Genomic DNA, 144,179 nt, shown 5'->3' with positions numbered 1-144,179 from the left:
GGAAGTCACCCTATTCACCCTATTTCTACATCATTTATCTGAAGGTTGAATTCCAGGAAAAAACAGAAATCTGTTCTTTGACATCAAAGCAAAGACCCTTACTCTTTAATAGGGTCAATAATAAAAACAAATTAGGATTATTAACACAGCTCATACTTGTTTTTAAATGTAGAGAAAATGCACAAGTTTGAATTAGAAATAGCTTTCAGTCATGGCACTAGCTAGGCACAGACTTGGAGCCAACAGCCAAGCATTTCTTATTCAATTCTTTCTTGATCAAGGAAATAGGATTTATGTCCTATTTACTTTACAAAAGAAGAACAATAATGTGTACCAATGTTTCCTTCTAAGATCCACACTGACACACCTACACTAACTGAAGCCAAAAAGATGTTAACATTGTACGATATTTATAGTTCCAACACCGGTGGGAAAGAGTCTTAGAGATGAAACTATATCTGGGAGTGAGTATTGCTATCAAAATTTCAAGGGCAAGACATTAATGTCCAACTTTCAGTTAAAAATTAGGTTTAAAGCTATGTTAAAGTCTCATTTGAGTATTTGAGCTTTTTTTTTTTTTTTTTTTCCACTTGGATGATAAAGAAACAAATGAAAACCTACTCTTCATAAAATCATGTAAAATTATAGCACTTTCCATGAAATACGGTAATAAAGAAGTAACAATGACAGATGGAATCAACCTTTTTTCACACAAAATGAGAAGACCTCTCCATAGTGTGATTACAGAAGGGTTATGATGTGAAACAGGACTTACAGCCTCGTTGTATCTGATTGAGTCTCCTGTAGTCTTAAGCCCAGCTGTGCAGACCCACATAGACCCATATTTCATACAGAAATATTTTCAACATAAAAAAAAAAAAAGATTACACAAAAAATAATCAGAAATACATATTACATTCCCTTTTCTTTATTCCTTTCCAAATGGCAGGGAAATACTTATCAAACACTTTTGAAGCGATGTAAAGAAAAGTATGGATAGCAAAAAATGTACAAAAAACCTTATTAGACCTATTCTGAATGATCAAATTTATAAGACTTTTTTCATGATGAGAAGTTACATAGAGTGACAATGAGGCATCAAAGAATAAACATAGACATACCAGCTCAGCTTCTGCTTTTTATATTAGAACTATAAGGTAATTTTCTTTTTTTTCATTTTTTAATAACCTTGTGCTCCAATATTGCAGTTAAACCTATATTAATATGGGGAAGAACACCATCCTTCAAAAATATAGACCAAGATTCAGCTAAAAATGTAATACTTAATCTAGATAGCACAACAGAAATGTTGACTAATGAATCCCGTTTGCATCTCTGTGGGGCAAGTATAGAATTATTGCTATTCCACACTTTAATGGACATTCAGCACTATCACATCTACTTTTAAACTATTTGGGTCTATTCTTCAGGTTACTAATATTCTGTGCAGGCTGATATGATAAACTGATGCAAAAGGTGGAGGGGGAGAGGGGGAAGAATGAGAAAAAAAACTTAAGACCCATGATTTTTAAAATCCAATAATCATAAAAAAACATTCCTCTGACTTTCTGAAAGAAAAGATGAGCACATCTAGAAGAACTACCTTAAACGCTGTTCTACTCACCAAAATGAAGCCTCAGGCAAGCAAGAACACCCTATCAGCATTTTCCAAATACCATGCAGCACAATCCAGTTAGTTACATGCTGTTCCTTAAGTTTCTCTAAAAAATACAGGAATCTTTGAAACAAGCTTTGAAGCTTAATCTATTATTACCCATCTGTTATGAAAAGCTGTATTTTTCTCAGCATTCTATGACATAAAATCATTCCACAAAGTATATGCAATTTAGATCTCTGCAAAAGCGCTGTGAAATATGTGCTACAATTACTATACATTTTCATAGATTACATACATCTGTCTGAAAAGTGGGCAAAAGTTAAAATACAATTAGAGAACTATAATCAAGAGCATGAAAAATAAGTGAGATAAGTTAGCAAAGGCAAATTAAGTTAAAATTTCTGTACAATGTATTAAGTTTACTTATTTGCTATCACAAATTCATACATATAGTAGTTGCTTCTTTTTCTTCATAAAGAACTTAGAAATTTAACTAAGAGCAATAGGATGTGATTGGAAAAAATGGAAGAGTGACTACCTCACTGATTAAATTGTATTTAGAAATCCAAGTGTGATTAAACTGTAACATCACACACATGCAAAGCCAAACATAGAAGGAAACACCAACTTAACATTACATGCTAAATAGAACATTTACTAATATACACCTTCACTGATTCTTATTCATCAGTGCTGTAAGAATTACACTTTGCAACTTCACATTGTGTTTTTCAACATTAATAAAATGACTATCACAAGTTATTGTGCTGTGTAAAGGTCAGAATAACCTTCCATTGGTATCAGTAAAGCTTATCCAGACACTAAGATAAGAAACTGTGAGTACAGTTAAGGACCACCATTGCGAGAATCATAGCAAAGCAAAACCAAAAACAAGCAAAAGACATCTCCTAAGTCTTCACTATGCTGCTCCCCCTTAAAGGAAACATTAGCCTAAATATTGCTGTTACAGATCCCCCATGTATTCCAGTGGCTACCCTCTATCCCTGTTCTAGATGGCCTTTTAATGCATATGAAATCCGAGACAGCTTTCCCTTAGTAGGTACCACATCCTTGCTATGAAGGTAGCAATTTTGTACCTGTTAGCCAGTGAATTAAACATAGTCCCTTCCTGAATCTATATGCAGAAACTCTCAAGCTTTAAATACAGACAGTACAGAAAGTTAACATCTAAAGTGTACCTAACTCACTGTCTAGTGCAATTTTTTGCATGAAACAGAGTCCAGGCACCACTGCCACTTGATGCCCCTTGGCATCACTCTACAGGATGATGTTATACCTGTCCCTCCATTACTTTTGATAGCAGAACCATAACCTTATCACATCAGCTATATTAAACTGGGGATGCATATAGAAGTGGGTAATAGGAGAGTGACTCCTCAACATGTACAAGTAAAGTGCTCTCAGAAATGTATTTCAGGCCACTATGCTCAAGCACCCCCCGAAGCAAGTCTCTGAGGCTTTGTGATCTGGCAATATTACACAGGAAATACCACCAGCCAGGTTCCCACCTACTGAAAACACCCTAGACCAGCATGCTGCACATTATCGACAAGTGAGCTTTCCTATCAGGGTCATATAATTAACTACATGTTTATTTCTGACATATATATGTCATAGATATGAATATATATATATATATTTAGAAATATGTATTAGTACAACATTACAAGCTGAACTTCCGGTAGTGAGGACTCTGGAAATGTTCAACATGACAGCCTTTTCAGAAACTTCTTCCTGAAGAAAAGTGGGAGTAGGGAGGAAGCAACTGCATGGTTCTTTTCCTCCTTAACCTGTCAACAAAATTAAATTCAGCTCCCACCTCCTCCAAGCCCTTTCAGGAACTAAAATCATTTCCTTTGCTATTACTACTGGGACCCTGCCAATGGAAACCAACTGGATTTTCCCCTCTCCTACCTTTCTTCAGTACAGGGAGAGGCAAAAAGTGAGTTGTATTCCCTTATCTTGAAAATAAGAGTCTTCCTTTTTCCTCAGCAAAGCAGTTACTAAACCTCAATAACTTCCTTAAACATTTTAAGCCCATTTATTTTTTTCCTTTTCAGAAGTTCTTTCTCAAGCTTGGAAGTTCTCCCAGATTGTTTTTGTTTCCAGTGTGTAAAATATTCTCTACTATCACTAAGAAAGAGTTATATCAATTAAAAAATGAACAAACAAACAAACAAACAAAAACCACAAGCACTAGATGGTGGCCTATGAGCACTTTCATATGATCTTATTGGTGGCTTAACAGCAAGAAGGAGTTGCTTCACACATGGAAAAGCACTTATGTATCTTCATCTGTGGAATAATCCTCAACTTTCAGCTTAAAAATATTTTTAAATCCTCTGATGGGATGTTGGACTATTGACAGTTTCACAAGTAGTCCTGAAAATAACTCTACTTATAATATTAGAATATAGCAAAGTCCTTACAATAGGTAGGTTATACTGATCCACAGGGGATCATCAAGTACTGCTAAAATTCATGGATGATTACCTACTTTTTAAATAAAAGCTACAGTACTGAGAGAAGAATATAGATAATATTTATGCCAATGTAAAAGCAACTTTCAGCTGATGTGCATCAGAAATAAAGAAATACAATGGGAAGGAGCGCTAGGAAGACAAGCACAGCATTTCTGGAAACAGATTTCATGCAGAGCCAACAGCTCAAAGCTCAAAAGCAGAGCTACAAATTACTTCCTGCCAATGTGCTGAAACAGTTCTTAGCAGAAGCATTTTTAAGACCAATCAATTCATATGGATGACTGAACACCAGCAAGTAAAAAGAAAAAGTCATTTATGTTATCTGAAACTACAAAAAGATAAAAATGAAACAGTCACAACCAAAAAAAAAAAATATTCTTACTCGGTCTGAGTAATATTAATGTTATCTATATTGCCAAAATAGAATGTGAATGTGTGTATGTACACCTACATATATATGTATGGAAAAATGGAAATACTTTAATTGGAAATTATAATCTGAAATTGTATTAGAAAAGTGTATTATGGTTGATTTATTTGTCATTAATTATAGATACGATCTTTTAGTTTTGGATGGTATTCCTTAACAACAGAGAAGATGAAGAATCTGGAAATATGATTATTTTATTTTGCACCAGAGATTCAGTACCTATATTTTATATCCCTAAGCATTCTATGCAGCAAAGTTTAGAATGAGTTGAAAGTAACCAAAGACAAAGTAATGACAATAAAATTTTGGTCAGTCTTCCAAAAATGGCTTGCCTTGTGACTCACTCAATCACATGTCAACAGACCATCATGATAGGCAAGTTACCCCCAAATAACACAAAGCTTTAAAACACCATTTGAAATAGTGAGCTCATGGTGAAAGTATGTTTTTGAGTGCCATATCTGAATACTTACACAATCAACTGCATAAACAAATGTCTTTCTCCTTCTCTCCAACTGATTTAAATTAACTAACACTGCTTTCCAAGGTAAATGAGAGTTATTGCCTCCTCACCAGGAAAAATATCTGCCTTGACAGCAAGTTACTTGAGCGAAAAAATTATGGATATCAAGATTTCTTTACAGGTTTATAAAGTTATGATCTTTGCTGACAACCATTCAGCATTTTAGCAGAAAATTATTTTGCGCCAAGCATTCACTGAGTCCAACTTAATATAATTTTTTTCCAGCTGAAGTGCAGGGACTTTGGCTTATCTTAGTCTTTCAAATAAAATTTATTAAGTGCTCACATTGCAACATTTTGAACTCAACATGGATAATGGGTTCAGTTTCCAAATGCCACGTTATTACTACAGTAGTTTTGCTTCTACTTAAAACTGACTCCAACTCTTCTCAGATGAATGTGATGAAGACAAACTATAAGAAAAGGCTGTGACACTCTCTGAATTAGGCTAACATAATTTGAGTACTACTTCATTCCAAAAGCAAAAATCCAGCTCTTCATAGTTAAACATAATAGACTTAATACACATTTTAAAAATAATTTGAAATGACACTCCCTTAGCCTTACAGTAAGATGTGCAAGTCCAGTTAAATATATACACTGTCATAATATGTTTATCCAATGGCATTTAAAAAAAAATAATCAAACTAAAATATTTCCAGGCAACTTACGTCATTCTTCTTTTTTTTTTTTTTCCCCTCCAATATGACCCCTTAACACAGTAACTAAATAGCCTTCCTAGAAAGCATCATAACATTTTTTGATGTCTTGCATCGTCATTTCTTTTGTTAAGGGCCTGAACATTTGGTTTCTTCTGAAAATTCTCACTGGGAGAGTAGTGCAACACAGGTGGTGGAATCTCTCCGTGCATACTTTGAAGACTTGTCTAACAAAGCTGTGACTCACCAGCCCCAGGACCAGCATTAGCTTCACTCTGTTGAGGAGGCTAGACTGTTCCTTCCACTGCACACTTCTACGAATCTCCTTCCACCCCAACTGTACAGAGCACAGAAAGAAGAAAGAAGATGTCACATCTGATTCTGACTTACAAAGCTGCTATTGAGAGACAAGGGTGTAGTATCTCAGTTCAGTCAATCTCTGCTATCCACTGGGAGGCGTATAGGGTATGAGTAGACTTTTATATGCAGGCGTATAGGGTATGAGTAGACTTTTCTGCCTCTAATAGGCTTTGGATGCCTGCAAGTCTTCATGCTGTATGATTACACAGAACCTTGAGGTCTTTCCCTATTCCAGACCACAGGGACATTTAAACATCAATGTTCCCTTTCATCCTTTTTTTTTTTTTTTCCCCTCCTGGTGATGGCTGACATGTATTCAGCCCTTGTGACATAACACAGTCCTTTCTGGAACTAGAAGTCTGTTACTTTCCCAGATTGTTTTATCTTTACTGCTTAGTTTCTCTAACAAATTTGTCTTATCCAGTTCCAGAAAAAAATCATTCATAGTAAGCACAAAGAAAAACTGAGCATATTTACAGATTTATAGAATCACTTAGGTTGGAAAAGACCTCCAAGATCATCAGATCCAACTATTAACATGCCACTGCCAGGTCTACCACTAAACCATGTCCCCAAGCACCAACCACATCTACACGTCTTTTGAATACCTCCAGTGAAGAAATTTCTCCTAATATCCAACCTAAACCTCCTGTGGTGCAACTTGAGGTAATTTCCTCTTATCCTATCACTTGTTCCTTCGGAGAAGAGACTGAGCCCCACTTTCCTACAACCTCCTTTGAGGTAGCTGGAGGGAGCACTGAAGTGCCTCCTGAACCTCTACTGTAGGCTACAGAAACCCAGCTCCCTCAGCTGCTCCTCATGAGATTTGTTCTCGAGACCTTTCATCAGCTTCGCTGCCCTTCTTTGGACACAAACTTTGTTATAAAACAGAACTAATTTCTCCCCTGTTACAAGAAGAGCCTGTCAAAGATAGTGAATTTACAAGACAAAAAAAAAAAAAAAAAAAAAAAAAGGCAATTTCACAGTGATAGCTGCCAAGTTCTCAAGTGTTTTATGAAGAAGACTATTTTGAGAGTTCCAGGGAAATTTGTCTGCACCACAGAGCTTGAAGATTGTTAGTATCATTACTAAGCCTTACTTTTTAAAATGTGTTTATTTTATTTTTAGGAACTTGAAGCTATCTTTCTGCTCCATAGCTGAAATATGCTGACCACCCATATGGGCAAGTAGGATAATGACCTATTTTTAAACAGAAAATTTCCCAGGTGTACCTAGCATAAGACATCTACATTTGCACCCAAAAGTCTGTTTCTCAGAACCTAGCACTCTAATGCTGCCCAAAAATTAATCTTTATTTTAGCTTGATTAGCCAAGAGAACAGTCTCAGTTCTAGCTCTGCTTCCTGTTTTGTTACCTAGTTACCCAAGGCTACAGCCGCAACTGCACCATTAGCGTTAGGTCAGAAGTTGGACTCAATGATCTTGAGGTCTCTTCCAACCTAGAAATTCTGTGTCTGTATCTGTGTCTGTGTAATTCAAAACTCACGCCATAGACATAATGATAAATAGTCCTTCACGTGTCACTCCATCCAGTATTGCAAAACTAGAGTGATTCCTACGAGGCAAAAGGCAGGATGTTATTCTTGCATAAGGGTAAGCTAGAATATACATTATGCCTATATACAACTGGCCACGTAGGTGGCAACAACTACAAAAAAAGCCTTATAATAAATGCTCTACATTTATATAGCACTTTCATTCTTCCACTGATACCAAATCAGCCTACTACAGATAAAAGTAACACTTAACAGATGAAGAATCTGGGAAATAGATTGGCTTGTCTAAAGTGAAAGATCAGGACAAATGGGAAAATCAGGACAAATGGGAGTCAGAGTCTGTATCTTTTGAATCTTAACACAGAACTCTTGCTCTACCCAGTATGTTAGGCTTACTATGCCTATCTCATTCCCCCTCAGCTACGAGCAACCAAGGAGAAGCACGTATGAGTGGACCCAGGGATCTTCATGGAGACACGTCTATAGCTTCAAAAATGCTACAAGTATGGCAAACTCAGATTTTTCCTGCTTCAGCTATGGCTAACAAATATATGAAATTAAACAAGCATGGGCTGTGTGCGTCTAGAATTTCTCTAAGACATTGTAAGACATATTACACATCTGCTTCTGCTGTGCAGCAGATGCTTGATTTGAATTGAGACTAGGGATTAATTGCCCAGTCTCAGAACGACAATTCAGTATTTGTACTTTACAGGCACACTGATTCAAATTCTGGCTATTACTCACGGAGCACAACAAACTTGAAACAATGGATTCCTTTGAAGCCAAAGTTGGGCTTCATATGTCTACACGTAAAGTCCATCCACACAGACACAAAGAATGAGCAATGTGTTTTAACTACAGCTTCCATTATTTCGATCTCTGACTATTGCTCTATTTTGGGTTACAATGCACATAGTAAAATGGAGCTCTGCCTTTCAAATAGCAGGAGATGAATATTATCCCAACAAAGCAAGCGAGAACATTTCCACCCTTAAGAGAGTCATGTCTTGGTCCTTAATCACAGATGGACTGATTAACATTAGAGCTGACACAAGTCAGTAAGCAAACATTGCAAAGGGAGCACATGTCCAGCATGGTGCAGAGCTGATCTTGTTAACAACATTTTCCAAAAGCAGAAGGATGGCTGTGGGGCTAGGTGCTTGGATACGTGTAAGTAGATCCTGAGGCAGAGCCCTGGACTCAAAGTTCAACACCAAACAGAGTGACGGTTTTTACAATTTCCTTGTTCATAGTCCGTGCATACCAGCTACAGGTTGACTAAGGAAACACCTGTTCTGGATCAAAGCCAAGGGGGAAGAGCCTTCCTGTCAGGCTCATTATCAGTTCCCCAACCCACTACAAACAGACAAGGGTTTCCAAGAAAATTTCTTCACAAGATAACAAGAACTTACTGACTGGTGCCACAAACAACATACAGACAACACTTTACAGCTTCTTATATCTATAAAAAGCGAACAAACAAACAAACAAAAAAAACCTTGTAATATCTGACCAAGTTGTCTGTTTACATATAACATCCTCCATAATCATATTTTCTCATCTGGAAATGGCTTTAGTCTAGTATCTCTCCTTCAGTTTGTTGTTACCTGTGATATTTTCACTTTCTGCTTCTGCATAAGTGCATCTGCTCATCCATTACTCATGGCGTTTCAGAGCTGTAATTGCAATAGTTACAAAGGGAAACATATAAACTGATTAGAAATATGCAAGTCCTTGCTGTTGGTAACAGATAGGTGTTTGTTTCTAATTACTTGGCTTAGTTAAATGAATCTTGACAGCATTTTTTTCTTACATGTAGCTGACTCATCTTTATTAGAGTGATGCGTCTCATCAAGGATGGTCAAAACCTTCAAGATTTTGAATTCATTAAAAAACAAACAACAAAAACAAACAAACAAACAAAAAACAACACCCATGTATTCAAATTAGTCAGATTTCTGGATGTCGTCAGAGCTCTTGCATCATCAGTATATTTCTCTAGAAATCCTAGGTATGTCTCTCCCACAGAGCAGCATAAATATTTTTTAATTTCATCCATTTGTAATCCAAATCGAAGCCCAGTATAGCATATGAAACACTACTGATCTCAACTTTACTTTTAACTTTCCCCATCCATGCAATGGAGGTATGCACAAATCAGTTAACAGTTTTCCATACAGTGGCGATATGTGGCACAGTTGTGAACAAAAAGCCACGGCTCCTTGCTGTTACATTTAATTTGAATAGAACACAGCGCATCTCCTCCAGATTTTTCTACCTTACTTCACAATAGTTGTTAAAGTTGGTTAACTCACCTGTCATTGAATTTCAACAATGGGTAAACTACACATTGGCTAAGTCAGAGATGAATAACTAACTTCAGCTGCATAACAGCTCCTACATTTTATTCCTTGTCTAGTAAATAGATTTTCATGAAGACATGAGTTTGCTGAAATCTAAAAGCACCATAGAACAATACCGACAGAATAGCAAGGAGTTGGTGACAAGCACTCTAAAAATTTAGACCACCCTTCCATGACAGCTTTTTAATTATTGGAATGTTGTTTGCCATTAACCAAACCACAAGAAACTTGAACAATCACTAATTACTTCCAGTAGCAATTCAGTGTAAGAGGTATTTACCAATAAAACTTTGTCTGATGTAATATCACTTGGAACATAACAAGAGAATACTTCTGAATTGTAGTAAGATCACTTGTACTGCATTTTTTCCTAAGATATGCAAAAAGGGATTGCAATAAAATAAGTAGCATCAAAAATGCAAGGGATAATAAAATGTGTGTGAAATTCTGCAGAAAGAAAAAGTTATTCCTGCAATGCAGATGGCACAGCTTCAAGATACTCCTTGGTAAGTCAGAGGATTTTCCAGAAGAATATTCAAATGTGTAGTGATACAAAACATGCTAACTTCTGAAAAAAATACACTGTAAACATTACTAGGAAGTAACAGTATTTAAGCAGATAACAGATTACTACTGTAATATTATTTGTTAAACAATTTTCTTCTGAATATATTTTATTTTACTAATGAAGATCAAATTTCTTTACAGCATCACTGTTCTCTTGCTAATGATAGAGATCTGAAATCCAAGAACAGACACACAATAGGGTCAAAACATGTGAAAAAAAGTGTTCCAGGGAGATTCATGCGGTCGCTGGCAAATGGAAAAATAGGAGAATCCCAATTTCTCCTGTAAAGCAGATTAAGTATTAAAGCACCAAATCCAAAGCCAAAAGCCAAGTATCTTCAGAAATAAGTATTTCTGGAATTAAAATAACAAGGACTGGTTTAATTTCCTTAGTACTTAATGGTGGGGGATTCCTTCTTTTTTTTTTTTGTCTTTTGTCTTTTTTTTTGTTCTTTTTTAACATCTATAGATATTAAAAAATAATATCTATAAAATATATAATATCTATAATATATATAAAATAATCTATTTTTTAATATTATTTTTTAATATCTATAGATGTTAAAAAATAGATGATTTTTTTTTTAGTATCTATAGATGTTATAGATGCTACACAGTTTGAGTTTTCCCTTACTTGTGCCTGCACTTCCATCTGTAACGTCTGCCAGACCATTCTAGTCCTGTCTAACAAATTTGACCTTGTTGATAAACTTCAGTCAGCAATGAAAAATCTCACAGTTCTTACAAGCTTAGTGAAGCATAGGGGCTGGGTCTACACAGCTTTGAGTTGGCATTGTCAGTGAGGGGAAGACTGCTGAATATGGTCAGAAGTTTCTAGTCTAGGATGGTCTAAGCACAAGCATGCATTAGTAAGGGCACGCACCCACACGGACATTACTCTGTCTGCCCAGGCATTGACTGTAAGCATATAGGAGGAATGGAACGGAAAAAGGGGCTTATGCAACAAGGCTGTTTCTTCATTGTTTTTCTTATAATGGCACTGATGCTGAAGTTAAGATAAACACTTGAGTACAAGTAAGTCTTACAGTGAAGACCGTCTCCATAGGCTGTTTATACTGTCCTTACGAGTCTTCTAAGAAAAGCGTCTCACTTACATTGGAAATCATAGAACATGGGAACACAAGTGTCAGAAGCCTATAAGCTCATATCGTGGGTATTCATTTAAGTCACCTGAAAAATGTAAGCTAAAGGGGATAAAGCAGAGCACACATTTGAAGGGAGGATAAAGTCAAATCTAAACGTATCTGTAGAAAGAAACACAATTCATTAACATTTCATGTTAAATATAAATATGAATATGTTAATAATAATTAACATATGAATATGAATGTTGAATATAAATATGAATATATTTTCAAGGATATTTTCAAGAACCAAATTGTTTTGGTTAATTTTATTCATCTTCAGGTAAACATAGCATGTGGAACCTTAATCCAAACTTTATGAATACTCACTTCTGTCTTTGGATACCTGTGGAAATTGAAATAACCTTTCCATATTTTGAAATTCATCTCTTAATAGGCTATTTTTCAATAAGAGCAGGGAAGGGGAGGGAAGGGGAGAGGAGGGGAATCTATCACATACTACTACTTTTGAAACATATGGCATGAACAAGGAGTTGTGACGACATTTACTCATATGAGTTTACTCAAAGAGCTACAACTTCAGAAGAAATATAGAGATATGGAGCATAACACAGAGATACGCAGCATGACACAATAGAGGCACTTGCCCCAAAGTCCTCCCCTTGGGAGTTGTAGCACTTTACACTCCCAGCCGTGGCACATCACTCAACAGCATCCCAAGTCTCAGTTTTCATCTGCAGCACTACACGTAATAAGGGATAATTTATATTATTATGTCCTTTCTATAGAAATGCCACCTTCTATCTTCAACAGCACAAAGCCCCAGACATTGTAAGGGAAGCTACTAATGCACATTTCAGAACAGATACCTTTACTTGGGGGAGGAACATCACAGCAATGCTGCAGCCCTAGTTTAAGCCTCCACAGACTTTCTGGCTTTGAGTGCAGGGGAAAAAAAACAAAACAAAACAAAACAAAACAGTTTGTATAGAAGAGGTCAAGTGGAATAATCACTCAGAACCATTGCAACTGGGTGTTATAAGGAAAGTTATAAACACTACTGACTTTTGAAGCTTTTCCAAAGGGACCTACATCAAGCCTATTTGGATATAATGAACACGTCAAAACAACAGCAAGGGAGACTGAACTTCGAACTGGCACAGAAGCAAAATTAAACATTATTGGAATAGATAATAGGAAGACATAGGCTGGTAGAACACAAACTGTTCTTCAAATCTATAACAAGCATGATGAGTATGAAAAGACTTCAATCTCTCGCAAAGCTGTTTTCCAGTGTAAAACCTCCCCTTAGGATTCAGCTGCTGCCTGATGCACACAAGCACACATTTGTTAAGTAATGATTTTGTCATAATTTAATGGGACAGTTTATTGAAGAGCAAAAAGATTCCTCTAGCAGCACAAGAAATCAGCTTACACTTCAGCGCTGAGAGCACTTTTGGGGCAAATGGTCTTGTCCCCCGAGGGCAGGAACATGGGTATTTCCCACTATTTTGGTGATAGGCCTGGGGGAGGGAGGGTGTGCAAAATTAACCGTACTGTGCAGCACTTCTACAGACAAGAGCATTACTAAGTGCCTAACAACGCTGTTTGCAAAAACATCAGTGCATGAATTCTTTATGACTTGCACAAGATGTAACAAAATGTTGCTTTTAAGTCCATACACAGTTTTGTGCAATTCGTTTCTAAAAAGGAAAGGGAAAGAAAAAAAAAAAAAAAAAAAAAAAAAAGAGAGAGACAATTTTAAAGCAAAGAGTGGAAATGGGTAAGTCACTTTCTGCAAAACAAACCAAACAAACAAACAAAAAAGCTGTGTGCATGTTTAATACAAATCAGACATAGTGGACATACGGAAATCACAACCAAAAGCCAGTTCAGCTGAGGTACGAAATGATGTGTTCGACACTGGAGCCATCTCAGGTTTCAGACTGCTCCCCTAAAAGCACCGAGCCACTCGGGAGGAGACCGGTGACCCTGTGGCTAAAGCAAGCCCGGGGACGATGGCAAACCAGGATTTGAGTTCCGATGCTCCACAAACTCCTGGCGTTATCTCGGATCGAGGCACCTCTTCACCCCACGAGCAGCTTCCCCTCTGCAGACAGCAGGCCTCTCCAGCTCCGCAGATACTCGGCACACCGGGGCTGCCACCTACCCGTGAAAGTCTTCGGGACATGTCTGGCGCCCTGTCGTGACAGTACAACTGCGGCGCTCCTTCCTCGCCGGGGGACCTTCCTCGCCCAGCACCGGGAGCTGCCGCCCGCCCGTTCCCAGCCCCGGCCGCTCCGTGCCGACGGGGGGGGTCTTGGCAGCGACCCCGGGCCGCCTGCTGGGCTGGGCCGGGCCGGGCGGGCCCGCCCCCGGGCTATTTAGTGCTCGGCACGGCCAGCCGGCTGGGCTGCACGGCACGGCACGCCTTGGCTCGGGACGGGACAGCTCAGCTCGGGACGGGACGGGACGGGACGGGACGGGAGCGGGCTGCCAGCGCCCTCGAGCGGCACTGGGGTCGAGGAGGGGCAGCCAAGCCCTTGGGCACGAGCCGAGCTCTTCCTCCGGGTGCCGGGCAGGGCTGCTGCCAGCTCCGTGCCGGCGGGGCGGGACGGGGCGCGCAGCCCTCGCCCTGCCCAGCCGAGGAACGCGGACACCGGCTCCGAGAGCTGGGAGAAGAGCGGCAGCAGCGGGAGCGGCCGCGGCCGGTGAGCGAGCGGGGTCCCGGCGGCTGGGCGGCGGGGCAGGGACCGGCACCGGGACCGGCACCGGCGGCGTCCTGGGCTCGGGAGCCGTGCGCGGCATGGGGTGGGGATGGGGATGGAGCCGGGGCCGGGGATGGGGCCGGGGTTGGGACTGGGACTGGGGCTGGTGCCGGGGCATCCCGGTTCTCCAGGGCTCGGCGGCAGCGCTGCCTGCCGGCCCGAAACACTTAAGCAGCTCTGCTCCCGACAAGCGGGTGTGCTGAGGGAGCGGAGCAGGGAAGGGCTGGCTGGGTTGGAAAGCGACGAGGGAGATGTGCCTGGGTGTTAACTCGCACGCCTGTCTGAAAACGTCAAGCTTTTCCAGGGAAAGGTTCTAGAGCCATCAGCTTACACAAAGACCCGGGGACGTTTCTCAAATACATACAGGTCCACCCCATCCCGAGAAGGGCAATGAAGCGGGTGACAGCAGGAGCCCAAGTCGCTCTCAGCCCGTACCGTGGCAATGGTTAACTTCGGCTCCCAGCCCTCCCCAAACAGCCACGGAGCGGGACTGTTGGAGACAAGTCAGGCTTCTTGGATGAGCTGCTTCCCATTTTTTATGGCTATTTACAAGGCACCAGACCCCCTATCTATATGAGACCTTGGGCTCCACCAGCTCATCCTAATCATCTGTTTAAAATCCAATGAGCAAATTACATCTGCCTGGAGGAGGGCGGAGGTGGACAAACACTGCACCAGATACGTTCCCCATCCGCAAAAAGGGAAGACTGCGCATTCAATGGGTTATTGCTGAGTTCCTTCATATAGTACTAAAGTAAGGTTTCCAGATGTTTAAAACGACTAATAGCTCAGTATATATTCTGAATTAGAGATCTGAATTTGAACATTGGCTTACATAAGTGAGCTGAAACCAGAACTTACAGAAATAAGGTTTCCTTTTATTACCAGTACAAGGAGTCAGTAAATTCTCATATCCACGAGGATCTTACAAAGAAAGGTCTCTAGATAAGTTTGTGCATTTCTATGATGAAATCTTTCTCATAACTTAAAAGCACCAAAGGTTCACTTGGGTTGAAATTTATGGTCATTTTGGTGAACTCCCAAATAAATTTCTTACTGATAAGCACTTCAATAGCTTTTTTTTTTTTTTTTTTTTTTTTTTTGAGGGGGGAGTGGAGTGTAGGAGGAAGATTTGCAATTTTTATCTGATTCTTTGACCACAAGGGATCAGTCAGTCTCTTTTATAAAACCTGGCTACTACTTTGCCTACTATTGTGGCTTTTTTTTTTTTTTTTTTTAATCCTAGTAAGGATTTATTTTATTTTATTTTTTATTTAGTCCTAGTAAGGAAGTATTATGAAGACATTTTCTATTATGAATTGTGGTATTAGTGTGATCATGGACTTGTCTGTGCTTATCCTGACCAGACACTAGACACTAACTCTGGTAAAAGGGGAGCTCTGCGATTTTCCTTTAAAAAGAACAACATTGGATTCTTCATTGGGTACACTAAGAGTGAGAGAAAAGAGGACATCTTGAAGGATCTCATCCTGAGAAGTCCTCCCTTGTTAAAGTTAAGTGACTTCCTCTGTAAAACAGTAAGTTTCCTTTATATTTCTAGTGTTTCCTCAGAATTCAGAGAAGTTTATTCATAGATGAGTCTATCAGACGTCACAAGTGATCAGCATTCTCTATCAGACAATGAAGCTTCCTTTATTCAAACCCAAATTTCTCTGTCGGAAACCATAAAACTGCAAACAGCAGATAGGTTATCAGGTTATACAACCTCAACATCTAAAGAACAAACTGTTTTATATATTTGGGTTGTTTTTTTGGCTAGTAATTCTCCAATATTGAGTCACTTGGAAACAGATCTAATTTGAGAGACTGGTTAAGATAAAAAAGTGGTTAACCGTACTTCTGACGCAGAAAGATTAAAATCAGCCAGTTTCACAGTCAGTCAAGGGTTGGAATAAGTAACACAAGGGGTAATCCAGGAACTCTAAAAATGTTTGGCTGTCCCTGTATGAAAGATGTCCTGGTTTGGCAAGTTGGTTTACTGTATTCCAAGAATAGAACAGATTCCCAGAAGGTGAGAAGTCATGGCTGTGGCTACTCAGCTTTAAAGGCACAACAGCATTGGAAAACTCCTGTCATCCATGAGAAACTTTACAGTTGGTTAGTCACTTCGTTTACTACATCAAAACACAAAGGAGTTTTCCCCTATTGCAACACTTATTAATGGTGATTAGAGTTATTAGTTAGTTTTCACTCCTACAGCAAGTCTTTACAGATAGGCAGTGGAATAGAGAGCACTTAGCTGATGAGATTTCTCCAGCACTGCAGAACTTAAACCAGTGTTTCAGTGCTGTTGCCATTAAGTGATCACTTTGATACAGGTCTTTATGTCGAACTGGACTACTCCAGCAATGTGCTTAGGCTAGAAAGACTAATTAAAGCTGTGTCTGGAAGCTTTAGGATTCCAAGCACAATGGTTTTTCCACCCCATCAACTCACCCGCAATCTGTGGGCAAAAATAACCCATACATGGGAAACACAACCACAGAAGAAAGATCAGGTCTATCCTCATGGAAAAACTGATGTTTAAGACTTAAACGGGAATGTTGAGTTACTGGAAGAAGAGCTTAAGAGAATTCTGAGCTTACATTTTGAAAGACCAGAAAGTACTTTGGAATATTTCTGTCTTTTGTCAGCTGGCCTGTATGAGTAATGACAACTACAGGAATAGTATCAGGGAATAAAGATTAAATTTCTGTTTTTAATGCTCATAATGAAATATAGGCCCACGGCTAAAGAGGGTTGATCAAGAGTGAAAACAATGGAAAAAAGGGTACATCTATCTATCTCTGGATAAATTCAGGTTAAGATATGCAGACGTTAAAATATATTTCTTCAGGAGAAAAAAAAAAAGCCATTTCGTAGTACAATAGTATCAAGAAAAAAGTATTGCTTAGACTGATGAACACATGTATACATCAACTTATAGTTAGGAAGGTTCAATTTTGTACATAGAATTGAATGGTCAGTCATCAGCAGACAGCAACATCATACAGCTGGGGGCAGGATAAGATAGGAGCATCCCAACTTCCAGTGGTTTCCCAAGTCTCACTCCATGCGACCAGTGCTTGAAAGCTACTGAGCCACACATTCAGCTCATCTGTGCTTAGGTTGCACTGTAGGAAGTTAAAACAGAATATATGAGATCCACATCTACAAATATTGACTCTACTAAGTACACTGTATATGAAAGACTTCTTCAATCTCCATATTTCTCAGTTCAAATTACAGAGGTCTTGTCAATTAACAACCTTAAAAAAAAAAAAAAAGGCAACTTTCAAGTGGATAGGACTACACAATTTTGTTGAGGACTCTCCAGATAGGCTTCATTTTAAATTTTAATATATCAAAGAGGAAATTTTAGTAGATCTCTTAGGTTGAATAGAGTCTAGTAATAACCTAGCCGCACATAGCAAGATATTGACTGCAACCAGATTAAATGAGGATTTTAGGTTACTTGTTGGGTATTTGCTAATGTACTTTATTTACTGAATTGAATGATATGAATCTACTATCTCACAATTTAGATATTTGAAATGACTAATATGCTAAACATAGCTTGACCTCTTTCAATTTTACATGCCGCGCATGGAATTCACTATTCCATTTGTCAATTCAGGAACCCATCCTCCAAAGAACATTGGTGTGTTTGGGTTTCCCCAACCCCTTATTTTCAGTTAAGCAGCTACAATGTTCATTTATCTTTCCTTTTCCTAATGGGTTTTCAGAATGTTCCTAAACAAGCAGCACAGAAGCCACTGTATTCACTGGTTCTGCTGGTAAATAATGAGCCTGTGGAATGAGGAATAACTGTATTCCTGCAAATTCAGGGTCTCCAGATTATGAACCACAACCAGATTTATTTAGTTTTTTATTTTTTTTTTTAAATAAGTAGTGTTTCCCTAGCCAAGGTCAGGTCCTGTCAGTGCCTGAATACCAGGCGATATGTAATAGTTATTTCCTGATACTATTCCTGTAGTTCTCATTACTCATACAGGTCAGCTGTTGCTTATTTCCCCCCTTCCTATGGAAGAGGAGAGGAAGGATCACGAAAAACCTGGGGAAGCTCAGGAAGCTGAAGGTAGAAAACTAAAAGAGGAGAATATCATGGCTTTGGCACAAAGCAAGATGTATAGAAATACATGGGGAGATACATTCTTATACTCTTCCTCTGCTTTCAGATATCGAAATATGTCTCTATGCATTACAAAATATGGTTATATGAACACATCAGTACTGAAAATATGAAAATTCAGATAAGTAGAATGTGAATAAGAATATACAGACTCCAGCGTGGAGTTTGTACAAACTCCAAGGACATAGATGCTCAGTCCTTAATTATGCATGGAGAAATCATGCTTTCAAAGAATCGATCCTAAGTTGAAATCCTAGGTTTTGTTATTTAATTTCCTGTTCTGGTAGGGACTGCTCATACTTATAATAAAGCACTAATTAGCATTCAGTTGTATGCTACCTGTGGAAATTAGGAAATGCATAAGTTTTATCTGTATACAATTGAATGCTACTATTGCCAGTACCTTCTGTTCACACAAGGATTTCTCCACACAGGGAAGTCTTCTAGATTTATATCAAGCTTCACTTTTTGGCCTGTATGCCTTACTTATGTACTAAGGGAGAGCTTGCCTACTGTCTTCTTTGAGAAAAGACTTGATACTTTGCTATATATCGCATATTATTGGTTATGCGAACACTTCCCTGAACTAACACAAGTATTTTGGATTTGGTTTCCATTTCTGACACTTGGATTGCCATTGCTCCAAGCACATGCCTTTCAGCTACCACTTTCTTAGCGTTAGGGGTTTGTTTGTTTTTCTTGTATACTGGAAACATACACTTCTGGATTCATGTACGGTTCATCATATATGAACCATACTGTACAAGATGCTTTTTTTTGGTCATCTGGGGAGATCAAGTAATTTACTTTATCGAAGTAGGTCTAGAACACACATATACAGGAACATGGGGTGGGGGGGGGTGGGGGGAGAAGGGGGAGAGAGAAGTTGTATCCCGGGAGAGATTCTCCTGTCTCAAGGAAAAGAGGTCTGACAGTTCTAGTTCCACTGATGACAGCAAGAACCTCCACAAGAGTATTTTTGTGATTAGTCTTTGCACAAGAACTAGCCCTTTCAGTATAAGTTTGGAGACCAACCTGTTGTGCTTGGCAATGTCAAAGAGCACAAAGACAAGATCCAGATGTAAAGGACAAAATGAGTAGTGATCTAGGTTAAATAATTGGGTTGGATATGATTTATTTCAGACTATTTCTGTTGCAAGAGATTTCCCCATAGAAGTGCACTGTTGTAGTATTCCAATCAGAATTGTCTGCAGGTTTTTTTGTTTGTTTTGGAGGACAGGGGGAAGTTGTTTGTTTAGAATAACAAAGTTTTATATTAATGATATAATAGTACTATTTAATGTGAGCAATGTGTTAATGGTAAATTAAGCGTGTTTGTTCTCACTGCACAGAACTAAAAGCTGAGCCTTCCTTTCCTGTCTCCCTCCTACCCACCACCAGAAGTTTAACAGCAACACACACACTGTGTAATTACCCAAGACAATAAAAGAAGAGGAAGATTAAAAATAGGATCCAGTTCAGTATTCTTAATCCAGTGAATGGAATGGTACAACAGTAATGGGTTTAGGAGGGCATGGTCAAATCACCAAAAGAGATAGTTATTTCTAAGGGAGACAAAACTTTTCACAGGCAGATATGGTACACCATTGTAATCAAGAGTTGAGCTCAGACAGCACTGTGGTGACACGTGGATTCACACACCCCACTTCCTTACACAGTTCTGTCCTCACACAAAAGCTAAGGACTTGGGATGGATGGATGGAATTAAGGACATCATGGCTGCACGCAGAAATTTGTGCTAAAACTTTGACTATTTCAGAAGGCTATGGAAGTCTAAACTTTTTGCTGGCAGAGAGCTAGAACTGTAGTAGTTTCAGTTTGATGCCTAGTGAAGCCGGTGAAAGTATAAGAAACAGCAATCAGAAAAATCTGGTCTGACAGCAGCTGCCAATATAGGCTGCCAATTTAATTGATGCAAGTGGCTGCAGAAGCAACTGCACCAATTCCAGAGAAACTAAAGCCTGAAAACATCAGGTACAATCAAGTCAATCATCACCTACAAGATGTAAGTGGAACTTGACTTATATTTTCAAACCCCTTCTAGCCTGCCCAAACATCCTCTTGCTCTGAGGCAATATTACGCTTTGTTTCCTTAAGTGATGCATTGTTCAATCAAGTAAAAGCAGAAGTATTTATTTGCAATCCGGATAGTCCATACCCTAATAATACTCCCCCCCCCCCCCCCCCCCCCAAAAGAGTTCAAAGTTACTTAAAAGTTCAAAGTTCCCTTCAAGATATGCTCTGAGCTCTGTCTTTTTGTTGTTCTTAGGGTCTGCTTGCTATCCTCAGAATATCTCTATCCAAGTTAGAGGAATAAGGATAAATCTGACATCACAGACCAGACCACAGGTAAGCCATATAGTTCCTGTATAACAGGGCAGAAGCGATGACCTCGCTCTAGTCCCCCTGCAATACTGCATTAAGTGGTGTCCCACTCACTGCACCAAGCACAAGAGGACCCTTCACAGTGTACTGTATGTTTAGAACAAATGGATGCATGAACTCCAGGAGCCTTCAGTTGTTGTAGTTTAAAAATCAGTTGTCATGTGGATTTCTAGGAATACTTGAATAAATGTATCTCAGGAGCATGGAAGTAGCTACCTTACTCCTTCTGTCCTGCTTGGTTCTTGATCTGGTATTACACAACCCATTTACTGCATTGAACAGGCAAGAGATGACTCAACCAGGAAGAGGAGGAGAAATGTAATAGTTACAACACTGAACCAGTCCAGCTCTTCAGAAGTGAATTTGAGGAGGTCTCAGAAACAATCTGCTTGTATTTGCCCTCCCTTTCACCACTAACCACCGACATGCTAAAGGCCTGCACAGTTTTCGAGGGTGTCTGACTCCTGGGATCAATATTCAAATCACAGATCTGACAACTGACAGCACTTTCCTCTGCTTTCTAAGTGGTAAAGCAGCTTCAGCACAGCTGCTGTTGCATCCATCTGCTACTTTAGTTGTGCCTTCGTCTGTTTCCCAAGACATCATTTACATAAAGAGCCGCTGCAAACCCTCTGGCACCAAATGCGTGTGATACGAGGTTATGCAAAACTGACAGCCAGATGTGCAAATCTTTTGTGGTAAGCAAGAGTCATAACTTAGATATGGAATGAAAGTATTTATGGCAGTCTATCTTGCTGGCTCATGTAATGAAAGATTCGCTTTTAATTGTCACTACCTTTATTTAAAAAAAAAAAAAAAAAAAAAAAAGTATGTAGGGAGAATGGGACCATTTGGGAAGACTGTTAAAGTTTCACTGAATCACAGAATATCCTAAATTAGAAGGGACCCATGGCAACCATCAAGTCCAACTTCTGGCTCCACAGAGGACCACACAAGAATGAAACCCTATGTCTGAGAGCATTGTCCAAATGCTTCTTGAACTCTTGCAGGCTCAGTGCCGTGATCACTGTCCTGGGGAGCCTGCGCCAGTGCCTGACCACCCTCTCAGTGAGGAGTCTTTTCCTAATACCCAACCCGAGTCTCCCCTATTGCAGCTTCATGCTGTTCCCTCGGGTCCAAATTTGACTGGTCCTGACATTAAGGCTATAAATTATGCTGTCTCTTCATTTCAGGCTAAATACAAGAGACAAATTAAATGTAGACACAGTCCATTCTTTCCATTAATAGTGGCAGATACTTTTCTGGAAAAATCTGTCTCTTCCTGGGCTTAGGCACTAGGTCATCTGGATGGAAAAATGCCGTGCATCTTGCAGATGAAAGGCCAGCAATAACAAAATATGCTAGAGTAGCCAAATATGTATTTGAAATTATATAATTTCAGAATTATATATTCTGAAGCATTTTTTTCTCTCTAGGTAGATCAGACAGGTCACTACAACCAAAGAGAAGTCTAAAGGGAATTGCATGCATCTTGTAAACTCAACTTTGTGCAGGCATTTGGAAAATACTAAACTGAGAACACCATTGACTGCTGTAGCCAAGGAGGCTTTTTGTTCCAACAGGAATCACTTGTAAGAAACTGAGATTCAAAACCATGATATGTGTTTTTAAACACTAAGAGGTGTAAGCCACTGGAGTAACTTAACAACAGTCGTAATCAATTAGTCATCCTGCAAATGCTTTAGCATTAATAAGAACCAGACATCTAATATGGGCGATGAGACGCTGGAGAGCAGCCTAGAAGAGAGGGATCTGGGGGTCGTGGTAGACAGCAAGTTGAATATGAGCCAGCAGTGTGCCCTGGCAGCCAGGAGGGCCAACCGTGTCCTGGGGTGCATCAAGCACGGCATCGCTAGTAGGTCAAGGGAGGTGATTGTCCCGCTCTGCTCTGCGCTGGTGCGGCCTCACCTCGAGTACTGTGTGCAGTTCTGGGCACCACAGTATAAAAAGGACATGAAACTGTTGGAAAGTGTCCAGAGGAGGGCTACGAAGATGGTGAAAGGCCTGGAGGGGAAGACGTACGAGGAACGGCTGAGGTCACTGGGCCTGTTCAGCCTGGAGAAGAGGAGGCTGAGGGGAGACCTCATCACAGTCTACAACTTCCTCGTAAGGGGGTGTCGAGAGGCAGGAGACCTTTTCTCCATTAACACTAGTGACAGGACCCGCGGGAACGGGGTTAAGCTGAGGCAGGGGAAATTTAGGCTGGACGTCAGGAGGGGGTTCTTCACAGAGAGGGTGGTTGCACACTGGAACAGGCTCCCCAGGGAAGTGGTCACTGCACCGAGCCTGTCTGAATTTAAGAAGAGATTGGACTGTGCACTTAGTCACATGGTCTGAACTTTTGGGTAGACCTGTGCGGTGTCAAGAGTTGGACTTGATGATCCTTAAGGGTCCCTTCCAACTCAGGATATTCTATGATAATATGCGTAGATGCAACATGGACCAAGTGTATCAACAAAACTCTAGGCCATCTCATGTAATCACAACCAGCTATTCTAAACTAGAGAATTGCCAAAAATGGATTGAACATGAATCACTGCACTGCTTACTTCCTGCAAAATAAGGGGAGAAAAAGGTAAAAACAAAGAACAAAAAGAGATGAAACTACACTGATATCAAGGTAACTCTTTGTAATTGCCAGAGAAAGCATATATGTACTGAGTATGCATATAGGATTACTTTACCTCAGAAAGCTTTATCTAATAGAGAAATAAAAAAGTCTTTGAAAAGAAAGTTTATCAACCTCAAGTATGTTAATGCTTTTAACGCACAAAGAAAAATATTTAAAAGGTCACTAGAAACAAATGTGTTTCTTAAATACAACACGGTCGATGTGAAATCTGACCCTACCGTCTGCCTCGGACTTAGAACAAACAAGGTGATGAACATGAATTTTATTCCAGATTAGCCTTTTCTTGTTGTAGATAGAGCTTCTCCAAAACTCTCTTACAAGAAATATGCTAGCATCTGTTTGTAGAAACTTTATCCCATTCAGTCAAGGCTTAATAGGTTGCACCTGCACTACTGAGTCAAGCAACTACTTAGCATCTCCCAGCAGACTCTTCCTCAGAATTACCACAGTGATACAATAACAAGCAAATCTCAATTGCTGGTTTTCCACGCAGGAAAAAAACAACTCTTTAAAGACAGTAAAAGTGAACAAAGTACTTTCATGATGAGGTCAGGGTTTAGAAATTCCAAAGAGCTGTCCAAGATGTTAGACTGATATTTTTATTACTTTTTTTTTTTTTAATTTAAAATCTGTTATTTATTAGTGAGCTTTGGCCCAGTATAATGAGTTAAGCCACCCAACTATTAAAACACATGTATTTGGTATTCTTATAGCTCCTCTATTGGGAACTGAGTTCTAGATAAGGAATTAAGTTCTGCTGAACAGGGGTGCATAAACAACAAACAGCTTACGGCCAGTACAAAATGGTGTGTACATCTAGGAAAGAGCAAGAAGTTGGCATTGCAGATCACAGTGCTCTCACCATCGCTGAACACTGACAATGCTAATATCACCACTATTGATGATGGTAGGAAGTTTAAGAAAAAAGTTTGTAGATTATAGTCTTCCCTAGAGTCCAGAAGGGGTGATCAGTGGATTACATAATATGGAGTAGGGTATATTATTTTTTTGGTACCTTCCAGTGGACAAAGCTGTGTGGCAAAATGTGCCAATTCTAGCAAAAACTGGCAATCATGTAGCAATTCAATGTAAGCTCAGTGGGCAAGACTGTGGTACAAGGGTCAGAGCTCCAAATAGAGGCCAGTGGGCACTGACTGATGACATTTCTTCAACTAAATACTTTTCCATTTTGTCTACAGTTACCTTCGCTTCCTAGGAGAAGCTCACTGTATTCCCTCTTACAGTTCTGTAGAACTTTGTAGGAGATGGAGATACTGATCCCCTGCAACTCACTCCTTATGGAGAGAGCATGGACACTTACAGGAGCAAAATGCACAGAGGCTAGTGTGTTGGAGGTCTTCTTTGAGCATCTAGAAGGCTCAAGAAAGCCAGAGACCTCTGTTCCCTGTGCAAACATCAGTGTAGGATAGCAGCATGTCTGATATGCTGCTGAACACCTATCATTACGTACTGTTAGGTAGAAACAGCAGCAGCATGTGGTGTTGCATGCTAGGGAATGCAAAAAGAGTCGCGATGACTAGATCGTCCAAAGGTAACACTGCATTTTTCTTCTGTTCTAAGCATTTTGTGGCCAACTCAATCTCTTGTTACACCTTTCTAATGGATTCAGAGGCAAAATGTCTCCTCATATAAAAATAGGTAGGTAGGAAGTATGTGCTGGCTATACAGCTTCCATGCTGAAGATAGGGGGGCCCTCTTCTAGTTACCTCTTGTAGTGGCTCCTTTTCTCATCACCACTCAACAAAACAGAAATTGCCCAAACCTTGAGAACACTCACAAAGTCAGGGGCGTTAAAAACATTATATGTAGAAAACATAACTACTCAATAGGAAAAATGCAGTGTTACTGTAACATTCAAGCATCCTAATCCAGCCTCAAGAACTACTCACCCTAGACCAAGGCAAGTGGTTCTTGCCACCCCTCTCTAGTGAGTAATTAACCCATTTGTTACTGGGTATGGTCCCACTTCAGTTATATTAGTCCCTGTCACTTAAATGGCCTTATTACAACAAAGATCAAAAGCAGATTAAGTTGCTTGCACTGGATTAAAGTTTAAAAAATAGGCATTTAATTTCTAAATCAGTATTGTTTGCCTAGGGTGTCTGAATGAATTCAGACACAACATCTAGAAAAAAACAAGACAAACAAACAAAACAGTATACTAGTTAGGACACTGTTTGGAGAGCCAGGGAGCTTTGGCTGTTTTTAACTCTAACATTCCTGTATGATGTGGAGCAGATCACTGTGACCTGTTCCTCAATGTCACTTTAAAATTTAATAGCGCATGGCCAAGCCTCTATGAAGTACAGAACATAAAATCCAACAGGGACTTTGAACTGCTCAAATGCCATTGCCATGAAAATTACATTATCAGACAGAGAGTACCTGTTGGCATGTGCATTTTGAAAAGTTTAAAAACACATTATTCTGTATTTTCTTTGTTCTTAGCAGTCTCAGATGATTAGCATGTAATTCTTGGATTTTTATAGCCTGTACAACACTTGACAACACTTGACATTCTCCCTCCTCCAAAACAGCAAAGTAAGCAGACTCTGTCACTTAACTAAAGATCAAGAGTGGAGCAAGAGTTGAAAAACTGGAACTTCATGCCTTCTTTGGAACAGAAGTACTCCTAAAACAAGACCTAAACAAGTTCTGTTGGCTGTTTCATAAGTCCTACCCTTATGTCAACCTTATCAGCAGTGCTAAAGAGACAGCTTGGAAAGCAGTCAGCACCATCTATTGTAATAAATAATCTGATTCATTCCATATGCACTTGACAAGTAATTGTGGAGAGCTGTCTATCAGGTACCTTTCTTAGCTGTTATTCTTTCAGCTGAAGACTCAAGGTTGCTGTCTCTCCCTTTATTTTGTACATTTACTTGGAAGTATGAGGAAAGGAAGATCTATAATTTCTTATTGACTTGAGGCAACTGATATCAACTTCCTGACTTGACCATACCCTGTGTACTTCAGCAGAGAGATTACACCGTATAGCTGTCAAAAGAACAGTAACAGACTGGGATGTAACCATTTCCTGCCACCAGACACATTGGTTTAAGACATGTAAAGTGATATCTGTTCCCTTTCTCAAACAGGAGATGCTTGAGGCCTCTCTGATCTTCTGACACTAGCCATCACTGAAGAACGATACACAACAGAACACAAAGGTTGTGCAGAACACAGAATTACAGAACAGAGCTCTTGAGCTCATACTCCTCAGTGTACGTATTTCCCCTGCCTATACATGCTACTGCAACCAAGCACACCTCCTTCACCTCCTTTTTCATAATACCAGGCCTTTATGGGTAAAACTTAAGGAACAAGGAATTTGATCTCTCAGAAGAAAGCATGCAAATGTTTCAGCTCCATCTTTGATTGTTAGAATAAGAACAAGATAAAGCTAGCATGAAGTTAACATTGAATAATGCATTACACTGCATTGTTTTGACTAATATTAATATTTTAGTCATTATTATTATTATTAATAAATAGTAATTACAAATATTGATATTTGGATTAACAAATATGAGAAATCTAATAAATATCTATCAGTGTTAGCTGTATGAATGTTGTGAGCCAACATGTCTAAAATCTCAGTTTCTTTCCTCATTGCTTTAAGAGATACACCAAAACACAGACTTGGACAAACACTATAAGAGAAAAATGGCAGAAAATATTTATCACTCTTACAGATGATTTTCTTATATATCTTGGAGATAGAATTGGTCAACTGATCATATGCTCCAAGACTTACAATACTGTTAATTCTCCTTTGAACTTTAGATCAATTCACAAAGTTAGCAGCTGGGAAGTAGAAGATATCAAAGGCATAGAGAATTTGTAGATAACAGAAGAGCATATCTACTCAGCTTCAAAAAGGTACTTTTTGCTATACTCCCTCACTTTCTTTTCCTTCTTTCCCATTTTATTGCCAATATTTGAGTTACTATGCTTGTGTTAGAAAATGGAAGAAGTAACATGCTTTATAATTAAGGCCTTTGATCTCAATAGAAACCTCTATTGTGAAACCATAAATGAAGTATGAACCTATATTGTTTCCCTATGTAGATCAAGTCAACATAAAGCTACACACCACCGTGTCTGTAAAAATGAAATCTGTCACTCTGATAACACCTGCCAAATAGTATGTAGAAATAAATGCCACTAGAAAGCAAGATTAGTTGCGCAAATGTGACCCTCTGTGAAATAGGTTTTGTATATGTCATGGTGGATGTTTAATAGGTTTTCCCTTTTTTTTTGTACTGCAGCACATGTACTGGAATTTTGAGACACTCTAATTGTGGGAATATAGACGATTTAAATGAATTTTAACTCTGAAGGCTCTGTATGTGTCTCATGCCAAAGTTTAAGCAAATAAAAGTAGCTCATTTATTAAAGACAAATTATCAGAAAAAGATACTTAGGCATAAAGCAAAGGTTTGCTATGTGTCCAGCCTCATCTCTTCCTATTTCCAGTTTAATTTCAAACTCAATATGGCAAACAGCAACAGCAAGCATGCACAAATGATGTGGCTTCTACAACTTAATGAACAATAGCTCTTGTGTATGTTTCCTAGGCACCTGAATGACTCCTAATCTTCAGCGTATATTCATGGTTGTATATCAACCATAGATTGATATACATTTGAGAGTTGAATATCATGGTTGTATATCAACCATAGATTGATATACATTTGAGAGTTTGCCAGATGCTTATTAATCAAAAAAATCCTATTGCTTTCCCTGAAATTATATTAATTTGCATTTGAAATAAAATATATGCCCATCTTTATGATTTGAATATATGTAAGCCTAAATTGGGTAGAAAGAGATTACTTGTAACATATAATTTTAGCAACAGCCTACCAATGAAAACATAGGCACTAGCTACAGCCTTAGGAATTATTTGTGACTTTATCTGTGATTATTTGTGTATCAGCCAGAGGTGTATACTGACTGGAGCTTTTTTTACTGTTTGGAATACCAAATCCAACTGCTATATTCAAACTATTGGATATAGTTTGTAAATAATCATTGTTTCGTTTCAAACTATTTAGTACAAAATACGATCATAAGTTTTTTTAAGACACTCTAAATTGGTTTGCCAGTATGTAGTTTATGTTATGGTTCATGATCATCAATTTAATGAGAAACTCAAACAATGAGGACTGAAATTTCTTCTCCAGATTCCAGGGTCAGAATTACAAGGAACCCCAAGGAGTACCTTTACAAACATTTTTTGATTGGTTCATAGAAATTGCTTCAATACTTTTCATAGAATATCCATGACATTTGATATTACTCCTATGTAGAATGATGTAAAAATGCATTATTTAGGGAAATCCTAAAAGGGAAATTGATAAACTGAAGGACAGATTAGTTTCATTAATTTATTTTGGGATTACAGTGACTGAACATATTTTTTTTCTTTTCGATAGTTCCGGAAATAAAAGTCGCAAAGCAGCCCAACAAGTTTTCATCCAGGAGTGTAAACGAAGATTGAATTTCCAAGGCCTGGGCACCTTCTCTGATTTTAATTCTCTGTACTTGAGCAAAAGATGACAGAAAACGCAACAGTGAACTCAACTGTTAACACTCACTCAGCTCTCCTAGGTCTGTTTCTGGGTAGCATTTCACTGATCACTGTTGTCATGAATATATTAGTACTATGTGCTGTGAAAACTGAAAAGAAGCTGCAAACAGTTGGCAATTTATACATTGTCAGCCTCTCTGTTGCAGATCTTATAGTTGGTGCAGCTGTTATGCCCCTTAATATTGTTTATCTCCTAAACAGCAATGTGTGGACCCTGGGTGTAACAGCCTGTTTGTTCTGGCTGTCCATGGATTATGTGGCCAGCACTGCATCTATTTTCAATCTCTTCATATTATGCATAGATCGTTATCGCTCAGTCCAGCAGCCACTGAAATATCTCAAGTATAGAACAAAAATGAGAGCATTACTAATGATTCTGGGGGCTTGGTTGTTGTCTTTCTTGTGGGTCATCCCAATACTAGGGTGGCACATTTTTGGTGGTGAGGGGGAAACGAAAGAAAGAGAAAAGAAGTGTGAAACTGATTTCTCTAAAGTCACCTGGTTCAAAGTGTTCACAGCCTTTGTCAATTTCTACCTACCCTCTATCTTGATGTTATGTTTCTACTGCAAAATATTCAGAGCTGTTCGTAAGCACTGCCAACACCGAGAGCTCATCAACAGATCATATTTGTCTTTCTCTGAAAGCAAAAGTGTACATCCTGGTAAGACAAAGGACAAGCAAAGTATTTGTCTCCAAAAGCAAATCTTAGATGAGAACACACCTCCCAAAGACAAGCAAAGGTCCCCTCAGCCCAAAAATACGGAAGCAAAGCTTCATTTCAGTGATCCTGACAGCTCTTCAAAAGTTATCGTTAGCAGGAGTAATAGCGAAGTCCTTAAATGGAGCTGTTTCCCTCTCACCACTGCCCAGTCTGAGCCAGGCCTGGATAAACCAGGAGAGAAGAGTGTAACAAAGGACAACAAAAATGAAGAGGACCTTTTCTCACAGGACAGTGACTTGAGTGATGCATCAGACAGCCAGACTTTCACAGAGGAGGTACCTTGTGGAGAGGAGTCCAGGCCTAACCCTGAAAGAGCCTGCAGTCCTCAGGAAAAGACAGAGAACAGGGACTTCAAAGGACTGACTTACCTGAGGAAAACCTGGCAAAGACTGCATACTCGTTCCAAAAACCATCTTCGAAGACTGCACGTGAACAGGGAGCGGAAAGCAGCTAAGCAGTTAGGGGTCATAATGGCAGCCTTTATGTTGTGCTGGATTCCCTATTTTGTATTATACATGGTAATAGCTTTCCACGATGATGAACGATATAGCACAGTACAAATGGTCACTATATGGCTTGGCTATGTGAATTCCACCTTAAATCCATTCCTGTATCCTCTTTGTAACCATAATTTCAAAAAGACATTCAAAAAGATCCTTCACATTCCCTGATAATTGTCTGATTTATTTTGAGCTAAAAAGCATCTCATAAATTCAATCAAACAAAATGTTCCGGTTTCAAAGGCTGGGTAAACGTAAGGCATGGATAAAGTAGAAGGTTTTGGAAAACTGTCATTTATAAACAAGTCTTTGTACAAGTGGGAAATGTGCATATAACACCTTTAACATGTTTGAAGAAGAACTAATTCCAATCAGGAATCTGAAAAACTCAGGGGTCAATCTCAGAACTGTTACATTATTGTACATATTTTACAATTTGAGATTCTCTCTTTCATCACGTAGAACAAAACTGGAGATATGAAAAGAGATCTTCAGTGATTATAAATTATTCAGATAAGGAAAAGGCAGAAACAGAGTATGGTTTCTGTGGTTGGTCAAGTGTTTTTTTTTGTTTGTTTTTTGTTTTGTTTTGTTTTGTTTTTCTCATTTAGCTTACTGTTTTAAACATGGGAGCACACTGCTTGAGAAGAGAGATCTTCTGCAGGAAAAGGTACTTTGCATAGCCAAAAAAGAATGTTCTACTGTTTGAAAAATCTGACCTATTTATTTATATCTTCCTTCAAGTCATACACTTTTTGGAAAGCCATATTGTAACATACCATTTCTCTTTAATAACATGCTTGCTTCATTTATACCAGTACCTGTCAACTTCACTGAAAAGAGTAGTATTTTTATGTCCTAGATACTTCCCAAACTCCTCATAGTATCACTAATCAAGAAGGATAGGCTGTTGCCTCTGAACTTACAGAATGCGGTTAATTCTGGACTACGTGTATTTTCTTCTTCCTGTGCCTTGGCAAATAGCCTAAGCTTGCAGTGGCAATACCAGTTCACGTATATTTTTATCTTACAATAGGAAAACTCTTCTGACTATAATGAGGGAGAGTCATGAGCAGCAACTCAAGCTTGCAAAACAGGAAATAAAATACATGAAGTAATTTTTTTTACCCTTTCTATCCTTTATATTTAATTGCTTATTATAAGTCACACTGTAAATGCTGTTAAATATTTCAGGAGAAGCATAGAATGATACTTAATACTTCAGGTTGGAAGGAGTCTCAGGAAGACATCTAAATACAACCTACAACTCAAAGCTGTGCTAGCACTGACATTACATCAGGTTGCTCAGGGTTGTCATGTAATGTCACTGTTGTCATGTAATGTCACCTGATGTAATGTGACTGACATTATATCAGGTTGCTCAGTTCAATCCAGAACTTTAGCGACACACCTCTGTGAAAAGAGCTTCTTTGGAAAGGTTGGAAGGCGGCACTGACAGAGGCGTTTGCAGATACATTTCACCCTATCAGCTCCAGGCTTCCCCTTGCTCAGCCATTGATTTAACTGTTTCTAAGTATGAACACTAATTCCCAAAAGCAGGCGTGCCCTTTTATATAGCAGCAATCAATCCCCTCTCCCTACGTGCAGTGAGTTATAGGGTACTTCCCAATCATGGGAGGAAAATACAGTTCCTTAGCAAAGTACGTAGTGAACTACATTATATGAACTATATTATATTATAACTTATCAGGAAGCTGACAATTTAACAGAACAGTTACACCAAAATAAATGAGTCCACAGACTGGGGAGAGAGACGAAGAACTGAGGCCAAGGAGATGTCTGGCCCTATATTACTAACTTCAGCAGCTGAAGTCACATTTGCATATAATGGTGAGTTTGTGTATGCATTTTTCCATAAGTTTGGGGATGATTGGGGCATTCTAAGGGTTCAATGTACAATGTACAATGTTCAATATCCTCTCACTGTCATTTTGCTGTGTTGATGAATTTATCACATCCTGAATGTTAGCTTGCTTCAGAAATTGCTCAGTTAGCTTCACAACAAAGGTCTGATGGAACTGGAGCTGTTTTAACTGAGTACTGTCAAGAGTTTGTTGGGAAAAGTTAAAGGGATGTTCTGTGTAACGTGTTTATTACTTCAGAAAATAAAATGGTTGTTTAATGGTTGTAGGAAAAATTCTGAATTCTGTGTTCATAATTATGGATCTTGAGCTACTTAGTCTCTCTGTGCCACATGTGCCTATTTTGTAAAGTGAATATGACAAAATTTACAGTGACAATGCGACAGCTAAGGTGACTGCATGATGCTTATAAACTTTGGATATAATACACTAACTAAATGCAAAGTATTATTGTCCTCCATCAGTTTTATATGTCTGAATTACATGTCTGAATGTCAGTAGTTGTATTTAAAGTATTCAATATTAAATGAAGCCCTAATATCTCTGCAGTTTAATAAATTGGTACTTTGATATTTGGAAAAAAATCTGCTAAATGAATGAACTTTAACTCAGTCTGTTTTAATGTATCAAACAAGGTTCCATGATTTATTCTCTTTGGTCTTAAGTGTTATGCAAGAATAGCTGCCATTAGGGAACTCTAAACTAGAAAAAACATGGCAAAATACAGAGGCAGAATAATAAATATAAGTACCAAAGTTCATTACAGAATTAAGGCAACTGTTCCACTACAGGAACAGGATCTGCACAAGTAATGAAGAACACCTTCTGTTGGGCTATAGAGAAGCATCTTTTGAAACATGCCCTTATTCAAGGTTTTTTCACAAACATTTGCTCAGATCAACATCCTTTCTGCCTTTTTTCTACTGTCATATGCAACAGCAATTCTAGCCAAAATAGAAGGTAATTTAGGTGAGCCCCGAGGAAATCAAAAAAGCAGCATCCTAATTCATACACAATTATTAGTTAACACGGCTGAAACGTGCTCACCTACGGGCTACTTAGCTTAGCAAGAAGGCTATCCTCTTGATCATGACAATTGACTTTTCTTACTTTAAAATGCTTTAATACATGAACCAGCAGCTAAAACAAAATCAGTGAAAGCTGGTCTAAAAATGACGACCATTAAAACAAAGAATACCTCTGGTACGATTTAAAAACATTTAAACATAGAATAGATAAAATTAGGCAAATACAGCTGCCTGGATGATTTTGTATCCTTTCATTTTTATCCATAATCTTAGTGTCACCGTGGCAATGACAAAAACAGGGTATTGTCACAGTAGACTTCTCAGATGCGATGCATACAATAGGTAATAATAAAACAGGAAAATGGAAGACTGCCTATTTGAAACTTTCAGGTAGCCAGGTGTGTAACAGGATTTACCAGTTTGTTTCACTAAAAAAAAAAAAAAAAAAAAAAAAAAAAAAAAAAAAAAAGCAATCCAAATGGCTATAGATGCAAGAGAAGCAGAGGAAGGCAAGTTAGGGTAAAGAATGGAGAAGCCTACTACCATGTGGGGCCAAGCCTCAATAGAACATTCCAGGCGTGGTTTCCTATAAATATTTTCAGTGTTTTCCAGTTAATAAACAAGGTCAGAGGAGTCGTAGCTTTAAAAGAACATAACAAACTTCTTGGAATTTCTTGGACTGGAGTTCTACTTTGTTTAAGGTGTGGTAAGAACAATCAACTTTTGAGACAGAAAAAAAAAGTCCTCTCCCAGTTTTTTCTGTTTCAGTTGTGACATCTAGCGGGCAACGAGCAGAATTCTGGGCTTCTTGTGCCGGTCCAAGTGCCGTGCGTTACTTAAGTTTATTAAGGGAGCGACGCAGTTTGGAAGTGCATCCTGCCATCTAGTACATGTTTCGTTTTCCATCTTACTTTCAGGAAATGTGGAACTCAATAAAGGAAATGGTAGTGTTGGTGCACACTTTGGCTTAATTCCATAACTAAGAGGATATCCATTACATTCTCTGTGAAACCACTCTGTGATGCTCTTTGTGCTAGCGCAGTAAATGAAAATGACTGAAAGATTTGCTTTAAAAATATATTTCTAATCCTAAAGGACTAATATGGAAGCACCACAGACACCTCTGGATAGAGCAGGTCCTGAATTCTGCAGATTGGTATATTTTTGCAGCACTATCAGAGATGCTAGAAGACTAGCCTCCTAACTAAAGATGAGGTGTAACAATACACCTGCAAATTTCTGTCCATGCATTTCTTACACCAGAATAAGAAACAGCCCATTTGGAACTGCCACTTAAGTTTAAATACTATGCACATTTACTTTTGTTTATTCATTACATACAATGACAAAATTATTAATTTTCATCAAATTATTTTTCTATTGAAGAATTAGAAGGGGAAAAAAAATACAAATTACACTGTGTGAGAAATAGCTCATGGAAATAGTTTACAATTTTTATCCCAAATTCCAAATTATCTAAAATATATACCTGACACCAGAATAAACCATTTCTACACAGTTATCTGGCAGTCTAAAACAGAAATATAAAAAGGCAAATGTGTGATGTACACTTTACACATGCTCAGACACATGACCATATGTACCAGTCTACTACAAAATTGCCATTTGAGATGTCCACCAGTTACAAAGTATTAGAGCTCCCACTGATGAGATGTATGCTTATATGTGGTGATGATTAAAATCATATGGACATCTGCTAATTCTAACAATATTTTTATTTTCAAAATTTGTTGTATTCCTTCCATTGTGTTTTGTTTAAGGAGATATTTTGTTTAAACTGTGTTGTGTTACAATTGAAACATGCCTTAGAAGGAATACACAGCACCCATTACTATACATTGATACCATATAATTAAAATAATATTTACTGTATAAGTAAATCTAATAAAATCAAATGTATTTGTTTTGATCAGGCATAATGCTGTCTTCAAAAGCAGCACAGTCAGACCTGGGAACAGAGCTCAGGTCTCCTACATGGCAACCTAATTTTCTCCTCACTAGACATGGATAACCCCTCAACTCAGTCCCCTGAGGAGTAACAAATGTTGCTCTGTCTCACAGCAGAGTGCTCATAGCAGAGTCAGCAGCCTGCGCCAGAGAAATTACGGATGGTGCTCACAGGCATCTACCAACATGGCAAGTCAATACCTTTGTCAGCATATTGCTACCACTACTGTTTCTTGTGTTCTTTGTTAAAACATATTTTTCTAAGTATGCAACCTCTGCAGCAGTGAGAGGTGTACAGCATAGGACTAGGTGACTTTTGACAGTATTTTTTTTCAATAAATTGAGGAAATAATTTTGCTGGTGTGCCTGTACTTTGTGATCTCATTTGCTGAGAATGCTGTATAAAAATCATTTAGATCGTTAAATGATCTAAACTACATAAAAGCACTACATAAACCCAAAGATGTATTATTTTTATTAAACCATATAATAGAATCTAATCTGAACTACATAGGCCTGGAAAGTTACCATCTCCAAACCATGTTCAGTCCGTATTTAGAACTGTCTTTGTTGCAGAATGTAACTATTTCCTTCCATCTTTACTGTGTGCGTCTCTGGGAAGGATTTGCCCCCATCTTCTTTGGAATGCCCCTTTGGGTTATGTGAGACCTGAGCTCACATAACCCTTTAGCCTTGTCTCTGCATGAGGCAAACCCAGCTCTCCTAGCCTCTCATGCCATACATTGCAGCCCTCTGACCCTCTCGGCAGCCCAGTCCTGCAGCGTACCAGTTTGATGTCATCTCTGGGCCTGAGCTAGGTTTCCTCACGCAGGTGGGTGATGGTGATTATTAATTAGTTGTTAATTAACATCGCCAGCCCTGGTACCAGCCTGAGTGGAGAGCCCCCGAGAGCAGCTGTGGGCTGTTTCACAACGCGTTGAGCACTTTCGGTGCCCCACTGCGGGGATTCAACCCAGGTTGCGGTCCCCCTGCGCCCCTCAGGTCGCTTCCCCAGCACCGTGCTGGGGGCAGGGGCTCCATGGCAGGGGCTGCGCGCACACCCGGGCTGAGGGCGTTTGCTGACACAAACCTTCGCCATCCCCCGGTGCTCCAGCACCACACGTTTCACGGATCGCTTCCAGAATATCAGCTGCGGCTGCAGCACCCTAAAACCCCCGAATGCTTCTCCACGACCACCCCCACCACCGCGCGGGTCCCTCGCTCCCCGAAGAGCAGCAACATGGACCCACTCCCCTCAGCGCCGCCCGCCCGCCCCTGCGCAAGCCCCGCCTGGCTGACGGGGAGCCCCTCCCGGTCACGTGGCCGCGGCAGGACGGCGTCACTCGGCCGGGCCGGCGGCAATGCCGGAAGTGCGGCGCGGGGCAGCGGTGAGCGGGCGCTGAGGGGCGGGAGCCGGGGCTGCGGTCGCGGCCCCTCAGCCCCGGTCCCCCCGGGCCCGGTGGGGGCGAGAGGCGGCGGCGGGGCCGTGCCCCGGGGGGCAGCGGGGGGCTCCCGGTCCCTCCCGAGGCAGCGGGGTCCTCGTGAGCGCCGGGGCTGCGCTGCGGGGAGGGCGTGTGGGTGTTAGGGGGCTGCGCCCGCTGGGTATAACCCCGTAACTCCGTGGATGTTTTAAAGGGGGTTGAGCCCCTCACCATAAAGCATCAGTGCATCGGCAGTGATCGCCTGTGCAGCTCTGCGTACATCTGCACAGCACAGTGAGGTCCCCTGGTTTTGTGCTTCCACTTCCATAATAGCCATGATTTCGACACAGGAATAATGGCAATAAGTAGGAAGTTGACGCTCCATCCCAGAGGATGCTTGTAGGTGGCTGTTTTCGGTGTGTGGTGCTCCGCTGCTGCCAGGGCTTGTCGTCTGGCTTCTTGGTCATTTGGAGTGTTTGGCAATACGCTTCAGTTGTTGCGTATGTTGTGGACTTAATAATAGAAAAAGCTAAAGTAAAAGCTTTACCTGTTCCAAAGGCTGAACAAGAGCAGCAGTTACATCAGGGTTAATTGTCCTGGGTATAGGAGATGCTTTTATTGCTTAGCATGTTGCTTTTCTGCTGGTAAAAAGTTTAACGTAAAGGAAACTGAGAATGAGTAAACTTCTACTTATAACAGAGGTTGTCTGGCAAGGAAAGTAATGACTTTATGTTGCTTTCTTTGTTATTAGTTATAAAAAGTAGTAAGTAATAGCTTTCCAAACTTGCTTCAGAAAACAAAGAGGGGAGGAGAGGCTTTAATGGATTAATATTGTCTAGGCAGCTATTGAACCTCTGATTAAAAGTGTTATAGAAATCTTGGCACGATGTGCAATGTAATATGACTCAGGTATTGCTAATGTCTACACGACACACAATTGCCTGTTTTATGATGAGCTTTCTTTGGCATTTAGTCAAAAAAAAATCTGTAAAGCATTTGTAGAAGTTAAATGAACTGGTTACCAATACATAAATTGATGTGACTCTTATATCTTACATACAGGAAAAAAAAAGGTTTATGAAAATGGTCAGAAAATTCCATACAGTCAATACTACTTCTTACAGTCCTTGTACATGGAAATTTTCAAGAAACTCATTTTCTTCATGCTAATAAAAGTGGCATGAGAGTTTTTTTTTTTTTTTTTTTTTTTTTTTTTATATATATATAAGTAAGCCTTCAACAGTTCATGCTACCACAAATTCCAGCTGTTAAGAAAATAGGAAAAAAATGAAGTGAAAGGAAGTGGCATGTTTGTAATATCCTGGTTGAAGTAGACATAATGACAGAACTGAAATATATTGTTATCTTGATGGAAAAAAGTGGAAATCATCAAACCCATGCCAGATAAATACATAATTTACCAGCAAGGAAGAAAAGCCTTTACGGGAAGAGAAGGCTTTTAAAATCTGTATGATTTTAGCATAGAATGAACAGCATGGATTACCTCAAAGACTTTTTTTAAAGAAAATACTGTAAAAGGAAATACATAACTTTGACTTTCTTGGAACAATTTTAACACATCTGAGAATTTCTTTCAGGGAAGAGGTTGGCAATGTGACAGTCACTAAGAAATTAAATGCACCTTTCATTCCCTTACCCCGTTCCAAAAAGAAGGAAAGAGAATTGTGAAAGCTCATCCTGTTGCACAAGAGACCTCACGGAACAGTAATCTTGGAACTGTTCAATTTAATCCAAGCTATGCTACAGCACGGGAGCCCTATCCCGATTTTTCTGTATCTAGAATCCTACCATTGATGTATGTGTAAAGGTAGCAGGGCTTTTGTGAAGGGCCAGTAACAAAAGCAATCACATGAGATTATGTTGTGCAAACTAAAATTTTAGTCAATGTGGTAATTGAAGGATTAATTTCCAAATTATTATTCCAGAGTTCAAATCATTGATTTGATAGGCATCATGAATAAAACCAAAAAAGGTAGTGGTTGATTTCCTTTCTGCACTTAGAAAGCAGCAGTTACTAGCTTGGTAGAAGGATGTATTGGATCTTATTTTTAATATCTAGCAAGTCCTTGTTCTGCAACATTTTTGCTTAAATTACCTATTTAGTCTAAAGCAATGCAACTCATAACAGGCAGACCTTCCCTTCCTCAGGTGTGCATTTGAATACTTTGTGCTGTTCCTCCACATGTCAAGGACTGTCTCTGAAACCTGCATGTTAATCTGCGTAGGCATCAGGAGGAATACTGACAGTAACTAGGAGCTTCTCAAGCAGAGAATGTCAACATTTTTATTTGATGAGTTATGGGGGGACGGCTGAAACACCTCATGGCAAAGTGGATGCTGGTGCTAATGTGAGCAAGGGGACTGTTATGTGTGGTTGAAGTAGAGGCACGCAATTGCCCAGTTTAGCTAATACATTCCTCATTCTGGTGTGGAGTCTTCAATTCAGAGAACTGTTGTGAATTGAAGACTCGGTTTATAGGAATACTGATATGGAATAGCGATTTCTGCTGATTTTTTAATTAAAAAAAAAAAAAGTTCTACTTACACAAAGTCTATAGAAGGAAAAATGTGTAAGAAAATCTAGATTTGTATATCACATTGACATTCAAATGGCAAGTGAAACTATTAAGGAAGTTTTAGGTTCTGTTTCCAGCTTTGCCCTTCACTGGCTGTAAGACTTCTCTTGGTTTGTTTTCCTCTGCTAGTTTTACTGCTAATCTGTAAGCTCTTTAACTCATCACAGGCTGAGAGGTGAAGAGAAGACCCAGTTAAATGAAATGTATGTAATGTTGGTTTAGATTTTAAATGCCATCAGAACTTAAGTGGTACTGAGAGGTTTTTAGACTGAGTTCTTTCTGTTATATAGATAGTGGATATGGGGTGTAGTGTTTTACTATTTTTATCTGCAGCAGCAGCACTGTACAAGTTATAAATCAGAAGTACGTGATTCACGTGCAGTATCCCATGTAATAGGAGAAATCATGGAATGAGTGTCAGAAAGTCAGGTCCTGCTGGGTAGCTTGGCCAAACAGAACATAAACTTGAATAACTTTACATACGAGAAATTGGAAAGACTTTGTTTTGACTGTAGAGACCTCTGATGAATGGCTTGAAAAGTAGAACTTAGATGTTCAGAGGAGTAAGGCTTTCTATACTTTAATGAAACGCAATGTATTAAAGAGAAATTTTAAGTAGTCAAGAGTAATGTGGTCAGTTGAGTATATGCTTATACTGCCAGTCTGCTTTTATAAAAACTTGTTTCTTTGTTTAACAGTGAACTACAACCATGGCAACTGCCAGTAATGAGGCACACCATCCTGTGGATCCTGGCATTTCAAAGCTGCAGTTTGCTCCCTTCAGCAGTGCCTTGGATGCAGGATTCTGGCATGAACTAACCCAGAAGAAACTCAATGAGTACCGACTGGATGAGACTCCAAAAGTTATCAAAGGATATTACTACAATGGTATGCAGAAACAGAACATCGTGCTTAGAAGCTTGGGTTTCTCCTGTCATTCCTCTAAGTAGCCGTGTAACATATTTTAGGTATTTTGCTGAAACATTGCTAGAACTAGAAAACAGCGCCGGATGAGCTGTGAGTTCTGGTGTGTCTGTGGGTAATTGATAACTTTGATTATTCACTCTTTTTGTAAATACATGTATTTTATTTAAAAGATGCATGTTGCTGCTTTTTGTCTAGGTGATCCTTTGGGCTTGCCAGCTCGCCTGACGTTGGAATTCAGTGCCTTTGATATGTAAGTGTGTATGGGGGCTTACCTTAATTCAGATACGGAGACGCTTTCTTGTATAACAGTAATGCTTTGACAGAATGTCACTTGGGCCAATTATACATTAAAATAAACATACGTTTTCGTGAACTTTAACAGTGGAGATGCTGCTATGAGTCTCAAACACTAATGCCCTGGTTTTGAAGTAGTGTATTCATCTGAAGGGCCAGGTTTCAAATATGCTGGCAAGTCTCAATTTCACTCACTGTTTATGTGTGTTTATATAATACCCTTTTTTCCCCCATTTTCACAGGCTCTTCTGTGTAAAGAAGGATATTTCAGTCATCTGATTAATTTTTTCCGTGGATCTTTATTTACTTGAATGTTCTTTGTTAGAATTAAGATCTCAAAATAGTTTTTACAATCCCTGGTTGTTACATTGTGTTATCTTTGAATCTTTGAAAGTATTTAACGTTTGACTGGAATTTTGTGGTTTTTTTTTTTTTTGCTTTTACTCACGAAGTGGAAGCTAGAACAAAATTGTCCAGTGTATGCAGCAAAAGTGAGATGAGAGGGGAAGTCTTTTTTTTTTCCTCACCTTAATTTTCTGCTAGAGCAAAAGCCTAAGTTAGTGTAGCTAATGTAGGCACAGAAGAGGTCTTCATAGTTAATGCCTTATATGTTTTAAATTGGTGGATCACAAAATTGTAGATCACAGAATTGACGTTCTCTTCCTCACAGGAACATTCTGACCAAACAAGGCATAGTGTGTTTTGAGATAATTTCATAGGACACTTTACTCTGTTCATTTTTATGTAAGGACCTTTCGGCATTATACTGAAAGCTTGTTCAGTGAAGTGCAATTGGAAGAAATCTCTGATATGGGAACAGGAATTTCAGGTTAGGGAAAAATGTATGGTACCGTGGTATTTGATCTCACTGTTATGAAAAATAAAATGATGGAAAGTTCACTTACATAGTACATAATTATTCCTTCTGCTGAAGGAGTTTCCTCTAATTGTTTCTGTACCTTAGGTAGTCTGTTTAGATGATGAAGTTCCATTTTAGCTTTTCCAAAAAAAAAAAAAAAGCCTGTAAACTATACATCACATATACAAACGGCTGTATGTGGGCTTTAGCAGTCATCAGAATCATCAGGTCAGGAGTATGATGTTAAAGGATTCAAATCAATCGGGTCTGTGAAGTTATTTACAAAAAACAGGGTCTCTAGCTGCTGATGTTACAAACTGTATTAGCTACTCAGGCTTCTGTGTGGTTTAGGCTTCCTTGGGGGTGTCTTTTTAAACACAAATTTTTAACTAAATATCTGTTGATGTGAGTGAAGTATTGACATGTAAGTTCAGTCTTATTTTTTTCTTTGTGGATGTCACATTTGTCATGAGTAGTTTATATTTGAAATGAATTTTTAAATCTTCCTTCAATCTCGTTCAGTGCTACCTTGCTAGAAGCAATATAGATGCCTGAACTATTTTTGAAGTCATCATGTACATGTTCATTTGCACAGGTTCTTATATCACGGAATCACAGAATTTCTAGGTTGGAAGAGACCTCTAGATCATCGAATCCAACCTCTGACCTAACGCTAACAGTCCCCACTAAACCATATCCCTAAGCTCTACATCTAAACGTCTTTTAAAGACTTCCAGGGATGGTGACTCCACCACTTCCCTGGGCAGCCCGTTCCAATGTCTAACAACCCTTTCGGTAAAGAAGTTCTTCCTAACATCCAACCTAAAACTCCCCTGGCGCAACTTAAGCCCATTCCCCCTTGTCCTGTCACCAGGCACGTGGGAGAACAGACCAACCCCCACCTCGCTACAGCCTCCTGTAATGTACTTATAAAGAGCGATAAGGTCGCCCCTGAGCCTCCTCTTCGCCAGGCTGAACAAGCCCAGCTCCCTCAGCCGCTCCTCGTAGGACTTGTTCTCCAGGCCCCTCACCAGCTTTGTCGCCCTTCTCTGCACCCGCTCAAGCACCTCGATGTCCTTCTTATAGCGAGGGGCCCAAAACTGAACACAGTACTCGAGGTGCGGCCTCACCAGAGCCGAGTACAGGGGGACGATCACCTCCCTAGCCCTGCTGGTCACACTGTTCCTGATACAAGCCAGGATGCCGTTGGCCTTCTTGGCCACCTGAGCACACTGCTGGCTCATATTCAGCCGACTATCCACCATCACTCCCAGGTCCTTCTCTGCCTGGCAGCTCTCCAACCATTCCTCTCCCAGCCTGTAGCTCTGCTTGGGGTTGTTGTGCCCCAGGTGCAGGACCCAGCACTTGGCCTTGTTGAACTTCATGCAGTTGACCTCAGCCCATCGGTGCAGCCTATCCAGATCCTCCTGCAGAGCCTTCCTACCCTCGAGCAGATTGACACACGCACCTAACTTGGTGTCATCTGCAAACTTACTGAGGGTGCCCTCAATGCCCTCATCCAGGTCATTGATGAAGATATTAAAGAGGACTGGCCCCAGTACCGAGCCCTGGGGAATGCCACTAGTGACCAGACTCCAGCAAATTTAACTCCATTCACCACAACTCTTTGGGCCTGGCTATCCAGCCAGTTTCTAACCCAACGAAGCGTAAATCCATATCAATCCATATTCAATAAAGCATTGTGATCATAAAAATGTTTTTACTAGAGCTTTTGTTAGCTCTTATTACTGTGCCTCATCATTTTTCAGTTTTTGGACAACCCCACAATGTAGGATAACAACTGCTGCTTCTGCTGTGTTAAAGACCTTAGCATACAATTCTCAGAGTTTTTTTTTCTTTTATTCAGGAATGCTTCAATACCAGCACGTTGCTGTCCTGCTTTTGGAACATTGTATAATACCAACACTTTTGAGACTTTCAAGTCTTGTGATAAGAAATCACTTCTGGAGAAAGAAGCAAATGAGGTAAGGTTAAAAATCAAATCAATTGGTAGAGAAGTAGCGTTGAAAGTCAACAGTGAAGTGTTTTAGTTTCTGGCCTGAATATTGAATATACTGTCCATACTCACCCATATAGTAGCCTTAGGATTTAAATTATTATGGAGACAGTAGTTTGATACTTATTTTTTTTCTTTACTCTTCTTTGCAAGAGAATAGCAAATTACACTTCAAGAACTTCATTTGGTGTTCTAAGCCACAATTTAAATTTAATGGTGCTACCAGAGGTGCCAGAGTACATCTTATAATTTGTTTTGACACCAGAAACCAGCAAGTGTCTGGTTTAAACTGTAGGTTGCTTCAATCCATCTGTGTGATAAAGTGATGGGAAACAGCCAGAAGATTGAGGTAAAGCGAGAAAAAGTTGTCTGTCAAAGGAAGGGCTTATCTGCTTGCACTGTAACCAACTAAATTAACTGTCATGGCTTAGGGACAAGAGAAAATCAGACAAAGACAGCCTTTTAATTTTGGAGACACTGTACTTTGACTAGTCTTTGATTTCCTTAAATAGATTTATTGGATGCCTGCTGGCTTTCAGTAGCAAAGTTTTCCTGTATATCATCACTCAAGGCTTGTATTCCTGTGGTGGAGTACTTCCCTGTCAGTGGCAGATACAATGTGGTAACTTTAATTATCCTCAGAGAAACTGGGAAGGTCAGAAAGCTTTATTCACTCTTGCAGATTTTTTATTATTTCTAAGGCAAAGCTCAAACAGCTCTTCCTCGCATATGTTATAGCTTCATGTCTCACCAACGTGCTGTGCATTGCATTCCTCATTGTCTCTGTTTTTTAGTTAAATCTCATACTAGGTTATTCACAAATCTAGTATCTGCAGATCCTGTGAATGAAACAGTGAGAATAATAAAGGGCTATATTAGCATCACAGTATGTTCTGTATTACGGCAGTGCTAATAGCTCACATACATGACAGACTTTTCCTGGTGAGGTTTATTTTGTTTGATTTAGTTCTCCACTTGGTCCCCAGCATTTGTAGTTTGTGTTAGATAGTACATGCCTATGGTACCTTTAGAGTCCTTTTAGTGTGCATAATAGTGTGGATGAGATTAGTGGGAAAAAATCCCAGGGGATTACTGGGAGTATTAATTTCAGTATTTCTTCTGCAGCTGGATGATGGGAACATTTCAGTTGTTCTCATATTGTCTTTGTTCAGTTGTTCTCATATTGTCTTTGCATTTTCTGTCCTTTCTCTTCTTTCTTGGCTCCACTATCAATGACAGATATGGCAATCGATAAAATCCGGAGCTGCGCTCGAAAATCCTATGCTCTTGAACAGGTTCCTGCTGTTGACATTTGCAGTGAGTAATGATAATGTCTTACATACTTACGGCATTGAAATGGAAAAGTAGTAGTTTCTTTGTAGGAGAAATAGTGAATTATTATTGCTATGTTAGTGTTATTAGGGTCATTCTCAGACATTTAATATATCCCAGAACACTTTAAAACAACAACAACAACAAAAAACTCTAAGTCATTCACATGTACAGATATAAAAAAAAAAAAAAAAAGTAGAATGTATTTAAAAAATGCTGATGCCATCTCAGCTTGTTTTCTTCAAATGTATGAGAATGACTGCCTTACAGATTTTAGTAAAACAACTTTCATGTTCAAAAAATTTAAACTTCTAATGCATAGTGCTCTAACAAGAATGAAAGCATTGTACACGCGTTGTCTGTTTAAATCCTAAATAAAAATGTATGTGGAGAAAGGAAGTCTAGTATTTTTTTCATTATTTTTTTTAAATCGTGACAGTGCATTTTCAAGTAAGAACTATGGTTAGTATCATCAACCGTCAGTAATGATCAGTATTTCAAAAAATATTTCAATTTTTATATCTGTTATCTAATCTTATTTTTCTTTTTCTAGGATTTAAAAAAGTACCACTTCTATTACTGGTTTTGCTACCCTGCTCTCTGCTTTCCTGATGGAATACATATAATTCAGAAACCAGTGTGTCTTGGTGACAGGTTCTCTTTAAATCAGGTATACTTAATACCAAATGTTATGAACTCCACATAAAGCATGAAGGGGTTTTATGGGCTGTAAAATGCAGTTGTTTTGGTTTTTTTTTAGCATGTACTGAGTTAATTTGAAAACCTAATTTCTTTTAAAATCTCTCCTTATTTCTACTTGTTTTTTTTGTTGTTGTTGTTTACCTCTTTTTATTGTATAATATCTGTCACTTTAACGTTGTTTCAGCTTTATTAAGTTAAATGCAGATGTGGCAGACAATTCTTGGAGTTAGTTGTATTTACCTTAATTTTTCCTATTCATCTTATTGAATATATAGCCATGTTCTTGAAACTTATGACTACTTAAAGATACGTTTTAAAAGGGACATACTCAGTGTGTGCTTAGTGATTAGCAATTACAAAATTCTTAGTAAGAAAATAATAAGAAAAGAATGGGTAGTGAGTAATATTTTATGCATAATAATATGATATGATAGTGAGTAATATTTTATGCATTTTTCTTATGCATAAGAAAAAATGGGTAGTGAGTATTTTAGTAGAAAAGTTAATTTTTGATAGTTTGATTCATATTTCAGTGTAAAAGAACAAAAAACCAACTTTCCCAGATGTGCTTTCTTCTCTGACAGAAGTTAATGTGAAACCTTGAATGGCTTTTGATGTCATAATCCATGAGAAAGTTTTGTTTTTTATTCAGTGGAGAACGCTTCTCTTATTCTCACACGACCCTTACTACTCTTACAGAAATAAACACTGAAAATATCTCTGTAATTGTCCAAAGATGGAAGAATTTTGACTGAACACTGGAAATAGATGACAAAATGGATTGAATGATTAAGTGTCTATGGTGTAGTATGGTGATCAGTGTTTACCAGTACTTAATCCTGTACTGAGTATTTTTGTAGTTTGGAAACAAATCAGACACTGTTTCCATGCTAGTAATAGAGGGGAATAGATTTATTTATCAAGCTGTTATGACTACCAAAATGAAATTTTCTTTTTTTAAACTTTTGTTGGTAGAGCAGTTTGCAGCAGTGGTGATGGTGCTCATTTCAAATTTGCATTGACAATTACAATTTTAGCAACTGAATTTTTGATTTCAGTTACTGTGGTAATAATAAACTTTAAAATTTCTGAACGCACTTTATTTCCAAATGCTAAAACAATTTCAATGTTTCCATATAAGAGCATTACAACTGTTGGTTTCAGTTATCTTTTTGCTTTTAGATTCAAGCACTTCAGAAAGCATATGATGACCTTTGCCAGACAGAAGGGGTTACAGCCTTGCCTTATTTTTTAATCAAGTATCATGACAATTCTGTGGTGATATCTTTGCTCAAAAAGTGGGATAGTTTCTTTCAAGACCAAGAAGGGAAGGTAATGAGAATTGTGCATCTTCTAATAACCTGCACATGTTTAATTTACAAATAATTTGGAGATTGTCTATAATGCTGAACTGGGCAGCGTGGTTGGCCAATGAATGGATACGGTGAATAGCTGAAGACCACCAGCTTGGCTTGATTTCTGTGTCAAGAGTTAAGTGTCTCTAAGTTCTTACCTATAAGCCAAGTTACATTAGATTAATGGTTTGAAATCTGGGTTCTTCGTGGTCTTTTTACTGTCTCCCTTGTTATCAAAACAGGAACAACATAAATTTTTGAAAGTGTTATCATAATGATTAAAGCTTTCCAATCACTAACTACAATGCTATTATAATGTAGAACACTTTTTATTTGTCTAATGAAATGTAGTATTCATATATTTTAAGGTTTTGTTGGATGTGGTAACAGTAATAAGAGAATACTTAATGAGATAGGGATATACAAAATCTGTAAATATCTGGAATGTATTTCTTTGTAAATGCCTTTTTTTGGAGGGATATGCCAAAATTTTAGAACTATCAGATAAGATTTATTGAATCATTGATACAGTGATGATACTGACTCTGGAGCCTGGCAGTGTTCAGGGAGCCAGTTGAGCTTGCTCCCCTGGAAGAAAAACTTTTTTTCTGTTGCTGAATTAACTTCCTGCTAGTTTATGAAACTGGAGCAACTTACTAATGCCATGTTTAATGAATGAAAGGAAGGTAGACATACTGTAGTGAAATATGAGTGTCTGTAAAGAAGCTAAAATGAACAACTCTCAAAGCTCTGGCAAACGTTTGACTTAAATCTAGTGTGACCATGCAGTAAACACTTCTAAGTATGTAAAATGCATGTAGTCATTTTCTGTCCAAACGTCTTACATGAAAAATGGCAGGTAACTTTTATCATGAATGAAGTATTAGTATGCACAGATAAGTTTTCATTTAGAGCAATTTTTTTTGCAGGTGACAGTTGGAGTTTATGACCCATGTAATTTATCCCACTATCCAGGATGGCCACTGAGAAATTTCCTGATCCTGGCAGCTCATAAATGGTATGTTTAATTATTTCCCAGAGATTATTTATTTGATTAGAGTCAAATTAGGCATTTTTTTCTCCATGACATTTTTTGCATCATGGGTCTGAGGCTTAACTTCATTCCTTGAAATATCCTGACGTTGAGATGACTCACCTTTAGTGGTTCTGTTTTCATGTATTAACTCCTTTTTTTTTACTTCTATCTGTTACAAGTTCCTATTATTTCTTATCCTCACGTGTGCACGCTTCAGACCATGTCAATACCCTCCTTTTAGGCTCTAGGTGTTTTAAATATTTTAAAAAGTATTCTGTGATATAATTAATGCCAACTGATAGTAGCCCTAAAGTTTGAATATCAGATACATTACAAGAAAACCTAGAATTACCATCTTGATTTTTTTTGTTGGGTAATAGTTGGAGATACTCTTTTCAAATACCATAGCATAAAAGTATTTAACTAAAATTGGGTTAATGTAACAAGAACATAATTAAGTTCTATTTTCATAGTTTTGGCCTTTACATTTTATTACAGAAAGCACATTAGGAAGAAGAGATCCTCAATTAGGCGCAGCATTTTCTGGGCTGAAGGATGTGCAAGTACCTGGAGTGCTTTATGCATTCTAATTTACACATTCTAGGATTCAGAGGTTTTTAGGCATGAAAGCTCTAAGTCTTTCATTTGGAGCTGAATTATAAGAAGGAAAAATGATATTACATGAAGAACTATCCAGTTTTGGTTGTACCATGGGGAAGTACAGGTGTACATCATTTCACCTGATACATGGTCTGATACTTTTCTGCTTTTCATTCTTCTAAATGTGCTATTTGTCCAGCAGCATGATATAAACAACAGAGGACAGGCTGCCAGTGTCATTTCATTGGAACTGTTTCACAACAAAGCGGTCATTTTCACGCACTAAGCAACTGTGTTTTTTTTTATAGTTAATAAGAACAGTAGTGTTACAGTACTAACAACAACAAAAGTAGAATCTGCAAGAGACTGAAGCTTTGTGAAGTAATGTTAAAAGAAAATTCCTTTCCTACTAAAGTTGAATGTGAGTTTTTTTTAATTGTCAGGGGGAGTGTCCTTCAGACAGTTGAAGTGCTCTGCTTCAGAGACAGAACCATGCAAGGGGTGAGAGACATAACACACAGCATCATCTTTGAAATAAAACTTCCACAGAGAGCCTTTGGTCAAGGTAACTAGTTTAAAAAACCAAACCTTTCCCTTTTTTCTCTATCCTTTATCACTGTGAAGAAGGAAAAAAATATTACTGCAGAATCATTGCCTAAACTGACTTATTTTGAGTGAATTTAAAATCACTTGAATCTTGGTTAGATTCGATATCTGTAATGAAATGGTTCCTTATTTAAAAAAAAAAAAAAAAAGCTCTTTTTTGAATTAGTAACAAGATTTAAAGAGAACATTTGAGGAAAAAGTCCTGCTGGTATCATAAGAAATACAGAAGTTAGATGGTAACTTACAGTATTTCATGCTATATATAGCGATTAAAAAGCAGTCTTTTCTTAAAATTTGTACACGGTCCTTGGCAAATGCATATGATGGTGAATTTCTGTGGTATAAATTTTCTGTATATTTATGAAGAGGTAAAAGCCTGCTACAGAGTGGGATTGTTTCTTCAGTCTCACATGCAATAAGCTTGTAACATTAGAGCATAAACTCAGAGTTAATTTCTACGTACAGGACAGCATGATTTTTTTTTCTACCTCATCTAATCTAAGAAGTTCTAAATGCTTTATATATGATAGTTGTAATTTAATTACTGTATAATTAGGATATGTAATTCTCTACTGAACTTACAAATGAAGTCTCAGGAATATGGTGAGGAATATGATTGAACTTGGCAAAACTTATTGTAGTTAATTCTGAATTTACTGAATGCTGAATGTGGCAGTCTGTTTAATGCTCAGGATCATGAGGCTTGATGAGGAATGATGCTGTCTCCATCTTAGGTTTGAAGCAAGCTAAACGGGCAAAAAACAGCACACCAGGCACCTTATAGGGAAGTGTTTCTCCAAGAAGCCATAGTTTCATTAGATATGAGCCAGCAACACTTGTATAGCCACACACACTAAGATGCGGATTATTTGTTTACAGGTTTATTTTTTTCTAAGAATGTTAAATCCAACAAAACTTTTTTCTGTCCTGTGATACTAAGGCTTCAATTCTCTTTCCTTCTTTCCTTCCATCTTTGAGAAACAGATTGCCCAAAAGCTGTTGGATGGGAGAAAAACCAAAAGGGAGGCATGGGCCCAAGGATGGTCAATCTTAGTGAGTGTATGGATCCAAAAAGGTTTGTTTATCATCTTCTAGATTTCTGTAGTTTCCTCCAGTTGGGCTTAAGCCATACCAAGTTGAAATGTGAAGACTATCTGTCTGTTAGTTAAGAATATACAGTAAGACATATATTACCAAATAATTTTCCAAAGAATATTCCATGCATATGTATCACTCAATCTCTGGATGGTCCTGGTGGAGGCACAGATCTTATTAGAGAAGAGTGCACGGCATCCAGCAGAAGTGTTTACAGTTTGTGACACTAGCTTAAAATTTCAAAAGCATTATGTAAAACTTAGTGGAACATGGGTCATAATGTTATAGACCTGTGTTTTTTACTGAATTCTGTAACCTGCAGGTTGTTAAATATAATGAAAATAAATATGGAGAACAGTTCAGCCTCTTGAAATTGTTAGGATGTGACAGGAAACGTGACTTTAGTAATTTTTATCATTTTGCGCATGATATACGGTAGGGGATTGAAAACAGTCTAGTTCTACAACCTTTTGGCTCATCTGCTTTCACTGACTACATGTGGGTGCCTGACTTTGAGATTGTCAGGGCATGTTGACCTCATCATTTAGGTTAACCTATTTTACCTAACAAGCTAAGCAGTTTTTGTCTTGCAATTATGTCAATTTAGGGTAGACATTAGGGAAGGCTCATATGAGGGCTTTTAATCAATTAAGTAAATGCAATTTCACCTTCTTTACTTTTACAAACTGACTTTTAATTCTCACAGAATGTTGGTAATCTGACAGCCTTGTCAGTTGTGATTTTGAACAATTGTTCAACAAATAATGTGCTAGATACATCATGAGCATAATTTTCACTGTATAAAGGAATGAAACTGTCAGGAAGACGAGAGGCCAAAGAAGCTTAAGAGATTGTATGAGAGGGACAAGCATTACTGTTCTGTGTGAAGCAATACTCCCCTTTGTGAGGAGGAATCAGGGAAGTGAATGAGATAGTCATGCTCTGGATAGATTTTTTTTTTCTTCAGATATTTTACCATGCTCTATGGATGGATGGCTTGTAATAAACTTATTTGATGAGTGCTTTAAGACTTCCTATTTTGATGAATATGTAAAAAATGACATTAAGTTAAACCTGGATTCCTTACCTCATTTTCCTTCAGAATGTCCACAAAGAACTTACTTTCTTGAGAGAGCAAGTATAATAATTGGTGTTATTTAAAATAAATAAAAAAGAAACAAATATATGGACAAATGGTCTGTCTTACCATTCAGCTTAACTGGAAAGGAATCTTGACTGAGGCACTTTATTTTCATGCTTGCATCAATTTTGCTACTAATTTTTTTTTTTTTTTTTTTTTTTCAGAAGCCCTTAGAAACTTCTTTCAGTAGTGATTTCCTATGCTATTTTAAGCAGTGCAGTTGCAGCTTTGGAGAAATAGGTATAGGTATCCATTTGTATATATTTAGCAGGGTTTATTTTAATGTAGATTTGTTGGTGAAAGGAAAAGCTCAATTTAAATATGTCAACCTAATCACTTCTATTTCTTATCAGGGAACTAAGGCCCTCCTCTTCTCTTGGCCCATTCATGTCTTCAGAATCTGTGTCCATAAGTAGTATGTTCTTGCACTTGAATACCATCATATAGCAGAAAGGTAGTAGAACAATAGATCTCAGACCTAGTGAGAAAGGAGAAATAAGGCAAAAAGATAATAATAACTTTGGAGACCAGAAAAAACATGGGTTCATTGCCATCAACAGTAAAAACAAAGGAAAGCCAAAAGGCAGCGGAGATCAAATACAGAGGAAGGGAAGGGTGTTAGAACTACTGGCATGTGCCTTAAGGAGGGAAAACATAATGGTCTGTCGCATTGTTTTCTCTCCTTTTTAAAAACAGCAACAACAGAACTTCCTCAGGTGAAATAATTAATTGCTCTGTTGAGAAAAAAAAAAAAAAAAAAGCACAAGAACACATTCAGAAGCATTGTTACTATTTTTTTTTTCTGACATAGGTTAGCAGAATCATCGGTGGATCTTAATTTGAAATTGATGTGCTGGCGGTTGGTCCCTACGCTTGATTTGGAAAAAATTGTGTCTGCCAAGTGTCTGCTGCTAGGAGCTGGTACTCTAGGTTGTAGTGTTGCAAGGACCTTGATGGTAAGTCTTGAATTAATCATAAAAATCTGCTCTTTCTCTAGATTTCTGTATGATTTTTTTTTGAGCAGTGGCCATGGCACACAGGGAAAAACTTTATTCCTCTGTATTAATGTACACATTTGTATTATAAGTTGCAGGGAAGAGGTAAGATCTGTGGTGTATGGAAGTGACTTGAAATTCTGCAAATAGTAGCTAGTAAGAGAACCTTAACAGAATAATAATTTGTATTGAATTCATGTAAGATTGAAAAGTTCTGGAAACAAATATTAAACAAAATCAAATTCACAGTGAAGCATGTGAAATAAGTAGCTGTGCTGTTATTTGCTTTCAAGGATGTTTACCACATTCCACTGAATTCTGTAGCTTTTGACTGATTACTGCTAAATATAGACAAACCAATTTACCTCTTCTCTAAGTTCAGAGTAAGTAAAAGGTTGTTGCTGTGAATGGCTTCAAAAGCTTCTGTAGCTTGATCTTGCTAGGAAAACTGAATAAAGCTTTTTTTAATTTTTTGCCATTGGAGAGACAAAAGTATATGGCTAAGCCCATTATATACAAATTACTTTCTTGTTTAGGGTTGGGGAGTGAGGAAGATTACATTTGTTGACAACGCGAGGATCTCCTACTCCAATCCTGTGCGACAGCCACTGTACGAATTTGAGGACTGTCTTAGCGGTGGGAAGCCAAAGGCACTTGCAGCAGCAGACAGGCTACAGAAAATCTTCCCAGGGGTGGTAAGACTAGTATTTAAAAATCTCATAATAAAACCCTTAAGAGAGTACTGATGACTTTAAATAACTCTACCAAGTTCTAGTATTATTTAAGAATTATTGTCAGCACATGAGGATGGAGGAGGAATGCAAAATACATCACTTATTGATAAATTTATAAGCATTTTAATGGATAGCAAGTCCTTGAAATAAGATGTATTGAGACAGTAAATATTTCTAATGATGAAATATAACTAAGGATCTTCTGAATCATCTTGTGGCTCATGGATGGTTAAGTAATTTTTTCCATGTCTATTATGTCCTATGAAACTTAGTGCAGTAGTTTTTAACAGCCTGGGGAAGTTAGCAATACTTTTGGCCAAAGTACTTCCACCTTTGAGGAACCTGGAGGTAATAACTTACTATCAAAATGAAGTAGTCAAAAGGGAACAAAATATAAGAATTATTTTTTTGTTATTTTGGAAGTGTATGATAAAAGACCCACCAATGCCAGTCTTTATCCTTTTTGACAGCAGGAGCACGCATTATATGAACATTATTCAGTGCACAGGTTTAAACACTCCTACTTTTTTCAGCACTAAAATTAGATTTAAATATATATACAGGTTTCTTCTACATCTGTACCCTTCTTTTAGGGTAGGAATTGATATTGCCTATAATTTCAGAATAGACACACTCTCAGATTGCTCTATCATTAACAAAGTTTCTTTATACTCACCAGGCACATGATAGAAGTCTCCATTGAGATGTTCATATTTTTTACTTTGGAATTGGGACTGTCTTAGAGTTGGTAGCTATATTTACCAGAGCTCAACTGACAAGCAATATCTTAACCACTGAGTTTAACAACTAAAGGAGTTACGTACTGACACTGTACAATTCTGTATTTAAAATGCTTCTGTTAGTAGTCAAAATATTTGATCAATGAACAGTGAAATATAGATCAGTTATGTTGTTGATGATCAGCATTGTTAACAAGCTTTACAGAAGCAAGCTCCTTTCCAAACACTTCTATGCTCATTTTGATTCGATTGCTCTATGTTGTTCTGTTTTTATTTGTATTATTCCTATTATTGTCATTATTTAAGAATTTTAGTACTGGTACAAAGCAGTTACTTGATAAATACTATGCGTTCTTTGTTTCCTCATACCATGGACAGGTCATATTTGATCGCCTTCCAGTGTGACTCAAACAATTTTATAGCTATTTTTCCAGTGCTTGACTGCAGAAGTGTACCTCAACCACTGCTACTGGTGACTGCTGTCTTTTTTTTTCCCAAGGGACAGTTATTCAAATAATGTTTAAGGTATTGAAGCTGCTAGGTTTGCGGTTATCTCTTTAGCCACTGGACAGAGCATTTCTGTGAATTCTAGTAAGATTTTAGTATTTTGTAAACCTTGTTAACAAATTTCTGCACAGCTAGTCTTCAACTTGACTTGTTCATTTTAATTTTTGAACAGCAATTACCTTCTAAACCAGCATTCAAATGCCTTACAGGGCCTTGGTAAGTTGTTCATCAATACATTATTCATGTACAGCAAGGATTAAGTTCTATGCTCCTGGCACAGCTTTTCAGAGCAGGTAATGGCAATGGAAAGTAAAACCTCCACCAGTGATTGCCCAGTGTCTGTACTGATGGTGCAGATTCTGGGCTGTCGTAGCGGGGACAAAGTGGAGTTACTCTGTTAAGAGCATTGTAGTTCACCTTGGACTCCACATTTTGCTCCTGTAGGAGATCTGAAAAAAAAGAAAGCATCCTTTTGCTATCATTGATGAAAATATTACCCAAATGAATTTCTCCAAGTTGATATATTTGTTGTTGGGTTAGCTGATACTTTTTTTTTTTTGTTTAGGGATGAGTATGATATGTAGAATGTATACTTGTTTCTTCTGGTTGTTTAGCTCACCTGGATTTATGATTTGTGCGTGCACTTGGAGTATAGAAAATTGCTTTCCACCAACCTTTCTTCTCTCTCCATGTGATTTTTTTTTTTTTCCATGTGATTTTGTTTGGTTCATCAAGCTTTTAAATTTTGGCTTTAAAATTGTTAGTTGCTTAAGGTACAGTGATAGCCTTGGGTAAGGCCTATGCTTCTGCAACACAAATGGAGGATCAATTGTTCTCTGATACCAGATGGCTGACAGATTGTGTTAGTGTGTTTCCAAATGAGGGAGCGAGTTGTTTACATTGTATATGCTTATTTGGCTCTTTAGCTATTTTCTGCTCAATATGTTTTATCCAAATACGGAGTTGGAAGAGATGAATGTTTCTGCAATACGAACAAGCTCTTTGAGTATCTGTGCAATGTGAGCCTCCAGGCAGCCAAGGTCTGGAGTCTCAAGTCTCAAAAGTGGTTTTCTTACGTATCAAGTTCATGTATGGCTGGTGAAATTACATGAAAATCAATCAAGACTATTGTTCTTCTCTGAATGAATTTAAAACATGAGAATGGATATGTTGTATCCATCTTAGTGTAACTGAATTGATATTCAATATTAAATATAAACTTAATAGTGTCCATCCTGTTAACGTTGTGCGTAAAGTGGCTGCAAAGACAATCCAGGTTTTGCATAACTTCAATATTATGGTAATTGTAAGAAAGATCCATCTTCTTGCTTTTCTTGTGATGTTTGTTCCCTCTGGGACTAGAAGCAGTTTAGCTATCTTCTGGCAGTGATTTGTTAGACCTAATTAGCCTCCTGAGAGGCTGGGATGTTAGTTCAGGCACAGAGCCACCTGAACATCATTGGTTTGCTCTCATGATCCAAACTATCCAAACTTGTGTTGAGCTGCTCTGTTTTTGGATAAATATAGCAGCTGAGACTACCATTCACTCAAACTTTTGCTCTGTGCTTTAGTTTGTAGTACTGATACACTAAGAGATACAAAGAATAAAGTTGCCATTCTGCCAAACAGTAATTAAATTTATATTCTACAACTTGTATTGCACTTAGAATTATTATAATGTGTTATTTTTTTCTATTAAGTCACATGTTTATTTTTTATTTCCATGCAGAATTCAGAAGGCTATAACATGAGCATCCCTATGCCTGGCCACCCAGTGAATTTTTCTGAAGTAACGATGGCACAAGCACGGAAGGATGTGGCTACACTTGAAGAGCTTATTGATGCTCATGATGTTGTTTTCCTACTTATGGACACTAGAGAGAGTCGGTGGCTCCCAGCTGTTATTGCAGCCAGCAAGAGGAAGGTAGTGTATTACACATTAATAAACAAGAGCTGAAATATAGTGACAAGGAGGTTAGCAATCGGCCGTATATACCTAAAAGACCCATATGGGGCATTGAAACGTTTTATCAGTCTGTTATGACTGTGCAAAGATGTTGTCTTGCTTTCTGTATCCTCAAAGGTTCTGTATAAGACAGAAGGAGAATGTTGAAGGGAAGAAATAGGTACTTCAATCACAGAAGCATATAGATTGAAAGGGTCCTCTGGCGATGATCTGATCCAAATCCCTGTTTGATTTAGGGCCAGCTTACGGCATGTTGCTCAAGGTCTTCTCTAGTCATCATCTTTTGAGCATCTCTAAGGGGAGATAGTGCATAGTAAAGTGGCTAAGAGAAGTGACTTTATATAAGAGAAACATTGTAAGGAGGACTAAATCCATTAAAATAATAAATGACTGAAAGGGGATGTGAACTCTAGCAACTTGTTTGAAACTATATTTTCAAAATTTATCTAAAATGTGAAAAACAGAGTGCGTTCTGAACTGAAAACGCACATCAGCACTTTTGGTCAAAAGTTAATTTTTTTTCCTAATTACCTTATCTGATATATGCTGTTGTGCTGAGCCGATGCATCTAAACTCTGTACATGACTCTTTATCAGGTAATGCAGAAATAGCTAAAGCAATCAACAATGTATCAGCAATATTGTCATGTTAGACATAGAAATGACATGATAGGGCTACAGTACATGAAATTAAGATCTTGAATTCTTATATTAAAAAGGAGTATCCTAAACTTTATATTCTGTATAGTTAATATTATAGGAGATCGGTAACGCTATATGCATAAGCGTTAACGTGGTCAAAATGTCAAAACATCTTTTGTGATAGGTGTACATGAAGCAGATTGAGAAGTTATGTATAAGCTTAACAGAAATGTTTCCAGGAGAGTCACAGAAGCATTTGGGGAGAATAGTTTGAGCCACTTTTGCCATGTTCTACAAATCAGATATCTGAATCAGATACGGATAGAGGAGACTTTAATTTTATTTGAATATTCTTGAAGACAACATGGCATCCAAACTTTTCCTGTGAAAGAATATTCTAAATCACACAGGAAACTGCATAGTTCTCTCAATTACTACAGTGGGAAAATAGTGTTTTGTAGAATCCAACTAATTTATCCTGAATATTTATTTCCTTTTCCACTGTGACATAGACCTTTGTAAAACAGTCTCTACTAATCCTGATATTTCTTAATTTAGGAATTGTGCAGTTTCATGTTTGCTCAGATAAAATAGCACAATTGGAAAATACCCATGTTAAGCTTTGAAGATGTCAGCTTAACTGCAGTGCACATCCTGTGTGTTTTGTGGCACAAATGTAATGATGTCCATAGCAATTTAAGTTGCGAACTTAACAGTAAAAGAAAACAGTACATGTGACAGGGCTGTGTCAATGTTATTGGATATATATATATCCAATTATATATATATATAATTTCTTCAGTGGTTTTTCAGCTATGGCAACTCTAGTTTCCTAATCCTTAGTAGTTGTGTGTGGTTTCTTCTGTTTGTGTGTTGCACCTGGGGCACAACAACCCCAAGCAGAGCTACAGGCTGGGAGATGAGTGGTTGGAGAGCTGCCAGGCAGAGAAGGACCTGGGAGTGATGGTGGATAGTCAGCTGAATATGAGCCAGCAGTGTGCTCAGGTGGCCAAGAAGGCCAACGGCATCCTGGCTTGTATAAGAAGCAGTGTGGCCAGCAGGGCTAGGGAGGTGATCGTCCCCCTGTACTCGGCTCTGGTGAGGCCGCACCTCGAGTACTGTGTTCAGTTTTGGGCCCCTCGCTACAAGAAGGACATCGAGGTGCTTGAGCGGGTGCAGAGAAGGGCGACGAAGCTGGTGAGGGGCCTGGAGAACAAGTCCTACGAGGAGCGGCTGAGGGAGCTGGGCTTGTTCAGCCTGGAGAAGAGGAGGCTCAGGGGCGACCTTATCGCTCTCTACAGGTACCTCAAGGGAGGCTGTAGTGAGGTGGGGGTTGGCCTGTTCTCCCACGTGCCTGGTGACAGGACGAGGGGGAATGGGCTTAAGTTGAGCCAGGGGAGTTTTAGGTTAGATATTAGGAAGAACTTCTTTACTGAAAGGGTTGTGAGGCATTGGAACGGGCTGCCCAGGGAAGTGGTGGAGTCACCATCCCTGGAAGTCTTTAAAAGACGTTTAGATGTAGAGCTTAGGGATATGGTTTAGTGGGGACTGCTAGCGTTAGGTCAGAGGTTGGACTTGGTGATCTTGGAGGTCTCGTCCAGCCTAGATGATTCTGTGATTCTGTTTTCATAAAAAGTGAAGAGTGCAAAGGAGAGAATACAGATTTTTGGTATTTGCAAATTAGTTTTATCTTGTAATTTCAAGTATATTCCCCTTTCTCCTCATGTTTGTTCTTCTGAACTTAACTGAATTTCCTCTGGTCCTGTTTTGCAAGCAAGAAAGATTTTTTTCAAATCATTTAACAAATGAAAACAGTAAGTAAAACTCTCCTTTTCAGTTTTGTTTTACAAAAGCCAGGAATATAGTTTGTTCTTTCTTAATTGACATTACTTATGGTATTTCATATGCCAAATTAAAACGTTATTCAATTTCCTCAGGTTAAGCATTACAAACAAGTAACCACTAAAGTTAGAGTGTATTTTCTTTAATTCTTTATCTTAAGTCAATTTAAAGAGATTTCTGATCCTAAGCAATAGCTCTATATACCAAAGTTGTCTTTGGTACTGTACTTTGAGGCCAAATTTCTTAATTTCTTCGATAGTTCTGTGCTGTTAGCTTAGTGCCTAACTTAGTGTCTGACTGCATCACTGTTATTTCATTTTCATAAGATCACTGATGTATGCAGATGGGATTCTCTGTCACCAGATACGCACAGCACGGAAACCTCAAGGCCTCCCAGCTGAAATGCTTGGCATCAGCTTTTCAATGTACTTTGTGTTAAGCATATAATGAGAGCTATACTTCAAATGTGAATTTGTAGAGCAGCTGCAAATCTAAAGTACTGCTGAAGTTTTGACCTTAAGGTCTCAAAACAGGCATGTGGGGAAAAATGAAGAACATTGTGATAATCTGTAAATTTATCTATAAAGGGGTACATGGGTAGAAATAAGAGTCAGTTTCCCCACGGGGTTATCATTCAGTTGCCTTAATGATCTTGCATCTACCTGCAGTCCTTCCTCCCAAAACAACTTAAGTTTAAGGACAGTTTAAGGACTGGTTCTCTGATATTCTGGTCATAACAAAAACTTTATCTGCTTAACTTTTATATAAACTTCAGATTACTCTCAGCACTTGTCACAAGCTGAAGGGGAAAATGATGACAAAGCAATCATGCATCATTGCTGCTTGTGGCCTCCATGTGACTAAACAGATGCATATGAAGACCATAAGTAACAATTGCTTTCCTCTCTGAGCAGGATTTTTGGGGATAACAGAAGTCACATAGAAGTGTTTAAAGTGTTATATTGGAGCACAGTGAAGTGAAAGAATACATTCTGAGAATCTCAGATGGTATGAAAGCTTGTTCTGATAGCCACTGTGATACTTAAATGGCATTTGAAATATTGTAGCACTCAGAGTTTCAATGTTTGGTATAGAACATGCAGCAAACTGGAGAATAAATTCTAAGCGGGAACCAAAATAAGATGTTCCAGTAACAGTACTAATTGCTGTGTGAAAATTGGGCCAAATATGAATATATGGGTGTTGATCCATTTCAGTGCATAACTGCTCCAGTAACGTCAGTGAGGCACTGAATGTTACTGTGAAGTTGCCTTCAAATGTTAACTAAAGCAACACATTTATGGAGTTCCTGTGCCAGTGTTATCTGCAAGTGTACATAAGTTCGTGCAAAGAAAAAAGGAAGTCATTCATTTGCATCACCTTGCCCTGAAATTGTCCCCTAATTGTGGACTTCTGAAGCAATTTAGCATTTTTTTAAATGCATTACAGTGGGAATTTTCCACATATCAGAGAATCTGGTTTGGGGTTTGCTGTTTTTGTGGCTAGGATGATGGATAGGTGGTGAGGTTGTCTGTATACAGATTTTTTTGTTTTGTTTTTGACGCTTACAGTGAACCTCGAGGCCTTTTTTCCTCCTCCCCTTTAAAGCTCAGTTCAAATTTGTTCTTCTGTCTTTATTCTTCATAGCTGGTCATCAATGCTGCACTGGGATTTGACACATTTGTTGTTATGAGACATGGACTAAAGAAACCAAAACAGCAAGAATCTGGTGATTCGTGTTTCAGCAATGCCTCCAGTTCTTCTGACCTGTTGGGATCATCACTCTTTTCAAATATCCCTGGCTATAAACTGGGTTGCTATTTCTGCAATGATGTTGTGGCACCAGGGGATGTGAGTAGAACCTTATGCAAATGGTGGTGATTATGCATCTCTTTCATTGTGAATTGAATTCTTATTTCTTTTAAATGGTATTTTGTCAGGGATCCTTTTAATGTTGAAGTATAGATGACTAAAAAATAGTTCATATTTTATTTGGAACATCAAATAAATGAATTGCACATAACTGAAGATGTTTTGTGTAGTAGAGCAGCTAATTACTTTTGAGTTACTTTTTTCTTTTTTTTAGAATTGTCTATCTTTGTAGTCCACCAGGGATCGGACATTGGATCAGCAGTGTACAGTCAGTCGACCTGGATTGGCAATGATAGCTGGAGCTCTTGCAGTGGAATTAATGGTTTCTGTTTTACAGCATCCAGAAGGGTGAGTCATTTCTGAGACATGGAGTGGTGTTTAAGAGATGTTCTCTGAGAAATAAGAGGTTTTTTTAATATAATCTTCTGGGAGAAGGAAGAGGGAAGTACACATTAAGTAGGGCAATTCTGTAATGTGTGATGTTGCCTGTAAGTTAATCTAATTTATAGGCCATATCTTCTGTTACTGTAATTTAACAGTATTAAGAGAACTGAATGATCAAATCTATATATAATTTTTTTTTTTGTATTGGAGATTGGCAGTTTTCCCTCCTTCTGAGCTCAACAGTAGAAAAGTACTGAGAATATTTCAGAAGAACAGCGTGTTTCCTGTTACTAGATCTTGGGATTCCTTTGCTGAAGAGTGTGTTTTAGTGTAATGAGGAACTGTAATAACCACTTCTGTCACACAAAGGGCTTTCAGATAAGCAAAGTGTTTCAAAATCTTAGCTAAAATTATGTGGGCTTAATTCAGAAATGACTCTGGAAAATTCTGTAACCTGAAATTTAGACTTGTTTTTCTTTTTAAAAATCTTTGAAAGAGAAGGAAAGCTAGGTTTGGATATGAGTATGTTACAAGTCTCCAAGTTCTGAAAAAGGATTTTTGTATTTTCCTGCTGAAGCCTGGTTACTACTATGAAACAGACTTTCTAGGTTCTAAACTGCAACCTGTAATGAAATGTATGGTAACTTACTGTTCAGTATGTTGTCGTTGTTCTGACTTTGATTCTTGGATTTTTGGCAGTGGTTATGCTGTGGCCAGCAGTAGTGATGATAGAATGAATGAACCACCTACTTCTCTTGGACTTGTTCCTCATCAGGTAAGTAATCTGTGAGTAAATGTTTTTGTTTAAAAGCTGGGTACTGATATAAGACCCATATCGCAGCCTGTTTCCTTAATAGAATACACTGTATGCTGATCTGATTCTTTTCCCACAAGGACTGAGTCTCTATGTTTGGTTTAAAAATAAATAAGAAGCCATCATAAAAGCCAAGGCTGTAGTGTTCCTGGTAATGTTTCTGTCCCAACACTGCCTACTTAGCAGGAATTTATTTGGACAGAGGAATCCCCTAACAGGCAACATTTAAATATGTAACCTTTGACTTTTCCCTATCAGAGCTGAGACTGTGAGCATCTCAAAGTCGCTCTAATTTTCTTTTTAAATTCACTCTTAGGTTGAAAAATAATGTTAAAATTCAGCCAACATCTATTATAGTTCTCTAAAATATTCATGCATTTTGGATGCAGTACATCAGTCTTTATTTTGTTCTACTCAACCCAAACTCGAGTTACAGATTAGTGTTTAAGGTACTATTTTCACGATAACAAAGACAAGTCTATCCAGTATATCGATACGCTCTTTCGAAATACTACCCTGTTGATCTTACCCACTTAATCAGATATCCTGTGATGTATCACTGGGAATTTAAAGTCTTTTGCTCCTCTTGCTTTATATTGCTTATCTGAGTATCTCTTTGTTCAGATGCATCTGTTGTATAAATAATTCTTTTTTTGTTTATAAATGATGTCTTTGGATTCTCTTTGTTTTTTGTGTGCTCAGAGTGAATCTTAATTCAGAAAAAGACAAAGGTACTACTGTGCTTTCTTTTGTGATGTCCAGGTAATCACAGAGAAGTCTACATAAAGTTAGTCTAATTTTGTTTATAATTTTATGTAGTAACCAGTATTTACATATGGATCATGTTTTACAGTGGGGTTCCCTGGGCTTTATCTGTTTTTTTTCTCTGTTAACTCCGGAATCTCTCCAGTTCTCTCTCAAGTGTGTGTCTCTCTATGCATCTCCTTGTTACAGTGGGCACTGTCAGCTACAGCATTGGTAGAGAATATCCTGTTCTCCACAGACTTGTTTTGATCCTGTCAGAGTACCTTGTAACAACTATCTGTCCTCATTGGTGTTCATAATCCATAATCTGCTCATCTGGAAAGTTATCAACAGTTTCTGGCTTTGGTGTTAATTGATTTGTTTGTAACTTTCACAATGACAAGTTGTTTGCAGTCAGGGCACTCCATTATAAACTGAGTTACTCCCTTAACCCTCTTGTAGCTAATATGCTAATGCTATTGTCAACAAGACCCAACCTGAGACAACTGCTGCAGTATCTTTTTGCTTTCCTATCTCAAGAGAAAGAGCCAAATCTGTCTGTCACTCATTTGATGATCCAGGATAATCTCCTGATTTAGTTCTGAATAAGATTTTGCTTTCTTAGTTGAAAACTGTATGGCATAATTAAAATCTTTCATAGTTTTCTGTAATCATCTTGATGCTTTCCTCTGATATGAAATAATGCTGAGGTGTTCGTTTTTAAAAGTAATGTCAATAATTTTGAAAGTTAAAATTTTGAGTCTTGTTTTACAAGGAGACTTTGTTTCAAAATTATGGCTTTATTCCAAACCTCTGGAAAACAGTTCTGAACTTTCTCTTAGCATCTAAGAAAAGCAATTTTTTTCCAAAGGAAAGCTAGAAATAGGAAGGTATTTAGCATATACTTTAGGAAATTTACTCCTTTCTACTCGAAAAATAATTTTATATATTTCCTTATGAGAATGTTGAGACTCTAGTCAGATGTGTCTGCCATTTTTTTATACTGCATGTGAAATCACATAGGGGTATTTTTCTGTTTTGGGCTATACTTTAGAGATCAGATTAAAGTCCATATTTGAGGTGGATCATATCTTGCTATTAAGTTATCACTTGTCAACTGTATATCTGTTTTCACGCTTGTGTAGTGACTGTCGTGAATGTCTTCTCTAGTTAGACATTCTAACGCGTTTAGTAGATATAGATGGTAAAGCATGTTTTTGAAATATCACGACAACTAATTTTACAGCTGCTGGTTTATTTGAGCAGTCATCCATCAAATCAATTCAGAGAGCACGCTACTTTCTCTAGGAATCTAGAATTAATGTACTTTCTGGTGTGTGTTTGTGGTGTTCTGTGGTTATTTTATTAGCAGTCCTCAGTATTGAGAACTTGTTCCTTAGTGGCTAATAAATTCTGTACACTCATAGTCTTTGTCATAAGTGAACCAAACATATTTCCAGGGAGTGTCTTGGAGTTCCCAAGATAACAGAAATACAAAACATGTGGTGTCAGAAAGACTTGATTTTCTTGTTTTCCTCTTTTCCTGGGTGTGGTTTGTGGTTGAGAATGACTGCATTTTTGCATTCTAACATTGTGGATAGCTTGTTTTTCCTACAAAATTGTCGTGGAGTTAATGCTATTTAAGTTGCTAGTGGCTTCCAAGATGTGTGCCATTGCAACTGCATTAAATGTGTAGAGTGTGTTTTGAAAGTGTTTTCTATGATAGACTTCCATGTTAATTCAAGCATTATTACTTGTATTGCAGAGCTACCTAAGTTCTGTTCTTAGTGAGCGCTCTCTGTCATAGCAGACCTTTAAAAGCACAGAGTAAAAAGAATAATCAATGTTACAGAGTTTCAGAGTTCAGTCAAACCAGTCACCCTGTTTGCAGAGCTATCCCTGTTACAAGAAACTATGGTCTAGAATTTTAAAACTAAGTATCACTAATATTGTATTAACAGCATAATTTAGTCATGTACAACAGTAATTTTTTCCCATCCCTATAACATGTTTTTCAGATTGTGTTTATCTTGTTATACCATGGCTTTTTGGGAACTGGAAAACTAAGTAAAAAATAAACTCAAACTGCAGGTGGTGCTGTGCCTCTATGTTTAAACAGTCTTGTGTTCAGACAGTTGTACCATTATTTATATATAGAAAAACATCAATATATGCTGTGTATAAATTCAGTACAGCTGGTGGTGGTGGTCTTCATTGTGTTAGACCATTACTACCCTAGTTACAGCTGTTCTTCATCGTTATACTGAATGTGTCCAACTCAGAGAATTTTGGAAGTATGTTTTTTATAATTATAAAAGTGTTGTTTTTTGTTTTTGTTTTTTTTTTTTTCTTCCAGATCCGTGGGTTTTTATCAAGATTTGATAATGTTCTGCCGGTCAGCCTGGCATTTGATAAGTGCACAGCCTGTTCCCCCAAAGTAAGTCTGAGTTTTCACTGTACTTTGTCTATATACAGAATGTTTTGCTCTAGGTCAGTCTTGTGAAGCCAAGGTCTGCTTTGTATTTAACATTTTCTTAGGGCTTGGAATCTGTGTTCTCATTTCTTGCTAAAGTTCTTGTTGCCCTCATGCACATTTTTTAGCTGTTTTCCAATTTTCATTTTTTTTTGCATAACCTGTCAGCATGCTATCTCCACAAACATTTTGCTCACAGCTGGATGAAAGCAGAGATTAGAGATGACACATTTCTAAAAAGTTAATCATGTATGTACTGTTAAATGCTTCTAACTTTATAGGAAGAAATAAAATTGCCATTTTTGTCTAAGAAATTATTTCTGATGTCCAGGGAGTAAATGTATCTGTTTAAATGTCTTGAAGTTAATATTGTTACAAATACGTGAAGTTGTCTAAATTTGTGTTCTATGGTATAAAACAATATATAAGAAATACATAAGAAAAAAAGTACTTCCATAACGTTTCTTTATTGAAAAAAACTGTTTCATTTTGATGCTAGTGTTGACAGTCCTGAGTCACCTAATGGATTTACAGCTGTTGCTAGGATCTGAGCTATGTCTTGCCAGAACACTAGGGCAGCCCGCTAATGTGTCTGTGTGAGGCCTCCTCTTCAGTCTTGGATTGTTTTCCTGTATTGTGGCCTTAAAGTTTTTCTGGCAAGTTTTCTATGGCAGTGTAGTGCAAGCTTAAGAAGCTTTGACTGGGATATCTCAATATGAAGATTCAGAAGTTTTGACTCATGATTTGGCCTGCTTGGGAGTGCCATTAATTTAGTTAACTTTTATGTACCTAGGGACTTATTGCAAGAATTTCTTTCCATTGTTTCCACTGCAGTTATCCTTCCTGTTTCAAATAGCTATCAAAAACTCTTGAGGGACTATCATTTTTTGAGACTTTAAGATGTCTTGCAGAAATTCTTCTCTTACAGAATTCTTGTTATTTCTCCAGTCTGTCCTGGTACATTTGACAAGTTTTGGTGGAATTTCTATGTCCATTTTCTCCTCAAAAGTTCAACCATGAAACTTAAAACTGCAGTTATTTTTTAAGCAATGTGTATCTACCCTCTTGAATAGCTAAAAGCACAGCAGTAGTTAGAAGTGATAAAAATTTTAAAACAAGCTTGCTTTCTTTTTTCGTTTTATTTCTGATTTAGGGACATATTGATATATGAAAACATACATTGATGTAGATAAATTAAATGCAGGTATCAATTTTTTGTTAGCAAATCATTTCCTCTTGGAGGTCATTTTAAGAGAGCTCTGTTTTAAATAAACAGACTTGATGATTTAATAAAAACTGACTTGGATTTTAGCAGCTGTGCTATTCCCAGAGAGATCGCTTTTCATGTGGTTTGAGTATTAAATTACTTTTGTGCTGAAAAGGTTGCTTCATTGGCGCACGTATTTCCTTACAGTAGAAACACAGCATTTGTTTACTTTGCTAACTTTCTGTTTATTAGCATAAGAATATGTCACCCTGTATTATCTGGAAATCTGATGCTGATACTTTGAAATGACAAATCCAATTACTATTTAATTGCAGCCTGTGCGTTGTTGTTGCTTTTTTATAAGAGCATTTATGTCAGATTTGCTGTAGATTCAAACTTTTAGTAAGGAGAGAAGTGGCTTTTCTGATATAATTGAATTTGCTGGTACCTCATCTTTTTTCTTATGTCAGCATTCCCATTCTCGAGCTCTTGTCATTAGTTTTATGTTTGAAGAGTTCAAGTGACTAAGGAATTCTTAAAAAATGTAGCAGTGCAGCTGGATGACTTAGAAGAAGCTGCTAATGATCTGCATGTTTAGAGATTAGATTCCACTTCGTTTTGACTCACAGTCATGACTTAGTTTTTCTGTTTCTGAAACTGAACAACCCAGACATCCTAGCAGCCAGCTATTCCTTACCCAGAATTGTCCTAAACAGGCTGCGCGCCAGACGAGCTTCCCACAGGCAATTGTTCAGGAATTTTGGGATGGTCGCAGCAGGAAACCAATCTATTTTTATTCCGGGCCAAATTTTCCTCGTATGATTTCCCCCTGTGTATTTTTCTGGTGCTGCACAATCGTGTGCTTGAACAAAAGTCTCTCTCGGGGCTACCAGCACTGCACGAGCCAGTTTAGTAGTAGGTGTGAGGAGCTGGATAAGCTTTGCTATTGCACTTCCCTCATCCATGGTGAACTTGTTCTTTTAATGGGAGAGGAGAGTCCAAAGTTCTTGGTATAGATACTTGTTTTTATGAACTGTTTTTCTTAATCAATGAAATATTACTTGGTGTGCTAATTAAGAGCACTTTAGCCTGTTGGGAGCAAAATAAGGCTATTTTCTCATGATACAATGGTGAGAAGCATTACAGTCCCATATGAAGGTAGGCTGGTCATGATTCATGCAGGCAACTGACTGAAGCCTTGAAACATAGAAGTTAAAATATTTATTTTTCTCAATACAAAGTTGCTAATGTTAATATTTTATTGAGGGCAATGAAATTTTTCCCGTCCTTGCTCCTCCTCATGCATCCTGGAATGACTCAGGAGACCTCACAGATTCACAGGGCTTAATGTCAGAAAAGATGATTGCTACAAACCAACTAGGGTATACATGTCCCCTGTTTTCATCTATAGCTTACAGATATTATTTCCTCCTGAGTTCAGATTTGTAGTCCACTTTTTGGAATGCATCCCAATTTTCTGTAAAATATTTCTTTACTTCCCTTATTCAATTTGTTCTGAGTTGGGATCATCTCCACTGTCAACTTTAAGAGCAGAGAATTACTCTTTAAACTTAAACGTTCTTAAACTTCTTATTCGGCATGCTGAAAAATTGTGCTGCTAAAGTCATAGCTTTTTAAATACTGAGGAATTTTACTGACTCTGCCTTTAAATGCTTTTCCAGTCTCATTGCATTTCATGAAAGGGTAGATACCAGGATCAGGGATGGTATTCTGGGCACTGTTACCATTTCTGTTTTCAGTCAAGATATTTCCCTGCCCTTACAGATGTTTTCCTTTTTTAACATCCCAGGAATAGTTTAAACTGTCACTTCTGCTGTGACATTTACTAAGTGCTTGCATTGCATAAATTACTTGCGAGTGTTTCAGTTTTGAAATCTATTATCATGTAGACATAACAATGCTTTTATTGTTCTCATCTGCTATCTGCTTTGCATGCATTTTTACTGTAAAGGGCTCAGATCAGTTATGACAGTAGCTGGCATTATTCAGGAACCTACTGATTATTTTTTTTCAGTTGAGATAATTTTAATTTTGATTTCAGCAAGACCCTTCATACTTGCCCTAACTGCATTGACAAGAGACTTTCACATTTGGATTTTCTGAGTAATAACCTAGACATTTCTCAATTCAAGTATTGTGTTGATGTTAAACAGAGACATGTAAATCATGGGATGGGAAAAAAAGGTTTGTTTTTTCCTTAAAAAAAGCTATCTTGCATGGCTTGCAGAAATGATGGAGGAAGTGGGGAGAAATGCTTGTCCTTCAGGATTGAACACTTTAAAAAAAAAAAAAAAAAAAAAAACTATTTTAAATAGTTGTTTCTATAGCTGTGCTCTAACATTGTCTTTGTAACCAAGTCTGTTTGTAACTTATTTCCTGAACTTGCAGATGTTAGCATTTGACACTTGTACGTACAGTGCAGCCTCTGTATTAATATTGGACAGATTTCATTCAGGCTTAATGCATCATTAATATATGTAGGCATGCTTTCTGCACACTGAGTTAAATGTAACTTTTCTTACTCATAATGTAGCTTAAAAAGTTGCTTTTTGAGAAGTGACTTACAGAATTTTATTACTTTTCTTATCCTCAAAAAAAGTCATTGTAACTGGGAGGATCAGGAATCAGGATTATTTTGCCCATAACTTAAGAAATTTCAGACAGTCTTTACATCTGTGGATGTTTATTTTAACTGCAGTAGGAGAATTAAAATACTTATTTTTCAAAATTTGTCACCATGAGGATGGCTTTACTTTTGGTTGCCAGAAAGTTGCACATTCTTGAAATCTTATTTAAAAAATAATGATTTTTGATTACAAAATCAACAAAATATGATGTAGATTATCTCAAGGAAAAGCATACTAACAGAAAGAAGTTGTGATGCTTACTAATAATGCAACATCATACACTAAGAAATGATCACCATGGAAATGTGACCATTATAACCAAATTTTATCTCCCTAGAGAAGAGTGCTACAAAAATCTTAAAAGTAACGTTAACTTTAAACATTTTGTGAGCAGAGGAAAGGGTGAGAAATCGGGGGGTGTATTCTAAAGTGTCTGTACAGACAGGATGGATGAGGATTAGAAAATGGAACTGAAAAGAGAAGCACTAAAATCTAATGAGTTGAGAGAGAGCTCCTTATCTCTGTCATGTATTTAAAAATAAATAAATAATGATGTTAATGAAGTGTATGTAGTTTGGTGTAACAGACAAACCTCCTTGCACATAAGCTCTACAATAAAGCTGTGGGGAAAGGTAGGAAATATTTACATTCAATACTTGTATTCTTAAATCATACCACTTAAAAAACTCAGAAAGCAGGTTGAGATTCCCATGTGTTAGCACTGTTATGTCTAGATCGTAAGAGTTAGAAGTGACTTATGTACTGCACCAGTTATTCAGAGTTGTGGGATGCAGGTTTATTGATGTTTAAGAGCTAACATCGTATGGTACTAAGGAGAATTCTGGTTGTTTAAAAATTCAGGCAGATCATGAGAAGCATAGTTCAAGACTTTAATGAATCCTGCTGCTGGCAGTGACTTATTTGTTGTCTTCTCCCTTCCCCCAGACGTGGTGATGCTGGAAATCTTTAACGAGCAATTGCTCTTAGCAATTCTGTTGTCTTCACTGTAACATTTAGCATGTCTGTGAAATAGCTGCTTAATCAATTTGTTTTTCGTATGTTTTCTTCAACTAAGAAACTTGTAGTAAGTATAGAACAATCGAGGAGACGTTTCAAGTTAAAAGCTCTTTTTGGAGAGTCTTTTAAAGTCTTTATTTTTGGAAACAATTTGCTCGCTTTACTCTCCTGTACCTATCCCCCCCCCCCCCCCCCCCCCCCAAAAAAAAAAAAAATCTAACAGGAGAGTCTAATTTGTTTATTATTACTTATCTTAAGGAGTGGAAACTAGTGTGCCTCTTTACAACAAATCAGTATGACATTCTTCCATTTTAGCTTATGTTCGCATATTTATAAGTACGAAGAATTGGCATGGTTTGTACAAAGTTAAAGATCAGTTGGTGTCTTGAGACTAAACCACCCACCCAAATATTTTCGCATGGGTGAGGACTTGTTTTGGGTTCAGGGCTCTCAGCACTGAGAGGAGGATGCATTTTCAAAACTTCTGACTTCAGGATAAGTAAATCTTAGCATCTCAGAAGCTAGCAGCTGTATGTGCAATGTCAAAATATTTGTTTTGAGTGTGGGTGTTTGCAACTGTGTTTAAATGTTGAGAGCTGGAGGTTTGCATCTTTCATGTTTTGCTGAGCAAAACCAGTTTTTATTGCCCAGCCTACTATCCCAAGATAATTGTCTTTTTTTTCCTAGCCAGTCCATTTGTCTTCATCACGTAAGAGTTTTTCTTCCCAGATGGCAGATGCAACCGTTGGATAGCTTAGGGAGTTTAAATACAACGTGGCATAGAAAACATGCTTAAATAACAATGTAAAACACCACTCTTCCCCAAATCATTGTGGTCAGGGGTCTTGTCATCTTGGCACAAGAGAGAAGATAGCTAAGGCTTACTGCAGGGAGTGTTTGGGAACTGCTCTCCAGTATTGGGTTCTTTGCAGTGGAAGTTTTCAACTCTGATTATGAAGGCTTCTTGAGATGGAGGAGGAAAGAGGAAGGGAGAAAAAGGAACAAAGAACGTACAACTCTCCAAAACTTATTCCCTCTTTCTTCTGCTCCAGAAAATCAGCAATTATAGTGTTATTACTGTTGGTTTAGGAATAATAGAGCTGCTAGATTAAGAATCCCTTTCTAGTAATAAGTAACACACTTTTGCCCTTCAGAGAAGAAAACAAATAATCATGTTATTCCATGTTTTTTTATATGGTGAATTTAAGTGGTTCCTGATGTTTAAGTGAAATAGCATCTTGATTTTTACCGACATAGGAGTGTAATACATTAAATAGTAGAAATAAAGCGATGTTGCAGAGGATCCCAGAATCTCTTCCAAGAAGCAGCTGGGATGACTGACTAGTTCATGGTGTTGACTAGCTTCCATGTTTTCATGTTAAATAACATTAAAACAACAACAACAAAGTCTCAGTACTTTTCAGTGATCTTAAATGGATGCAGGATATTATTCTAAGCGTCTGTAAGTGGACTTCATATAGAGCATTCTCTCTCCCATCTAAAAATAGAATTTTTTTTTATCTGACCCAAAAGATGAAGTTGTACATTTTTAAGCTTAATGAGCTTTAAAATACTGTTTTTAAGGGGAAGAAGAAATCTGCTGTTATTATTATTTTTTTTAATTATTTATGACTGCTTTTGTTTGTGTTGTATTTAAAGTAAATTCTGTGAGTCTTGGAGTTCTTTTCCCAACATTTCTTCCTCCAATTTGATTCAACTTTAATCACGATTAGTACAAAGAAAAAAGGACTGTCAGCAAGCAGGAAAGAGCACCACCATAATTTTCTGGTATTGATACATTGTTCAATACCTGTCTGTAATACAGTTTTAAACTATTTATTCTAATGGCCGCTGGATGTGGTCTTGTCATCTTTCTGTGATGCTGTTACAGGGTGTCAGTAAAAACAAAACTGGTCTAAAGTACCTTGAGTTAAAATATGGTTTCTGAGCCTGTTACATAAGATGAAAACAAAGTTGAATAATACTGAATTGGATAAAAACTGGGAACATGCTGATATGGTGTTGATGTTGATCCTTCTACTACTGCTAAATGTAGAAGTAGTTCAAACCAGATTCTATAGGTTTTGTTCTGAAATTCAAAAGGTCAATTGTTCATTTTGCTGGATATGAGTAGTTTGTAATTTCTTTACCTCCATAAACTTTTCTTATGATTCGTTAGTACTAATAACTATTTTAAGTCCTTTAATATGCTGACATATTTAGTGCAATAAGCAAGACAAAATACTTGCTCGTATCAGTTATATGCAAAGTGCTGATTATCAGTTGTTGGTTCAGTTTCTTGTATGTACCCAAACTTGAAGAATTGACAGGGTTATGTGAAGGTTTGATCACATGGATGAAAATTTTAAGGCATACAAGGCTGTCCAAAGCAGTCTTTTGCATTGACAGCTCTGATAGAGAAATACTTCAGATTTATACAGTGCAGCACTGTGCCTTTGCAGTTTGAGCCACAATTCTGTTTCCACTTAACAAAAAGTAACAGCAACACGCTTTGCTGAAAGAATAGACATAAATCCATGTTCGTCTTCCATGGCCAAGTCTTGTAACACATCTCCTAGAATTGGGTGATCACAGGAGAGTTTGATTATATTTTTCCACTAGCCTATATACTATATTTGCTTCATTATAATCTCATATTTAAATGATTATAAAATGCATATATTGTAATATATTGAAATACAAATGAATTATATATTTACTACAAGCTCATGAGATCAAAGGGGTGCATCTTTATCCTGGGTAATTATCTTTACACAGATAATTTTTTGCACTTTCTTGGTTTTAACAGTTGTATTTTTTTTCCTTTATATGCTCTTCTTCATTCTTACCATTCTAGACTTTGATGGGAGGCTGTTTATGTCTATACCTATTTTCTATTGTCAAATTTAACAAGTTTTTTAAACTTAACACCCTTGCTTTATTGGTCAAATGTTCTTTTGTTTGCAAATGGCCATTTAGGCATTTTTAACAGTTTAAAGTTCAACCTTTATTCAATTTTTCACATTTTTTACAGGATTGCCTATATTTGTGTCTTTGCAGAAGTGCTTCCAAGACACATTTTTCTGTTCTCTTTGAAATTGGAGAGAAGTGAAGGAAATTGAATTAAAAATGATGGTAAAATGACTGAAACTGATGAAATCCAGTAAATATGTGTGGTTTTGGTTTAAATGCTATTGTTTCTCCAGTGCTGTTTTGCATATGTATTATAGAACATCCAGATAATAAAATCTTCTACTCTTCAGTAGTCTATAAAATACTGTTTTTTTAAGTTAAAAGAACTTTTAACTTAGAGATCTAGTTTTAGGAGCTACTGAGCAGCTACAATTTCTGCGTAAATTAGCGATAGTTTCGGGTGCTCAGTGTCGAACAGGTCAGGCCTTATTACTGGACTGTGGCTGGCAGGGGAGAGTTAGCTGGAATAGCTCATGTCTTTCATGTTACACAGTCAGCATTGGCTTTTTGTTTGCTTATGTCAACCCATTGAGGGCAGGGACCATTCCAATCTTTATAAAATGTTATTTGTGTAGAAAGCCAAAACGATATTCTACGTAAGTGAGTTTGCTTTTCTGTCAGAAGAACCATTTGGTCGCTTGAGGAAGTGTCCGTGTTTTACTTGCTTTTTGTGTTGTCTGGAGAAGGTGAATGATGTTTCTGGATCTTTTCTCAAAGTTAACATTTAGGGTTGTGCTATAGATGTCTCTCCCTATGCATAACAAATAGGTTCTTCTTCCACAAATCATCAGTAACCTCAGATGTGACTAGGGAAAAAGGAGGGCTTTCTGCAGTTGCTGTACGTGAGATAGTAGCTAATGCTAGTATGAACTGGAGCCAAAAATGTTGTAATTGCTGTTGAGTTAATCAGCATAAATTTTGGACAGGAAGCAGAACAGGGATAAATAAAGTTGTAAATATCCATCAAATGTAAAATGTGGAGCAAGCAAGAAGTGGCTATTAGGTGACTGAAGGATATACCTATGTATTAAACCAGGTCAGGACAAATGAGCTAATGATACTGCCTACTTGAGAAACTCTTTTGTTCCTCAGTTCTCAGTCTCTAAAACTGAGATGTTTTTCTACTCTTCCCCCCCACCCCTCTTTTCACTTCTGTTTGCTAATGCTTCCAGGCAGGGAGTGTCTTAAATGCTGTCCAGTAGGAAGGCCTTACGCTGGCTGTAATCTGAGGGTGTCATTATGTTTCAATATAGGAAAATAAAATATCTAAGATAAAAATATAGCCATTCGTTTGTATAGTGTATTGATTCATACTGGGGGAAAATGGTATATAAAACATGCCAAGGTTATTGCAGAAAGGCTCAGAATGCCTGTAGTTCCTGGGAGCTTCATGTGGAAAAGACAGTGTTTAAACTGATATCTCTTATGTCTTGAAGAACACTCCTTCTCTCTGCATCTTTTAAAAGAAGAAAGTAACAAGACTAAGGCTTAAAAAAATAAAATAAAAATCATCAGAGCCTTTCAGGGCATATTCTTTACTATGCTAATACTCTTATTTTCTGTCAGTTGCAATTCAACTCAGTGTAGGTAATAGCAACAGACCAAACACATCTATGCTACACTCCTACTCTAGATTAAACCAGCCATCTCTTCAACTAATTGAAGTACAGTTTTGTGCTGAAAACTTGTTTTCTACTGATCTAATTTCATTTTTAATAGTGATTATGGAAAAGTATAGGGAAAACTGTACATGCAGAAGGTGTTTTAATTATTTGAACATTAGCCAAAACTGATGTCATTTTTGCCTTGTGGTTTGTAACCTTCTAGTCTTTTCAGAATAGCCGTCTTCGTCTTGCACCTGGAGTACAGCCTTCTTCAGAACTTTGCTTCATGGTCTGGATCTTAAAACTTCATTGTGTGCAAATGTACAAGCATGGGTTGTACACATTACACACTAAAATAATACTCACAGGACTATTACCAAAATACTTTCTTCAGAGTCATTTTCGTGTTCATGTTAACGTTGTCAGATTTTACTGTTCCAATATCATGATCTGGATTCCTGAAAACCATGATCTTCAGAAAAGTTTAGTTTTGTTGTGATCCATCTATGAAAATGAATACCTTAGTAGGCTAGATCTTGTTAGGCTGGATCACAAACACCTTACTGGGTTTCTCTTTACAACTTCTAAGGGCTAAATGATGACAAAAATTGAGAACTTCATGAAATGGTAAGAGTCTCAGTGTCAACTTTTTTTAAAGGAAAACATAATTAAGGCTCTCATGATAAAATTTTGGAAGTTTAGCAGTGCTGCCTGTGCAATGGCCTAGACCCAAGCTCCTGGTAGCTCACGTGCTTCTTTGTATTCTCTTCCCACTGTTGAGGATTCTTCACAGCATTGTAGTCTCTCACCAAACTTCCTGTTTTAATAGTGGTTACATTCAGCTTTGAAAAGTTTAACTCTTAACTTTTACATGTGTGTCTAATTTTACAAGCAGATGTAGAAACTGAAATGCCAACACTCTCAGTAGTATTCTATTTGTTCTTCAGTGCCTGTGATAACTAGACAGCTAGCAGTGTGCAGACACGGATCAGGGTTTTTGCAGATTTTCTACATAGGGCAGTGAATGTCTTGATTTTTATGACACTGAAATGTCAGTGAAGATGACAATATAATGACAATGAAATCAAGTCATTATCATGTTATATGGTATTCTGTTCATCTGCTATTATAGAAGGTAGTGTTTAATGCTAAGAAAATTGTAAAACACAGCACCTCTATTATTTGGAGGTAGGCAATCCATGTACCTTATTTAGTGTAACCAGTAAATCTGGTAATATTAATCTCTAATTTTTTCCTTGTAACTAAACATTATTATTTCAAGCTCTCCACATACAAAATACTTGAGTGAACAATAAAATGTAAATATAGGTTTAATTTTTTTAAACATTGTGACAGAAATAAGCCATAGAATGTAAGTGGCCAGGTTGTTGTGATTAGAAGTTTCTTTTGTATTCTTATGTAGCCATATACAAACTTCTATGCTATAAAGCAGTCCTGCAGCTAGATTCCCTTTGAGTCTTTCTACCAAGTAATTCTGACTTCTTGATGAAGAATGCTATTAAAAAGAATATAATACCAACACTTTGCATCTGTTTCTGATTTCAAAACATGTTCTTTTACTTCAAGTTTTTGATTTCTTTCTCCTACCATGAGATTCATTTTTTTTCTTTAGTAAGCAACTGAGAATAAAAAGATTTCTGATAAACTGAGTCAGTTTGTAGTATGTACACAAAAGCTTTAGGAATGCGTTAATTTGTCCCCATTGTTATCATGTGTATCCACATTTTATAAATACTGTCACTTAAAAATAAAAATTATGGCACCCTTTGCTCTGTAAAATGAAGAATAGAACCAAGGCTGTAACATCAATGTGAGAGGAGATTTAAATGTATCAGAAAACTGTGGTTTTCAAATTTGGGTTTTCCTGACATTATTTGTACCAGACATGACATAAGGAGGGCACACTACTTTTGAATTCTCCTCCTGAGCTCCCAAAAGTGACCTGCAAGTGAGACAAGGATACAAGTTTCTTAATAAATCTGTACTACTCCAGCCAGCCTTGCTCAGCAGAAGAATTATATCCTTTGGGTTTTCTTTGCTGCTGCTTTGCAATTTTTTCTGCTTGAGAAAATTAATTGTTACTTAGTGACATGTCTTTGTTCTGACTGATAAGTTTATTCCCAGAAAAACAGTCCTGAGGGTTATTGGTGGTGTTTGTTTGTTTGTTTGTTTGTTTTTTAACATCTGCACTTGGTCACTTGCTTGAGATCAATAATAATCTCTCTCAAGTATTTGCCCTCTTGAAAGGGCATTATTCAGAATGATCACACTGGTACCAAGCAAAGAGAGTTGTAAGGAACAAAAAAAAAAGCAACCTCCTGCCAGCCATGGGCCTTTAGAAATTTTACCTTTCCACACAGCAGCAACAGGGGCAGTGATTAAATCTGGAAACCTTTTCTAGGATTTCATTGTCTGTTTGACGTCTAGCCTGGCTTTATTCCCCTTGACCTGTAGCGTATGCCTGTGTGGTCACCTGGCATATGAATTTGATGAGAGTTTTATTTTACGTCATTCTTTTTTCCTTTTGAGGTGTGTTCAGTGACTACCAAACAAACCTATGCCACATTACATTAATCAAAGGATAGTTTTTGTTGAACTTGTATACTAGATGAGGGGCAAATTAATGGTATTTATCCGTTTGGGACATGAAGTCCCTGAAGGTGACAAAATATTGTTTCAATTGCTGCCTGTGTTAAGAGTGCGCTTTCTTTGATACCACCACTGTTCAGGTACCAAACTGAGGGATGCTGCCAGGTCCTTCTTTGGTCCCTGAGAGGCTTTATTCTCTGGGCCACGTTGCTGCGGTTTTTGTTTTAAAACTAGGTAACAGATATTTCTTTTTAGCAGACCATTCCCGTTCTGGAAATGGAAACAGCAAGTGTGCTTTTTGATAAAGTTTCTCCTTTCTCTAGGTGCTGGTACAAGAAAAATATTCTGTATTGTTTTGCCTGTGGCTTAGGTTTTGAAACCTACTCTTCTGACTCTCCACAGTCAGAAGTGTTGCCTTAACCCATGTTTGCTATCGTAATGCCATGGAAAGTCTAGCAGGGTGACATGAAGGATTTTCTACAGCAGGAGAAAATAAATTTTCAAATCTTTCCATAAAACCAAATATGGTTGTGTTAATGTGTATTACTCCTATATGACTTCTTTTAAGTAAAATAAACTTTAAAAAATGCAATTCACTAGATCCAAAAATAATGCACCTTTGACTCATGGTTCTGTGGTCTTATTTTATTAAAAGTAATGTTTTCTCAACATGCATTTTAAAACAGACTTAATGGGAGACTTCCTATTCTCTTCCATGTTATTTACAATACGTGGTAATTGCAATTTGATTTAATAAAAAAAAATAATCTTTGAGATGATTCATCCAAAGCTCAAGTTAGACATTTTAAATGTCGGTGTAGTCATGCAGCCTGCTCGCTGTGAGTACATAAGAATTCGTTTACAGTTATGGCCAGGACCATCGAAATGTTGCGCACATCTCTGAAATAAACCAGGGCAGTTTGTGCGGGGGGCGGGGGGGCCCTGGCGGGCTGAAGTAACAAACTTACCAAGGAAACATTACCTGGAAATCTGCGCTTCAGCCTTGAGTCACAGTTCTTTGGAAATGAGGAACAAGGCATGTTTAGCTGAGGAACAAACCAACTCCATTTAAAGGCTATTTGTTAGACATATTTAACTGTATGCAGCGAGGCTGCACTCAGCTCCCTGTTCTGTTGTTAAGATTTGCATAGCCCAAGAGCATCTATGTCTTCCACTAGTTCTACCTCTGGAAAAAGACAAACATTTTATGGTGTTGTCCCTGCATTTCTTTGATATGCTGTAATATTTTAGAATAAGGCTACTAGGCTGTGTATTGTTTTAACACATCATGAACTGTTATCTGGCCTACATCCCTAAAAAGATGTCTCATAAGCTCTGTATTGTGGTTCCAACAAATTAAAGTAATAGCAGCGCATTTGATAATGCTGATAGCTTCACAGATTATATGCAGGCAGGGCTGTGAACACAATCCAAGTTTATAAATTGATGTGTTTATACAGTGTTTCACAAAGAGCCAGACACAAGAGACCTCTGCACATCTGGTTGTTTTAACAGAGGTTTGGAACACAGACTAGTCATTAAAACGTGTATGTATATGTCCACACTAATTTCACAATATATGTAATGGCTAATATTGGGAGGACACATCTCAAATGGAATAGTGAAGTTTCCCAAATCTCTGTGTTACATTATGAACAGTTAGCTAATCTGTCTTGCTGTGTTTGTCTCGGGAATAAACAAAAAAACAACAGCCCAACCCTAAGAAATGCAACTAAGAAGTCTTTTATTTTTTTTTTCAGTCCTTTTTATTTATTTATTTTTTTAATTTCCGATTATTTGTATGGATCATTGCAAAAATATACAAACACAAAAAAACACCTACGTATGGTGAAATGAATCTTTAAACTATAAGGAACAATTTCTCCAGATTTAGTAAGAGCACATGAAGTGCAGTTTTTATTGTATTTTTTCAGACATATGAAGCATACATACCTGTATACATATTTGTATATATATTCATGCATATTTGTATATTTTTAAACCTAAGTATGCAGTGGATAATTTTGCTGCTAAGTGGACATTTTGTGTGAATATCTAAATGAAGACCCCAGTCTGTTTCACTAGTAGATGTGCAGTTCTGTCAGCTAGCTATAAATTTTTTGAGACAAACCTGAATTCCTGTGGGACTCAAGTAGGAGCTCACTAGACGTGTTTTGCTGGAGAATGCTGTTGGGCTGTGCAAGTCCCCACAGTTTTAAGGTTCTCCTAGGCCTTTAGGAGTCGTTAAATTAGGAAGGAGTGAGATTGTTGAGAGTAAGTTGTGATTTTGGTTGACATAGATTAATATGTATTGAAACAATTTTCTTCCTCTCTGCCACCTCCCTTGATTTTTTTCTTATTATCTGAAGAAGGGTGACTGGATTCTTTGGGGAGTGGGAGGGCAGGGGTTGCCTGTTTGTTTTTAAGCCTCAGAACGAAGCTCACTTGGTTGAATTGCCTACTTGTGATAGAACAAAACCACAGTGCTTCCAGATTTTTTTTAATTTTATTTTTTTCCTTCTTTTCTGGAGGGAGTTTCACTGGTTGCAGGGAATTGTCTGTCCAGCAGGAGTGGATAAGTTTAAGGAACGCGTTAACCATGTAACTTCCTGCTTCTTTCCTAAAATAATGCAGGTGGAAAAAATACTGCAAAATAATATAGAATGTGTCTATGCCCTCTGCAGTAGTATTCTGTATAAAAGAATGCTCAGTGCTTTATTTAGAAATGTTTTGCAAGAGCTGTACCTTTCACTTAACTGATACATTGGAGCAGTATTTTACTGTGTTTAGTGTAACTCGTATCCTTCTTTCAGGACTTTGCAACTAAGTTTTTTGTGTTGCCCTATCATCTCTTTTGTTATAAGCTTAAAAATTCGTTTGAGGCAGGAAATCTTAAACCTCACTTCCCATTTACCTCCACCTTTCCCCTTTTAGAAATCAAGATGGGAGAAATTATCGTATTTTATAATCTTCACCTGCTTACTATATATTAATTTTCTGAGTGTTATGAAAGTTTGTACTTTTATTTTGTGACCAAAATATGATGAATTATTTAATATTTTTTTAATTGTTATTTTATTTGACAGGTCCTCGACCAGTACGAACGAGAAGGGTTTAATTTCCTAGCTAAAGTTTTTAATTCCTCACATTCCTTCTTAGAAGACTTGACGGGTCTAACTTTATTACATCAGGAGACACAGGCTGCCGAGGTAAGAAAATAACTTTGGATGTTAAAATAAAATGTGATAGTTAAGGGTGCCTTGGTTGTATGTTCAGCTGTATAACCATATGAGTAAATGAATCACTGGTAGACTCAAGCATTGCTTTGTAATTTACAGGATGATTTATGTGAGCCATATGCACGTTCCATACAGTGAGATAGGAGGTGTCCTCTTAATGTTACAGGATAAGAAACATTGTTGGATATGGGAGGAGTTCTTTTGTTTGTTTGTTTGTTTGTTTGTGTTTTTTTTAAGCCTAGGTGATGCATAGTATGGGATGCATGTTGACAGCCAGTTAGAAATGTGTAGCACTGTTGTTAATGTTCATTTTATTATTTCCACGTTTTGTGAAAGTGACAGTTGTTGCTTGAAAATTCTGGATTTACATGGAGGAAAGTTCCTGTCTGTTGTCTTTTAGGGTGTGTTACACTGTTAGTGTAAGCTGCAGTTGATGCACACATTGCCAGGCCAGCTTTAATCTACTGTATGCAAGTGCTGATAATAGTTAGCCCTGATAGTGCAGAGCCCAGTGTGGGCTAACAACCACAGCATTTACACAGGTTCCTAGGTAGGTGTTGGTATTGAATGTGACTGTACATTAGATGTTTTCTTAAATTAATTGTAATTTTTTAATATCTGAATTTTCAAGTATTTATTTTAAAGAAGAAAATTACTTGTATTACATGATGTAAGGAAATCAGTTATCATTTTAGGTCAGTCTAAAGTGTAATTATTATACAAATTTGTGGATTATAATATGTGGAAAACAATGCTCTTTATTCATTTAGTGACAAAAGTTGCAACGTGGAATGAAATTGAGGTATGTTTTGTTCTCATGGGAGATACCCTGCATAAAGGGTTGTGATATTGAATCTGTTTCATCAAAAACAGATTCTGTCTTAATGTTGTATTTAATAATGATTTGTAATCCTTACTCCCTTTGTAAATGTCTATGGTCCTCTACATAATTCAGTTATGGTATGGTAGTATCACGTGGATGTTTCCAAAGTTGGCTTTAAAAAGTGATTATTCAGTTACTGTAGCCTGTGCAAATGGTATAGCTGTTTTTGCAGCTGGAAATGGCTCAGTGGTTTTCCTAATAAGGTTTGTGAGGGTAATGCAGACTTGACTCTCTGTTTCATGTTTTAACGTTTTAAAATAATTGGAGCAGATACTGGAGACATTAAACCGTAAAACACTTGATGCACTCTTAAATCAGTGTAGTGATACATCCAAAAAGTTGTGTGTATGTGAGAGGGATACAGCAAAGCAAAACAAATGCCCTTTACCAGGTGCTACCCATTACCAGTAAGAGTCATCATATTCCAATTGCCATATGTGACTATGAGGCTGCTTAGAAGGCTTTAGTCTGCTAGTGACAGCATAAAAAAGTTATGTATGTCCTAGTTAGTGATCAGTTACTTTGCAGGTATTAATTCTTGAGTTCTGCATCTTCATAATGCGTGCGGGTGTTTATTTATAAAGGTTTAGATACTCTTTACAAAATGTAGTTTGCTACAAGTGCATTGCAACTTCCTAAAGTTCAATGTTTAATGATAAAGGATGGGATCAGTGTGCTTCCAAAAATCTTTGAGTTCAATAACGAGGTTAATGCAATGTAGTTATTGCTCGGAAATAGAAAAACAATGCAGTTCTATATAGTAAAATAACATAATTCAGTTTTTCTGATAGAATAAAAAGATCTTGCTGAATAGAATGTCGATTTTTCAAAACCTAGGATATTTTCATGTTTTCTTATGTATTTAATGTAGCAAGTATGTATCAAGTGGTATTTTTAATGTCACAAATATATAAAAATTTTAGCTATTAAAAATTAATTGGCGTGCAAGTTTTCACAGAAATAGATGTGTCCAATAGTTAAGTCCAGATAAAATAAAAATATTTGCTTAGAGAAGAGACCTCCACTTTAGGAGAGATAGTTTGCACAAAGGAAAGAGAAGGCCATTGTAATACAGAATTAGCCAAAGCAATAATTTTTTAATGGATCCCTTTATTTGCAGTGATGCTACTCACAGTACTGCCTTCAGTTTTCAGTTTCATTAAATCAGATTGTATATCAGGTACATAGATTTCCTTACAGAAAAACTGTTGGGTGACTTGTGGATAATGATTGTTCCGGGCTGAAAGGGATGGTGACGTACACAACAGAGGCAGTTCTGTACCCTCAGTACATAATCTGGGCCAGTTTAAAAAAATATATATGCTCAAGAGAGTGCTTACAGTACCCGTTCTATTAATTGCTCTCGTATTTTGAGCTCATTTTTCTTACACAGTATGATCGGTATAATTTATATTACCATTTTGGAAGATTTTCAGATGGCTTTTCTGACTACTTCTGAACTGCTCTTAACAGAATGTGTTCTCTAAAATTTAGACGTAATTTATTTAGGACTATGTTAAGATATTCTTGATACATGACATTCTAAAGATTGTAGCAAAAGTAGTAAGAAACTGCCTATAAGAAGATACCACGTGTATTAAGAGTTGGAGTAGGTGCTCCTTAACCCTTAAGTGAGGGAGGTTTTGTAAGCCATGTTATGGCCCAGGTTGGTGATCAGAAAATTTGGCTGTTTTGTTGAGAAGTTACTTGACTTTCCGTGCTCTCATTCTTCAAAGGGATTTTGTAAAGGAAGTTTGGGTTTGGGAGTTCATGAAAATGGCTTCTAATAACTGAAGACTTTCCTTTCTTTCTGTCTGGTAAAACTTGAGCAATGCTATTGCTCCAGTGGAATGAAAATAAACTTGTAAAGTTACCTGTCATCCAACAGTACATTTACTCCAGAGACACCATAATTTGTTGTAATTCAATATATAAAATCACTGATATGATCAAATGATTTGTTGCTTGCATTAGACTAATAAACTTGCATTGGACAGAGAAATGTACCAAATGTTCGTATTTTTCTTAAAAGGAACACACTTAATGATCTTAATGTTATCGAGCTTTTTAATTGAATGCTTTTCTCAGGCTGCGGTTAGAGGAGTTGGAACTTTTATCACATGCTTCAGTGTATTGCATCCGAAGTTAAATCACCAAACTCTCTTTTTTAATGCGCCTAAGCAAATGCTTAGCTGCTTTCATGAAGTCAAATTTGTATAAGTGCTTTAATGAGCTAATTACTAAACTAGCTTTGTGGTGCTCAGAAGACATTCTGGGTATGCCATGCCTGTTCTGTAAGAGGCCATCCATTCTGGGATCACCTGAAGTTTCCACGAAAACATTGCCTTCCCTGTGCACTTAGTACAGGCTGTGTTCGCCCAGACTAAAGCAGGAACATATGCAAGACTTTTCACATACTAAATATCTTTTTAAGATATTTTATTGTTCAATTTCCTCTCCCAGTGCCGTGCTGTTGACCTAAGTATTGATAGCATGTTGAAATCCTGTATATGACTGATAGGAATATAACCCTCATTCAGTGTGCAACATAAGAAGGAATCACAATACCAATTTAGTTTGTGGTTCAAATTTGATACTAATCGCAGGATTTTTAGTTAAGAGCACCTGTTTCTTTAATATAAGATGCATCAGGAAATTATAAATGTTCTGCATGACTTCCTTAATATGACAAGTTAACCAGTAAATAATAAAATTAGCAAATGTTTCTATTCTGTCTTGAAATGACAGTAAATTTCAGACATCTGCTTTTTCTACATCTGGCTTTAATTTAGGTTCTGTGGAACACTTTTTATTTTTTAATACCAGTTAGATATTTATGTACAGCTTCATCAAGAGTCTCTGATGACACCCATGGCTTTGAAGGCCAAAAGAAGCTGTGGGAAACTCCCACATCAACACTTAGGCCTTGTTTCCACTGGATGCAGTTCACTTTGGGAGCCACCCAAGCTCCCTTAAAAATTGCACTCCTGTTTTCCAGATCACGTTGTCTTCTTGCTCCTAACCTCAACCTCTTAACGTCACCTTTGGTCAATATGCAGTCAAGTTTCATATCTGGGCTTAAAGTAAAAAGAGCTTATGCATCTCCTGAATTATTAATCAGAAAGCAGTGGCGTTGGTTTGGAGACAGAACAAAAGGCAGCTTGGTTCAGAGCTTGGCAGGGCCGCCTGCTGGTGGTGACATTTCACAGTGCCTCGCTAAAAGCTGCTGGTTTGCTTGCTGTGTGCACCAGACCTAACCCTGTGCAGTGCATAGCCTGATGCTATGGAGAGCGCTTTAAATTTAGTCCTGTCTAAAACTGGAGCTTTTCTGACTACTCTGTTGAGATTAATTTTTACTGATGTGGCACACTTCTGGAAGTGAAAACTGACACATTTATTAATAAATCTCACAGGCAAGTTTGTTCTATAGTTGTGGAAGAATCATTATCACTCAAAATATTTTCCACAAAGCTTACGTCTTAAGGGTACCCATTTTCTTGTTGCCTTTTTTCCTCAGAAATATCTGCCATTGTTCTTTAAGGCCCAATTAAGCAAATTAACCAGGCTTGTGCTTGCTTTAACACCTGTAAGTACTCTGGATTCACAGCGAGCGCAGCACCTGTTGGAATGGCTGCAATGGGAGGAGCGTTTATAGCGGTGAAGTGAAATTTTTGCATGAATTCACAAACTTCAGTAAATTATGTAGTTGAATTTCTTTACAAACTTTTTCAGCTACATCCATTTTTCAGAAGTACAGACACTTAATTTCTCTCTTTTCTTAATGTGGCTCAAGTACAGATGTCTTACGTTGGATTTCAAGCCCTGAATGAAGTGGATGCTTTAGGGAGATTTGCTTTGTGTGCTATACTCTCTGCTTCTGTCAGGATGAAAGAAAATCATATAATAAAATTTTCGCTGTATTATATGACTGATTAAAACACAAGAAGTGGTAGAACTCTTTGAATTGAAAAGGATTGTAGAGTCCGGAAGAAATTAAACCACAACCAGAGTTTTCTGAACGAAAGGCATAGTGCTTATAAAGGTCAGACATTCATGCCAGCAGGTTGTGATGTCTGTGTTATTTTACCTTAGTCATTTTGTACTTCGGTTCTTTTTTTCTTTCTCATCATGTGGTCCTTAGTACCTACAGTTTCTGTATCAGCTTTGCTGTCAGTGAGTGAGCCCCGTTTGGCACTGACAAGATGCCCTTGCTCTGCTGGCTCACCGGTATCCCAAACTGCAGCATTATGCAGAACTGAACTCTTGCCCCGTAGAAGGGTAAGTAAAAAATAAAAATAAAATGCTAGCAAATGCTAGTAAAATACATTGAGCTCCTTGGATAGGGGAAAATATAGAAAACTTTTTTTCATCTGATTTTACACTTAATGAAGCTTGTGCCCAAGCTTTTTTTCAGCCGTTTCTTGGAGAAGAGGGCTTAATTGTAGGCAGCTGGTATTCAAAGTAAAATTTGTGCTTGTCAAAATTTGGAAGAAAGTTCCCAATTTCCAATGTACTTTGCTTCTAAACTGTCCTGCTTGCTTCTGATTCTGCATTTTATTATGCAACATATTATGCAACAAATCTGTAACGTGACTGGTAATGGGGCTGAGTCTTCACATCCCAGCACCCTTCTGTAATGCCCGCACCATTCTGCACTGCAGTTGGAGAGGTCGCAGCACAAACCGTTGCCTTTCACAGCATTCTGCCTCCAATCCTGATGGAGCAGCAGTGTTAAACACAAGCCAGGCAGGCTGGCAGTAAAGTCTTGTGGTTTTTTGTTTTTGGAATTGGTTGGAAACAGAAGTGCTGAGGTACTAACAGGCAAGCTCCTGTTGTTACACCTGCAATCAGAGTGGTTCAAAAGAACATTTATTAATATGCTGATAGGTGTTTATATTTTTACATACATATGTATAAATATATACGAATATATATTCAAATATATATAATGCATATAAAGAATTTATGAATAACAATAACATATAAATAGCAAAAACAGACAAACAAAACAGAAAAACCCAACTTCAGCAATATTATAAGTAAGTTTGTTACTTTTTTGTTTTGTTTCTGTTAACCAAACAGTATTGAGAGTTAGATTTTACTTGATGTTGTAAGAATTTGCTACAAGGAATACTATGAATAGCTAGACCAAAATTAATTTTTCTGTGACCCTGGGCTTTTTAATCTGATTCATTTCATGAGATACTCACTTTGACAGATTCAGACCTGCCCTGGAATCTTTTATTGATGTGCTTTCTTTTAGGAGAAGAGATTTTTGTCTGTTTGTTTTGAGTTTTCTCCTGTCAATTAGTGTCAGCAGCTTTCTTCGTTCATTAAACAATATTTATAGATCCTCAAATAACGGTAAATTTTAAAAAAAAATTTAAAAATCCTGTTGAACAGTGTCCACCTGGGAAATGTGTCTTGCTTACAGTGTATTTTAAAATCCAGGTAAATTTCCAGTGCATTCTGGATATTATGCTTTGCTCTTACATGCATAGAATAGATTGGATAGGTCTGTCTTTTACCACTCTGTTCTGCTGAATCTATGGTATTTCTTCTGTGTAAATTTTGCCAAGGAGAGGAAATTTTCACATCAACATGAAACAGTTCAAACTGAGTTTTATAGCCTTTGAACAGGCCCAGGAATGTTATTTATACTGATACTTTATGCTGCTGTTTGGAAACTCTTTGAAGAATTTAGAAATACCTGTGGGGTATTTCTTCTTTTTTGTACCAAAACATGATCTCCTTGTCTTTCCCCTCTCAACTCTGTGGATAACTTCAAGTTTTCTTACTAATAGTAATCAAATGCTCTTCGTGGGACTTCACTTGTGTCAGCAGGTGATGTGCACAAATACTCATGTTTCTTGATATATTTGAATGAATGTATATTTGTGCCTTCAGGACAAAGAGGCCCACATGCAGTCATTCTACTTAGGTGACTGCCAGGAGAGAGCAAGCGGAAGGACAGGTGATTATAGGGTTGTACACAATAAAAAGATTTCTTTGAGTGTGCTGGAGGCTTCAAGGTAGATCTTATGGGTGAGAGCCTGCCAGTCATTGGAGGTAAGACTTATGGACGACCAGAGCCTGGAGTGTTATAGTTCTGAATGTACTTTCATCAGTCAAGCCACATTAATGTTGAAGTTCCAAAGAGATTTTAAAAGCGAGGACAGCTATAGAAATACTGTCCATATCACTTCAAAAGAATAAATATACATTGTCATAAACATCCTCTGTGACCTTGTCTCAAAACTGTGAAACAGCCTTGTAAAATATTTTTAATTGCAAATTTTGACTTGTAAATGCTGACATCCTTCAATAAAAGAAACTACCGAGCAACAGCTTAGATTGACAGATTTATTAAGCTTGTCTAGTTATTAGTCAAATTAATTGAAACTCTTTACAAATGCAAATGTAAGAATGAACACTTTGGGCAGAGATAGAGAGATGGTGAATATTCAGCATAAAGACTTTCTTACCTAAGTTGTTGTTGATATTGAGCTGTCTTTTTAGTTTAAATATATGGGAAAAAAATGAGACTAAAATCACGAAAAGGAATGGAATAGTTGATGGTTGACTCATACTGACGTGAGTTAGTAACAGCTGGTAATTTATCTTACTTTTTCAAGGATTATACTTAAACTGTGAATTGTTGTCATAGTGCCAAACGTTGATAGAGTTTAAATCTCTCTCTATAAATTTTCACAGTAAATCTTGAGTAGCTATAAAATAGTATATAGAGTAGCTAGAAAGTACTGCTCTGAGTAAACTTAAAATTGCATCAGTTTTTATAAAAGGGGTGAAAAGTTACATAACAAATAGCAGTTAGTGCCTTGTTTTATGTGCTATAAATATATTAGCCTTAGTAATGTAGCACCTTTCAAGGTGCTATGAAATAGCTGTGATATTAATATTTAGTCTATGTTCTTCATAATGCATGTGTAGCTTTTGAGCTCTAGGTAATAACTCAAAATTGTTTGTCCTATTTATAAACAGTATTGATCAGTGGAGGTTAGTACTGTTCTGTGTCAGACATTTTCTACCAAGAAGGGTCAAAGTATTTGTCTTTCTTCTGCTTCCTGTTTTAACAATATCAGCACCTCAAGTACAGTTTCAAGGGCATGCTAGTTTTCTTTTTTTATTAATTAATTGCTCTCATTAGATCAGTATGTAAACTTGCAATGAGGAATATTTGCACTGATAAAGTAACACTTCAGGATTATAGAATGCTTTTAGTTGATCGTGAATATAACACAAGAAGTTCTAATGTAACTGCTATAAGGAAGCTGTAAATCTGATAAATGGATGGATTTGATGTCCATAGAAACTAGTTGTGCCTCTAGAGAACTTTGTACACTTAATCACGTTTTTTCCTATTATGTTTGGTAAGGCAGAAGGAGATGTACTCTCTGTTTTCTCATGTAATGGCCAATCACAATGGATTAGCGTTAGTGTGAATGGTTTCAGTACTCTGGCATCATTTCTTTGCCAGGTTCTGATGTTACTAAGTGAAATATTTGTAAATGATGATCTCTTGAGGTCCCTTCCAACCCCTACAATTCTGTGATTCTGTGAAATGACTTTTGCAACTGAAACAGAGAATCAGGCAAGTGGGGACTCGGTACTTCCAAAGTGAATCCGAAGTCTAGGCATATACTACTATGCCACTGAGGACTTTTGCAATTCAAAGTCTGTGAAGAATTCATGGAAATGATTAAAAACTTCTATTAAGCAGTTAGTGAGAAAGCAATGAGGCCCCAACTGTCACGTGTGGCAGGAGAGGACTGAACAAGAGTCATTTCTTGGAGTTAACCTGAGATAGGGCATGAAGTGTGTGCAAGTGTAGCACCACGCTATCACTGTGTTAAATAGCCTCCATCCCTCCTTTTCTTTGTCTTTGGACTTGAAGTGCAGTTCTTGTGTAGCAAAGGTAAAACGTTTTTCTTCAGGAACATTCCCACACTTCTGATACTTGATTGAGGCAGAAGTGCTGCACATCTCTGTTGCATAGTGCCTTGGTCTCATTTGCTGTTTCGACTTCACCTGCTGGTATATAGGTAAGAAAATAGGCTTGCATGTTTTGGCTGCTTCATTAGTGGACATAGACATAAGATCTACTGGTCCAGGCATAAAATCTAATCCCATATAATAGGTGATCAGAAGAATTAAAAACTCAACTATGTTGCCCATGGAGATGGAGGTTGGCAAGTGCTTTTGCTCCATATCCCTAGAAATTACTCAGAGTTTTAAGATAAAGCAGTTCTGAACAGACATGCCTACGAGCTCATATGGGATCACTAAGTGGTGTGTCGCTTCAAAACATCCAAGTTATGTACATGAATTTCCTATAAATTCTTGTCTAATTTGCTGAGTCTGGCACCTTGAAATTTGTGGGGAGTTACCCATGGAGATTGTAAAATCTTTCTTCATAATTGGATCCAAATGTTTTTGGCTTGTAGTGTGTTCTCTCCTTGTACTCTGTTTCCTCTTCTTACTACCAAGAAGGGGACTAGTACTTTACAGCACTAACAGTGTTTTTGAGAGATATTTGTTACGTGGCTAGTAAGAGGCACTGATAACTTTAAACCTTTAGCAGATTTTATACTCAGTCTTCTCAAAATTTTGCTTAAAGTGGTAAAATATCTCCTCCATGTTCTCAGTGATGCACTTCAGCAGTCAGATTGCATCAAAAAGTATCAGAAATGTGGTAACAGACTATAACAATAAAAATAATAGTGTGCAAGTCTACCTTTTACCTTCCCCTCTCACTCTTATTAGTTCACATATACAGACGAGAGTACCCTGATACATGTAGAAAAATAGGTCATAAAATATATAGTAATTTATTTACATTATTTAGTTACATTATCCCAATATTGAACTGTCCAGCTGCCTTGGTATAGAAAATGCCTGGCAGATTTTGATTTAGTTTTATTTGAATGTTCACACAAACCTACATTCCCATCACCTACCTTTGTTGTCCCTCTACATCTGCCTGAGAGAATAGTTTAGCTGGTTCAAGTGACCTTTGGCCAGTGCTGCAAATTCCTACACCCCTGTTCTATTAAATCAAGATACCATTTATTCCTCTTCTGAATGCTGAACATTTGGTATTTTACATGTATTTGGGGTGAGGCTGCAAGGGTCTAGGCAGTGGCAAGCTGCTGGAAGTGTGCCTAACATACTGTACCCAGTCCTTTCATCTTGCAAAGATTCAGGGTGCCCCCAACTCCCATCATTGCTTCCCTTGCTAGATTTATAATCAAGACCTGACCGTAATCCTGATGAGATTTACTGAAAGTAAATGCCACTGAGGTCACCCTGTTTAGTGAAGATGGTAACCATAAGATAAAGATGAAAACGAAAACCTATGAATTGTCAAGAGTACTTTTTGTCTCATTACAATTGCATTCAAGAATCCCTGGAGTAAAGTTTTGGAGAATAACTTTCTAACATTTTAGTAATCTGCACTAATTGAAGGTTCATTTTGTGATTCTATATTAAAAAAAATAATGATCATAGTGAGAAACTGAAGTTCTTGAGTTAATGCTTAAAATACTGAGCTAGTGTGTAACTGGAGAGGAAACTCTGATCATCTTGGTGCAGGGCTTTCAGCCCCCTTCCTTTCCCTTCCCAGGATGCTGACTTTTCCTTGCCCGTGCTGTAATCAGTTTTCCTTCCTTGTGGGTTTGGGGATTGGCAAGGACAAGAAGATTTTTTTCCAAAATATCCTGCTAGTTTTTGCAGGGGAGGCTTTATTAAAACAAAACTCTCTTTGGGCTAGGCTACAGTTTTGACCTACATATATCAAAACTAAAATAACAGTTTGCAAATTAGGAAATTAGGATTATAATCTGCATGGTTCCTTGGGGGGGTGGGGGGGGGGGCAGTACAGGGAGGAGTGATGATTCTGTTCTCGGAAGATTTTCAAACTATGTTGATTCCTTTTTTTCTAAAGGAAAAAGTCTCCGCTAAAGAAGGGAGAAGTAAAAGAATTTAGGAATTAAATCTCTTCCATTCCAGTATGTTTTGTTACAATGAGGAATGAATAGACTGTTCAAGATGCATTCTGTTATTCTCATGTGAAGAATAAGAAATTACACAACATAGACAAACATGCTGATAAACTTTATTTTATAATTAAGAACATAAATTATACAATGTGCATCTCAGTGCAAATGAACAGTTGCAGAGTATATGGGCCCCCTGTAGATTGAGTAAAAAAGAAAAAAAAAAAAAAAAAAAAAGTTTGCTGCTGGACAAATCACTACCAGATGCAGATTTCAATAAACACATACTGTTGTAGACTTACCCAAAGGTGCTATGAATTTCTTGAAGCAAGTCTGCCTCTACATTCGCTAAACCATTGAACCTTTGAATGTTACCGGAGGTACTGTATTGTGCTCACCCTTCCCCCTGTATTTATTGTACTTGTCTTGTAGATTTTTAAATGTTGTCCTTAAGAGTACTGAAATGTTAACCGTGTTTGCATTCTCCTGACAACTTATATTTTATATGGAAACATCTCCAAAACTTCACTTATGGAGTTGTGTAAGAGAACTTGTGCTATCAATTATCACATATTCAAAACTCATTGGTATTTTATTGTCATCATTTAGTTTTGACAAGACCTTTCTGTACAAACAGAAGTAGCTTTATTTTTCAAACTACTGTAAGTATAGATGGAACTTTTAATTCATAATAAAATAAGTTAATAACTGTAATGCCAAGAGTTTTTGAAAAATCATGCGGACTTCTCACATGTTAATGGCAGTGATTGCTAATTCATATTCACATACTGACAATCAGAGAGAAAGCTAAGTATCGCAAATTAAATAACAAACCATCAACATAAGACTTGGCCCTTTGTAGAAATCTTGTATTAAATTTTCATAAGGTATTAGGGTTAGGGGTTTTATGAAGCATGAAATAATTTTACCAGCCTGATTGTTTAAACATTTGCATCCATATTGCTACTATAATGCAAATATTGTTGGCTAAAGTTGGCACTGATTTTGCAGAGATTTATAAAACAGACATGGATCAGCAACAGTGAATTTGAATAGCCCTTACAATGAGTACTAACCATAGCTCTGACCGTCCTGAGCTTTCTGTTTGTTCCTGAATAGTTTCCTGTTGTTTACCCTTTAATGAGTATCTCTGCAGAATGCTGATATTTCCTTTCCTGTATTCTAGTTCAGGTTCTAGTGAAGTTTCTTTTTTTCAATCTCTTCTTCGTGAACACATAACTTGGCTTCCAGCTGAAATTTGCTTTGCAGCGTACTTGTTTTGTGTTTATGGAATTGGCTGGACTCCTGAAGAGCCCACCTGATAGCTTAGCTGGGACAAAAATATATGAGCAGTTTCATAGTTAAAACCCAGACTTGATTCAAGGATTAGTCATTTTGTGCCTGAGAAGATACAGATCACTTCAGTGATCAAGTTTTTCTTAACAGTGACTTCAATCGGTTGATTTAGGTACAAACTGCAGAAATGTCCTCTCCTGGAAAATCGAAGTCGCATCTGACCTCAGGAAGAGGCATTAAAGTTATTCATAAAGTATGTATTTCTTGGCTCATTTTTAAGTTGTGTGAAATCATGTGGGCTAATCAGGAAATGTAAAAAATACGTAGGTAATGATACAAACTGTTACTTAGATGGAGGTAACATCTAAGATGCTTATTTATTTTTCTGCAGCTGAAATAGAAAGAGGAGTCGGAGAAATAGAGAAGGGATGCAGAAATAAACCTGTGAAGTATATAGCCATTATTTTTCAACCTCTCAAGGGACGGAGGGGTTAAGAGATACCATTTTGAAAGGGTCTATGTTGTTGAAATGTTTATTTATCTAAGTGTCTACTGAAACAGCGTGCCAACAATAGCAAACCCAAAATGAAAGTTAAAAAGAGAGAAAACTACTACTGGAAGAGAATATGAAGCCATAACAGAGCTATTTAACATTATTACAGTGCAGCAGCTGTTTTTGCTAATGTTTCTTGGTTATTTAAAAAAAAAAATCTAAGTTCTAATTCCCTTTGTCTTCTTACTTTGAGTAAGTATAGTATATGAAGTTTGCTATGACTCATTCTTCCCACAAATACTATTTCTTCGAATAGCCCTTGTAAAAACATGCCTTTCATATTAATTGTCTTAGTTGGCAACTGCGTAGCCTTTTTTCTTCCTGGGTGAGTGATTTATACCTACCGATCTCTGGATCTGCCTCATGCTACACATGGTGCATGCCAAGCTAGTGGTGATATTATGCTGTACCTATGATTACTTGCATTTTGAAAGACCAGAGTTGGGTGGTAGAATATACCAATCACTGAAATTAGTTTTCTGTCTTTCTTCACAGGCAAATAACTTTATATGTAACAATTTTTTCTTATTGTAAATCTTGTACTTGTTTTCAGAAGATGGCACGCATTACATAGAGGCTTCATTTTTAATTCTCAGTAACATCAAAAAAGGATAGTGGACAAAGAAGGGGCAAATGCAAAATAAGATGTTATTTCCAGCCTCCAAAAGAACCCTCGTTGCATGACTTTTGCTCACTATAAGAAATACTAAAAAGAAACGTGGAAGTTAAATGATGAAAGTTCATTCAGGTAAAGAATTGAAAAGCATCTGTTGTAGCTTTCATACGTGAGTGGCTGCTGAGCAGTCTATTTTAACTTCAACATCATAGGCAGTCGTGGCAGTACAAAGAACAGCCGTGGTTGTAGGCTTTCTAGTTGTTTTTGTAATACTTCAAATTGCTCTGATGGCACAATGCAACTGTCATGCCCTATGGGAGAATTTTATACTGAATTACATAGACTCACTAAGTTTGTCCAACTGCGCTAGCATGCGCTCATGACAGCAGCATGCATGGGTATTGCTATGGTCATCAACTTCTCCAGCTGTCTTTGGTTGCTGGAAAAAAGGGGTGGATTATCTGGGGACAGCCTTTGGAGTGAGTCCAAACTGTGAAACGCAAGCTCACCCTTTTTAGAGGGGTAATGAAATCCTTTAAACGTTGCTTTTCTTGGTTGGGGTTGGTTTTGTTGGGTTGGTTGGGGCTACGTTTTTGATACTTCTTTTCTCTGGATTTAATCAAGAGGTTAGAAATTGGATCAAATTGTTTAATCCATTTAGTATGTAATTTAATATTGGTTAATATGTGCTTAATACATAAATTCATGCTTGTAGATGACTTTTTAATTACTCATTCCTCATTCTTGCTAAAGTAACAATAAAATCTTGGTTATAGCTGAAAGGTGTTGATGAGGTTCAAGGAGCTGACAGTGACTTTTCTTTTTAGACAGTGGAAATTAGAGATGGTTGTGAGGGATTTTGAGTGGGAAATGAGGTAATACTAGTTGTTTTTTTATTTAAATGGAGGCATAAAGGTCACAAACGTAATTGTTCCACTAAGAAAGGTAACTCAAACAAGGATGGTCATTAAAAAAGTCACTTTATAATGTAGCACATCTTTATCTTGTAAGTAATAGCTGGTGGAAGATGTTACATCAGCTCTTAAGACAATACTGGAGAAAGGTTATTGTGTTTGGAAAATTGCAAGGATTTAAGCTTACTTATGAAAGAGGAAAGTTTGTTTTCATCAAGAAATGTATAAATAGAATGAATATTGTGACTGCTGAATGTTCTGCTTTCAGAGGAGAGTGATGTTCACCAGCTCTAGCATAAAATCTGCTATCCTTTGTTCTGATTTTGAGATTTTGCTTTGCTCTCTTCTGTGCAAAAGCAAAGCAAACAACTTACGTCCCAGAGAAAATTGGTTATAGAACAGACTGCCTATTTACAAAAATAATTTTAATTTGAAGAGTTGAGGTAAGAGATTAAAACAGTACTCAGAAAGTTGCAATCTTTTATTCTAGTATCAAAACCAACTTTGTCTAGATCTTCATCATACTTTTTTTTTTTTTTCTTAATTTCCTGTGGGACTTACTGTATCTGTTTCAAAAAGAGTATCAAGACTACTCTAATTTCATATTTAAGTAAGGGATCTGATTAATACTTCAGGCATGCAAGAGAGCTATAACATTAATACTGTTGTTACTGCAGCGAGATGCTATTACAGACATCACAAGACTTGTTATACAAGGAAACATGATTACTCTGGATTAAAGAAGTTGCCAAAGGCTTGAAGGATTTATAAGTGCTCCTGCTTTGAGTTATATATAACTTCATTATTTTGTTGAAAATGTTTAGATCTAGAATTAATGAAGCACAATAAATGCTGATGAAATGAATCAGCAGGTTTGACAGCCTTTAGCTGATGCTGAGCAGATGATGAATTTTACTGTAGTATTCTTTAAGCCTCAAAATTGCCAGATACATACAGAAAGTAATAAATTCAGCATTTGCACAGACAAATGAAAGCAATATTCTTTATAACTGGAGTAACACTGCGTCTGGTAAGACTTGAAGAAACAGTGCCAAAGTTGTGCCAGGGGAGGTTTAGACAGGGTATTGGGACCAATTTCTGCACAGAAGGGGCTGTGAGGCCAGCAATGGGCTGCCCAGGACAGTGCTGGAGTCCCCAGCCCTGGAGGTATTGCAGAGACATGTAGAGGTGGCACTACAGGACGTGGTTTGGTGCTGGGACATGGTAGTGTTAGGATGGTTGGACTGGGTAACCTTAAAGGTCTTTTCCATCCTAAAGGATTCTGTGGTTCTCTGATGTGCTTGAGAATTGCCATGAGCAAGGCATCAATTTAAGAACGTGTCTGAACTGACTTATTGTAGGGCATGTGAGAGAAGAAATGGTGTGGTGACCTCCTGGCGGAGGTTTTTGTGGTCTGAGTCTTGGGGGAAAAGCTGGTGAGAGCAGTCACCGTCTGCAGAGTGGTGAGGGTGTGAGGGGCGATGTTGGTGTGCTGGCCACGTGTGTCTAAGCGAGACCAGGATTGAGGACCACTGAAAATTTAAGCTGTGCTGTCCTGGGGACAGAAAAAGGGATTGAAAGCTGTGTGAAAGAGTTCTGGGGCTTGCTGAAAGACTAGGTAGGCTGACTGAGTTAGTTGTAAATGTTCGGAGATTAAGAGGGACAGAGAACAGGGTTTGCAAGCCTCAGGCAAAGAGGAAGTGGGAAAATGTGGCTTTTGAAACAAAGGGCTTAATGTTGGCTTTTTCTGCAGCATCTCCAAAATTTAGTCACAGTGTTAGTGTAATTAGAAGGGACAATGAAATGTAAATTCCTCATGGCACTGCTGTGTTCTGGGTTGCCGCAAGGTCCCCGTTTGTGTGAGTAAGAGTTCAGTGAATGCATATCATGTCAGTTTGATCGCTCCATTAATCTCAGCTGCACAAAATTGGCTGTATTTTAAAATAGCTTCATTAACCCAGCCCAGAGACTAGTGCGACATACAGTAACTTGTTGCAGACAGCTGCGTCCCATTCCAGTGTACGAAGTCTGCAGTACTGCCGAGATGTTTCAAAACGGTTATTATTTTAACATCTGGTTAATTACAAATTATTTATTCTGATGTTAAATTTAGTAGAGCAGTCATCATTTGCTCTTGTTACCACGATGCAGAGTTGGCGTGGCATGTATTAATGTCAGTGTTAGTAAATCTGAATGAGAAACGAGCAGTAACCAATGATGAAAGGCTTTCCAACTCTGAAGTAGACTTACTGCATTTGTTTCTTACAGGCAAGACTATAAAAGGAAGATATTTAATGGCAGAAATTGTTTTGCAGTTCCATTTGCCCTGTAATGTGACTCAGGAATTCACTTCTGTAAAACTATGACTAAGTCCCTTTTGCCTTTGAGGTATAGACCTGGATGAAATCCAGTAGGAGATTGGATTTCAGCAAACTGGAGAAGTTCTTTCCCGGGCTTTTTAAATTTGCAATTAGGACAAAGCTACATCAGAAGTCAGCACAGATTTCTCATGTAACTTATTCCTTGATCAGGTGGTTTTTTTTGTTTGTTTCTTCAGATAGTGTCTGATTACTAAATTAATCTCCCAGAATTATTAAAACATTCCCCTGCCAAATCAAGTCTACAGATGTAGTACATGTTGTCCTTTGTTCCTCTGGAAATGTTAGGTTTTATAGCAGCGGAGCGAATCCCTGGATTGATAGAGCAAAGAGAGAGAATAAAAAGGAATGCAGATAAATATTGTGTCGTTTTTTCAGGTGCCATGCTTAATATATGCCAGAGTGTTTGAAAGCAATGGATCAAGTCCTGGTAATGGTATCCTATTTGTGAGTTGTTGGGGAATTTTTGGTAAGGTTTTTGTTTGTTTGTTTTATATAATGAGAAGACGGTGTGCTCTCGGTCACAATCTGCCCAAGCAACTGTTTTGAAAAGTCTGCTACACTCTGTGGTGCAGTGCGTTTGAGTCGCATAGCTGCGTTGTGTGTTTGCAGTGACAGTAAATGTAAGCAGGTAGAGGAGCACAGAGCACGGTCATCCTGCACTGGGCAAGCCCTGCTCCGAACAAACCAGCCAACCCACCTGGCCAGCCCTGAGTGCTGCTCGCAGTGGAAGTTCATACGCCTTAACGCTCAGGGAGCAAAGTGTCTGCAGAGGCAGCCATGTGGGGAACATTTGCTGGTCTGGGATTTTGCATGCTGACTTGCAAAACCTACGCTCCAAATTGCATTGAATATATTAACTTCTCATTTCTTGCTTCACGATATACAAGGCATCAAGGAGTCAAAACCTTAAGGACAGTGTATTTTCTCTGTATGTTTTTGGAGATGGAGGACGGGGAAGAACAGAAATGGTCTCCTGCCAATATTATATGTTAGTGGCAAGTAGAAAAAAGTCCACAAAGACCAACAGCTGGAATTTATCATGTCTTGCAAGCTTTCAGCTAATTTTTCTCAGTGTATCCCACCCAAAGGTATTTTTAAAACTGTTTGGACTAAGCTCTTTTTCTCTCCCTTGTGCTTATATTGACATAGTCACAGATGTTGTTACTATGCAAACCACTATTATTTTTTTTTTTTCTTAAATACTTTCCTGGTTTCCCTTTTACTGTGACAATTTTGTTGTTGTTGGGAGATGGAACTATTTCATTCATGGGCCACAAGTGTTTTCTTTTAAGTATTCAAAGTGTCTCATCCTTCTATTGTGTTTTTCCAGTTTACTATAAAATGCCAAAGTCCTATTCCAATATAGTTTTGTTTAAACCTTCCACTCTGGTTATTTTTTTAATTTTCTCAGTATTGCTTTAGTTTTTCAAGATGTATCATCACTTTCATTTCAGCGATGAAATTATGCTCTTTCATTGACTTACTTCAGTCTCATCTGTTGTTAACTGTGTGTTTAACTATATCATAACACTTTTTTTCTCATGTCCTGTCATAGATTAATTTCTCTGTTTGATTCACTCCCCTCAGCATTAGCTTTGGATTCGAACATCTGTATGTTTTATTTTAAGCGGTCACCAGCATGATTTGAATTTAAAATATTCATCTTTTCAACTTCCAGGTTTACAAAACAGCTTTATGTATTCCGTGGTAAACTCCCTGAAAAAACACAGTTCTAGATTCCTATTATATTTGTATTATTTTGTTATTGTAATAACCAATAAGTTGGCTCAGAAATGCTCCTAAACAATTTACTTTTTAATAGGGAACTTGATTTTCTATGAGAATGTCATACAAAAATTTTGTTCAAAAATGGCTTTCTTTGCTATTTTCCTTAGCTATTTTCCTTGTCATGTTAAAAAGAAATCAGAAATTTTCTTCCATGTTTTCTACTTTCACATTAACATGGGCAATGTGGCGTTTATTCTGTTTATGATCACAAACACTTTGATTTTCAACAAGGGCTCGACAACTTCAGTGACTTCTGTTAGTAGTTACTGTGAAGCTGTTTACTGGTTTATATTTAAATTTATTTTGGTTTATATTTAAATATTTATTCTTTGTCTTTACAAAGTCCAAGACTTAAGATTAGGATCAAATACTCTGTTGATATTTCATTTGTTTTTTTCATTTACTGGGTGTTTGAGATGCCAAGTATGCTGCTTTCTGGATTCAAGAGAAAATTGCCTTGCCTCAGTGTTTATACTTTTTCTTGAACCTATAAAGTCAATTTAGTAGTCTGAAACACAGGTTGATTTCCCATTCTTGTACAAACATGCATCTTCCAATACTTGTATTCTCATTGAGCAATCAGAAATTGCAAGTACCAGTTTTTCCTGACTGTTAAGTACTGGGCGTAATTCAGCAGTCTCCGAGGGGAAATACTCCTTCAGCTCCTTGCCCCTCATCAGCAACCCAGCAACCTTCTTCACCTTTGGGACGGCTTCTGCCTAGAGTATTATTCTAATATTCATCTGTTGCTAAGTCCTGTTAGTTTATAAAATTGACAACTTAAAATCAAAAGTTACATTTTATACACTAATGTTCATAGAGAAAAGGCTCCCCCAACTTTTCTTTCTGCCTTATCTTGCTTCTCCCAGCCTAAGACTTGTATTTGATCTAACATAACTTCATGGGTTCCTAAAGCAAAAGGCAGGCTATGTGCATAACGACATACTGCCTTAGATACGGAGCACCCTCTGTGTTTTCCTTTAAATGTTTTGTTTGCATTGTCCAAAATAGCCATGTCTGCCTTCACATGTGGTCTAGGAGTGAGTTGCAGTGTGAGTCAGTCTCTCTGTTTCTGGCTCATACATTTTCTGTCAGCCTTCTCTGTTTGGGCTGTCTATACATTTTATTGCAGGTTTCTTTTTTACTATTTTGTCTTTCTCTCCTAAATAATGATATCATTTCACCACAATTCTGTGAAAAGAGTGAAGCACATGAAAAACCTGGACTGAATCTGTTGTATTGCAGTTAGGGATTCTTTACTAAAACTGCTGTCAGTCTCTTGGGTTTTGTTCTTCTAAGAGCCTGAGTGTGTTGTTTTTCCTAACAATTTGCACATATATGTATATTTTCACCCCCATGCATGCAGTCGGGCAGGAGGAGCCCCCCGTTGCGGCCTGTTCACGCGTTCAGCCCAGATCCCTGTCTGTTGCTACACTCTGGGCAGAACAGCCAAGTAAGTGAAATACCAGCGAGAAGTTTGACAGTGTTGTTCTCACCATTGACTTGAGCCCGTATTAAGTCTAGCTTTTATCTCTGGCACGTGAGTATCTCTTCACAGAAAAATACTGGAAGTTCTTGGAATTGCAAAGATAGCGAGCCGCTAGCCAAATTTTCCCTGGCTAAGCAGTGACAAAAGCTGCCAGTTGATCCGAGTTTTATGTGCTGTTTTTTCTGATGAGAACTACTGTTCACTCTGAGATCATCAAAACCTTGTTCAGCTAGGATTCAACATTAGATTAGAATTGCTCTTTCCAGAGTTAGAATGTGAATTCAGTTATGGAACAGCGATCAGATCATAGCTAAAGTTGTTCTCCTTGAAATTTTGCAATTAAATTAAATTGAATCCCACTATATTAGTAATTTTAGCTGAATGTTCTAATCCAAAATGAAAATCAGATGTTCTTCATGGAAATAAGGAAGTCCAGACAATGGGTATTGTATTTAGCTTACAAGACTTGTGGTCTTTATTTTTTTTCAGTTTTCATTGTTTACGTTTCAGGCAAGTTTCTGCTCAGTTTAAGGAATAAAACTATTAGTTTTAAAACTTTTTTTTTTTTTTTTTTTTTAATTTGTATCCAAAAATATTTCTCTTGAGTTGTATAAAAAATCAGGTCCTCTGGAAATTCATTGCCCTCATGAATGGAGTCCTGGTGAGTGAGGAATTTTTATGACTCCCTTAAAAAACAATTGCAAGCATTCCACAAAAAAACAATACAATGATTTGGGGCGACGTTTTAATGTGTATTTTACATTAATTTGTTCCCCGATGTTTATTTCAGCATGGCATTTTGTAATTTTTAATTTAATTGTAATAAGAATTCTCTTAGTTGAGAGTAGAGCGTTGGACCATGACTAAATGCTGTTCATCAGCAGCTGCAGATACAGGACCAAGCATGGTGTTGGTTCATGGATTTCCACTGGTTCTGGAAGAAGAGCCAGAATAGTTCAGTTACATAGGCCAGCTGTTCTCTTTCTACTTTTTTTTTTTTTTTTCATTATTTTGCAGTTGTTTTAGCTACTTAGATCTTTTTTTCCTCAATTAGTTTTCCTTCTGTATTTTTCATTAATAATAAATTTCACATGTGATTATTTTTTTTTCCCTTTCTTCTTTTCTAGGTTAAAAGGGTTGCTTTAGCTGATAGTTGGCCATAATAATAGTAGTGTTGGTATTGGCTTTTGCAGCCCTATGTGTAAGCTACGGCAAGTGACAGTTCATATTGTACTGGCACAATTAACCAGTACACCATTGGTGTGACAGCAACATGTCTTGGTGCAGTAGAAACCCTGATATTGTTGATAGTTGCAGAAGAGTTTAATTTTAAAAATTTGGGGGAAGGGGGAGTTAACATCATTTGGTTGTTCATTGCCCAAGGGAGTCAGAGTTGCATGCCTATAAAAGTTTTTGCTGTTGCTTTTGGACAAGTTTTGCTTTCTACTGCACAATCTGCAAAGAATCCAAGAGATCCTGTTATCACAAGTACAATTTAAATTCAGATCATGTTCAGCTGCTGCAATATTTTTTCTGATTTTGATTTGTGTCAATAATATTAAGCTAACCCCGAGTGAGCTCATAGGGGAAATTACAACACTTAGAAATGGAAAAATGTTATGCAGCCAGTATGAACCTGTTGCCTGGGGTTTCAGACAGACACTTCAACCTTAGTTTCCACTCTTCTGTCAGATCGGTGTGTTGTCATGTTCTCAGCTCCTTTAATCTGTTAAGTAGAATTGGGAACTGCAGAAAAGTTGCAGTGCTGTGCTGCTCTGGGTGTGCAAGCAGACCCTGTTCTGTAGCTGGGAGCAGGAGATGAGTTAGCAGAGATAACTAAAGCCTTCTGCTGTATTTGCACATGAATAGCAGAAGTATAAAGAAGTAACTGTGGAGATCGATACAGAGACTTAGGCTGATCTGATTTTACAGTTTGTTTGTTTTTGTTTTTTTTTTATTTAAGAGAGCCTGGCAGATCTTCAAAGGTTACCTCTGTCAGAAAATCAGAAAATGAAAAAATACAAATCAAAGATACAGTGATCTCCTTCCAACTAAAACCACCTTAATTAAGCAACTGCAAAAAGTCACTCTGTCAAAAAGCAGATCGCTTTGTGGTTTTCCAGAGCCGCACAGGGATAGCATCAGCGTGCAGAGGTGACAGATCATGGTCTGCTGGTGGATATTCCCAGGGCTCAGGAAGGGAGCAAGATGCTACGAAGCGGTGCTGCTCTGTACACACGGGGATTTGCAGTGTCTCTGTTACATAGCTCCTCACAGGGGCATCCTTACTGTTTGGGCTGAATCAGTTTTCTTGGCTCATAACAATGCTGAAGTGATTTATATCATGGTTCAGCACTGGCTTGGCCTCAGCAGAAACATCAAAAAAGTGAGTGTAAGCTCCAGAAGTAGGTGTACAAACTGGGTTCTCGCTTGGGTATTTTTAGTGGGTAAGAGTTGCTGGGTTTGTGTAACTTCAGGCTTTATTGATTTCTCTGATTTCTGGTTCATTAACAAATATCCTAGAGGTTTTCTTTCAACAACATAAAAAGCCTTTGCAGAAGGTATGGATTTTTATTACTGAGGAGCTGAAAAATCTTCCATGTTTACTGTTGCACTCTGGCATTTGGATGTAACCAGCAGAAGCAGAAAGAAGGCCATTAAAAAGCAATCTATTTCTTCTATATTGCTGTATAAAAAGCAATACATTTACTTCTTAGTTGCTGAAGGATAATTTTAGTTTTAGGGATTTAGAAATACTCTGCGGTTTCTGGATGTGAATTCTCTTGATCCCGGAGGATGCTGTCCGGTCAGGAAGAAAGGCTCCCAGCAGCCGTAGGGAAGGCAGTCCCATTCGCCCCATCCAGCTACACGTCTGCAGGGATGAACGGTCCCTTTAGAGTGGGGCATATGCAAAAGAGAAAATCTCATGTCCTTTCTGCTGACTAGGAGATGAATTAGGGAAAGCTAATGTTACTAAATAGTGTGTCAGCAGTTCCAGTGAATTAAGGGAGAGGAGACCAAATTGAAACTTGGATGTCATCAGTATTAATAATACAATATTGGAACTAGGTTAAAGCCTTTTCAAGTTGCTGTTGCGGCAGCTTTAGTTTACTGAGCTGTATCTTAAAAGTACACGTATACTAATCTGAAATAATTTGTAATTCATTTAGCAAACTCCATTAAAATTTTGTTATGGAACTGCCTCAAATAAATGGCAGCGAATAAATGTCTTGCCATTAAAAAGGTTAGCGGAGAAAGCGAATTATCACAGAGGAAGCAACACGTTCATATTGTATTTTCCTCAATGTTCTTTGCAATACAAAATGAACATGCAACCTCTTATATAATTAGCAGTCGTTTACTGGGGGAATTTCGGTACTTTCATGTTGTACAAGCTTTTGATCAAAATTTGCCTACACTGCCTTGTTTAATTCTGGCCATCTGGATTAAAAGGTTCTCTTAATCTTAAATACAGATTATAACTCTTTCTTTTTGAGTGCACTGCCATAAAAATTTGGCAAGTTTCCAGCTTTCTTCATTAAAGCTTTCTTTATTATGGTTTTTCGGCCATTAAATGATTGCTATGCACAATGGGTACTTGATTATAATTTGCTGAAACTGGGAATCAGTTACAGCAGTAATCCAGTTCTGTAATTAAAAGAGAGCATGTTCATACCTGCTAGGATCTTCTCAGAGCTACTATGGGAGAGGAGAAACCAAATAGTTGAAAGGCAACAATTTATGCTAACAAAACATCTAAGCATTTTAATCTGACTGTATTTTGTGCTGTGTTGTGGAAGTGTGACTTTTTGCATAATAACTAATTTTGAACCAAAATCTGTGTTCGGGACAGGCATAAAAGGACAGTTTAATTTGTCATAAACCTTCTCACATCTTTTGTTTTTCTTTTGGGTTTGGAATAGAACGTGCATTTCTAGCAGAAAAGGAGCAATCAGGGATGATCCTTGAATCCAATCCAAGTTTTGTTTCTGCTTTTGTGTGGCTTTTGTCAGGGAGTTCAAACTCACTTTCAGTGTTTTTCCACCTGTAAAGATTTGGAAAAAAAATGAGAAAATTACTAGCTTTAAAATAATTTTAAAAGTGAGTATTTCATAGATTTCATCATTTAATTTTGGTTGTTGTGAAATCAAAACAAATGGTAAGTTGCCTTAGCTGTGTAGTTGAACTGTTTTGGATGAGGAATATAATAAAATAGCCGATGGTATAGTTAATTCTGATTCTTGGTACGTTACAGATAAAGTATATACATGATAAATAGAAACAATTTAAGAAAATATTTCTTTAGAACAGTATAACTGTGTAGCAGCTTTACGCTACTTTTTCTCCCAAAGTTGTATGCCTTCTCTGCTTGCGCTCTATCTTCAAGATTCCTGTTAGAAAATCCTCACCTACAGAACTCTAGAACCTGAATCTGTGCAAGTTTTTTGAGATGAAGCTGCTTAATGAAATCATTTCATTTAAAATTTTACAAGCATGAATTTGGCTGAAAACAATCTTATTCCACAGCTTAACTGAAGAGATGCAAACACTGTATGTGCAACAAATTCCTCTCTTGAAATTAACTTTTAGTCTTTAGTGAATCATTTGGTATATCAAGACGTTGGTTTTTAATCTATTCTATCTCTTGATTTTTCAAATTAAGGAAACACAGTGCTCCTTATTGGCCAAAATAGATCGTCATTTAGGCTATGCACAATGCAAGATTGAATAAAAATTAATGAAAGATGAAGACTTTAAGTGTTCGTTCTGCAAAGTCTACTCAGAATTGTTGGTGGCGTAATTAGGAGTTTTCAGTGCTTCTAAACAAGTGTGTAATATAGTCTTGAGTTTCTCAAATGAAACTTTAATTTTTAAAAAAGTGTAATTCATATTTTTCTGAGTTTACTTAGTCTGGTGAACCATAGTGTTCTGGTCAACATACGATTGAAATGTGCAGGTCTTTTAAGAATAATTAAATAACTTGGAAATTTAGAGTTACCTGAAAAATCCCTTCCTCTTTCAAACAAATCTTTTCATTCTCTTTTTATGACTTTTTTTTTTAATAATTTTGTTGATTTTGGAAAAAGTAAAAGGCGTTTCTTGTGAATCTAATCTTCTCAATGGCAAGCCCTTGCAATTCTTTTGCCAATAGTTTATTTCATATGTATTCAATCCAGTTTTCTTTTCACATACATGAAATAACAGTTTGGCATGTGGTAAACAAAATATATATACAGAGAAGGAAAAAAAAGATTTTTTTTTTAAATGAAAAGATTTGTTTTATGAAATAACCCTTTCATTGAAGTGAATAATTAAAGTTAAAATAAATAAGATCTTATAAGAGATTGCACAGTAATTATGTAACTTTTAAGAACGAAGAGTTCATGGTAATGAAGTATTTTCATTTTACTAGGTTTTTCTTGGAAAAGTACAATATCATGTGATGATATACCACAGTGTGTGAAAGTAGTTTGCTGGTACAAAATCCAAACATCACAAAGTAATTTCCAAAGACCAGATGTTTATCAGTTCCCTTTTAGGGAAGAGAACAGCAAGGTTCTTATTTAAAGTTTGTCTGCTGGAACCGCAGTGTGGCTCCACAGCAGGCTTCCATGCAGCGGAGCTGAGCGCTCGTGTGTGACCCACAAACGATGTCCTTTTGAAGAAAGAAAATTGCATATATGGCTGCCTCATCAATAACCAGAGCATTACCTTTTAGAAACGGCAGAAAAACTAGCTAGAGGTATTTCTGTGTTCAGTAAATATTTGGCATGGCTTTGGTTCAACATGGCTCATGCAAGGCTGCTTTAACTCTCGTAAATTGAGCCTGAATGCACCTTTGGTTTTTACAGTAATGGTGGTGAGGCCTCCTGCCTCTTCTTTCCTAACTCTGCATAGTTAGCAGGGTTTTTAAGGGGTGTTGGAGCTGAGGACAGACGTTTGAATTATATTTTTCCAAGAAGAAAAGCACGTAGGCAATGTGGCCACAGTTAGGTCTGTGCTGTGACCCGGGGCGCATCACCTCTGTCTCATGTCTGCCTCCTTTTGGCTGCGTGTCTGTTAGCTGAGTCCTCTTCTAGTTCAGCGTTGCTCTGTGCAAGGCAGAGTGGAACTGTACTCTGTCTAACACAAGACCTAGGATGCAACCAAGCTGACTAAAAGCCAATATCACAACCTTTTCTCAGTGCACATGCCCTAGAGTAACACCTTGTATGAAGAGAAAGATCTTAGAGAATGACAAGGATGTTCCTTGCTGGGGAGAGTGTTCAGAGGGCTGGTGTAGAGGAGAAAAAAAAAAAAAAAAAAAAGACTCTGATTGGAACCTGAGCTAGTACAACTCTGAAAAACACACCTACATGAAACGTGGATTGCTCTGAGTTCACATTGTCAACACCCATAGTGAGAGTGCTTTCCTTCGAGCGTGCCCCATTTATATCAGGTAGGTATTGATTCAGTTGCTGCAGCGTAGGCTGTCATAGCATAGGTAGTGAACCTCCATTTCATAAAGCTTCCATGTTCTTTTTTGTTTTAACTGATACATGACACAACCATGAGTAAAATGGAAAACAGCAGTTCCTGAGGCAAAATGAAGAAAACATCAGAAACAAGTGAGTGAAATGGCAGTGTTATGCTGAATTTTTCCAAATACTTGTTGTACATAAACCACTTCCACTTGATAGGGAGGTGACAAAGCTACGTATCCTGAAAGCTGCGCACACACCTGCACACAAAAAATAAAAATATATTTAAAAAGTATTAATGCTTTTTCAAGCAATCCAGCTAGTCATCTCAGTCAAAATAAGTTTTTGTTGGTTTAAGTTCTTTCTTAATTGACTCTGGTTTATCCCTGAGTATCTGTTGTTATTAAGTTCTGTATCAGTTACTGATACTTATTGTTCACGTGAATTGTAATTGAATCTTATAGAGACACTGAAAGTTAACTGTTATGCCCTAATACCCACTTGTTTAACCAGTTATAATATTTAATAATTTTTAATGCTTGAATTATATACAAATTTAGCTCACTTTTTTCATTTTTTGTTTCCTATGTGTATTTTATTGTGTACTGACTACTTACAGACAGTAAAGCAAACAAAAGAAATGGTTTAAATTGTATAGTATGTTTTCTGCAAGATTTATTTTATCATTTGAATTTGCCTTGCTCTTACGAGTGACATTTATTCTGGTTGTTCTTCAGCATCCACTTTTATTTAAGTGTATTCAAACTTTTCTTCCTTTTTATACTTCTTAGCATTTCTTCAGTAATTATGATTTGAAGAATAAAATGTTTTCTTTGTCTGACCTAGTTACTAGCATGATTGACAAGCATAAGTATAATCTTCACTGGGATATTGAGTTTGTATCTTTTTGTATCTCACTAGAATTTGACCCCACACTCTGGAAATTCATTTTTCCTATTATATTGAATACAAACTGAATGAAATCATAAGAAATGTCTCCAGAGTATTTGTTTGACACCCACACACATTCTCAGGTGGTGAATATTATAGTAGGTCTGGGTATAATGTACTGTTCAGCAGCACCAGCATGATGTTTGTCACTGCTTTTGATGCAACTGTATTGCTCTTGTGCTAATTTTCATTAAGGCTGCATCAGAACTTGCTGTGCCATGACTGTGTGGTGTTTTGCATTATAAATAATTTTAATCTAGCATGTACCCAAACTGTGTTCTTACTAATTAGTAGATGCATTATGGCATAATTGAAGGGCGACTTAAATTGGAAGAGTAGACTGCAATGTGTATCTCTTCATCCTGTTTGCATGCTGTTTGTCTGATTCGTTGCTGTCATGCAGTGTTCCTTGGTTCTGTGCTGTGGTTTCCTAGGATACCACGATATTTCTGCAAAGCTTAAGTCAACTATTCCTTCTTTTTAAACTATGTTAACTAGAGGGTATAGTTAAAGATATTTAATCATGTATTTGCCCGACTGCTTTCACAGGATAACTAAAATACTAATGTGAGTTTAGACATCTGATGTTAGCAGATTGTGTGATAATTAGGGGCATTGAGGAGAAGCTAGAAAGAAAGCAGAACCTACTATAAAAAAAAATAAAAGGAAGAAAAGACAAAGTGAATGCTGATTTTTATTTTCTCTATGATAGTTCTAGTTACAAAATAGAAAGCTTCTGAAATTGAAACAGCACATACTTAGCTAGGCATGCAGTCGTTTTTGATTTCTTTCTGTAGTCCAACAGAAAGAGATGTATTTTTCCAGTGAGTTTAGTTACCATCTATTTCATCTTTGCACTGTTTTCTGTGCCTGATTACAAATGCATATGTACTTGATTTGACATGGGTGCTTGCATTCTGACAATAACGTAACAAAATATCTATGGTGAATTAGACAATATTTTGTTTTATTTCAGTTCTGAAATATACATGTCAATCCATAAGTTTAGCAAAGAGCAGACTTTTCTTCCATACTAGCATACAGGATCTTGCTGCTAATCAAATTGTGTGAAATCCATTCCTATGCAAATATCATGTGTTTTTATGAGGGTGTTTTGCACAAAACTTTCAGCCATAAACTCACTTCTCTAACAAAAGAGGGACTACGGCTGTCTGGAGAATGTTCATTCAAGCTTTGCTATTGTGATGCACTTATAATAAAGTAAGGTTTCTAGGCATGGTCATTTATGATTGCAACTGTAATGCTAATTTATTCCTGCAGTTCTTTCCATAGTGCAGACAGGGTTTCTCCGTTCCTGTTATTTGCATTTAGTTTAAGTATTTTTATTAACATTCAAATGCTTAAATTAGAATTTAACAGTATTTAGTGGTGTTCTTGTTTCACGTCACAAATTACAGTTACTGCAGTTACTGTACAGTTACTATGCCATTATAAGAGGTATAATTTTAATTAATAACTTTTTAAAAAAATGCACATATTATCATTATTATATATATATTATAATATATATATTTACGAAACACAGCTCCAGATGTTGCTCTGTTGAAATGGGAAGGGAATTAGAGTAGATTACATCTGAAGTATTTGTATGATGCTTGCAGTACTACTGTGTGTTTTAGGAGATGAAGGATTGATTTAAGAAGTGAAGCCCATGGGGAGTTTCTCAACATCTATCAGAATTTTCACATGCAGTGCTCTTCTCTGAGATCTTAAACTCCTTGAAGTTACTCAGTGCCAGTCAACATCTTCGGGTTATAAATTACTTTGTAATTAACATAATTGAATTTGAAAGAAGATCACATATTCTTTTCTTGAAAGCTGGCTCTTATGTAGCAGACTTTTCCCAGGTAACCTCAGTAACTTTTCCTTGGGAAAATAAGAGAAATTCAAACTTAATAAACAGGAATGCAAGTTTTACAAAACTGAGTTCCCAGTTGCATTGTCTTACCCTTGGCAGTTACCATATCTCAAATGTATCTGCTTTCATACGCTCCCTTCTTCACAGGTATAATAAATAAATTGTCCCTTCAGCAAGTGGCACCTTGTACTGCCACTGTAGCTTTAGGCCACTGACTAATGCAGTTTCTTACAGGAGTCTGACACATTCAGATGACTAGCAGGGAAAAGAAGAAGCTTAAGCAATGAAGATGTAGGTAATAAATTAGTTTTATATTTATGTTTTGTTGTGTTTTGTTGCTAAGGAAGGGATTTAAAAGGTCTGAATATAAAAGTTGTATTGGAAGTAGCCTAAATCTATTTTTTTTTCTCAGTGCAGCAGTCAAATTTCATTCCAGTGTATTACAATGCTCATCTTCAGATATTTGAACTATGGGATAAAAATAACACTAAGTGCAAATTTGGACAGTGGCTTTTGTATGCACTTAGCTCCTAAACTGTGCTAGTATGTAGGGCTGAGTCTGACATTTTTTGCTAGCTACTATTCGAAAGGAGCTTTTATTGTTAATACTTGAGCTGAACTGATTTGGCTTCATGTTTGTAGAGTGTTGTCTCATGATTTAAACAATGTACCGTGAGTCTTTGGAAATGTTAGGCAAATAAACTATACCTGAAAGAAGCAGGTTATCTTGCCCTCTGAGTCATTAGCTGATCCAAGAGGCTTAGCATTTTCTGGGTACTGATGGTGTTATTCATCAAATATTTGAGTAAAAGGAAAAAGAGGAGGAGTTTGGCTTGAATTTCAGGTCTTTATGCCTTCACAAATGTCTTGCAGCTCTTCAAAACACAGTAGCCCTTGCTTCTCTTTGTTTCCCTGGGTGCATCATAAGAAAGCAATTTAAAAATAATAACCAAGTTAAGACATACAACTGGAAAGTAAACTTACTTGCAAGACTTGTAATTAAGTTATGAAAAATTGTCATAGATGTATCTGGCTAGCGTTTCCAGAGAAGCAATGGTATTGAATAGGCATCCAAGCTAACAGGGAGCCAATGCCTCCCTCCGTCTCCACTTTCTTTTCCACAGTTTGTTTCTAGGTGTGTGCTTCTAGACTGCCAGCATGTGAACGAGGCTGATTCTGTTTCGGTTTTGACTTTTTAGTTAATTTGCTAACTAACTAGGAATCAAAATTGTAGCTGAGACAATATGGTCCTTCTGAAAGTGGTATAAAGAAAGAAGGAATTTCTTGTTGGTGGGGTGGTTTTTATATTGCATCCAGACAGCTGTAGAGATGTTTGCAATCCCTTGAGTTATGTAAGATGCTCTCTAAAATCCAGCAAATTAGAATATAGTTGCATGTGCTCTATTATATGCAATGTTTTGAAAATGAAGAAGGCGGTAAAGTCTTTTTTGAGAAGTCCTAATAAGTGCTGTTTTTTTGGTAGTATTTGTACCTTCATGCTATTTTTGGTTTCGTTGTCCTAAACAGAAAAATATTTATCAGTCATGCGATAGTTGTTGACTGTGTAAGTTTTCTTTTGGGGAATTTTCCTAATGAAATGTGTTGCATATTTTAAAATTTGGAGCAAAAACTCAAATACAGTTTGGCTTTAAAGATACTGTTTTTCCTGTTTGCAGGAAAATAAGCTTAAATTGAATGTGTGCCTTTCTTTATTTGGACTTGGTCTTAACTAAATAAAACAAGTCCTTAACTGTTTATTTTAACCGAATTTTTCCTTGTAGTCAAAAAAATAAATAAATTATACCTGTCCATTGTTTCATTTACTATAGTGTTTGTTATGGTATTGTTTATGGGGAAGTCACTTCTTTGAATAGGTATTGAAATCTGGTTTTCAATGAAGATCAAGGTTAACTTGCAGAAAAGGGGCATGTTGTAAAACAGCTCTAATTACAAGCAGGATTCATTTGTATGAAGGTGAAGAAAAGTTCTGCTACTAATAACGTTCAGCCATAAACATTTGTAATTTTACAGAGCAATAGTTGACTGTAGTAGCCAGTTAAACAATAATGTGGTGAAGCAGCAAGATTTTTACATTAAAATAGCAATGCAAGCAGGAGAGGTCTTTATTCTAGAACCATTCTAGAAAAACTTCTCATAATATTTGGAGTAGTTTTTTTGTTTGTATGTTTGTTTTTTAAATAGTCCCACAAAACTAATTAGGGCACTGCACTTGCAATACAAAATTTGTTTTCCTAAGTATGCAATTCTGGCAAATGTGGGAAGGCGAAATGGTGAATTTAAGCAGTGGGATACCAAATCAATAATTTCTTACTGATAGTTTAAATAAAATAAGTTTAAATAAAATAAGTTTATTAAGTTTAAATAAAATAAGATAATTTTAATAAAAATTTTAATTGCACAGTAGTAAAGTAGTTAGTCTGACGTATCTATGAAGGGTGTGAAATGTTACAGCTAACATCAGCCTTTAGCCTTGGTTCATTTCTTGACATGTCAAAAGAAGTCACAGAGCTTGCAGCTGGTTCCTTTCTAGTGGGAGTAATTCTTTAGAGAGTGAGGACAGTGACATTAGACAGTACAGGCTGAGGAGAAGGCTTAAAATGATGAGTTTCCTATACAGTTGCTTGCAAACTCTTTTTGTAGCACTCCAGTAAATGAGACCCCAAGAGAGAATCTTAGATTTCAGCAGACACCGATCGATTGCTCAGGAGACTTGAAGCTGTTTGGGACTGACGAGAGGAGAGCCAGTTTTATCTGCTCTGGTACTTTGGCAGCTCTGCCTGCTGTAACATCAGGCACTGCAGTGCTTTGGTAGCCATCCTCTTCCACCTCTGCACCTTGTTCCTCATTGGGAAAAACAGGCCCTGACAAATAGTTGACTGAAAGGCATTCTTACTGCTTTCCTCAACATCTTTTTCATGTTACTAGTTGTTAATATTGCTCTTAACTTTCAAATGTCTGCTTGAAAATAAAGATTGATGAGCAGCTCCTTGAACAGCAGCATGTCCGTGAGGCAAGGAGAGGTAGCCACGGCTGTGCTGACAAAAGTGTAGCCAGTGGATGAGGAGGTGAGACCTCATCTGGAGTGCTGGGCCTGGGTTTAGGCTCCCCAGTGCAACACAGAGGCTGATGGCCACCAAAGCAACTCAAGGGTAGGAGCATGAGGCATAGGAGATGTTGAGACAAGCCGGTTGTTCAGCCTCATGAAGAGAAAGGTGAGGGGGAAATCCTCCTGTCCGCTCAAGCACCTGAGGGGAACGTATGGAGAAAACAGATGGCTTCCTCCTGGAAGCACGCAGTGACAGGACAGCTGCAGCACGGGAAATTCTGATTTCGTGTGAGGAAAAAGGTTTTTCGTTTGTTTGTTACCATGAAGGTGGTTAAATACTGGGCAAAGGATGAGGTTGAGACTTTAGAGATGTTCAGAATTGGACTGAGCAAAGCCTGAGCAGCTTGGTTTAGTTGTCCGTGCTTGGTGTGTGGATGGGGGGGGTTACAGTAAATTTGTTCCCAAACCCAATTTGTTCTATGAATCGAAGCAAAAGGATAATAATTCTTAGAGAAGAGCATACAAGCGCTATAGTTCATGCATAAACCTATCACTGGGCTTAGTTCTTGTTTTTCAGTAAGCTTGCACTTCTGAAAGTTTTGATCACTCAAAACATTTAAGCCACATTTAAATCTAATAACTAGCTTTCCTGTTTAGTACTTAATTATAATAGGAATCTTAATGTGTTCAGCTATGCTTTTGAGTTAGCAAAAATAAAAGTAGTCCTTGATTGTATTGCTTAATGAAATTTCTTACTACCATCTTTATAAAAATCATTTGAACACTGATTTTAATTTGTGGATTATTCACAGCTGATGGCATGAAAGAGTGAGTGGTTTTGCTGCAGTAGAAACACGAGAGAGAAGTTTGCACATAACTAACCATGCTCAGAAACTTTCCAACTCATTGGTTTTAAATGTAGGACATGCTATTAGAACACAAGTATTACCCATAGCAACTGTTTGTGAATACTGCTTCTGAAATTGTGGAGTATGTTGATACACACATGCAAGAAAAAAAGGCTACTTTTTGCTAGACTTCAGTTTGGTACTTATTAAGGCTTTCTCTGGTGTGAGACTACAATTTTCCCTGTAGGGAAGCTTCTGTTTCTGTTTTGTCAAGACAAACAGCTTTGGGAAAAAAAATGCTGTTCCAAATTAAAAATAAATAAAAAAAAAATCCTACTAGACAGTGTTGTTCCCATCTCTGTCCTTCTTTCTGAAGAAGTAATTTATGCTCACAATTCTAGTGGTTTCTTCTGCTAGGAAGTGACCAAGATTTTTTTATAATTCTTGAATTTACTCATTAGTATAGAATGTTATGCATCAAGTTGGGGCCTATGTTCGGGCATGGTAGGGACTGCCCAGTGCCTAAATCTCTGGGAGCAAAACTGACCATAACCTTTCTGGTCATGCTTGTCTGCAATTTTTATGTAAGTTAATATCGAGTGTTATTAAGAGTGTTACCTCTTTTCCTTAAAAGTAATTGTGATAGGCAGTATTTGGATTTAGACAGCTTCTTTGCTTGTTGCTACTTTCTGTATTTGACATAATGAAGCTTGTAACTGTGTTGAACATGTCTAAACTATGTTGAAACTAGGGGTAGTGATAAACACACAAAACCAGTTTTGAAAAGCTGAAAATCTTATCATGAAGCCAAAGGAAGTTTTGCTATTGACTTACATAATGAGCGATAAGGTGCAAGCAAGTCTTCCTTGCTAAGTTTGAAACCTGACTCATCTTCTGTGATTTGTCAGATAAACTAAGGAGAGTATCTTGACCGAGTGGCAGCAGTTTTGGTGAAGTCTGTAATTGCATAATTTCACCAGCTCCACTGTGATCTGCCTAACTAGTTTTTAGTACAAGCCATTTTCAAGAGAAGTCATATACTTCAAAACAAATAGTAAGGTGTTGAGAAGCTTGTAAAAACTTCATAATTTAATGTCTACAGCTAGGTAGAAACTTTAGCAACATATATTAGACACTCCTATTTTGTGACAATGGGCTCTGTGTTCTAATACACCTTTTTAGAGCAGATGTCAGTTGGTACACTTTTGAGTTAACAGTGGTAGTTGGTGGCAATGTATCATCTAAGCGGTTAATGTACAACATTATTTTCTTCAGTAAGAAGTAATGCAGTGTTGAGCAATTTAAATATATGAATGCTTTGGGAACATTTTTGAGTTTCCCTTTCTCAGTCTCACAACATGAATAAATGAAAATTGATTCTAGCAAAGCCTGCTGGAAATAGAATAAAGATTGGATTACTTTTTCTAGATAACCAGGGAGAGTGGATGTAATTGGAATTAAACCACGTAAGACTTGTTTAAGTCATTGCTCTTCTAATCGTATACAAAACAGTAACAAAAAAGCATGTGTAATATGTGTTAACAGATTTTTTTTGTGTGTCTGAAATGGCTTTGAGTTTACTTGTAGGACTTGTATTTGATATTCAGTTTGTGTATGTAAATGCAGTATGTACGCGTATGCTAACTTCAGTAGTGTAACTTTTACTTTAACCAAGTAAAATGGTGGAAGAGTTTTAACTTTCTGAACTCATGTTCAGAATGTTTTCACACTATAGCATTGTGCATTCTTGCAATACAGAAATCTTAAAAGCAGTGTAAAAATCAATTAGATATATTTTTTGTGGTCTTGCTTAACCTAGCAATGGATGCACTATTTTGTAGAAACAATTATAATTGACTTCAGCTACTTCTAACTATTTGCCTCAGGCTACGAAATTAAGTTTTCCATTCTCTGAATAGTAACCCTGACAAGAAGTCCCTCTGTTTCCTGTTCTTAATTCTTGCCCGACTCTGCGGATTGAACTGGGTGACTTAACTTTAAAATGAGGTGGTGTGTGTTCCTTCCCAGTCATAAGACATATCGCTCTATTCCAGGAAACACCACCCACTATTGTTTCCAAGACTTTGCAGATCTTATGTACATTAGGTAATTTAATTGTGATACAGTAATTAAGACCAGAAGTTCTTTTGCTCCCCACAAAACTGTATTATGTTTTTTATAATATATATTTAAACAATTAAAACATTCATATATTTGGCATAATTAGAAATAGACACAGTTCTATTTAAATCTATATAGAAATTTTAACATAACTATATTGTTGATACATCAGCATAGAATACTTGGTTCTTCCTGCTGTGTGACTGGCTGTTCTAAGTATTCTTAGACAGAATAAGCACACAGTTGTTTTTTCATTAGCAATTTCTATCTCTTATTAACACAGCCATTTCTGCAGCATTTCAGAATATTGACTATTATTCACTGATTTCTTCCTAGCCATCAGCTTAGAGATGGTAAGTCATCTTTTTTTCAGAGCAGTTTACACATCCAACAACTTTTTTTAGTTTTCCATTTTAAGGCAAAGCCTCATTTGGGTCATCTCTCAAAGATTGAGAGATTTGGGTCATCTCTCAAAACCCTTGCTATAATGGAACAGAAATGTTGAGATTATTTTAATACTAAGAGTAGAGAATATATGCAGCTCTTTGTGCTTGTAATAGAGACAGCAAGATGTGGAAGTGGATATTTGCAGAGTGCTTTCAGCACTCAAAAGACTTGAAATTCTAGAGAATCCATGCTTATAAATAGTCCAGCAAGATATAAATAAGATTACAAGGAATTCAGAACTTGTATTAGTCTTTTGAAAACATGTTCAAACAATACTAGGAACTATAAAGTGATTGCACTATGTATCTGCATTCAGTTGATCTCTGGACCTGTGCACTTTGCAAATGGGTCTAATTGGGTATGTAAGAGAAATATTTGATGCCTTTTCTCTTCTTCCTGGAAGCCTTCAGGTATCATTACACCTCAACTTCTGTTATTCTAAAAAAAAATCTGAAAATAGCAAATTATTATAATGTGCTGTGTACTGGAAATATAAGAACATGGTGATGACAAGCCACAGTGGAAAAAAAGTCTTTTTTTCCATGTTAGTTAGTACTTTTAGAAAGTAGTAGTAATAATAATAATACTCTCAACAGTTTTGGGGTGTCCTTGTTTCTCATTGAAGCAACAATCAATTTTTGTAAAATAAGTATTATAGCTTATCTGAAATTGAAAAAGGATTCTTTTCTAAAGGGAAAACCTTGGTAAGTTCATGAACTTTTTCCAACAGTAGAATTAAGACTTTGAAGTGTCAAATTTATCAAAGATATTACTCCATTACTGAAGATGAGGAAAAAATGTGAATAGTATTTCAGGACTGCTAAGTTTTTACAAGCTTCTGATTCAAATGCTTGCATTAACAAGCATATTGTATAATGAAATCTGTAGAACACGTTGCAGCGTTGTATCACCTCTGCCAAGCAACATCATGGTGCATTTCAACTGAAGAGACATGCTGAATGCTGAGATGAGTCTGAAAATAAATGTTTTGATTGGCTGTGTCTTAAAAATGTGTTTTAATTGATTTTATTAAGACTGGCATTTTTCCAAAGCTGCTGTACAAACACTTTGGGATCTGATCATTCATCGTTTAAATAAATGCCAAAATTCCAGTTGACTTCAAAGAAAGCAGAATTAAGATCTTAGTCACTAAAAGACACATTCTGATTTTATCACATAAACAGAAGAGTCATGTGTGATAGTTTGTTTGAAAGACAGAAACAAGTACCTGAAGGGAAGTGGTGACTGAGTGAGTCTTCTTCATTTGAATTAACACCAAAAGTGTACATTAGCTTGCTCTCAGAAGACAGCCTCATGTTAAAGATGTCTCTCACGGGACATGATGTTAGGCCATCAAATACCACAAGTTTGCTCTTAACAAGTGGACTTCCTTTGGTGTTCCAATTGTCCAGATTATTCATTGGTCCGAGGTTTCAAAATTGCAGTGGTTCTCTCGTAAGTGTGTTACATGGAACAAACTCTCTTACGTTTGTTACGTGGAACAAACTTTGTTTTGCTTTGGAACAAATTCAAGATTTTTTTTTTCTTCAAAGGCAGGTCAGTTTCCGAAGTTATTTCCTAGTGCAAGATCACTAGCTAGTGGTGATATGGCTGTGGCAGTGTAAGGAATAAACTCCAAAAAGTTTGTAGCGAAGTTAATATTTTTGTCAGACATACTGACATAGCTGGAAAAGCAAGAGTATCTTTTGATATTCAACCTTTAAATGCAAAGGAAAAGCTGTAAAATTACAGCTGTCTGAAGCTGAAGCATTTGCTCTGAGTCTGATTGAGTAGTAGAGTTTCTCCTTTGCTTCACTGTCATAATTTCCCTTTATTTATTTATTTGTTGCTTTGGAACATTTTTTAGATTTATTTTTAAAGGGAGGTCAATGCCCTATGTCATATTGTAGTGCAAATTCATAAGCAGTTGTATTGGCCACCACTGAAAGTCTGATAATCTGCAGTTGTAGGCAAGAGGGAGCAAGCAGAGAGCTTGTTAGGCTAGTTCCTCTCCAAAGCTCACATCTCACCAAGTTTACTGCCAGGCTCTGAATTGGTTGGATTTATCAGATGACTGGAGAGAACTAAGTGGTCAGGACTACACGAGGAATGTGAGCTCAGAGATGGTTTGATTTTATGGAAAGAGATGGGTGATTTTATAAAAGCTGTTTTGTTGTTGATAACTGGGTACTTATTTCCAGATAGTTTGGGATGCTCTTCGTTGGTATATTGGCTGTAAAACATTTTCTAGAACCTTTCTGGTAAAGAAAATGTGCCTACATATAGCTGTTAGTTAACTTCCTCCTCCCAGATTCTCTGCATCTCCTACCCCTTCCCATGTCTCACTTTCATCTCTGGATCAATAACAATGGCTATTTCCACAATTCTGCAGTATTCCAAGCCATGCACCGGTCATTTGTTTTTCTGTTGCACTGATTTAAAATATAATTGTTTTTCCTTCGACATATTACTGGTCACGACTCAGTTAATATATGGTGTCTGTAAGAAGGAATTCAGTTAGGAATTATGGCTTGAAGTTGCAGGTAGCTGACACTTTTTGGTTGATACTCAAAATGCTCTGAATGTAGAGATGCATCTGTAAATAGGCCAGAGTATTTGGTCTGCAGGAAGGTGGGTGGCCAAGAGGAACACCAATGACAACAGTGCAGCTTTATAAGGCATGCTGGTTCCATCCGTAGGGAATACACAGGCCTTAGACTGCAGCAGGAGCTCAAGGAACAACTTTCTGGTTAGCTTCAAACGGGCCTTAGTGAATCACGACATCCCGACAGGAGCCCTGGGCTGCTGCTGCACCGTAGTCACTTAATAGCAATGAGTACTGAAGAAGAATAGTTACAAGTAATGCCAATTTTATGGATTTTACTTTCTGATGACAGTTATGTGCAGTTATTTGATGGCTAGATGCAGCGCAGAGGACGGGAGCAGGCCAGTGTCTTTTGAAGACAGTCCAGCGTTTGCGGTAACGTAACTGGAAGCAGTGGGAAGTTCGATGTTACGAGGTACTAATGAAGGCTGCTCTCACAGTTGGCTACCGTGTCTCAGCTAACAGATGGTAACGTCTTACTGTGACGAGTGAGAGTCGGGATGTAAAAATGGTTTCTGGATTTGTATTTTTATTTTTTCGGAAACCTTGGCACGGTTCTGTTAAAGCTATTTGCATAGCAGAAGTTAGCTCCAGTGACCACCTTTTGTTGTTACAAGATGTGTAGGAGAAGGCCTAATGTTAGTAAAATAGGTAACAGACTCAAAACCCCATGGTAGACAAGGTTATTTTTTTTTTCATTTCAAAGTCAAGCTATACAGATGTGTGTGGAGAGAAGAATGTCCTTTGCATCCCAAAGCCCAGATTACAGGTAAGAATTTCTGCTTGTTGATGACTGGCTTCTTTCTAGTTAAACAAAAGAAAGAAATGTTTCTCTTTGAGCCAGAGAGAGGAATTTCATTCAGCTGTGAAGACAGCTGATTTGCCTTGGGGCAGAATGTGTGAAGAAACAGATGTCCAAAAAAGGAGAGGCACGAGGGAATAGAATAATTGAAACTGCCAAATAAGAGTTTATAAATAAAGCATGTGAAAGCTTACTGGACATAAAGTAAAATCGAATTAAGGTTACTGCATGCTATCCACTACTTTAATGGACTCTTCAAACTAACATTGTTCTTGTGTTCAGTCTTGGTTCAGGCTTTACAATACGGCAGAAAATCTGTCGTTTTCAATAAGTGTATACACATCATGTAAAAGTAACGTTTAAAATCTTAAACTGAGTGCTACCTGGATTTCTCTTGAAGATATGTTGCCTGTATTCCTTAGAGCATGTTCTGATCTGTTCTTAAAACAGCAGGAGTGAAAGCATTGAAAAATTCAAACTGACATAGCAGTGTTATGAACTGACACTGAATTTTGCAAACTCCTGAAACACTGTCTCTACAGAGCTTATAACATCTGCTATTATAAATATTTCTTCAAAGCTCATAGAATAATTCTTCAGGATTAGTTAAGTTACTGTTTGAACTTTTGATTCTTCCTTTTGGTGAATATTTACATGCGTCTCGGTGATGATTTTAAATATTATGTTTGAAAAGTCTTATTTAGCATAGTGCAGCCATCTGATATGCTGGGATAAGCCACTACAGCTTGTTGGGGTCATAGGGAACAAATCTGCCCCTAATTCAAATTTGTGTGTTGGGGAAAAAAACGCTGTTCTACTGCTGAAGCTGAACACTTGTTCACTGTAACTTTGCAGAACATCTCATGACAGTGTATATGTAGGTCAGCATAAAGAATAGGACTTTGGTTTTGTCTCAAGAAATTCCCTTTATTTCTTTGTGGCTTATACAATTTCACTGTTTCTGAAGAGAGAAAGTGTTCCTATTAAAAAAGCATGAATGTATGTTGAAGGCATAGAATTGTTTCCAGTGGCATTTCTTCATCTTTTTCTTGTAAGAATAATTTTAATTAATTTGATTTGTAATTACTGCCAGAGCAACAATTCGGAGTCTAGTTGACACAGAGAAGGTAAAAAATACAATGGGATAAGTCTGGGCTTCCATTTAAGAGAAAAATTCTGTTCCTGCTTGCCTGGCGTTAACTGCAGAGCCTTACGGAGCCTTCCCCATGGCCCCCCAGTCCCGCTTCCTCCCCCCACCCCATAGCCATAAGCGCTTCATCGTGTTGACACTGGCAATCGAACTGTCTTGCTTTGAGTATGAAAGAGCTACTTTTATCATTTCTAATATGCAGCCTAGGGCCAAAACAGACAAAGCAATTTTAAAGGACTGGGTTCAGAAGGAGGCTGGAATTCCCATTGTACAGCCCTTGGGAATATGAGTTCAGTAACCAACTCTGAAGCAGTTATTTGTCATGATGACAACTGCTGGGCTGCCCATACTTGGTCAGCTGCCTTCCACACTGTTGGATGGTAACGAGCTCCTTGCCATCCTTCCTTACAAACAAATAATAATAATAATAAACCATTTGTTATGATTGGAGCTGTCAGGAGATCCCTATATTATTTAATCTGGATTTTAAATTCAAAGATCATTTTCTTCCATATTACTTAAAGAAGTTGGACTAGAACATTGTTTCAGCAATTCAAGGGAATTAGCTAATTCTTCTGGTAAAAATAATGTCAGGACTGAAGCCTCCTTTGTATCAGGGAGCATCTTGGCATCTCTTCCTGTCCAGGGTATTCTATTTTTTATTATATGGTGCTGTCCCTTCAGACCATGCTCACTTCGTCCAGTGTTTGTGTTTTGTCTTCAGGAGTTTTTTATTCTGGTACCTCTTTGTTGTTCATATTCTCAGTCCCTGTGAGTTTTTTGATGTGCACCCATCTGTGCATCTTGTGATCTAACTTTGTTTGTCTTAAAAAATCTTTTTACTTTGTGAGTCTTTTGAGCTGCCATCACCACTGCTGTCAGCTGGCACCTTTCTTTTGCTGGAAAAGGCTCCCAGTCTGCTCTGGTATTAGAGCCCTAGTTAATGCCATTTTAATCTCCGTTTCTATGAAGCACTTCCGATAAATATCCTTAAAGTCATTTTTTATAAAGCCATCAGCGGTAATCTTTGTTATTAACCTTGTCATATTTATTGTTAAACTGATAAAATCAAGTGATGAGATTTAGAGGCTGCGTTTTCTTGATATGCACGTACCTGACTTTTTTGGTACGGATTATAAACCAGGGCAACAACCCCATCTTCTCAAAGCAATAAAGATTGCCTATTTTAATTTAAGCATGTCATACAGTATATGCCAAGGAACGTAACTGTGTCACCACTACTACGTTGTCCCACTCATCTGATGTTCCGTCAGCCCAGTTCACAAGCCTGAGAATGCAATACTTCTCCCATTCCCCATTGTCTTTTAATAAAGCTGGACTTGCTATGTAGTTTTCCATAAGTTTTTTATGGTACTTATAATCTTTGTGCATGAACTTTAATAGCTGGAACAACTTGGAACTTGTTCTGCGTTTTGAATAATTTGTTGTTTTGTGATTTCTTGTTAACAGCAATTCCATCATAAGTTTTAAAAATTTCCTCTTAAAACAAACAATGTGATGTGCTTGCCCAGCTTTGTGCTTGGTGTCCGTATGAACTTCGTTTTTCTTCTGTATGGGAAAAATACTGGTCTTGAGATAAATCCCTGCTCTAGATAAAGCAAAGAGCAAGTGTTCCTAAACTAATGTCATTGATTTTATCACTGTCCAGATTAGAACTGGACTGCGGCTTGGAGACATCAATGGAGATACATCAGTTCTGTTATCAAACCTGACTTTTTTTTTCCTTATGAAAACCAAATCCCATTTGGTTATTTAATCGGCCATGAAGCTATCAGCCTAGACATAGTTTTCTGTTCTGTAGGCTTGGAATTTAAAATATGCTTAGGCCATTCATTACATTAATTTGTATTTATTGCTTAGTATTTTGTTAAAAATGCATAACAAATACCTTAATCTGCCACCCGATATGGTGGTTTTCTTTTCTCCCCTGCAAGGCTGCAGACTCCCCAGAGTGCAAAATGGAGCTGCAGGGAAGGAAGAGTCTGCATTTCCATACATAAAGCACTTCCACGTCACAGTTCCTCGTGGGAGCTGGCCCTTGTCTGAACACAGCAGGATCAGCCTGCCTGTCTGCTCAGGGAGCTCTGCCACCCCAGATGAGACAGAGAGATCCAAAGCTGTGTGCTGTTCTGTGGATGGATTTGTATCACGTTTTTGCTTGTTGTCTGGACCTTAATGAATTCCAGTGTTGTGGGGCAAGATTGACCCACATGGAAAAGGTACCTGTGAAGCTGCTCTCCACAAAGCTGGCACTTCACATATCACTTCATAATCAGTGCGTTCGTGCCATCTTAAAACGCCTCTCCTTCCCCTATTGAAATGTAGGTAGAAGACGGAGTATGTGCTGATAACTGTGGTGCCACTGCCAAAGCAGGAGAACATTTGTCTGTTTGCAGAGCACAACACTGCACTTGTTCCTCGCACAGGTGATTTACATGCGCTCCACCTCAGTGCTGTTTCCAAATATCTCTTTGTGTCATGCGCCGTGTTGTGTAGGTGAATGGCTTTCGGCTGTTTTGGAACATGGATACAAAACTTGCTGGGGGATCTCAGGGAGAATCCTGCGGTACCACCCCGTCCTTTCTAAATGAAGGAGCCAATTTGAATTCATCTCCCAGTTTCAGCTGCTGCCTGTTTGCCACACTGTGGTTCGCTGTGAGCTTTAAATATATTGTTGCTATCCTCGGTGGGCACTGACACTTTGAATGTGCTTGTTTTGAAATTTCACTGAGGCATACTTAGACTCTTACAAAATCCCTTGCAGACGTTAGTGTAAGTGTGTTGGCACTGCATGTCTACTAGGGCTCCGAGATTGTTTCTTTGATTGCTCATTTGTGAGCTTCTATTAAAAGATGACTTGTCTGTTAGCCAGGTGTATGGCCAACCTGGGTAATGGTGTCCGTATGTGGAGTGCTTTGGCTGGAAGAAAGAGGCTTAAAAACAAGCTTGGAGAACTGATTGACCTATGTGGAAACAGCCTGCACAGATGTGTTGTAATATCCTTCCCACTTCAGCAGACATGACTAAACAGACTTTGTCTGCTCTGAACAATTAAGATGTTTGCCAGTGTGTGCAGGGCCCCGTGCATGTTCCAGCTTGTTCCTGACTGGTGGAGGAGTTTTTCACTTTGTGCAAAAACATTTTAGCTCTTTGTGTTCTCTTCATTTTATGGTTTAGTCGAGAACTTTCAACTTTTCAAGAAGCACCTTAGGCTTTGCACAAATAAAAACACTTCCAGTCTTCTGATTTTTTCTGGTCTTCGTAATTCCCTGGAAGCAGTATTTAGATGGCCATGAAAGCAAACCTTGCTGTATATGAAAACAAAGTAAGAAAACCTGGTGATATTTATTCATGACCACAGCAGTATTCCTGTCCTCGTGCTCAGAAAGAATTGGAGAATCTCTGCTCAGAGCTTTGCTTTAGTGTGGAGGTTCCTGACTGTAACTTTAGAGCTCCTGAGTGGTATCCACAGCTTGCAAATGAAACTGAGGCTGATGCTGTGTACTTGGTGTCAGCGGGAACTTCTTGCCGTCAAATTAAATAAGACAAGGAGCAGAAAAGTCACTTGTGTCAGGAGGCTACCAGTAAAAGCTCTGAGAGAAACAAGATCAGGTTTATCGTGCCAAATGGTGTGGTCAGCGTGGGTGTTGGGCCTGGGGTTAGTTACTGAGGGTGTGTGACTGGCCCATCTGAAGCTACCTCTGAAGGTGGCACTTCCAGAGCCAGAAAATTGGGCTGTCCCGAGGGGGGCTGACGAGTGAACTATCTGCAGAGGTGGGCTGGCACACCGAGTATCTGTAGCTGAGTCTTTTCTCCAAGGCAGATGCGCTTCCTTTGGGTTACCTACTCCCTGTGTGTCTCCTATCTGTCTGGTAGGTAGGGAAACTGAATGGAGGTAGCCAATTTGAAACGTGGAACGCTCTGAAGAAACAGCTTTCTGATACGAAACACATAGATCCAAGCCTGGGATTTGATTGTTAATGTATTGGTTTTAATCCCTCGGTGTTGTTGGTTAATGTTAGGGAAGGCTTTTTTTGTTCTTGAGACTTCGATTTAGCTGTATTACTACAGAGTCAGGAATACAAAAGTTTCTGTGAGCGGCTACTTCCCTTACCTCACCGAAATCACCCAGAGCAACAGTACTTAGATATCAGACTGCCAGGAAATGACTGCATCAGACTGCGGGAGCTGATCATTCAGTCTTTCAGAAACCCTTTGAACTAGAAAAGAGTTCTGTGACTTTCAAAAGAATAATTGTAAAGCATGTATTTGTTAGTAAGTATAGATCGTTTGTTCTGTATTAAGATGATTAAACCGTATTTGGCTAAAAGTTTGCTACCTGGGGTTTTCAGCTGGGACTAGAACTTCGCTGTGGTGCATACTGAGCAGCACACAAAAATGAAATGCCCTCTCTTCTTCCCCTTAGTAGTCCCCTTTCCCACCAACAAAGAAGCCTTTAAAGCAAACAAGGAGTGGTTCAGATGCTAAACCCATTAAAGGATTTAATTGATCGCAATGGATATTACTTAGTCAGCTGAGTAACATCGTGGTGCTGATATAGTTCGAATTATAACACCTAACTACAAGTTGTTCAGTATAATACAGAATCATAGGAGATTTAGTCTGAAAGGAAGCTCTGGAAGTTGTCACATCCAGCAATGCCCTAAGTGCAGGGCTGCACCTGTGGGCAGCTTGTTCCAGAGCTTAACCATTGCCACCTGACAGTTTTGCCTTATGTCCAAACAGGATTTCTCTTGCAGCAGCTTGTGCCCATTGCCTGTTGCCATTGTCTTCCAGTATGTATCCCTCAAAGGAGCCTCGTACCTGATTCCACAGGCAAACATTTGCTGGAACAGAAATGCAACATCGAATTTTCCTGAAGGGAGTTATTGCATTGACATTTGTGTGCTAGAGAAAGAAGGAATTATATTTTTCTAGACACGGTAGGTTATTTAGGTGAAATACATGTATATAGAGCCAGGAAGATTCTTCCTCTCCCTTGGAAGCTTGCCTTATCTGAAGAGTGGTCTAGCAAAATAGAGCACTGCTTTTAAAAAATCATTACTTGAACTATCTTGTTATCTCATGTAGAGCAGGATGATTTATAAAGATTGCCTCTGCCAAGGCTACATAGTCTTATCAATGGAAGAAACAGCTTGACTTGAAGAAGGAGGAAAACTTTGACTGGATCTTTATTAAATGTTATGTGAAGGACTACGAAAATAGTTCTTCTTTTTAATATTCTGTTTTAATGCCCCCCCCCAAACGAAAATCCTGTCTTGAAACTCTACTCACAAATTCAACATTTTATTGCAGCCCATCATTTGTTTCTTTTATTCCCGAATGTGATGAATTAAATTTTGAGGAAAAAATATGAACAAGTTATCCATGGGATATCATACAGTTTTTGGTTGAGAATGTGTCCCTTGTGGATAGCTCAATGTGGGAGAAAGTCCCATGGTAGCTGATAAAAAGATAAGTGGAGAACTGATGCTTTCCTGAAAGGCAGGATGATGTGCAGTCCCTTCCTTAAGGTAGGAAATGGCTTGGGCTGTTCAGGGCAGTAACATGTAGTCAGAGGCAAGGAGTCTGTGGGAGAAAATAATACCAGTGGAAAGAGAGAAGGAGAAGATTTGTAGTTGGAATAAGAGACCTAAATGATAGATCTGTGTTTTGACTGGGATTGAAGCAATCAGCATAACTCTCAGAACACTGAGAAAATTAAGGGAATTTAAAGCATAAGATGATGTGGGCTTTACTGAGGGCCTCTGGACAGACAGGAAGATGTTAAAAATGGTTGTGGTATGGCTTAAAGTCGTCTTGATGTGTGCCTCAAAGAAAGGCAGCATTTAATCTAATACCCAGGATGGACTGAATTACTGGGGGGAAAAAAAAAAAAAAAGGATTTCAAAGGCAGAAATGACTGGTGCTAAATACTTCCTCACTTACAGTTATGAAGAAACCAAACTTTATTTATGTCTTTTGAATCTCCTTTTCTCCGTGTTGTTACTTTTATAGTCTTAGATCCACAACCTGGATATAGTACGACTCAAATTTGGATTTAGCTCTTTTGAAAATATCTCTTGAATATCTCTTGATACCAGTAGTAAAAAAAAATAAAATGTGGAGGAAAACAAAACCTCGGTTCTTAGTTGCAACAGAGTTTTCTGTACTGTTATGAAGAGGAAAACTGTTCCAATAGAATTCTAATGCATTAATCTATCAGAAAAGAAATAGTAGGATTACATAAGAGCTTTTAAATATTTTTTGTGATAGAGTAGCAGGCATTTGAAAGTTAAATCCAATACATGTGGTCAGCTCCATAGAAAATACAAAACTCAAATTTTGAGCTTCCATTCAGGATGCTTTGGAAGAATGGTTTCCTAGGAAAATGATTTCCTAGGAAAACCATACTTTGTGTTAGATTTTTTTTCTTTGTCTTCTGCTGTAAACAATAGTTGAGTACAATGCTAATTCTTCTGTAAGGATATTCCAAAAATATTATTGAAGTTCAGTGTAAGTCAGAATGGTTAAGAAGGAGATGAATATATATGGATCTGTGGGCCAGAATACAGCTTTGTAGTGCGCACGGTGCAGGATAGGTCTGCCAGCTTGCACAAAACAAAATTCATATTTAGGGATCAAGGTCATATGCCATCAAAATATAGAAAGATAATCAAAATAGCTCTTGTAAGGTGTTTAATTTTGATAAAATCATTGGCCTGCCTGACATCTATAATGTAGTTATTCAATACAATCTTAGATTTCTCAAGCTTAGACCCAAACATTTAAATTAATGTTTTGAGAGTGCTCCCTCAGATTTTTCTTCAGTTTGAAAAGAGGAACTTAATGTTTCAATTATTTGTAAGAGTAACTTCTGTGTTTTGGTTTATATCAAATCTCCCCTTATCTCCTATGCAATAGCTGTAATCACCTGTTCCTTTTAGTTTCTGTTTATTGTAAGCTCTATAAGAATTGAAGAGCTTTATAAGCTGAGTAAAAGTTTAAGGATTGTTTATTACTTGAATGAAAGATTTTTTTTAACGTAACATGATCTTACATGTTCATAAATGAGAATAATTGTAATGTCATCTGAAAAGAAAGCATCACCAACAGCACATCATCACTCTGCTGCTTGAGCCTGGTCCTCTCGGAAAAGAGATGCAATGTCGGATGTGATGGCAGCGCTGCTCTCTGCTGCAGCTTGTAGGTCTGGGCTTACGGCTCAGTTGGGTGGCTGCGTAGTCTGATGTCCCTTGGCTTACACAACCTGCTGGGAATCACAGTATGAGAAGATACCTTGTTAGGCCCTGTCATGTTTTACAACTTGATGTTTGAATTCAAAGACTTCATTGCTCAAAGTTATGCAGAACAACCTCCTAAGTATATTCCGGTTCTTTCTTTGGGGGAGGAGTTGGTGGTGAAATGAAGAGATGCTATATTTAAGATCATGTAAACTCAGTGCCACAAAGAGGTAAAGTATGCATTCATGGTGCAGGAGACTTGTTGCTTGTTTTAAGGTGAATTTTGTGGGGAATAAAAATCATTTAACAGTCTTGGGTTTTACTCCCATTTTGAAAACATACTGACTGTGTTTGCTATTTGATTGCAATCAAGTTTTTAAAAGTAGCTGCTCACTCCGGCGCTCACAGTTGGATTAACGTGTTCTTTCTGTGGTCCCTGTTGATCCCATAAACTCAGTGTAATTGCATTCATATAATAGGCAAAAAGATCAAAGTAGTCCCATATGGGGTGGGGGGTGGGGAAGAGCATTCTGAGCCAAAACAAGCTGTTTGGCTTGTAAGCAATTGGAAGCCTTTCCTGCAGCACATCTGCAATGTACTCTGCCTTAGCTCCATAGCGTGGCTCGCTGCGTCCTTCGTGTGACTGCAATCCTAGGGAAAACTTACAAGTAACAGTGCCGTGCTAGTCTTGACTTGACTAAATAGACTTGTAATCAAAGGATTGTTTAGTACCACATATATTACATTGGCGGGGCAAAGGTTGGCGCTCTTCTTTTCCAGATCATTGGGTTCAAGTTAATAAAGTGCAGCAGAAGGAATTTGAGTTTTGACTTGGTGAACAAGTTGCTGTACATGAGAAGCACATCACTTGGCATGGTCATGCCAACTTTGACCAGTTTTGTGCTGTCAGGTTGAAATAGGTTCATGGACAGTTGGGAACTAGTTCAAGCATGGTTTTGTGACTGCATTCTGCAAATGGAAAAGGCCAACACTTTGTTAAAGCAAGTCCAGCAGGACAGATAGGTATAAGGAAAGGGAAAACGAGGGAATTAGACATGGAGATGTGATAGCTTGGACACATACAAGTATTCACAAAAGATCCGTTAGCCCAAAGGATGTTGAAATTTAGTGGTCAGAAAATCTAAAGCAATTTTGAAGAGGGTTACAGAATCTGAAGTCATGCAAGACCCTCCTAGCACACACACTGTGTACAGTTTAATCAGGATTCTTGTTGGTTCAGTTGCATACTAATGAGATCGGTTATCGTAAAATAATTCTGATGCTAGTAAAAATTTTCAGGTGAATCTAGGCTGGATTTGTGGTTTTTGAGACATTTCCTGAGTCACTAGCTAGGTTTTTAAATGAATTTAAAGCTGCCTATATTATAGAGAAAGTTGTGTGATGCACGGGCATAGCAAATGCAGTAAGAGCGAGGCAGCATGCTTACAGAGGTCTGGTTTTGCGGATGCACTTTCTGCTTCCTCATGTTAATTTTTTTGTCCACTTGAAAGAACACGGTTCTAGCAGAACTTAGCCATAAACCTTCTCTGCCTGTTGTGTTTCTAGAACATCTCTGCCTTCAATATCTAAATATTTAATAATTGTGCTTTTATACTGATGCTTGCAATTTTGTATGTTATGTTCATTTTATGCTATTTGATAAACATCATGGGAAAAGTGACGTGTAAGATTTTAATAATAATCATGGGGAAAACTGATATGCAAGATTCTGATACTTATGTTCTCTAAGGTTTTGGAGTGAATTACATGAAATAAAAATCTGATTACTGCAGTATCATTTATGTGTTCTAGGACTGCAAACCATCTTCTTACATTTGCTTAGTTTCACCTGGTGTGTTCAGAAATTATTTTAGTTTCTAACAAAATGAAGAGCATTTTTCCTGCATAGGAAGAGAGAGGAGAAAGTTTTCCATCACTTCTTCATGCCTCCTCCACAAGCTAGAGATGTTGTGTATACACCACATGTATCTCCATGGAAGCAGTGATGAGATCAGTGAGGTCACTGGATAAATCAAAACTGTAGCAAGATAATATTTTGATTGTTTTTCAAGTTTTCTATTACTTATGCATTATATACAACACACTAGAGGAAATATCTTTATACTAAAGAGGCATGCAAAATATGCATGTAAGATGACATAACAGCATGTGGGAAGCCTGTATCACTTTTTCTGCCAAATACTGTTTTCTGATAATGGGACTTGAGCTGAAAAAGATCCATAGTGTTGACTCCAGGATTATTTAGAGTAATGCATATTTGGTTTGTGTTTGCCAGCTTCAGTTTGGGAGCATGGTTCTTTAGAGTGATCTATATGTCTTGCTTTTTAAGGTAAAATTCTCAAATTCGGGGTTTTTCAACTAAGAAAATGTTCTGTATTGATGTACCCTTTAACATTTGCCTGTTTTTATGAAGGATTCCTGTTTACCATTGATTGGTGAGCTTCACAAGAAGTTTTTGAGTCTCAGATGATAGCTCAGTGAATAGATGTGACGTGCTGGAAGGAGTTGGGTGTAAGGCCACAAACATGATTAGAGGGTGCACAGCACATGTCTGTAGGCTGGGAGACCCGGATTTGTTCAGGTTTAAGAAGGCTGAGCAGAGAATGTGTAATTGTTGTCTTCAGCGACCTGATGGCAATGTACAGAGAAGACAGAGGTGCAGAATGAAATGATGAGAGCCATCAGGCAGAAGTTGTGATGTAATAACTTCCAGTTAGAAAGGGAATAAAAAAATCAGCATGAGCGTGGTCAAACGCCAGAACAGGTTTCCTAGAGAGGTGGTGAAATCTCAGAAATAGTTAAAACTCAGCCGGACAAGGGTCTGAACAACCCCATCTAGTTGGCGTACTTTGAGGGGAGGATTTGACAAAAACACCTGCACGGTACCTCCAGTCCAGCTCAGTCAGTGCATCTGTGATCCCACATCGAACCGAGTGGACTTTAGGTATCATGTTTTATAATCTCTTTAAGATTTGTCTGAATTGTTTACCTCTGAAAGTCACATGAAGTAGCCTGTATTGTAAAACTGCTGCTCTTTTTTAATCACAGTAACTGAAATGTTTGATTTGTATGACCTGAAAACTAATTTACAGATCTTCCATAGCAGTTATGTGTCACTTGTGAATTAAAAAGCCGGGGTGGAACATGGCAAGCTGCTCATTTACAGCAAAGCAAAGTCTGTGTAGCTGGAATGGAATAGGTTCGGGCGTGTAGATCGTGATAATTATTTTGACACATCCATTTATGCATATGATTCGGATTTCCTGTACAAATTTGTGAAACCCTTTTCAAGTAAACGTGCATTTGTATCTCTGTTGCAATTTTTTTTTGGAGATGTATCTTTTTACATTTAAAACTGTAAAATCTGGGCTTATCGAATGAGGAAAAGAATTTGAGTGTATACTTTTGTATACTCTAGTGTTTTTATTTTCAGTTCAGTCAAAGGATTTATGAGTGCTGATCATTGCTATGACGATATTTAAATTAATTGTGGCTTCATTCAAACAACTTCTGTTTGGATAATTGCCTTTTGGTGCTAGTAAAATAAAGTTTCAAATCCCACACCAAAATATGGTAATGGAAATCATCACATCTGCTTGCTGGGGGGTGGTTGTTTGTTTTCACACTTACTTGTTTTCAGTTTTTAAGAGCCTGAGGAAAAGACTTTGTAGTAGAAAGTACCCCCATAGGTAGATATCATCCCAACAACCCAAGTGCCATGCCCTGAAAAATTGCCTTTGCAGCTCCAAAGACCAGTCAGAGGTGATCTGACTGCGGAGGGGGATTGGTTTTCTATTTGCTTGCTTCTCTGCTTTGTTTTTTCCTGGCACAAAAAGAAACAATTGAAGGAAATGTGTCTGTGTGTCTGAGGCTTTTTTTTGTTTTTACTATAAAACTTGTATGCACTTTGTTTGCTTTTGTTTGTTTTATTGGATTGTTAACTATCTTTTAATTGTGTAAAAAAAAAAAATTAAGAATGTTTTCATATAATACAATGAAACAGCTGGGAAAACTACTATAAAAGCAGAAAGTACTAATTACTGCTGAGTGCTACTCTTTGTATATCTGTTTGAAACACAGAAGATATGTAAAAGATTTTCAATCTAAAAGTTTACAGTCTAAACAACAATAATAAAATCTGCATTGTTTATTTGCCTTTTTCTACTTAAATCTACCTTTGGAAGTATTTAAAACCTTCAAGTGCCAGTTCTGCAGGATGCTTAGAAACTGGTCTGGCTTCAAGTGTGTGAGCTGGCTGAGACCCTGTGCTAAGGAGCTGGCTGAGGCGGCAGGCTGACCAACTGCTGCAAGGAATGTAGGCAGTTCAGTCTAGTGTAAAGCCCATCCTGGAAGAGGAGGTTTTCAGAAAAAGGTTGTGATCCCTCTGTCCCAGCCTCCTAGAACACTGAGTGCTCAGGAAAAAGGGCTATGAGTACTGAACTAACAATAGAAGGGCGGAAAAACAAATGCTAGACACCTGTAGCTTGATAGGATAGAGGACACAAAAGGAAATCAGAAGAGATGTCCTGAAACGGTGATCACAAGGTTCTTAACCATACTGCAGGTAGCCAGATGAAGGCAGCAGGGCGATGCGAAGAGGGGCAATGTTTCCAGTTCCTGTGAAAAGTGAGGCTGTGCATGAGAGGTATGGATATAGTAGGGAGAATAATGGTAGCTGCAGGTTAAAATCATTAGTTAGATTTTAAGCTGTGGTTATGGGCTGAAGATGCAGAATTTTGGAAAGTCTATAAAGGGAAAACAAGCATCCTTCAGGGACGCCCTCATTGACAAAAGCAGAGTTGGAGGTGAATGTTATTGCGAGGCTTTAAACCATTTGAACTGGGAGGGCTGTGAAGTTTCTAGCAGAGACAGAAAAAAGGGATGTGTGTAGGTAGCAGGGGTGCCAGGAATTTGTCAGCAGTGTAAACTAGCTAGGATAGGACCGTTGTGGATAGGGATCTGGAAAGAATATCCACTATTTGCACTACCTGCTATATAAATAAAGCAGCCTGGAGAAGGAAATGCAGTTTTATAAGCCTCTGATTTTTTTTAGGTTAATCTATTTGTGTGTGTGTGTAAGTATGTAATTTCTGCAACAGCTGAAGCCAGAAAGATCTCTTAGTCTGTAGTTAATTCTTCAAACATGCAGCCCCAGGGTAGGAGAGCCTACCGGTATGCTTGTATCAGAAACGTGCTTAGATCTCTGGCTTGCTGTTAGAAATAGTTTCCTTTGGGATGGCTGTAATGACCCCTGACACCTGGGTATTCTCTCCTTCAGGGTTTTCTGTCCCTCCTGCAGGGACATCTCACCTTGTTAAATGTCATGTAAGGAATATCTATGGCGTAAGCTGTAAGGTAAAATAAAGCTGATTTTGGCTATAGTTTTGCTGGCCACAGTTCTGTTAGAGCAGGTGGACAGCCACTTCTGAAAAACATAACTCTGTCCTGCTGCAGAAATAGGGACCTGTTGGAGCAGCATAGATAGGTGTGGATTGGGTGAACAGCTGTTGTGGGGGAACCGCTGCAATTATGGTACGATAGGCTGTTTCCACTGTGAGCAAGAGTGACTCCTTATTTAGGTGCATGGCCTTAGTTTCTTAGACAGCAAAGAAAATACTTCACTGTAGAAGTGCACTATGCAGGCATTGGCATGCATCTCAGTATAAATTCTAAGTAAAGCTAAATGCTCTCGCTAATGGAGAATCGTGTTCATGTTGGCTGTTTGTGGACAGCTTTTCTTTCTTTTTTTTTTTCTTTTTTTTTCCTGTGGGAAAGGGGATAAGTAAGGAGATGTTAAATATGCAAAATGCTTGAAGTTTGTTTTCAGTTGCAGTAAGATGAAGGGTGGGACTTACTGTGCATCACTACCCAAGATGAAAGGAGGGTGCTGAACTTTATAATTAGCATCCCTCAGTCCGTACAGTAAAGTTTGAAAAAGTTACATGTTGGAACTTGCATACACTTAATGAATTTCAAGTTGCAATTTCATTTCTGTTGCCATTCCTGAAAGATGCAGTCACTGGACCAGGAAGAATATTGAATGAGCCACACAAGTACTGTTAATGCAGCCTGCTGTAGCTAGTTCATCTGATTGTACGTTATATTTACATACACAAATAAACATGCTTTGTCAAGTAGGTGAGGCTGACAGAAGCTCTGATATACTGTCTCTCTGCTTGAGTGTAGAATAAAAACATGTTTGACCTAATATCTATCAAAAAGCTCACTTTTATAGATGTAAAATAATTAAATTTCTTTAAATTTAAAATGCTTGAATATATATATGTATTCATTTGTTTAGCCTTCCTGAGTAAGGGTACATTTCTAAATTGGGAAGTAAGATATGAAGAGGCTTAATTGGCCTGGAAAGCTGCCTGTTCTCAAGTGATACCCACCGGTGCTGTTTGATGCAAGTAACATCTGATTTTTAGCCTCACCTCTGCCTGCAGAATTTTACTTTTTCCTTACTCTTCACCGTCTTTGGAGCAGCTACAACATAGTAAATACTGTGGTTTTCTGAGCGGCGTGCATTTGATACACGTGTCTGTAAATTTCTCTCAGGTGCGTGTGGAAAGCAGTGCGTGGGGCATGGTGTTTGTTTGCTTCGCCTCTCTTAATGAGGCAGCCAGTCCTGTGGCAATTGCTGCTGGATCCATGCTGGCAAGAAACCTTAAAAAAATCCCCTTGGGATATGCTGATATTCTTGCAGGCATGTTTATAAGGTGAACAGTAGTTCTGTATTTGAATTGCACATGAAATTGAATTCTAAGAGATGGAGCTGTGTTTCCATATGTGAATGCTACCAGGTGTTCTTGGTGTAGGAAGAGAAATCCCACTCATTTCAGTGGGATTATTGAAGATGCAATCAGAAACTGCTTAAAATCAGTCACTGGGAACTTGTGAACAGTTACATTAATACACTTTTTTTCCCCCATTTTTTCCTATTATGTAAGAAAATAATACTTGTCATTTCAAGAAAACAAGTGCAGGAATTCTCTTATCCTGAATAGCCGTAATTTCCACCTGAAATTTAACACCCTCTGCATGGCAGTTTGAATGTAAAAGCAAGTACTTGAAAAAAACAGGTGCATTGAGGTAATCTGGCCAGATTTGTGTTTAAAAAAAAAAAAAGAAAGAAAGAAAGAAAAAAGGTTGATTTTGACAGCTAGTTTATTATCTTCCTATTTTATGACTTCTCCTGTCATTACCTGTAGCTGCATTTAGGTTGACTGAGCCAGGTGTGCTGCAGGACTGAGGAGAGGTGAGAACAAAATCCGCATTCACAGCTCAAGCGGGGTGTCAGGTTCTTGGCGTGAAGAACCTGATCATTTTAGATCATTTTAGATATTGTCTTTCGTGCCTTTCTGTGTTTCTTGATTTCTGCTCTGTAAAAGTTCCACAGTTTCAAAGTAATAACCAAAGTTGGCGTAGTAATAGAGCATGTCATTTAAATGTCTTTTCACGGAAAGATGTCCTGCTATTAACTGAGAGCCCATGAAGTATTGGAATTTAGTTATCAGTACTGACATATAATACAAATTCTTCTGTGCAGTGTAGTATAGCTTGTTTTCTTTAGGTTAGCGTGCAATTTTTAGCTTTTGTGTTGAATTTTCCCCTTCTTTTCCATGTTCTCCCCTCCGCGCTGCACATGATTTATTAAGGCAGTACTTCACTCTTCAGAGACTTGTAGGAAGCTTCATCACGCAGTGCCGGGGTTGTGCCAGCTCTGATAAGCAGACGAAGTGTAAACTGTCTTATAAAACTGTCTTGCACCTCTTGCTCAGTCACCTTGTCACTGCCATAGAGAGAAGTCTGTCTCCTGGAAGTAAAATATGAGCATGCTGTTCAAATGTTAAAAATAATTCTCCTCAATCCAGGATGAGATTGACATTAAACATCACATTTAAATACCTGGAACCTCAGTTTCAGCCTTTCTGCAAATATTTTTATAAGACTCCTAGAAAAGAGGTGTGCTTTAGATAGGAAACAATTGGCTTGTTGTTCTTTTCTCTTCCCTTTCCTGCTGCTGTTAACAATGCTGTGTTTCCAGGGCCTTAGCTCTGTAGCGTCGCTGTGTAGCTGGAGTTACTCAAATACCCAGGTGCACTTTACATTCTAGCCATGTAAAGCTAGATAAAATTGGAGCTAATACTAGACCTACGAGTAGTAAAGAGGCACGGCTGGTCTTTCTGATCTACCAGCTGTGTGTCAGAGCCTTGCATCAGCAGAGAGCTGCAAGGTACAAAGGCAGGAGACTCGTGTGAATGTGCCGCCCAGCCCATTTTGCACTGTTCAGGTTTTCAGAGCTGCTTTGAAGGAAGGGCCTGGGCTCGAGCATGCAGCCAGGTGCCAGGTTTTTGAAGCAATCTGAGGCTGAGCAGTGCTTCTCCCCCAGCCAGGAGCTCAGGCTGCCTTGTAGGCACTGCCGCCGGCTGTGCAATGGGCTGGAGCGCTGGAGCTGTGCTTGGGCTGTAAGTCTTCAAGTTACTTGAGGCCCTCTATGGGTTGCCTGTCCCTGGCTATTGAGGCTGAACAGAAAACTCTGTTATTCTGTTATTCCCCTTTTCCTCCCAAAGTGGAGTTACAGCGTTGTCGGAGCTGCTCTTTGTGCCATACGGGGTGTCAGCGTAACACAGGCGTTGCACATCACAGGTGTAAAGCCAGAAGGCTCTCTGAGCCTCACAGGAACAATGCAACAGCTAGGCACTTTCTGGAGGGAATTGTTTCCATATCACATAATTACTAATGTAACTGGCAGCCTTACCAGCCTTTTTTTTTTTTTTTTTAATTAAAAAAAAAAGGCAAACCAAAAACCAAGCAGAGTGTACTTGCCTTCTCACCCACACTGCTCAGATCAGAACTGATGATGGGAAAGCACGGAGCAGAGACGCTGGCTCTGCTCCCAGTGTATCTGTTTAGTAGATAAAGAAGACTTTTAGGGATCTCAGTCAGCTTCTTTCTCTTTTGCCTTTGAATCACCTCATGGCATTTTTAAAAGTATTTATTGCGTTTCTTTCTCATGGGGGAGTGGTTTTTGAGGGTTAATAACTATGGGCTTTGTTCTCAAAAATGAGAGTAGGCTAGACAAAGATGGGCTATCAGTCTGAACTTTGGATTTCTTGCTGATTGCCAGTTTGAATCATACCATAAACGCTATTTAAAGATTTTGTTTTTCGTATTTATTTTCCACATCCTTGACCCTGACTGGTGAGCTGGACATTTGTGTTTGCCTTGGCAAGCTCCAAGCTGCTCATCTAGGGCAGGATGAAAACTCTTTTTTCCTTTTGTAAACAAACTGTTCCTTCAGTATTTTCCATAAGGATTTACACCACCATTTTGCAACGCTTCTAGGAACTGAGAAAATCCTGCCATTCAGAGTTTTCATTTTACACAGCTTGTAGAACTGCATAGAAAGCTTTGATTTTATATGACTAATTGCTTCCTGGGGTTGGATATGAAGAGCCTTTTTCAGGATATTTTCAAATTCCAGAAATATCACATTTTATCATGCAGGGTTTTACTAAAACTATAGGTAAGTATTCTTTGTCACCTGTCCAGAAATGTGGTTGTGTGTAGTTATTATTTGTCTAACACCAATGTGTGCGGACCAGCCATGAACACATTTTGGTACCTTTGCACATCTTGATACTTTTTATTGGGAAGTAGAATACACAATTTTAAAGCAAGCTAATGTTACCAACAGAATTTATGTATTGGTATTAAAAAGTTTAAATCTTACCCAAACGTGATGTACCACCATTATCTCCGTGTTCTTGACTGTGAAGTTTTCTGTTATACCATTTTGTTGTGTTGAACTCTGAAAGGTTTTAGAAAAGTTTGAATGATCCTGAAGAAATGTCCACATATTGGTGGCTCTTTGCTGGCAGAGATGAGCTTGCTCTATTCAGATGATCAGAACCAAGCAGGTCAGAGCCAAATCCAGCTGAAAGCTCTGTACCTGTCTTAGTCCTGATCCCAAACTACTACAAGCCCTGCCAACTGGAAAGAGGGTATTTGCCATGAACTAAACCTCAAAATAAAATAATCATAAAAACCTTTTGAGAGCACCCACATTTTCCTAGAAGAAAGTTTGTAGAATGTATTCAGAATATGGTCATGTTTGATTTTTTCAATTAGTTTTGCTTTCAAGTCTCTGTATTTTTCTTAAGGTCATGGTAACTGGTATGAATTTGTAACCCTCACTTCAGTATGTTCGTAAGGATGCCAGATTCCTTGGTGTTCTGTGAAAATACTTTTTTCCCCCAATCTACAAATGCTCACTGAACATGGACAAGTAGCAAAATAAAAGTACAGTTACACAGAACTGTAGAAGTAATCTGTGTAAATTTTCTTTTTTTTTTTTTTTTTTTTTTTAAACAATAAAACATGTTTTAAAACAAATAAAAAGAACAATTTTTTACTTAGCTTTTCATCTTTATGTTGCCATTTATGAGATCTAATATTTGGGTGCAAAAATAATTCTCTAGTTTGTTGGAGAACAACTAGTTCTTCATGAGTGTCTTGAAAATTTTCTGCAGTTTCTAGTAAAGTATGCTATTTATTTTAAGTTATTATCCAGATCAAGCACATGCTAATGAATCAGAAAAACAAAACTAAATGTCTGGTTTTTGCTCTACTGCTTACTGTAAGTGATAATAAATAGCAAATAGCCAATCTGACAGTTCAGGAACAAATGCTGAGAAGTAGGCTGAAAAACACCCCCAAAATAGTGAGTGCAATGTAGGTTGTTAACAGAAGAGAAAAGCACCGAATTGAGTGTTAAGCTCCATTGATTCTAGTCAACAGTCCATAAATGTTATTTATCCGTCCTTTTAAATAGTAATACTAATTTTATAAAGGTATATTAAAAGCATGTTTGAACTCCACAAACTAAAATTACGCTTTATTCTGTTGCAGATCTGGGACATGAGTGATGATGAAACAGTCTGAAAATCAGCTGAATAAGGTGGAAGATGACCTACTTTGGACTGCAGTGCTGCCTTTTATCTGTTATTTGACAAGTTAATGATTGCTTACCTATTCTGACTGCTACAAATATGAACAACTATAAACCGCATAGTGACATGAATATCTTCACCGTAAAAACCGTCTGTTATAGATATAACTCTCCTTATTTTCATTTTTATTATGTAAATAACCAAAGCAATGTGGTTATGTTTAAATCTGCTCTTCTTCTCGTCTTTTTTTTTTTTTGGTTTATGTATAAAATATGCTGCTTAAGTAAAGTTTGGTGTTTTATTTGTTCCAGTTTTTATTTTCTTTGTTACCAGACATGTCTAAGCAGCATGTCTAAATGTCCTTTTTTTCATCTTTACATTTATACCCCTTTAGCTAGAACTAGTTAGAATTTATTATTGAGATTGAGAATATTCTGCTGCTGGGAATTAAACTGCACCTTTATTTAAAGGTGAGCAGGAGTAGGTAAGAACCTACATGTACAGCCTATGCCACGTTGCTTGCTATATGGAAGTACATAGTCATTATTTCCCTTTTCTTTGTTTCAGTATGGTTGTTCTTGCCTGTGTCAATGGAGATGTTATTCTCTGTAAAGATCTCATAATTTCATGCTATGGAAAAAAACATGGTTTGACTTATATTTACACAGGAAAGACCAAAATGTGTCTGTATCAAGATTAGTCTTCTCTGAAGCTTAGAGAATGTGCTATTATGTAGTAAAACTTGCTTTAAAGGTGATTCACTAATTCAGTAAAAACTTGCAGAGAAATTCTGAACTGAAATAAGACATTGGTTCTCTAACTGTGCCATTCTTGAGTGCTGTCATATGCTATTTTACAGGTGTTAACAGACACCAATTCTGATTTTCATTTTGGCTGGATTTTAAGTATTTCAATTATTGTGGCATCAGGAATAGCTTTACAAGTATGATTTATCACAAACAGTAGTATGAGGATCCTTGATGGATTCTCAAGAATTTAAAAAATAAAAATAAATTGTAAAATATCAAAGCACCTTACTACCAAATTGAATCTATTGTTTTTTATCTTGCGATGCATTTTAGAAATATATTAGAAATCCTTTTTCTGGCTTTATTTTGTGGAGACTCTGTACTATCTTGCTCCAAAGAAAATGCAAATTGCTTTATCTGGCAATCTGTATTTCCTGTATATATTATGAAAACTAGTTGGTAAATCCAATTATTTCAGTTTATTTTAGTTCCTTAACATAAGCTCCAAATACCTGGTGCAGATAATTTCACAGTTTCTCTCTTACTCCACATCAGAGGAAGTTCTGTCAGGTCAAATTCACCTAAAAGCAAGGATATCTGCGACTCCCATATTCCATTCATAAAAGAAGATTTATTGAAATGTGCTGAGGTTTGCGTTAAGTGTCTCCAATACTTATTTATTGTTTGTATTTCTTGTAACTATTATATTAATAACATTTATGTGATTACTTACAAAGCTTTAAGGGAATGTCCAGTTTAGCTGACTTCATTGCAATATGTATATGAATCATTTTTTTTAAAAAGACTAATAACCATAGGAAGCTGATCTTTTGGTGGTTAGTTAATGATCAATAAGATTGATAATGTGCCATGTCTGTTTTAAAGCAGTTTGTTAATATACAGAATTACTTATGAAGTTAAATGATTTGCTGATTTGCATTTCTGTAGTTCAACTGAAATCATTAGCAAGTATCAGGGTAGTTTAAAGGGAATCATCTCATTTTTATCTTTTGGAGTTGCTGAGTATGTAAGAGTCTTCTGCAGTTTTTGATTACCTGAAACTTCAAAACTAGACATCTTTCAGAAATCTGATAAGCATTAATCATTATTTTAAATATGTAAAACTTTGATTATCCTGTTAAGGTTACATTGCATCTTTACATTGAAATATCTATTTAATTGCAGAAGTATGCAAGATCTTAAAGTTCAGAACTCAGGGTTAATATGATGTTTCCTTACCTCTCTAATTTCAGTAACATACAATTCTCTGAGGCTGAGCTGCTTCCTGTACATATGCTTCCCAGATGTCTCTGATGTTCAGAAACACTTCAGTGTAACTTAGAATAACTTCCGTTGTCTAACTTTAATGTTGTTTTCTTTCTCCTCGTGGACCAAAATTGTTCTTATTTTGCTTTTATTCAATGTCTGGGCGTTTACTGAGTGAGAAATCTTGAGAATACATTCAAATGAAATACCATTAACATTTCCATTACCATTTAAATTCAAATACCATTAACAGATAAACATGTTTATTTACTGGCTTGTGTGTACTTTAATGGCAGGATTTTGGCACAGCCCCTTCAGCTGCAGATACTGCTGTTTAGTAGAAGAAGCTAAACTTTGACCTTTCTTCATGGAGGAGGTAGGAGTTGTATTTGTTCTGCCATGACTTCCTAGGCAGTGCTGAAGAGCCCAAATTCATCTTTTTGCTGTACAACCCAGCAGCCACCATGGCTCCTTAGGAGTTAACCAGATCTGTTGGGAATAGGGAGTGAACAGCCTCAGAGGGACCTACTCTTCTTTCTAAGCTATCTAACAGAAATGCAATGGCATTACATGGCAGTGTGTTTGGGACCATATCTCAGAGAAGGCAACTATGACACCTATATCTCGCATCTGGAAAGCCATTAGAAGATGACAGATCTTGATGGAGAGCTGTTGACATCATTTTTGTGTTTGAATACTATAAAATCTTATGGAACAAATACCTTCCATTTTGTTTTAACGCTTTTACTGTCCAGAATTTTTGTTTTGTGCCATCTCTTCAATGTGTTTGCTGGCTGAAGTCTAGGATTTGTTATGGAATAGCACCACATTCTTAAAATGAGTAACTTGAAATTTATCTATAAGTTCTTTAAGACCCTCACTTGCTTTCATCCTTGCTTTCACAATCTGCCGTTAAAACCTCTTTGCCTGTGTCCTAGTCTGTTGATCTGGAATAAATTTCACTTAGGGCATGTCCTTTATGTTAGGTGTAAATTGCCAGTAAAATTATATCCAATAGGGGGTTTAGACCACATGAGAATGTGCTCCGTGGAGCATGGGGCTAGTTTGAGTCTGAAGCCTTCAACAAGTTCTACAAGGGAGAAGGGGCACAAAAGTGTAAGCAATACTTACGTGTAGATCCATGCAGAAAGATTCGTGATGTTCCAGACATGTTGCTCTAGAAAGTTGCCAAGGAATGGAACCTTAAATGTATGCAATAGTAGTAGCAAAAGTGAATATTTTTTCCATGTGTAAGTGGTTTCTTCTAGTTTCTCATTTGTCATTTGTAATTTCCCTCTTCCTTTAATTTCTTTCTTATACTGTGGTAGAAAACTTTTACTGAAACGAGTTTTGTCTGTTTCTGAACTTTTTACTCTGCTATTATTTAGTATTCTATAATTAGGATCATGTCACATTACTGTTGTTTCTTCTTCATACTGAATGTGTATAAACTATTCTTTTAATTGGAATTGCTAATATCTAGTTCATCATTGCACTACTCTGGCACAGCGTTGGGTCATGTCCAGGTCCTGACTTGCCTTTGAGTTTTCATCCTCTTTCCAAGCTGGATCATAAAGAGTCAGATTGCTGAGATGTGACTGACAGTAGGCTTTGGTCTGCAGGATTCCCAATAATGTCGATAATGTGTGAAACAATCACTAAGCTTCTGAAACCAGTTTTTGGGATCAAGAACAACTCTGCCTGTTTCTTATGGAACCATTAAGAGCCATGACAGAATCCATGAGTGTATTTTAAATGGTTTCTCTTCAGAGTATAACCATATCTTAAGAGTTCAAGGAGAGTCCTAACTCTCCTATGGGAATAGGAAGGATAGCTCACATTCTTGAAAATCTAAATATGTCACAAGCCAACACATAATTAAAACGTTCTTGTCATTCTGCCAGTTAAAGACATCTCTGTTGTGCAGTGCAAGTCCAGTCAGTCCTCCACACGGTGCCAATAGCCATTCTCATTCTGTCCAGTGGTTCAACGTTTGCTGTTTGAACTTTGCGTTACAAGTACTCAAAAGCTGATGAGAGCATGAACAGCTTGATGGTAGGATTTTTTCTTGCTACTTTCCCAATTCTTACACCCAAAGTTTTAGTTTTTTTCTTTTTTTGTTTGTTTTTAAATAATGATGCAATACTTTCCTTAGAAACAGATAAGCATCTATATTACAAAGACATAAAAAAAAAAAACAAACATTTGTGACGTGGTAAACTTCATCAGACTTCCTAAAAAACATAGTCTGAAAGATGTCCTAAGCCTTTTATCATGTTTTCCCAAATCTTTTGACAAGACTTCCTAAATTGTTTTTTGTTTTATTTTATTTTATTATTTATTTTTGTAATAATTTTTCAGTGCAGATGTTCTGCTTTTGTATATCCTACTAAAATGAAACTTTTCCTTCTGGAGGGCGTTGTGCACCTTTTCTCTTTCAGAGCACCTGAATTAACAGTTATGAAAGACAGAAATGCCACACTAGAAGAACTTTGGACTGTCTCAGTCTGTCAATGTGTAAATTCCTAATCCATGAAAAACTTGCCTACCTGTCCCATTTCAGTTCCAGATCTCTTTCCCTTCCAGTTGCCTGGACTTTCTCCAGAGCCCTAACGGTGTTTAAACATACTGTGGAACCATACAGGTTGTGCTTTAGGCTTGTGATTAATACAGACTTTACCTATTAGCACTTCAGCTCTCCGGTGTAATCATTTTTTCAAAGTTTGTTTTCTTATTTGTCCAGCACTTAACAGGTTTTGGAATAAAAAATAAAAGAAAACAAAACAAAAAACTACAACACTGTTTATTGGCAAAGAATGTTTTCAGTCTCCTTTGTTATCAAGAAACCACACCCTTTGGTCCACTACCACTGACAGTGGTGACTTACAGTGAGCAGTGACTGATGAATGGAGGTACTGAAGGGCTTCCTGCTTTGTGCTACTAGGTTGACACAGAGAGATTAACAGTCCCTGTTTGTTTTTTTTTTTTGTTGTTGTTGTTTTTTTTTTTTTTTTTTTGTTTATTATTAATTCCCCAGCTTTAAAAAATGTAAAATGTACAGAAATTGGCTATATATACACTTGGCAAAGAATAGCTGTTTTTTGTTTGCAGTTATCCCAGGTCAAAGGAACTAATCTGTTGCTCTGCCCCATTGTTTTGTTGAAGTATTGTTGAGGATTGTTTGAAGTCATGCAGTGCTAACCAAAATAGGCTGTGGCTTGGGCTAATTTGTAGCCACTTTTCTTTTAAGTACAGTAGCTGAAATTCAGCAATCCTTATTCTTCCACCAGCTAATGACTGGTGCTTTGTCCAGGT

General features: G+C 37.6%; 2 protein-coding genes across 5 annotated transcripts; both read left to right on the top strand.

Annotated features, from left to right (window-relative positions):
* The first annotated feature begins 14,120 nt into the window (after positions 1-14,120).
* Positions 14,121-33,089, top strand: HRH1 (histamine receptor H1). Of its 2 annotated transcripts, XM_032194184.1 has the most exons (5): positions 14,121-14,359; positions 20,860-20,939; positions 26,748-26,873; positions 27,436-27,531; positions 29,091-33,089. In XM_032194184.1, exon 5 carries the CDS (start codon positions 29,211-29,213, stop codon positions 30,636-30,638), a length of 1,428 nt encoding a protein of 475 aa, XP_032050075.1. In that variant the 5' UTR covers positions 14,121-14,359; positions 20,860-20,939; positions 26,748-26,873; positions 27,436-27,531; positions 29,091-29,210; the 3' UTR covers positions 30,639-33,089. The 2 variants fall into 2 exon arrangements, with proteins under 2 accessions (XP_032050075.1, XP_032050076.1); XM_032194185.1 differs by lacking the exon at positions 26,748-26,873.
* A 3,583-nt stretch (positions 33,090-36,672) lies between these two features.
* On the top strand, positions 36,673-139,085 carry ATG7 (autophagy related 7). Of its 3 annotated transcripts, none has more exons than XM_032194377.1 (19): positions 36,673-36,734; positions 40,063-40,252; positions 40,487-40,541; positions 43,312-43,429; positions 44,701-44,778; positions 45,347-45,463; positions 46,678-46,827; positions 47,780-47,868; positions 48,930-49,051; positions 50,077-50,167; positions 52,140-52,284; positions 52,860-53,018; positions 56,034-56,228; positions 60,401-60,604; positions 60,858-60,973; positions 61,709-61,784; positions 64,924-65,004; positions 80,186-80,308; positions 138,809-139,085. In XM_032194377.1, exons 2-19 carry the CDS (start codon positions 40,075-40,077, stop codon positions 138,839-138,841), a joined length of 2,130 nt encoding a protein of 709 aa, XP_032050268.1. In that variant the 5' UTR covers positions 36,673-36,734; positions 40,063-40,074; the 3' UTR covers positions 138,842-139,085. The 3 variants fall into 3 exon arrangements, with proteins under 3 accessions (XP_032050268.1, XP_032050266.1, XP_032050267.1); XM_032194375.1 differs by having other exon boundaries at positions 50,071-50,167; XM_032194376.1 differs by lacking the exon at positions 36,673-36,734 and adding an exon at positions 37,084-37,170 and having other exon boundaries at positions 50,071-50,167.
* Positions 139,086-144,179: the final 5,094 nt, after the last annotated feature.

The sequence above is a fragment of the Aythya fuligula genome, chromosome 10 (genome assembly GCF_009819795.1).
Source record: "Aythya fuligula isolate bAytFul2 chromosome 10, bAytFul2.pri, whole genome shotgun sequence".
NCBI lineage: Eukaryota > Metazoa > Chordata > Aves > Anseriformes > Anatidae > Aythya > Aythya fuligula.
The sequence above is the reverse complement of the archived record's forward strand: the minus strand, read 5'-3'. Positions and strand labels throughout refer to the sequence as shown.

What these genes read in the sequence shown, in the direction of transcription:
- ATG7 (XM_032194375.1), top strand. Translation starts at nt 40,075, where the DNA reads ATGGCAACTGCCAGTAATGAGGCACACCATCCTGTGGATCCTGGCATT. An exon ending in ACAGAGAGCCTTTGGTCAAG is followed by an intron (nt 49,052 to 50,070) that starts GTAACTAGTTTA and finishes TCCATCTTTGAG; the next exon opens with AAACAGATTGCCCAAAAGCT. An exon ending in GTGTTGCAAGGACCTTGATG is followed by an intron (nt 52,285 to 52,859) that starts GTAAGTCTTGAA and finishes TTTCTTGTTTAG; the next exon opens with GGTTGGGGAGTGAGGAAGAT.
- HRH1 (XM_032194185.1), top strand. Translation starts at nt 29,211, where the DNA reads ATGACAGAAAACGCAACAGTGAACTCAACTGTTAACACTCACTCAGCT.